General features: G+C 41.0%; 3 protein-coding genes across 7 annotated transcripts; 2 read left to right on the top strand and 1 right to left on the bottom strand.

The window, feature by feature from the left end:
- Window positions 1–25,809: 25,809 nt before the first annotated feature.
- Window positions 25,810–75,246, top strand: CA5B (carbonic anhydrase 5B). 2 transcript variants are annotated; one of them, XM_084789273.1, is made up of 8 exons: window positions 25,810–25,944; window positions 37,529–37,723; window positions 51,523–51,720; window positions 61,493–61,611; window positions 63,122–63,217; window positions 64,986–65,048; window positions 66,518–66,673; window positions 74,346–75,246. In XM_084789273.1, exons 2-8 carry the CDS (start codon window positions 37,582–37,584, stop codon window positions 74,523–74,525), a joined length of 954 nt encoding a protein of 317 aa, XP_084645399.1. In that variant the 5' UTR covers window positions 25,810–25,944; window positions 37,529–37,581; the 3' UTR covers window positions 74,526–75,246. The 2 variants fall into 2 exon arrangements, with proteins under 2 accessions (XP_084645399.1, XP_084645400.1); XM_084789274.1 differs by lacking the exon at window positions 25,810–25,944 and adding an exon at window positions 27,966–28,057.
- Window positions 75,247–83,293: 8,047 nt separating this feature from the next.
- Window positions 83,294–108,113, top strand: ZRSR2 (zinc finger CCCH-type, RNA binding motif and serine/arginine rich 2). Its single transcript, XM_084788982.1, has 11 exons — window positions 83,294–83,647; window positions 83,936–84,015; window positions 85,708–85,789; window positions 87,759–87,867; window positions 88,624–88,710; window positions 92,066–92,104; window positions 92,821–92,939; window positions 100,202–100,415; window positions 104,324–104,379; window positions 105,280–105,389; window positions 107,323–108,113. Exons 1-11 carry the CDS (start codon window positions 83,607–83,609, stop codon window positions 108,093–108,095), a joined length of 1,710 nt encoding a protein of 569 aa, XP_084645108.1. The 5' UTR covers window positions 83,294–83,606; the 3' UTR covers window positions 108,096–108,113.
- Window positions 108,114–110,633: 2,520 nt separating this feature from the next.
- Window positions 110,634–135,646, bottom strand: AP1S2 (adaptor related protein complex 1 subunit sigma 2). 4 transcript variants are annotated; one of them, XR_014780588.1, is made up of 6 exons: window positions 135,475–135,646; window positions 133,231–133,409; window positions 127,901–128,009; window positions 126,735–126,872; window positions 123,548–123,642; window positions 110,634–111,931 (listed from the first exon to the last, which is right to left on the bottom strand). XR_014780588.1 is itself a non-coding variant. In XM_084788986.1 (5 exons), the coding sequence occupies exons 2-5, from the start codon at window positions 133,407–133,409 to the stop codon at window positions 111,884–111,886; spliced, it is 474 nt and encodes a 157-aa protein (XP_084645112.1). In that variant the 5' UTR covers window positions 135,475–135,638; the 3' UTR covers window positions 110,634–111,883. The 4 variants fall into 4 exon arrangements, 2 of the variants coding, with proteins under 2 accessions (XP_084645112.1, XP_084645111.1); XR_014780589.1 differs by lacking the exon at window positions 123,548–123,642 and adding an exon at window positions 112,900–115,985 and having other exon boundaries at window positions 135,475–135,644; XM_084788986.1 differs by lacking the exon at window positions 123,548–123,642 and having other exon boundaries at window positions 135,475–135,638.
- Window positions 135,647–144,179: the final 8,533 nt, after the last annotated feature.

The following is a 144,179-nucleotide window of genomic DNA, read 5'->3' as shown; positions in this document are numbered from 1 at the left end:
TAGCCTTGGCTGTCCTGGAGTCTCTTTGTAGACCAGGCTGGCCTCAAACTCACAGAGATCCGCCTGCCTCTGCCCCCCAAGTGCTGGGATTAAAGGTGTGTGCCACCACGCCTGGCATAAAGCAGCCCTCATTTGGCTACATTGTAAATTCAAGGCCAGACTGAGCTACATGAAATATTATTTCAAAAAAAGTAAAAAACAAAAACAAAAACACATGACAATGTGTTGCTGAAACAGTTGTTTCAACATATCCTCTTTCTAGCTAGACTAGCTTCCTTTAGGATCAGGTCTTTGTAGAGGCCACCAGGTGTCCTGAAAGGGCCAGAAGGTGAGGATGTCAGACTGCAGGGATAGCCTCTGGAGACAATCAGACTCTGCATTTGTGGTGGGAAAGTGGCCCTGGACCACAGATAACACCAACGCCCGAGGTGGTATTCTACCAAAACATGGTCAAGACTAAAACTAAAAATTCAGACAATTTTCAGGTTTTGCAGGGCTCTTTATTTTTGAGCCATTTAAAATATTAAACTACTGTTACCCAGTGATCACTTGGCCCTCAGGATGTGTTTTGCTGACCCCTGGTGGTACCCATCATTTCAGTCTCTGCTTAATAGACAGCAGCAGGCTTTCAGGACAGATGGCTTACAACTGTGGCTCCTCCGCAACGCAGCTCCCCAGGCTAACCCCCATCCTTGTACAGGTGTCTTCTCCCTGTGTTCATGGGTGCCTATTGATATCAGCTTTCTCTCCATATAAGGATGGAATTTATATTGGACTTGAATCCAGCCTGCTGATCACAGTCTTATATTAGTTACCTCTTTGAAGACCCCCACCTTCAAATACAGTCACATTCCAAGGTACGGAGAATCAGGGTGCCTTCCATCTGTCCACCAAGCTCATGAGAGACACCTGTTCTTAGGAGAAATATTATGTCTTCTCTTGCCCTATATGGCTTCCTTTCACTCAGGAGAAGGCTGATCCTGGAGGGGTTGCAGCCTCCTTTATGGCAGTGCATGTGGAATCCAGCCTGGTACTTGAATTGCATCTTAAACATCCAGCTTCATTAAGCAGCCCTCATTACTCACCCTCACCCCTGACAGCGGTGTTGTTGATCTCCTAGGGCCTGGCAGCAGGATCAGCATGTCTCAGGGCACCCTGCCAGGAGCCAGCTCCTCTGCCTCAAGCCTTTAGCTCTTGCAGGGTCCTTGTTAATGCTGTCTCAGTTTAAATTGATCACCCACAGAGAAGCCACCTTCTGACTAACAAAGAAACCCCATCACGGCATATCATTATCAAGGTAGTCAATAGTTATTTTCCTCTGGAACACACATGGCTTCCAATCTCACCTCTGCTGCTACAGATGCCTTCGAGAGCATCCCCTAAGGACACTTAGAACAGTCAACGATGTGCTCCTTGGAAAATTTTGGGCCTTGGGAAATTTTGTTTGCCATAGGCTTAGCGACATCTGTTATCTTTGTCACTGTGACCTATCCAGTTTGTTGCTTCATTTTTATTAAAAGGTGACACGAGGCTCCATGGCATGGTTTGGAAGTTTTCAGTCCCTGGTCATTTCCATCAGCATGTGTCTCTTAGCCATTCTATGTAAATTTGAGATCTCAGGTAGAAGAAAGAGTGCTGTCAACACCCAGCCGCTATACCCTCTCTAAGCATCAACAATATTGGAAGCCACCACTGCTTCTCATAGGCATTCTCACTCACCGCTAAAACCCGAAGGAACATCTCATGTGTCACTAATGACTAGTTTGCCCAGAGATGGATTTGTTTGTTTGTTTGTTTGTTTGTTTGTTTGTTTTTCGAGACACGGTCTCTCTGTGTCATCTGGCTGTCCTGGACTCGCTTTGTAGACCAGGCTGGCCTCTAACTCACAGAGATTCACCTGCCTCTGCCTCCCGAGTGCTGGGATTAAAGGCGTGCACCACCATGCACTGCTGAGATGGATTTTTATTAGCATATTTTCATTTTATAAAATAATGGGTTTCATTAAGATGTTTTCATACATATGAATCATGTACTTTGCTCATACTCACCCCTTACTTTTGTCCTCCCCCTTCTATTGGTCCCCTCCCTTCCTCTTTCCAAATAGTCTCCCTTCTACTTTCATCATATACATACATGTATGTATTTTAAAGATATATTTATTTTTATTTTATGGGTATGGGTATTTTTGCTTACATGAGGGGTGTTTGTATGCTATGTTCATGCAACCAGTGTCTACAGAGGCCAGAAAAGGCCAGAACCTCTAGAACTGGGGATACAGACATTTGTTACTTGCTACATAGGTGCTGGGAACTGAACCTAGGTCCTCTGCCGAGTGCTTTCCCCGACCCCCTAGACAAAGTTTCTCTATGTAGCCTTGGCTGTCCTGGACTCTGTGTTTTGTAGGCCAGGCTGGCCTCAAACTCACAGCAATCTACCTGCCTCTGCCTCCTGATTAAAGGCATGTGCCACCATGCCTGGCTTGTTTCTTTTCTCTTTCTTTCTTTCTTTCTTTCTTTCTTTCTTTCTTTCTTTCTTTCTTTCTTTCTTTCTTTCTCTTTTTTACATACTCTACAGCATGAGAGCTGAGGAGCCAGGCAGGACTGAGGCCTAAAAGGATGGCTCATGCCTCTAATACAGTACTAAGAAAAATGAAGCAAGAAGATTACTGTGAGTTCGAGGCAACCTGAACTTCATAGTTGAAGTTAGGATGATGTAGTGAGACATTGTGTCAAAACAAAATTAAATGCTGGGCGTGGTAGCCCACATCTTTAATCCCAGTACACTGGAGTCAGAGGCAGGTGGGTCTCTGAGTTTGAAAACCAGCCTGGTTTACATTGTGAGTTCAAAGCCAGCAAGGGCTACATAGATTCTGTTTCAAAAAAGAAATTTAGCCTGGAGTGATGATACAAGCCTTTAATCCCAGCACTTGGAAGGCAGAAGCAGGTGGATCTCTGAGTTCAAGGCCAGCCTGGTCTACAAACTGAGTCCCAGGACTACAGAGAAACCCTGGCTTGAAAAAACAACAGGAAAAAAAAAGAAAGAAAAAACAACAGGGTGGGCACGGTGATGCGTAGCACTTGGGGAGGCAGAAGCAGGTGGATATCTGTGAGGTTGAGGTCAACCTGGTCTACAAAGTGAGTCCAGGACAGCCAAGGGCTACACAGAGAAAAACTTGTCTTGGAAAATACCAAAAGAAAAAAAAGAACAGAAAGACAGACAGACAACAGAAAAAAGAAATTGAAATCTGGGTCTGGTGGTGAACGCCTTTAATCCCTACACTTGGGAGGCAGAGGCAAGTCTGTGAGTTCGAGGCCAGCCTGGCGTACAAAGCAAATCCAGGACAGCCAGGGGTACACACAGAGAAACCCTGTCTCAAAAAAAAAAAAAAAAAAAGAATCTGAAAACATATTGTATATTAAATATAATGATACATTTTATATTAATACAATTATATACATATGGGTAGAGCAGGACAGTTGCACAGAAATTGTGACAGCATGCTCAAAATCTGAGCAAGCTCAAGCCAGACAAAAATCCCAGCATGCAGAGGGAGGAAATGGGCACAAATCCCCAGCCCTAGTGAGGAGCTATTGACATTTGATAGCTGCTGGGAAAGGGAGAGGCAGGTTTTTAAAGGGTCTGGGCCCTGGTAGTTCAAGATCGTGCGTCAGGGCAGGCTCCATGATCAGGAAGATTTGGGCAGCACCATGAATTTATTGGTTTTTGGTTTTGTTTATTTTTAAGAAGAGAGAACATGAAATTTGGTGGGGAGTGGGAATGGATCCAGAATGAGTTAGGGAAGGTGGGTGAACATGATCAAAATGCATTGCAGGAACAACTTCTTCTCCTCCTCTTCCTCCCCACTCCTCTTCTTTGTTTTTTGCAACAGGGTTTCTCTGTGTAACAGCCTTAGCTGTCCTGGACCCACTTAGTAGATCAGGCTGACCTTGAACGCACAGTGGACTTCCTGCCTCTGCCTCCCTGACTCCTGGGATTACAGGCATGTACTACCATGATCAACTCTTCTTCTTCCTCCTCCTCTTCTTATTCTTATTCTTTTTTCAAAACATAGCTCTGGCTGTCTTGGAATTCACTATATAGATGAGGCTGACCTCAAACTTACAGAGATCCACTTGCCTCTGCCTCCCAAGTGCTGAGATTAAAGGCATGCACCACCATGCCCATCCTTGTATGAGCTTATCAAGGGAATAATAATAATAATAATAATAATAATAATAATAATAATAATAATAATAATAATAATAATTTAAAATGAGAGGAGTAGAAGATGTTGAGCATGTTTCCCTATATTTATTGCCTATTTGTATTTCATCTTTTGAGAGTTCTCTGTGTATTTACTGCCACATGATGTTCCCTGGGGCAATATAAAGAAATGTATGTCTGTTAACTCTAGATAGAGAGAGTGCAATCAGACTAAAAAAGGGATTCTAAGTTCAGCTTGGTGAGCCAGTGAGTTTATTGGGTAACTCATAGACAGTTTTCACCACTGAGGAGTTCCCTGAGCAACTTAAAGACAGCTAAACATAGGCAGAGTGTGTTTCCCCACTCTTTTCCCCCACATCACAAAATTGTTTACCTCTTCTTTATCTTGAAGAAGAGCCTTATTGTGATTTCATGAAGGAGCCTGGAAAGATGACTCTGCTCTTGCAGAGGACTGGAGATCTGGTTCTCAGGGCCAATATCAGGTGGCTCACAACAGCCTATAACTCTAGCCCTCTTCTGGCCTCCACAGGCAGACACACACACACACACACACACACACACACACACACACACACACACACGGTATACATTTAATATAGACACATACACATAAATAAAATCAGTAATAAAGATTTTATGGAGGTTCCTTGTGAGTCTTTGTCAAAGTAACTCTTATTTTCCTGATGTAATTGTCATCTCAGAGGATTACTGCTTCCATCTGCTAACCTAGGCCTAGCCCTGGAAGCTTCTAGCCTCTGGACAATCTAGGCCTAGAATGTTTTCAGCCTCTGAGATGTACTGCTTAATAATTTCACCTTTTCTAGATTTTTCTGCACTCTGGCTGGCTGGTTGGTTCAGCTCAGCTGTTTTGGTTCAAATTCCTCTCCAAGCTGAGTGATTCAATGTAGCTTCTTTCAGTTTCTCACTGAATTGCTCTGCTTGGCCTTAGACCAACTCTAGCAATCTGTTCTAATCTTCTGGATCATTCTCATTCTCCAGCTCTTTCTCTCTTCACCTGTGTCTAGCTTCAACCTGTCTCTTTAAAACTCTCCTGGTAAAACTGCCTCTCCCCTCCCTCTCCCTTTGCCTCCTCTCCCTCTCCCTCCACTTCTCTCCTCTCCTTCTCCGTCTTCCTCCTCCCCCTCTCCCTTCTCTCCTCTTCCTCTTCTCTCCCCCCCCCCACTGCAACTGCTCTTAAGTAGCCTCTTTCCTGCCTCTCCTCACAAGAGCCGGTCATATCCTATTCTGTCAAATCTTTCTCTTATTTGTCACTTTGTCTGCCTCTCCATTAGTTATCACTTTCCAATATGGGAGCTTCCTTCTACAAACCCTCGTTGGGATAAAGGTGTGTACTAAGGGCGTGTCTGCATTCCAGCTGGATCGCATAGACCTAGGTTTTCCTATGAGATCAGAGGGGCCATGTTGCTGTATTAAAATTCCTCTACAAATGCTAGGCATGAGGCAGAGGGAGGTGGATCTCTGTGAGTTCCAGGCCATCCTGGTGTCAAAGCAAATCTAGGACAGCCAGGCCTGTTACATAGAAAACTCTGTTTTGAAAAACCTAAAAAAATAAATCCTCTACAAGTCTTGTCCCTCCATCGTGAAGGCTTGCTAGTAGGCCAGCTCTCATAAGGGTCTCCCCAATGTGACTGCTCAGACCCAAGGGCAAGACAACAATGGTCGTGTCCAACCTGGAGGAAATAGCTCACCTTTACCCATTTGACTTTTACTAATCTATTGTAGGTCTCATGTTGCCCAGGCTTCCATCAAACTTTGTGTAACGGAAGACGACTTTGAACTTCTGGTACTCTCGCCTCTACCTCTATGTGCTGGAATTAGAGCCATGTGCCTCCATATCCAGTTATCTTGTTTGTTTGTTTTGTTTTGTTTGAGACAGGGTTTCTATGTGTAGTCTTAGCTGTCCTGGACTCACTCTGTAGACCAGGCTGGCCTCAAACTCACAGAGATCCACGTGCCTCTGCCTCATTGTGTGCTGGGATTAAAGGCATGTGCCACCACCACCCAGCTGGCATTTAATTTTAAATGTTTTTTTTTTATATCCAGTTTTCATCTGCCAATCTTTTCATTTTCTCGTTGGCATTTTTTTTTCTGAGAGAAGCTTTCTCTGTATAGTGTTGGCTTTTCTAGAACTCACTCTGTAGACCAGGTTGTCCTTGAATTTAGAGAGCTACCTGCCTCTGCCTCCCTGAGTGCTGGGATTAAAGGCATACACCAACATCACCCAGCTGGCATTTGCTTTTTTAATGTTTTAAAAATATATTCTATTAGTCCCTATCAGATATATAGCTTCCAAGATTTTCTCCCGCTCTGCAGGCTGTCTCTTCTCTTCACTGTGCTGATTGTTTCTTTTGCTATATAGAAGCTTTAAATTTTTTTAAAAGATTTATTTATTTATTATTTATTTCTTTTGTATGCATGTACACCTGCAGGCCAGAAGAGGGCACCAGATCTCATTATAGATGGTTGTGAGCCACCATGTGGTTGCTGGGAATTGAACTCAGGACCTTTGGGAGAGCAGATGGAGCCACTTCTCCAGCCCGAAGCTTTTAAATTTTTTTATGCAATCTTACTTGTTAATTCTTAGCATTATTTCCTGGCTATTAGAATCCTTTTCAGAAAACCTGTGCCTGTGTCTTGAACTGTTTTCCTTAGATTGTTTTCTAGCAGTTTCAACTCTGTATCCTCACTCCTCTCCCACAACCCCACACCAATTGTTTACTTCTTCCATTAAGAGTTTTACTTCTTGTAGCCTGGTGTTGTGGCACACGCCTTTAATCCCAGCACTCAGAGAGGCAGAGACAGGTGGATCGCTGTGAGTTCGAGGCCACCCTGGTCTACAGAGTGAGTTCAGGACAGCCAAGGCTACACAGAGAAACCCTGACTCCAAAAACAAAAACAAAACAAAATAAAAGTTTCAGTTCTTAAACTTAAGCACTTATTCCAGTTTGAATTGATTTTTGTACATGGTGAGAAATAGGGATGTAGTAAAAATTTTATAATTTTGGTATCTTTAAAAGCACAAAAGTATTATGGTATTATGTTTTTGTTTTTTAATCCCAGGTGTGGGGATATAGGGCTGCTTCACCGCAGCTGACTATGATCTGCCTCGTGCTCTTGCAGGGGCGTGGTATTGACAACTGCAGATAGTTTCTGTGAGTGTGTGACATTTGATATTCTGGGAACTTTTCAGAGGAAATATAAATGCTAGAGCCCTGCCTGGTGAGTTGCTGGTTGGTGGTTGGATGCTCTTCGTTGCTGTTTGTCAAGTAATTGTGCACAGAGAAACAAGAAGGAAAAATTAAATATCCTAATGTTAAAGATCAAACTTGCACTTATCAGCAGGAAGTGGTCAAGATAACGATGGCCCCTTTCCCCTCTATCATTTTTCTCTCCTATCTAGTGTTAGGGGTTGAAAGGGAAGAAGTAAAGGGGTATAGAAGAGGAGAATAGAAAAAAAGGACCCACAAAGTAGCAAATGCTGGCTACATAGGAATGTAGTTTCATTATTCTACCCATGTTCCTGTGGATATCCAATTTCTATAGAAGCTATTTGAAGAAACTCTAGTGTATGGATATATATATATATATCTTTCCAGCATCTTTGTCAAAAATAAATGGTTATAACCTATACAACAGATGGATTTTAAACTTTTTTAAATTGTGTGTGTATGAGTATTTGTGTACATAAATGTGCACTACATGCACGAGTGGTGCTCACAGAGGCTAGCTAAAAGGAGTTCAATCCCCTAGAACCGGAGTCAGAAGTAGATGTGAGCCACCACCATGTGGGTGTTGGCAACCAAACCCAGGTCTTTGTTGTGTAAGAGTAGCAAGTCTTTATATTTCTCCAGATTCTCCAACAGATACAGTGTGTGTATGTGTGTGAAGAGGGAGAGAGTGGGGGGGGGGAGAGAGAGAATAAGAATGCACGGTGCCATGGGAGTCAGAAGAGAACTTTTGGAAGTTGGTCCTTTTCTACTTTGTTGTGGAGGCAGGGTTGCTTTTGTTGTTTCTTCTACTCCACTATGTACTCCAGGCTAGCTAGTGCCCTAGCTCTGGGTGATTGTCCTGTCTCTACCATCCATATTCTTTTGTTAGGACTGCTGGGATTATAGATGTGACCCAGCATAGATAGCTGTATTGTAATTTAAAATATATTTAAATTTTTTATGTGTTTCAATGTTTTGCTTATGTGTATACTACATGTGTGCATAGTGCCTACAGAAGTCAGAAAACTGTGTCATGTTCCCTAGATGGTTGTGAACCACCATCTAGAAAACTGAACCTGGCTCCTCTTGAAGAGCAGGCAGCGCTCTTAACCACTGAGCCACCTCTCTAACTCCAGAGAGATGTATTTTGAAAACCAATTTATATTGCAATGGAATAACTCCCTTAGTAGGATGAAAGAGGGAAGGAGGAGGAATGGGAAGATACAAGTGTCGGGATAGCAAATGAGATGTAATCTGAATAAATTACTTAAATAAAAAATTTTAAACAGGAAAAGAAATAACTCCCTTCACACTTAATAACTTTGGGCAGAGAATGTATAACTTTATGAAAAATAAAATTTAAATGCTCTTAAAAAAAAACCAGGGCCTGGTGTCACCCAGACTGAACCTTGAACTCATTATGTTACCAAAGATAGCATTGAACTTATAATCCTCCTGCCTTGGCCTCCTGAGTGCTGGAATTACAGTTATGTTCCACCATGCCCAGTCTATGTAGTATTAGGGACTGAACTAAGCTTCCTTCAATGTTAGGCAGGCACTCTTAACAACTAAGCTATATCCCAGACTGTTAAATCTTTATTTTAGTGAATAATTTTAAGATTCCCTTTACTCAAAACCACTTTGACAAATATAAGGAAAAATTGATTGGACTTTTACTCTCCCCCTTTTTTCCTTTTTCTGTTAAATGAGGAGAAATGTAGAAAGACCTTCAAGTCTACTATCTAGGTGTCCTAGTTAGCCTTAACTAACAGCCTGACACATCCTAAAGACACCCAAGGATAAATCCCAGCTGGGGGATGACCCAAATCAAATTTGCCTATAAGCATGTCGTGGAAGGACATTGTCTTGATTATTAGGTGAGGGCTCACCTCACTGTGAGCATCACCATTCCCTATGCAGGTGATCCTTGTTAAGGTTATTTTTATATAACTGTGTTGTTTCTCAATTTCTCTATTAACCGGGCTATCACACAAATAATTGAGACTTTATTCTATTATTTAAACAAGCTACACAGCACAATTGCTGTATTCTTAACCCTCTAAGCTAATTTGGCTTTTCCCAGTATGCATCCCAGAGATATGTGTACTTTGTGACTTTTTCTGCTGAGTTCTCTCTCCTGGACATCTGTCTTGGCTCAACCCCTTGGCTGAATCCTCTAACTCCTCCCCTGGCTGGTAGGAAGTCCAATCCTATTCTTTCCCCTGCTCAGTGATTGGCTGTAAGTTGCTTTATTGGCATATCAGGGAACAATTGGGGAGCAGTGTTTGTTTACACAACATTGACACAGGAGTCTCTCAAGCCAGGCTTGGTGGCACATGCCTTTAATCCTAGCACTTGGGATACAGAGGCAGGCCAGTCACTGTGAGTTCAAGGCCAGCCTGGTCTACAAAGTGAGCCCAGGACAGCCAAGGCTACACAGAGAAACCCTGTCTCAACGAGAGGGGGGGGGGAGGAGGGAGGCAGGAGATCCTCAGAACAAGGATTGCAAACATCTGGGGGGAGGGGTGATACAGAAATCAGCATTTGAATTACACAATAATCTTGTGCCTACAGATCCTGAGGTGTATAGGAAAGCTAGGTAATGATGAACCTGAAAACGCATCAAGAAAGTGCGTTCCTCTATGGTTTCTGCTTCAAATTCCTGCCTTGACTTCCTAACCTGAGCTCTCTTTTTTATGTACTGTGACTTGGAAGTGCAAGGTGGATAAATTCTTTCTCTTCTCAGTTGCTTTTGGTTGTGATATTTGTCACAGGGATGGAATTAAACTAGAACACTTGGAAATCAGAAAGACCATTGGTGATCAGTAGTGGACATACACTGTTCACATAGAGAAGACTTCTTGACAGAATTCAGAGGTGGAGGATGCATGTGAGTGAGAAGGAAGGAAGTAAAGATGAAGATATCAGCCAGCCCTTGTCAGAACATAGATTTAAACTGATCCTTGGGTGTTAGAATTTATTTAACCGGGTCCCCATGCCAATAGCATGAGTTGCCTGGTGATGTGTAGGAGTCCTGTTTTGTTTCACAAAACACAACCCAGGTTACTGACATCAGAGCACAGCTCACACTGTCTGGGTATGGATGTCCTGCCAGTGGAGCCAACTTACCTTGAATACTTGTGAAAATCTTGAAACTTTATGTACTGTTGGTAGTATTTTCTACTATAAATCCAAAATAGAGCATGGAGCACATGGACTACAGAGAAAACATAGAACTTAGAAGAAAATAAGAAAGAGACGCTAAAACTAAGCACGTGACATGCCATTCTTCTCCCAAATAAATCCTCAAGAAAGAAAGATGTGGGGAATATGTACAGATGATTGCTCATAGCAGCCCACTTGCCTACCATGTTTTCCACATAGTAGCCTCTCAGGAAATGCATAAAAATGAATTGAATACATCTTTCCATCCCTCATGTGACTTCACCAGCCAAGTAACTGTTTTGTCATTAGTTCAGATTTCTATTTTGTAATGTAGATTAAATACTTAAAGCAGGGATGTGAGAGATGGTTCAGTAGTTAATAGCAGTGGCTATTCTTCCAGAAGACTTGGATTTGATTCTCAGCACCCACATGGTGGCTCACAGCTGTCTGTAACTCTAGTCCCAGAGGATCTGACAGCTCTTCTGGCCTCCTCTAGCACCAGGCATCCATTTGATGCATAGAGACATACGTGCAGGCAAAACATCCATACACTTTTTTAAAATGAAAAAAAAAGTACTTAAAGCAAAACCATTCTGTTTATTTCTTTTGGACTTTAGAGACAGGGTTTCCCTGTGTAGCCTTGGCTGTCCTGGACTCACTTTGTAGACCAGGCTGGCCTCGAACTCACAGAGATCCATCTGCCTCTGCCTCCCTGAGTGCTGGGATTACAGGCGTGCACCACTGCATCTGATGCAAATTCATTTTATTAATCATTCCTACTTTAGTATAGTATTACTCTAGTGAAACATGAGGTGAATGTGTTTAAACTTTTTAAAACATTTGTGTGTGTGTGTGTGTGTTTCAGTGTGGGTGTGGGGGGGAGGGAGGGTGTGAGAGAGAGGGGAGAGAGAGGGAGGAGGCTATCAGATTCCCTGGAGTTGAAGTTACAGGTGGTTATAAACCACCCATTGTGGGTGCTGAGGATTAAATTAAGTACTCTTAACCACAGCCATCTCTTCGGCCTTTAGGAATAATTTATTCATAGTTCAGATAACTGTGTAAGGGCCAGAGAGCACCCATATGGATGCTTGTATCTCTATCTCCAGGGCATCTGACACTCTCTTCTGGACTCTATATGCACTAGCACTTAAATATTTTCAATTAAAAATTATGTAGAAGGGCACATCAATAAAGTCCAACGTTATTAGAAACATTTAAAAGTGAACAGGCAGATGTTTTTGCTTACTGCTTTATCTCCAAAAGCTGACTTGGTCCAAAGTCACTTTAAAAGCATTTTCTTGTATAGGACCTAGGTTAGGTTACCTCCAGAGTTCAGTAGTAGAAGTCCATGTACACCTTTAATCCTAGCACTTGGAGTGCAGACTAGATGGGTCTCTGGGAGTTTGATGTTAGCCTGGTGTATGTTATGGGGAGTGGAGGAAGCCCCAAACAAATGTGTATTGCTGACACAAACACAGCCTTGTCAAGGACCCCAGTGCCCCAGACCCATGGGAATGGCAAAGTCTTTCCCAGGTTAAGCACAGAGGGAAGGCAAAGCCTTCCTCTGGTCTGAGTGCAAATATTGACAGTGTATCCAGAAAGTGTCAACCATAATAGCTTCTTCCTCCCCGGGGACTGCACCTTGACACTGCTCTGGGACTGATGCCTCCTACTGAGATTAGTTAAACCTGCCTCCTTGTTGAGCTGTGTACATGGAGTTTCCTACTTGCTGCTGTTGGTGCATCTCCATCTGACAGCACATGGCCCACTGGATCCTGGCTCTGGTATAGGTATATGTTTGTCCTTTCTTCATTCCCTCATTTCGCAGTTAAATCCCCAAGCGTAGCACCACACAACAAGTTCCAGGCCAGCCTCTTATCTCAACCCCACACACTCTCAAAGCCAAAGAACAGTGCAGAACAGTGGACTGTTCTGTAATGATGGAATATTCTGTCTGTGATGTCCAGTGTGGAAGCCGCTAGGCAGAAGTGGCTAGGACACTAAACAGAGCAGCAGATAATGAATGTACCAGAGACAGTAAGACCTAATTTCTTTTATTTAATTAATTTATTTCAGATTACAACTAAATTGTTATCCCAAAGACCTAATTTTTAACATGGCTAGAATGAATAGGAAACAAATCTATAATTAAATGGCCCCGATATGATTTTCACTTATGTTTGATGATTTAATTATTTCTCCTTTTCCTCCTCCTCTTCTTTTCATTTTTTGAGACAAGGCCTTACCATGTAGCCTACGCTGGCCTGCCTCTGCCTCCCCATCGTTGGGATTATGGGCATATATACCATAGTTCCCAGTTTAATTTTTTTTAAGATTTATTTATTTATCATATATACACAGTGTTTTGCCTGCATGTACACCAGAAGAGGGCACTAGATGTCATTATAGATGGATCTCATTATAGATGGTTGTGAGCCATCATGTGGTTGCTGGGAATTGAACTCAGGACCTTTGGAAGAGCAGCAAGTGCTCTTAACCTCTGAGCCATCTCTCCAGCCCCCCAGTTTAATTTTTCCAAACTCAGAATATGCTCACAGGTTCAAATTTCTAGTACTTTTATGTCTAGACATTAAACGAAATAGTAAATCCTTCAAGCCAAAGGTTTACTCACTGAACTGTTCACCTGTTTTTAAAATAATTTATTTACTTTTACTTTTTGTGCATTAGTGGGAAGGTATCAGATCCTTTGGAACTGGAGTTAAAGATAAGTGTGAACTGTCCTGTGGGTGCTGGGAATTGAACCCAGGTCCTTTGGTAGAGCAGACAGTGCTCTTAACCACTGAGCCATCTCTCCGGCCCCCTGCTCTCCCGTTTTTAAGTTTCAAGGCTATTTTTCTTCTTGACAGAGTTCAACATACGGAACAGTCACAGGAAAAGAACAGAAAAAAGAAAAGGGAAAGGGTAGGGGGCAGGGATAGGGAGCAGTGAACCGCTGACCATGGCATTGTATCAGGCGAAACACAAGACAAACAGGAAAAAAAATCTAACCTTCGCTTTAAGCTGGCTTTGTCTTTCTGTGGCTAAGAATAGGGTATCAGGAAAAACAAGCGAAGCAGCATCTAAAAGGCTTAATAATTAACTTCCATGATTTGGGCTAATACTTTGAAGCAGTCATTTCCTACCCTCCTACCGATTATGTGCAGAAGCGTGCAGGCTCATTGGTTCACATACACACACACACACACACACACACACACACACACACACACACACACACACTCCAGCTTAAAACCGTTTTCTCTCGGGCGGGGTGGAGTGGGGTGGTTTCTTTCCATAATCATTCTGCCCTTTCCTAACAAACTATCTGGTTCACATAAGGCCTACCAGATTTGGGAGGCACATGCCATAAGACAGCTACTTCTTCTTCTTCTTCTTCTTCTTCTTCTTCTTCTTCTTCTTCTTCTTCTTCTTCTTCTTCTTCTTCTTCTTCTTCTTCTTCTTCTTTGCTTTACATGTTTGTTACTTATTTATTGTTTGTGTGACATGCTACAGGCATGGCATTCAAAAGACAAGTGAGTCCATTTTCTCCTTTTACCATGTGGGTCACTGAGATTAAGCTCAGGCATGGGAGCAAGTGTTTTGGGCTTTTGGAATTGTGTTCCAGAAGCAGGGTCTTACTATGTAGCTCCAGGCTGGCCTGATACCCACTTAGTAGCTGAGACTGGCCTTAAACTCTTGGCAGTTCTTCTACTTCAGCTTCCTGAGTATTGGGGTTACAGGTGTGAACCGCCCCGCTCAGCTGAAGGAGATGGCTTTGTTTAACTCCAAAGACTCATAGTTGTCTAAAATAAAAATTAATAAAATGGAGCTGTCTGTGCTATCCAAGCTATCCCAGTATTGTGGTCAATGGACATAGGTGACTGTAGATCTGGTGTTAAGGTGGTTGTTAGTGATGTCGTGAGTGAAGTGGCTGCCCCTTTCCCTGCTACCCTGACTTACCTTGAACCTTGTCACCATCACACTGGGACAATGTCTCTGATCCTAAGAGGTCAAAACTGAAATTACAAGCAAACCTTGAGGTACCCTGAAGGACAAGAAGCTCTCCCCAGTGAGCATCTGCAGACCATGCCAATACAGGTCCCCTGGGGGCTATGCCTGGGCTTTCCTCTCTCCCTCGAGGCATGCACTTCCTGGAAAGTCATGAGTGGAAAGATTAGATCAGAGTAAGCTATGAACAGGGACACTTCTGTGGCACTTTGAGAGACAGTGAGAGTGGGATTTTGCTGGGGATGGCCCCTTTCTGTTACCTCAACCCACCTGAGGAAGGCCTTTACCACCTCCTCCACCTGGGCGCTAAGGACACTGGGAGAGGAAAAGTCTTCCCAGACAGCCCAGTCATTCTAGCAGTGTCTCTTTAATGCCATGGAAATGTCCCAAGGGAAGAGGCGCCCTAACTACTCCCACCCTGAAAAGAACAGAAAGAAGGCAAAGGCAGCACGCACAGAGATCGAGATCTAACAAAGCGTTTCAGTCAGGACACGGTGGCATGTTAGAGAGATGCTCTTCATCACGTTTCTGCAGTGCGAGCATGTGGGAGACAGGAGGATCATGAGTTCACGGCTACTCGGTTCTTGCTGCTGTGTGGTCTCCAGCGCCGAGCGCCCATGTCCATGCCTCGGAAAACTGAGGAAATCAACGATTTCCTGCTCACAGCCCGGAGGAAGGATGCCAAATCTCTCAAGATCAAGAAGAAAAAAGTTCAGGGTTCGTCCTCTGCATTGATTATTAAAAACCCTGGAAAGTTTAAAAACAAAGATTCATGGCTAAAGCAGGCTACATAATGAGGGAAGGCCAGCCTGAGCTATAATGAGACCCTGTTTCAAAAACTGGGGGGAGGAGGGCTGGAGAGATGGCCCAGTGGTTAAGAGCACCATTAACTCCTCCAGAGGTCCTGAGTTCAGGTCCCAGCAACCACATGGTGGCTCACAACTATCTGTAATGAGATCTGGTGTGCAGGTGTGCATTCAGGCAGAACATTGTATACATAATAATAAATAAATAAATATTAAAAACAAAACAAAACAAACTGGAGGGAGAGAACACGTCTTTCCTCACTCTTACAAATATTCTAGATTTAGATAAAATTTCATACATTTTGATGAATATTTTTGATATACATTTAAACTAGAGAGTCCATGGGCATGTAAGAAATTAAGATTTTTAATCTCTGTTCAGTATTTTTTTCAAAAGGGATAGGTCAATATATACATTATTTACAGTATATGAGTGTCCATTTCCCAGTATCCTTTACCAGATCCTACTAGTCCTCAGAAACTCCAGTTTGGCAAAGCCGTGGTATAGTAATATAGGAATGGGTCACTGGTTTGCAGTTCGTTTCATAGTAGAGCTGAATACCAATATGCGTTGAAGCATAGGGATTATTTCCTGTGTGTAAATTATATACTTTATCCTTGCTCTCCTCACTCTCTTTTTCCCACATGATCCTCGTTGTCAGCTTTTTCATAACAGTGGATGAGTACAGACACTCTTTGCCTGGTCATAGTGCAGTTTTCAATTTGTCATATGGTCATTGTCCTGATTTTTATGACTTCTAGACATAGCTTAAATTTTACCTCATTTTCAACGGTATTTCCCAGTCGCTAAGTCTTTTGTTCTTTTGTGTGTCATGTGTCGGTGTTGTTTGTAGGCTTTGAGCAGGGTCTCACTCACTGGCCCAGGAGGTCTGTGAATTTACAGTGATTCTTCTGCCTCAGCATCCTGAGTGCCTGGATTATAGTGAGTCTTCATAGCCACTTTGGTTTTAGTGTTTTGCTGAATTGTAGTGCCACTACCAAAACAGGATATGTCTTCTTAGTCTTTTTATGTATATGCATGTGTCTGTGTGTCCCGTGTCTATGTTCATGTATATATATATATATATATATGCATATGATATGCATATGTATGAACATGTGCCTGAGGGTACTGGCGGAAGCCAGAAGAGGGCATCAGATACCCTGACACTGGAGTTGCAGGTGGTTGTGAGCCATCTGATATGGATACTAAGAACTGAACTTCGGTCCTCTGCCAGAGCAACAAGTACTCTTTTTTGGTTTTTCGAGACAGGGTCTCTCTGTGTTAGCCTGTCCTGGAGTCGCTTTGTAGACCAAGCTGGGCTCGAACTCACAGAGATCCACCTGCCTTGCCACCTGAGTGCTGGGATCAAAGGCGTGCACCAACCACCACACCTGGCTTCATTTTTTTTTTAATTCTAATAGGAAATTTTCTATTCCATAGAATCTGGTGCATCACTATTTTTGAAAAATATATGTATTGTCTGAGCATAGTTTTCTGATCACAAAAACTCAGAATGCTAATCTAGGAGGATCTCAGATCTCCCTGAGCTACATAGGGAGATCTGGTCTCAAAAATACACAAACACATATATGTGCGAATGTGACATATGTTTTGGTTAAAATATGTGGCTAGCGTTACCGTCTCGTCAGCAAGAACGACGCTGCACACACAAACAGGATCCTTCTGCAGTAAAGCTTTAATGCATCTTGAGAGGGAGAGCATAAGCTTACAACACGTAAAACGGAGACAGAGAGACCAAACAGCAGAAACCCATCCCTTATATAGGAAACTGTCGTCCGCCTTGGATGTGTCAGTCCCTGATTGGCTGTTGCTCATCAGGCGAGATGACGCCACGGGAGAGGCAGAGCACAACGAGTGGAAAATCCCTTCGCACATGCGCAGATTAGTCGTTTGTCAGCATGGGACACAGGGTGTCAGCGCCATCTTGTAATGGCGAATGTGGGCGCGGCTTCCCACAAAAATATCCTTTTATTCCTACTTTACTGAAATTACCAGTAATTGATTTTTTAAAAAGCATGTATACCATTAATTCCAGCAGAGGCAGAGGCAGGTGAATCTCTGTGAGTTTGAGGCCCTCCTGGTCTATGGAGCAAATTCCAGGCCAGCCTACATAGTCAGATGCTGCCTTTTAAAAAAGTATAGTGAGAGTAGGCAGGCTCCTCATCATTTAAATGGTCATGCTGACTTGTATATCATACCCTTCAGGTATATAGGTGGTGAAGTGAAGTGAAGGTAGACTTCACTTCAAGACCAGTAGGCTCACGTTGAGCTTTCACTGATAAGTATCTGGTGTGTTCTCTGGCACTTACTAGACAGCTTACTTATTTATTATAATTTTTTTCTTTTGATACAGGGTCTTATGTATCCCAGTCTGGATTTGAAGTTGCTCTCTAGCCAAGCATGACCTTGAACTCCTGATCTTCCTCACTGACTTCTCCAGTGCTGGGATGCTGGGATCATAGGCATGTAGCAGCATGCACAGTTTCCAAAGCCCTGGGATTGGAACGCAGTAATCAGGAATGGCGGCATGTGCATATATAGCAGTGCACGCAGACCAGGAAACGTTGGCAACGTGAACCTGCAGAGCTTCTCAGCCGGCGAGAGTGGAGAAGAGAAAGTGGATAAGGACCAGTAAGGCTTCTGGCCCAGGGAAGCCTTGTGGGCAGTAAGAACCCTGCTACCTTCGTGGAATGTACATGAAGGGGCAGATGGAAAGTAAGATAGCCAGGCACGCTGAAGGCATGGCTCAGTTACAAGATATGGCAGGACATCAGGGATGGGGGAGGCTGCAGAAAGGTTCAGCTCTTCCCATGACCCTGTAGCCTTGGCATTCACTCACCCATTCCAAATCAAAAGTACAACAAGATTTTGTCTCACTGCAGATAGAGGAGCCATTTTCAAAATACTGATAGTACTGATGAAGGTGATGAGAAAAGGGAAAGCGAGCTTCATACATTGTTGGAAAGGATGCAAATTAACAAGCATACCATAGAAGACAAAGAGGAGGCTCTTCAAAAGGTAAAACCACAAAAATTTCCTTGTGACCCAGTCATACCTCTCCTGAGTATGCCCCTGAAGGAGAGGAAATTGGTGAGAGAGATGTCAGCCCCGTCATGCTTACACAGTGTCTGTCATTGTTACTGTCTCGTTGCTATGAAGAGACCCATGACTAAGGCAGCTCATAGTAAAAAGCCTTTAATTGGGGGCTTGCTTATAGTTTCAGAGGGTCACTCCACGATTAGCATGGCAGAAGCATGCTAGCAGGCATGCAGGAGGGCGGGCGGGCAGACAGGCAGGCAGGCAGGCAGGCATACCAATAATGAACTTTGATTTTTCTCCCCAGCAGACCAACTTGTTTTGTTTACTTCATGGGAAGTTAATCACTACTCCTTGGAAATAAAAATTAACTCAGACAAGCTGAGTGTAATTTTGCCAACATTATATTCTTTTAATTAAAAAGATTCATATGGGTATGGGTGTTTTTCTTGCATGTGTGTCTGTGCAAAAGTTGCATGCAGTGTCTTCGGAGACCAGAACAAGGCATGAGATACTCTGGAACTGGAGTTATAGACAGTTGTGAGCCACCATATGGGTGCTGGGAATTGAAACCAAGTCTTTTGTAAAAGCAGCTAATGTTCGTAATCTCTGACCCATTTCTCATCCCCCAACACTATATTCTTTTGTTTATGTTTTTTGAGACAATGTCTCTCTACATAGTACTAGTTGTACTGGAATTCAATGTGTAAACCAGACTGGCCTCAAATAGACAGATCTCAGCCTGCTGAGTAATGGCATTTAAAGGCATGTGCCCACCATACCCATTGTACTGGCTAGTTTTATGTCAACTTGGCACAAGCTATGGCCATCTGAGAGGAGGGAACCTCAGTTAAGAAAATGCCTCCATAGGCTCATATTGTAGCCTGTAGGGCATTTTCTTAATTAGTGATTGATGGGGGAGGGCCTGGCCCATTGTGTGTGGTACCACCCTGAACTGGTGGTACTGGCTTCTATAGGAAATCAGGCTGAGCAAGCCGGTAAGTAGCACCTGTCCATCTGCCTTCTATCCGCTTCTGCCTTCCCTATTTGAGCTCCTGCTCTGACTTCCTTTGATGATGAACAATGATGTAGAAGTGTAAACCAAATAGTCCTTTCCTCCCCAAGGTGCTTCTAGTCATGGTGTTTTTTCACTGTGACAGTAGCACTAAGTAAGACGTCCAGCTTTTCCTTTTTGAAGAGTCTTTTGAACATGCCAAGTTCACATGATTTTCTCTTTTTTACATCATTCCCAACAAGTTCTAGCCTTTGTAGGATTCTAGTTTAAGATTAGGCTTAGTCAATCACATTCAACCATCTGATAATCATGGGATCTGAGAAATATGCACCAAATTGTAGGCCCTGCTTTCCAGCAAATTTTAGTTCATACTGACATGAGAGGAATGTTAAGGATGTGAAAAAAAATACCAGGGACACCGATGAAGGTAAAAATCCAGAGCTAATGGACTCCCAATTTCAAAATTCCTAAAAGGGCAATAGAAAGGTTTCTCATAGGAGGGGCTAATCACGAGAGACTTCGAGTAAAGAATAAGATACTGCAGAATGATAGCTCGTAGGAAACTGAAAATAGACACCCATAGATGTAGGACATGGCCAACTCGAAAGGACTAGCTGGCTCAGAGGAATATGGGAAGGGGCGGGGTTGCTATAGATACTTCTGTGAAGGAAGCCAGCTTGGTTTAGCTCTTAGAGGACAGAATGGGTTCTCTGACACTGGCCTTGGGGTGCAGTGTGTATGAGGATATGAACACAGAATTGGCTTCAATGTGGATGACAAGGGAAAGGATCATGGAACTCACAGCCATCTGCCTGTCTCTGCCTCCTTAGTGCTGGCATTAAAGGTGTGCACCACTATGCCCTGCTCAATTTTATATTCTTAAAGTGAGAGCTCAAGGCATTTACAAGCACTTATTTGTTGGTCTCAGTCTGTAAAAATGAGATTTAAGTCGCAGAGAGTTATATACATTAATAACTATACTGAATTTTTGTTATTTCCTAGGAGAGTCAATCTTTTACATTACTTCTGGGACATTATGTTGAAATCTTTACATGCTATTGGCACATTGTGCTTGTTTGTCTAAAATTCTCACAGCCATGCATGGAAGTGGCAGGCAAGGGCATTTGTCTACAATTATTAATCTGACAGGCTGTTGGAGTTTACTCCCTCAAAGCCCATACCTTTTCCAGTTGGCGTATTCTCTCTATCTCTGCTTGTGCATCAAGATGTAAGCTCTCAGCTACTTCTCCAGTGCCATGCCGATCTGCCTGCTGCTGTGTTCCCCAACATGATGGTTGGACTAACCCTCTGAAACTGTAAGCAAGCCTCCAATTAAACTCTTCTATAAGTTGCCTGGGTTGTAGTGTCTCTTCACATCAACAGAAAAGTAAACTAAGACAGGCCAAACGCTTTTTTTGTTTTGATCCTGTCATTTTCATAACAGAACCTTAAATTACTCCCTCAATGCATAAAGCATATACATTATTGAGTATCTCAACATTTCTACCCTACATGTTGGCCAGTGGTGTTGATTTTGAGCTCTCTACCATGTCAACAGTTTGATGATGGGAAGGAAGTGCTTTTGAGGACTGTAAGGGTTATGTAAGATTTCTAAGCTGGGTGTTGGTGGTGCACGCCTTTAATCCTAGCACTTGGGAGGCAGAGGCAGGAGGATCTCTGAACTCAAGGCCAGCCTGGACTACAGAGTGAGTTCCAGGACAGCCAGGGGGTACACAGAGAGAAACCCTGTCTTGAAAAATCAAGAAGAAAAAAAAAAGATTTTTGTTAGTACAAATTAGAGATGCCAGATAGGTCATTTTGTGCCAACTACTCACCCATCCTGCACCCAGTAGCCATTGATAGTCAGTCACAGACCTCTTTCCTTCTGAGACTGAACTCTCCAAGTTTCACAGTACATTTTGCTCAGGCAGCTACCGTAAATAGACCAAAGTTGAAATAGACGTTGAAACCAACTAGCCATTCAAGGGACAGTAATCTAAATGCTACCATTAAGTAAGTCAACCCATTCTGGAACTGTGTACTCTGCTTAATTAGGTGGGACCATTTGCGCCATACACAGAATTAACTTAATGTAGTGTGCTTTGTGATTGTGACAGTGGCACACTTCAAAAGAAGTGTGCACTTCTTCTGAGACTCAGCTCTGTCCTTCCACTATGGGTTCCAGGAATCAAGCTTGTGTCTCCAGGTTTGCACAGCAAGCACTTTTCCTCAATGAGCCATCATGATGGTGTTGCGAGTCTTGAGGATATATATTTTTCTGCTTAGCTCACAATATAATCCTCATTAGAATTTGAGATTTTTCTTTGTACCAAAAATTAAGAAGCACCATATGTTCCCAAATCAATTAAACAAATTTTATGGGGTACTTTTACCATCTCTGTTACCACAGTGTCTGATAGAAACAACTTAAGAGAGGAAAGATTTATTTGCACTCCCAGTTTCAGAGGGTTCAGTCCATCCTGGCAGGAAGAGTGTGGCACAGCAATACAGTTCATGACATGGTGAGCCAGGAAACAGACAGCTGAGGAGTTCACTTGTTCCAGTTTTCCTCTCTGTTGCTGTGATAAAACACCCTGACCAAAAGCAACTTAGAAGAGGAAAGGGTCTATTTGCTTTATATTTCCATGTCACAGTCCATCATTGAAGAAATCCAAGCAGGAGCTTGAAGCCAGGCCTACTCATTATGCCACACAGCATTAGCTTCAACCAAGGAAATAATTCACAGGCAAAGAAGTACAGAAGAAACCATGAAGGAGCATTAGCTCCATTGCAGGCTCTTGCTTAGCTGGCGGTTTTTATATAACCCAGGATCACCTGCCTAGGGAATGGTGCAGCCCATAGTAGGCTTAGCCATCTACATCAGCTTACAACACATCTCCCCACAGACATGTTCACAAGCCAATATGGTCGGGGCAATTCCCTAACCAAGACTCCCCTCTTAGGTGACTCTAGGCGCCATCAAATTGACAGCTAAAGTTAACTAGGCCATCAGCACTTTACTTGCTTTCTCCTTTTCTCTTTTTATTCAGTGTGGCCTGCCAGCTCATGGTATAGTGCTGTGTATATTCAGAATGGGTCCTCCCAATCTTCTCCAGAAACATACTCTTGGACACCTCCATTGTTATGCTTTACCATCTTGTATGTGATTTTACATTCAGTCAAATTGACATGAAAATTAACCGTATGAAGAAACCAAGCTGTGCTGTGAATACTGGAAGAACATGAAAATTGTTGTCCTGCTGTCTTGATAGGTAAGGTCAACCCACCACCCATTTTTTTTTGAGACAGGGTTTCTCTGTGTAGCCTTGGCTGTCCTAGACTCGCTTTGTAGAACAAAGCTGGCCTCGAACTCACAGTGATCCACCTGCCTCTGCCTTCCTGATTGCTAGGACTACAAGCATGTGCCACTGCACCCGGCTCACCTCTCCATTTTTAATAAAGATTTTTCCCTTTGTGTTCAGAAACCAGAATTTTTGTCTGACTTTTAAATCCTGTTACTGGCTGCATTGTTTTCCATATTTAAATTATTTGCTTTTATTATATGTTTATGGGTGTTTTGCCTGCATGTATGTCTGTGCACCATGTATGTACCTGGTGCCTAAGGAAGCCAGAAAAGGGCATTGGCTTTTGTGGAATTGGAGTTACATATGATTGTGAATTACCATGTGGGTGCTGATAACCAAACCAGGGTCCTCTAGAATAGCAGAAAGTACTCTTAACTGCTGAGCCATCTCTCCAGCTCCCAGAATGGTTTTTGCCCAAATACGTGGACACTGTGTCCCAGCCAAGTTAATGAAGCTATAACCATTACATGGGCCATCTCACAAAAGAAATTGGCCTCTGTATGATTCTCTGTTCTTCCTATGATCTTCTATTCTCCCCATGAACAAAGTGCCTTTCTCACAGTTTCCCACTTCCGGCCACGCACCCTCCCCCACTTTGGGGAAACAAGTTTTCAACATTTATCCCTAACTGGCTTGAAATTCACTATGTAGAGCAGACTGGCTTAGCACTTGTGGAAATCTACCTACTTCTGCTGGAATCAAAGGTATATGCCATCGCATCAGGCTTCATTTTCTTTTTATTTCACGGTTGTTTTTGTTTTTTCTCCCACAAGTCCTCATTTATTTACTCACAATTGGTTTTTTTGTCGTCACTCTTTCCTGATTCTCCACTCTTAAACAATTCTCCACTCTACCCTACAATTCCTCATTATGCTGTTCAGTTCTTTCTCTTACACAGTTGCAATTGGAGCATGTCACAAATGAGTTGGGTCCTCAGGACCAGATTGAGGTTAATCAAATATTCTGCTGTCATGTGTTCTTTTGAGGACAACATTTTGATTGTTCTCACCATCTTCATGCCAGAAAATATACTAGAGGGAGAGGAAGCCAGAAAGAACTGATGTTTGTATTATTGGGGTATGAAGAAGTACAGCCAGCCAGGAAACCATAGAGCTCTGAGGGCAGAAACGGTGTCTTTGCGTGCATGTGAAAAGGTAGGTACTCACTAAAGATTAGAGGGCAATTAGTTGTATGAACTAGTGTACTAAGTACTATAAAATGTCTTTCTGTGTTTGCTACTCAGTAAGATTCTTACTAATGGGATTGAGAAGACCCATGAAATGAAAAATTTAATGCATGTTACTGTCTATGCACCTTAAGTTAAACTACCTAAGATGTGATTTGAAATACATACATGCTTGTACTATGAGCAGAAAGCAAAAGATGTTAGGTTTTTATTACTTGCTGCTCTATTTGTAAGCAAAGTTACTTTAAGAAGTAATTATAAATTAGCAGTAGGCTATAGATGTGATATTGTGTGTGTGTGTGTGTGTGTGTGTGTGTGTGTGTGTGTGTGTTTAGGGATAAACTTGTTCTTGTGTGATATATCTGAAAACTTTTTTTTGTTTATTTGTTTTTTGTTGTTGTTATTTTTGTTTTGTTTTGTTTTTGGAGACAGGGTTTCTCTGTGTAGCCTTGGCTGTCCCGGACTCGCTTTATAGCCCAGGCTGACTTCGAATTCACAGAGATCTACCTGCCTCTGCCTCCAGAGTGCTGGGATTACAGACGTGAACTACCACACCTGGCTTACTTGAAAGCTTTTTAAGAAGACAAGTATTTTCAGGGGCTAGAGAGCTGGCTCAGAGGTTTAGATCACTTTTTGGTCTTGTAGAAGATCAGAATTTGGTTCCCAGGACCCACATGGCAGTTCACAACCATCCATAGTTTCAGTTTCAGGGGATCCAATGCCCTCTTCTGACCTCCATGGATACCAGACATGCATGCGGTGGGTGTGTATGCATATATAAAATATTTTAAGGAAAGAAGAGTAATTTCACGGTAAAGAGGAGGAGGAGCCCTGATTTTTAGGTCCTCTTCACTTGTCAACTCCTTGCTACATCTTTCCTTTTTTGGGGGGGCAGGGCACATCTTAACCTGACTTGGGGCAATATCCACCATAAGCACCTTGAGGATTGTCTTGTTTGCCAGGGGCATAACTACATCATAAATATGATTCGAATGAATGAATCAGAGATGTAAGCACAAGCACAGGAGGTTGTTTGTAATTTCTCCACATTTTTCTTTGACTGGAAGAAGGAGGGAGAACTGTGTATGTGCTCTCAGAGCACAGAGCCGCAACCAGTGTTGCAATTAGTTTAGTGTCAAGACATCAGTCTCTACATAACAAAAGGGCAGTGGTCACCTAAGAAAAATCTTCTGTGAGAGACTACAGAAAAGAGAGGAGAATGCTTATTCCATGCCTCTGCCTTGCTTTTAAAGTCAGATGAAGCCAGTGGGCTAGAAACACAATTTCAAAGTCCAGGTTTAAAAGGATATAAAAACTGGCTGGAAAGAACATGAACCCACAGTTCAAATTCAGGTTCAGAGGATGTTTAGAAACTTGGGTGAATAGAGCTGAAAGGAGGTGGGAAAGAACTCATCCAGAATTTTCTTTCCCTTAGAGAGGTCTCGTGTTCCTAGCACGTCAACATCATGTATTTGGAGGAAAGTGTCTTTCCTCCTTTTTAGACAAGGCTTTTAGGCCAGCACTCTGATTTTATCCAAGAAATGTTGCCTTTATCCCAGAAACATTGCCTGAGGCAGGCAGAGAGAGGGAAGCAGGGCTGATCCTGAGGAGGAGGTTCCCCCGCCCCTCAGACAGGAGCTCAGAGGCGTGGCTTGGGCTGAGGGGCGTGACCTAAGTGTTAGGGCAGAGAGCCTAGGCACGCCAGGTCTAAATGGGGGTGGTGGTGGTTAGGGCGGTCCCTCAGGCTCTAAAGACTCTAAAAGAGTTGGGGGCGTGGCCTCTAGGAGGCGTGGCTCGGGCGCTAGGGGGCGAGGCTTTGATGGACACTTTCAGTCGCAGGTCCTGGGAAGCTAACTTGTTAAGTGCTGTTGGAGAAACGTCCAGGTAAGGATGGGCAGCGGAGTGGAGTGGGAGCCTCAGGGAGGAGAGACAGACCCAGAGAGGGCGTCCGCTCTACCCCCGACCCTCCTCCCTACCGATCTGGGGCTCCAAGTAGCAACAGATGTTGGTCTTGCCTCAGTTCCTGGGGGCCTGATTGGGCTTCGTTCTCTCTGCCCCAGCCCCCTTTCTCCACTATTGGGAGTCACCAGACTCCTTGGCAGTTTTGTTTTGTTTAGTTTTTAAATTTGAGAGGATGTGTTGGGGCACAGGAGGAGCAGACCCTTGTGAGGGTATGTTGTCAGAGTTGGTTGAATCTTAAGTCCAGCCTACTTTAAAAAAAACAAAAACCCTAGACTAGGGTAAAGGCTACTGAGGCTGCATTCAGAAACTGAGGGGCAGTGAGTCAAGACTCTGATCGGCATGGTGTTTCTTCTTCATCCCCACCCCCACTAAGCCAGGAGCTGGGGACGGGCTCACAGCCATCTCTAGGCTGTGGAGTGCTGTTATAGCTATGCTTCCAGAAATCAGAAACTTTTTTTTATCATGAAATTAATCCCTCTGGCCTTATCTTTTTGTGCCCTGCCTTAGACCTAGAGAGGTACCTCCAATATACAGATGGTTGGTGGCCGTTCTTTGCAGCATTTCTTGTTAAGTATTTCTGCCCTGAGGCTTGTGAGGGCTTTTTATCATTAACGTCAGTGCCTTCCATTTACGTGTACTTTCCCTGGGAAGGTTTGAGAAACATTAGGAGCTAATGGGCACGCCTTAGTTCAGTGACAACCTGTGCCTTCTCAGCTATTGAAAACCACTTTGCTTTCTGCTTCCTGGTCTCCCTTTGTTGGTAATCTGGTATCTTCTGGGCGTGCTGCTGTTTAAAAGATTGTCCAGATTATGAGCAGAAGAGCTCCATTCTTCATGTGAGTGAAGCTGCCACGGACCCCTGAGTAGTCTCTGCACATTGCTCAAAGCAGCTGATATTCACAGATATGTTGAAAGGAGAAAACCTTTGTCCATAGGAGTTCCTTAATTCACAACCTTTAAAATCAAGCTAGAATTCCTTGAAGGCCCGAAGTAGCAAGGGTACCATTCTCAGATGGGAGTCATGCTCCCAAGGAAGAAGTGGGTGAGAGGAGGAAGCTGAGCTTACTCCATCAAGATTTGGCAAGATAATCTCTAATTCAGATTTGAGGAGTTGCAAAAGGCTTGCTTCCTTTTGAAATCAGGAGTCAATCTGATGAGAACCAAACAGTTTCTTTTCGTGTGATTGTAACCTTTATTCAGAGTACACTTTCTTTCTGCTGTCTGTGTTGCACAGAGAAACTTTAATCAGGCAGAGTTCACACTACTTATCACAGTAAATGCACAATTTATGAACAATTCTTTGGTAGATTTTTACATTTTCTCCTTCTTACACACATTGCTAAGTCTGCAAGACATCAGACATGTCAATAAAATCCAAGGATCTCCATAAATAATTGGTGATTGCAAAGGGCACACATGTGTGGAAAGCTTAGCTTTCCCATGGCACATTGATGCATCTCTATGAACAAATATAAATATGGGTAGATTTTTCATGACATGCAATAATATGTGGTGGTAGGTCATTGAGAGGTGGCATGTTTGATAGTTAAATGCTATTTACTGTTTAACAAGATTGGACAGTCTGAGTTCAGTAAGTAAGTTATAAATAACCAACTCTCAAGAAATTATTACTTTTCAGTTTAACAGAAGAGATTGACCATAGACCTGAACAGTAAAAAAAACAAAAAATAAAAAACAAACAAACAAAACACCCCTCAAGAATTGTTATAGGTACTGTAGCCTAGCAGTAGTTAAAATGAATTTCTGCTTATTCAGGTTTTCTTGGAACTCTATTTACCACTGACCATCCATGTTCAGTTTCTTTCTGAACTCATTGTTCCCTTGCGGTCGGCTGCACCCTTAATTGTCCCTTTCTGCCATCCTCCCTCGGTACACCTGTAACTCTTAGAAGGGGCTGGTTTTCTTTTGTGTCTAGCTTTGCAACTGCTCCTGTGCACCAGAGCTGCGTTGCCAACTATCCTGGACCTTTCCTCTTGGCTCTCCCACTGGTGTCTCCAATCAAGTACAATAGATAGTGAGACCACCATGTGTCCTTGTTTCTCATACTAGCTTCTGTTTCTCTTTTCAGGGATTCATTCTCACTCTATAAGCTGTGCAACCCTGATGCCTTCTTCTGTTTGTTCACTGAATGTAAACCCTGCTGCCTTCCTTTTAATATCAAAATGGCAGTCTACCACTGAGCTACATTCCCAGCACTCTCAGGACCATTTTGTTGCTGGTGTTTGTTTGCTTTTTTATTCATTTGTTCGTTTGCTTTAGCTCTGACTGGCCTGGAATTTGCTGTGTAGCCCAGGCTGACCACAAACTCACTGTGATCCTCCTGCCTCAGCTTCTCAAGTTCTGGGATTATAGATACACCCTGCTCCAAGGCAACTTTAGTAGGTAATACAAAGTCATCTTAAATAAATATAAATCAGATTGCTATTCCTTTGGTCAAAAATCCCTATTTTCACCCCTATTTCCCTGAAAATACTATTCTCAACCTGGGACAACCTCTTTCACCAGGCAACATCTGGCAATGAATAGAGATATTTCTGTTTTTCTAACTCTGGGGTAGGTGCTACTAGCTTGTATGGGAGCCTAGAAAGTAGGGTTGCTGGTAAACACCCTACAGTGTACAAGACAGCCCCTCAAAGCCAGACATCTTCTCGATAACCATGCCAAGGTTAAGAAAGTTCCATTTAGAGAAAGAACCATTATTATAGTCTAGAAGTCTACTATATGTGACATCCATTGCCTCTGGATCTCATATGCTCCTTTTCCCCGCCTTGTCACTTCGCTTTGGCCGTATTAGCCTCCTTACTACCCCTTTAAAACACAAGTTATGTTCCTACTTCAGGGTCTTTGCACAAACATTTTGCCTTACCTAGAGTGCCCTTTCTTTAGATAGCTATTTAACAAATTATCTCCCCCTTTTTGTCCTTAGCTCAAATGTCACCTCATCAATCAGGCCAAATATAGCACTCCCACGCCAGTGGCACTCCATACTCACTATATCCTGCTCTATATTCCATTGAACATACTTGAATAGTCCTTACAACTGACTTATCACATTACTTGTCCACTCTCTGTTTCTCCCTTTTAACACATGAGCTTCACAAGGATAGGAACTTTGCTTTGTTCCCCTGAGCCTAGAAGAGTATCTGGCATTTAATAGATATTCAATTGCTATTGCGAAGAAACTAAAAATGAGTGAAGGGTGACTGAAATAATCACCTCCGCCTTGACTCCCCTGGCTCTCCTCTGCCTGCTGCTGCCCATCCTGTGCTCTGCTGCCAGAGCCATAAGAAACCACCCATTAGCCAGACGTGGTGGCGCACACCTTTAATCCCAGCACTCGGGAGGCAGAGGCAGGCGGACCTCTAGGAGTTAGAGGCCAGCCTGGTCTACAAAGCGAGTCCAGGACAGCCAAGGCTATCATAGAGAAACCTTGTCTTGAAAAACCAACCAACCAATCAACCAACCAACAAATAAAGAAACCACTGATTATGTGGGAGGACACCCAAAATACTTCTAGTCTCTGGGAAGCTTGTATTCCCCTACATAAATTCCATATTCTCGTCCAGCCCTGCCTTCTGCTGCATGCCCTGGTATCTGCTAGGCCAGTGCAATTACAGGGCTGACAGGAAGGAGGTTCACCTATCTCTTCACCTAGTTTCAAAAGAGAAATCTGGAATCATATGCATGCGCGCGCATGCGCACACACACACACACACACACACACACACACACACACACACAGACACACGGTCTCAGGTAACCCATTCTAGACTTGAACTCCTTACATAGGTAAGGATGACTTTAAAGTTAAGATCTTCCTGCCTCCACCTCCTGAGTTCTGAGTACTAGGACTACAGGCCTGAGGCACCATGCCTTGTTTATGGGGTGTTGGGGATCAAACAGGGATTTATACATTCTAGGCAAGCCCAGTACCAACTGAGCCTCATCCTTAGTCCCTTGTTGTGGTTTTGTTTTTTCCATATAACACAAAAGAAAGTCTGAAGAGTTAGACTTCCCGACAGTGAGATCATCAAGCAGATTTCCAGAGCACTGCAGGCCTTTCTGGAGAATGACAAAGAGAGTAAGGGTGACATCAGGTCCTCTAGAGCCTTCCCCTAGCCCTTAAAAGCCAGTCTTGAGATGCATAGGAAGTGCTTCTTCTGGGCCAGGTGTCATGGATCATCAGCCTGGACATTGTTAATGACAGTGTGGTTGTTGAGTGTGAGGCATTAACCACGGTGTCACGGAGGCTCAGTGTTCTTTCTTACCTTACCAGACAGCCCAGCCTTACCTCAGGGATTTCCTGAAGACTGTGTGAGGGAATGAAGCCATAGGCAAGACTTCTGGGAACCATGCTAACAGGTCTAAGGTCCCCAGAGAGCGCCTGTGCAGGATCTTGTGCTCTGGCCATGTGTATGGCCATCCATCTGTTTGTACAATTCTTGTGACCAGCCAACATACCCTTGGCCTTTGTCTTATCACAACCTTCCATTTGAAGGCTGAGCTGGCATACTCCTTCTGTTGAGTACACACTACACCTGGTATTATCTTCCTGAAAGTTTATAAGTCTCTCACCCCTCTTAGACCATCTGTCAGCAAGAAAGGGAGTCGTGTGTGTGTAGCCTTTGCTCACTGCCCCTCTCCCCCACATACACACACTGGTATTGTTCATGGCATAAAGTAGGGTTCTGCCCATTTCAACCTTAACTGTCCTTTCTGGCTTTGGGGCCTGATCACCCTCTTCATGTCATCGTTCTGCCTGAAATTTCCCCTGTCCTTCTCCGTACTTTCACCCCTCCAGTTGAATCATCTCTGAAGCCTCTTGTGTTCTCATTGCACTGAACTGCGGCTATCATCACACCCAGCTTTAATTAAGAGATCCTGTTCTATTATACTAAATGAAGTAAGCCAGCTATAGAAGAAGAAATATTGTAATTCTGCTCATATGAGGTACCTGGAATAGGCAGCCACACGGGGACTTACAGTAGGCTAGAGGTTAGCAGGGGGTAGGGAGGAGGTATTACTTACTGAGTAGAGCATTTAGACTGGGGATGATGAAAAAGGTTTGAACACAGATAAGAGGGATGGCGACATAACTTCATGAATGTCTTTAATGCTTTTGAATTTTTAGAACTAAAATTGGTTAAATGGTAATTATGCATATTTTATCACAAATTTTTAGAGATAAGAAAAACCTAAAGTGTTTCTTTTTGCCTTACAGAGTGTGAGCTTTGGGGGAGGGGCATATTCTTTCATCAGTACCCTAAGTGCGCTGCTGTTCACTATTGCTTCAGTGTGGGACTGCAACTCAATTCAGAGAAAGCACAGAGCTGAGCAAGTTTTCCTTATATCTCCTGATACTTTTTGAAATTCCATTTTAGTATCAAATCAATTTTATAGTGGAAAGCCACCTCAAAGTGCTGGCTATATTGCTGCATGCCTAGAACTCCAATACTAGGGACACAGAGGCAGGAGATTCCCTGTAGGTTGAAGGCCAGCCCGGGCCGTATAGTGAGTTATAGGCTGGACAGGGCTACATAGTGAGACTTAGAAAAAGGCAAAGGAAGGAGAGGTCAGGCATGACTGCACATGTCTTTAATCCCAGCACTTGGGAGGCAGAGGCAGGCAGTTCTCTGTGAGTTCAAGGCCACTCTGGTGTGTGTAGCCAGCTACAGGCCAGGGCTACCAAGTGAGAGAGCTACCCTTTCACAAAACAAAAACAACACACACGCTCGCAAACAAATAAATTTTAAAAATCTTTGAAATGGCCCAAGGAGAGACATGGGGTATTAAAAGCATGACTATTAATGGCTAGACAATTGTTGAAATAGAATGCTGGATACATAGCTGGTTTCCCACTATACAGTCATCCTTTACTATCCATAGATATTGATTCTGTGATCCACTTATAAACCCAAATCTGAAGATGCTCAAGTCTTTTATATAAAATGAAACAGTTATAATATATACATGTATTGAAATATCATATAGTACTCTGTAAATATGTACAAGTTTATATTTTTATGTATGTTAAATATTTTCATTTATTTATTTTGATGCCCCCTTTTTGGAAAGAGTCTCACTAGATAGCCCAGGCTAGCCTCATATTAGAAATTTTCTTACTTTAGCCTTTCAGTGCTGGTATTATAGGTTTGTACCATGACATTCAGTAAAAATTTTTTAAATGATTTATGTATTTATTATGTTTACAGTGTTCTGCCTGCATATATGCCTGTAGGTGAGAAGAAGTAACCAGATCTCATTTTAGATGCCGTGAGACACCATATGATTGCTGGGAATTTAACTCAGGATCTTTGGAAGAACAGCCAGTGCTCTTATCCTCTGAGCCATCTCTCTAGCCCAGTAAAAAACAATTTTAAATTATGAAAATATTCAAACTGAAAATAAGTGGTATATATCTAATACAGGTATAGTTCTCTAAAAAATATTTTTTGATTCATATTTGGCTGAATCCATGCATGCAAGTACAGAGAGCCCACTATATAAATTTGAGGTTTTCCATAATAAAAAGATTAAGAAAAGAAAGCAGGATAGATTTTGCCTCAAAGGTTTAGTGGTCTAGGTCCAGTCAATGCATGGTCCTTAGTTGGTGCTTCAGTCTCGTCAGGCCCTTTTGGGCCCTGGTTACTTGGCTCTGTTGGTCATCTTGTAGAGTGCCTTCCCCCCATCCCCCATGGCCAGGTCCTTTTTTCCTTCCCCCTACTCTTCCACAAGTTATTTGAAAAGAAGGTATTATTATTTGTTTGAAGACACTATCAAGATTATTTGAATGTATCTTCCTCAGTCACCACTTTTTTTTTTTTTGAGACAGGGTTTCTCTGTGTAACCTTGTCTGTCCTGGATTTGCTTTGTAGACCAGACTGGCCTGGAACTCCCAGAGATCCGCCTGCCTCTGCTTCCTGAGTACTGGGATTAAAGGTGTGCGCCACCATGCCTGGCACAGTCATGACTTTTTTTTTAAAGACAGGGTCTCTCAATTGGCTAGACTAGCTGACCAGCAAGCTATAAGGATCCTTCTGTCTTGGTTTGCCCAGTGCTGAGATTACAGGCATGCTCTGCTACACCTGGCTTTTTACATGGGTACTGGAGATCTGAACTCAGATCCTCATGCTTGCATACCAACCACTTTACTGGTTGAGCTATCTCCCACCTATCAAGATAATCTTTGTACAAATTTCTTATGAGATTATATTTAAATCCTGAGTCAGGCTTGGTATACATGCTTTATCCAAAGATGTATATACACTCAAAGCCTGGTGTTGTGGCACATGCCTTTAATCCCAGCACTCGGGAGGCAGAGGCAGGCAGATTGCTGTGAGTTTAAGGACAGCTGGTCTACAAAGTGAGTCCAGGACAGCCAAAGCTAACAGAAAGACTCTATCTTGAAAAACAAAAACAAAACAAAACAAAACAAAAAAAACCCCCCAAAAAAACCCAAAAACAAAAATAAAAAGATATAGACACTCAGAAACATAAAACTAACTTTGGCTTAAGGATTCCAAACACCTTTTGAGCAAATTTATACACAGTTTAGAAATCGCTTGCCAAAACACCCTAGATAGGGAGTCAGGCCTAGGAGTGAGGGCCCTTATTGGCTTTCACGATCTTCTTATTTCCCCTCTTGTGTAATGGATGTACTTTGCTGCTCAAGGATGTGCATTTGACAAAGTGATGTGCACTGCATGCTGGAGACTGGGTGAGAGATCAGTGTAACTATCTGGGGAGATGGCTTGATGACAGTTACTGTCCTGCCTGGAGCCCTTGACTGTCCCTTGTAGAATAACTATAAGAAGTAACTCTGAAGGCTGGAGAGATGGCTCAGTGGTTAAGAGCACTGTCTGCTCTTCCAAAGGATCTGGGTTCAGTCCCCAGCACCCACATAGCAGCTCACAACTGTCTGTAACTCCAGTTCCGAGGGATCTGACACCTACATACCAGTGCACATAAAATAAAACTAAAATAATAATTAAAAAAAAGTAACTCTGCTCCTGTTTTCACTGGACACTGTTGTCACTGCTGGTGTGACTTCTCTCTCCTTTTACTTGCATGTAGCCATCTTTATTCCCTATAGACAAAAAGAAGCAAGATCAAGCATGGCAGAGCAGAGGAAAGCAGCCATTTCCAAAGTCTTCTGTCACCCTGAAAGCAAACCCCTACCCAGAAGTGACCCGTTTTTTCTTTCACTCACACCCTAGCACCTGTTGTCAGTACTGCATATGCTTTGCCGGTCTTTATATAAGACAATGCATTTTACTTTACAGTAGATGAGAACCCCCACTCTGTGTCAGTTGTCACATGCAGCTGATGTGAGATTGTTATTTTGTCTTTTTTTCCCCCCAGAGCTGAGGACTAAACCCAGGGCCTTGTGTTGCTAGGCACTCTACCACTGAGCTAAATCCCCACCCCCTGATATGAGATTGTGTTTTGAATCGTGTCATTCTGAGCACAATTATTTTATATTCTTATTTATTATTCTTATGATGATGATGCATGGGTGTGCATGTGCACTTGTATCAGTGAGAGGACAAGGTCTACCACTTTCCAGAAGTCAGTTCTGTCTTTCCATCATGGGTTCCAGGGATCAAACTCAGGTCCCCACACCCCTTCTTGAGATAGGGTCTCATGTAGCCCAGGCTGGCCACAAACTGACTATATAACCAGAGATGGTTTTACATTTCTGATTCTCCTGCCTCCATTTTCAAAGTGTTGGTATTATAGGCACCCAGCACTGCCCTGGACTTGATCAATATTTTTTAATCTTCAAAACACTTAGGACGCAACAGATGTTTAGCAGGTCACACCAGTTAACAAGTCTGGCATAGATTGCTGAAGTAGACATGACAAAGCCATTTCCTTTTTTAAAATGTATTTGTTTACCATAATTTCCTTATTTAAAATGAACAGACACTATTAGCATATTTTCTTGTTCTTGTTTAATCAGCAGTGGTGGTAGAAACTAATGTGTAACTTTATATGTGAGTTTGTCCTAGATAGCATTAACTGTCAACTTTATCAAGTTGTGTCTGTATCTGTGAGGGAAGGTCTTGACTATTAATTGGTGTCAGAGGGCCCAGCCCACCGTGGGCAGTACCATTCCCTGAGCAGGTGGTCTGGGCTATACCAGGAAGCTAGCTGAGCTTGAGCCAGAGCAAGCCATCAAACAAGCAAGCCACCAGACAGCATTCTTCCATAGTATCTGCTTCTGCTTCTATCTAGTTCATGCATCAGTTCCTGCCCTGAGTCCCCTCAATGATGGACTTACCTAGAAGGGCAAATTGAAATATAAAGCCACAGAGATAAAAAAAATCTTCTTTCCGTCCTGCAGAAAATCATAAATGCATATATCAGAATTTAGTATTTATTTATTTACTTGGTTTTTCAATTCAGGGTTTCTCTGTGTAGCCTTGGCTGTCCTGGACTCGCTTTGTAAACCAGGCTGGTCTTGAACTCACAGTGATCTGCCTGCCTCTGCCACCCACGTGCTGGGAGTAAAGGCATGCGTCACCACACCCAGTTTCTTTCTTTTTTTAAAATCACTTTTGTCCCTCCTTAGAATCACAGTATCCACCAGGTGTGGTGGAGCACGCCTATAATCCCAGCACTCAGAAAGCAGAGGCAGGCAGATATCTGTGAGTTCAAGGCCAGCCTGGTTTATGGAGTCCAGGACAGCCAGAGATGTTCCACAGAGAAACCTTATTTTGAAAAACCTAAAAGAGAGAGGGGGGGGGGGAGAGAATCAAAGTAGGCAACACAGTATCTGGAACAAAGAAAATGAGACTAAATGTTGAAACAACAAAAAGTATTAGGAGAACTCCCACCTTGAGTGCCTAGACTGGACTCATACTCTGGTAGCTTCTTACTTAGATGAGGCAAGACTTTGTGGATCGTTTAGGTCCTAAAATAAGAGATATAAGATGCTCCACTGAAAGAGTGTATCAAGAATAGAAACAAACCACGTGCTTTTGGGTATAACTGTGGTAAGGTACTTGCCTAGCATAGTTGAGACTCTGGGATACTTAATACTGCAATAAATAAAATAAAATAAAGTGAAGTAAAAAAGAACCCTAGGAAAGACCCTTAGAACAGTTTCAAAACGTGCTAGCTGTCATGACACAGTTCTTACTTCTTAAAATTAGCATCAACAATTTCTACTCAGGTCCTCAAATCCGTGTTTTATTATTACTTTTTGGTGTTATCCATACAGATATGTATGTCTGTGCACTACATGCACATAGTGCCTATGGAGGCCAGAAAGAAGACTTTGGATCCCCTGGAACTGGAGCTAGAGGCTTGTGAGCCATCATGTGGGTCCTGGGAATTGAACCCAGATCTTTTGGAAGAGCAGCCAGTGCTTTTAACAGCTGAGTCATCTCTGCAGTCCCAAACCCATGTTCTGTAAGGTGCTGCCCGTAAGAGATGCAGCTATGAGCAAGACAGAGCCAACCTCTCCCACCATGGGGTTAGGGTCTGGGCAGAATGGAGTTGTAAACTGCATTTCTGATCAGCTTCCCAGTTCAGCTGTGATAAAGACCAAGAAGAGGGTGTTAGGCTAACCCGCTGAGGTGACCGCATGATCAAGGGAACCTTTAAGGAAGTGGCTGTGTTATCTGTCACGTAAAGAAATTCAGGCATTAAGCAGATGGCAGGAGAGTGGTTTTAGGAAGGAACGTGGCCTTTAAACAAGTTTTTTGTTTTTGTTTTTAATTTCAGAACTTGTTTGTTCACTTGTCACAGGAGTTTTCAGAAGTTAGTGAAGCAATGGCGGACAGGGGTGAGGGACTGCTGGAAGGGAAACGTTCAAAGTTGATGTCCCCACCATCGAGGACTCTGTGGTGGACACCTCAGAAACACTGCTTCTGAGATGTTCACAGTAAATGTGTGAGTGGTAGAGACAAAGTGCAAGTCCTGACATTGCCCGCTGCTCCTGTGTGTCAGGGCCAGTGTTACACTCAAAACTGGCAAGAGTCACAGATAATGCTTAAGCTTAGCTTTCATAACCACCCACAACTATTTACTGTTTTTTTTTTTTAAAGCAAGCCCAGAAACAAATGATTTATTCTTTTATTCAGGCTGCCTGAAAGGAGCATTAATCATTGAATTCTTCCTACATGTAGATACCATATTGGATAACTAATTGGGATCTGAGGAAATAATTTTTCTTTTAACTTTAAGGAATGGTGGGAACCACAGTCTTTATTTGTGCATATGAAGATCTTTCTCTCTGGGCCTCTTATGTTTGCCAATTCTGAGGGAATGGCCAAGCCTATGAGTCAGTCCTCCTCCAAAGCCTGCATGCCACCAAGGCACTCAGTTGAAAAACAAGAGTGACTAAACTATTGACCCTCACCTGCCCCTCCCCCACATCAGGGTGTGGACTAGCCTTCTCGGTGTTGTCCTCGCCTATGTTTCCTTGGGCTTTTCAGTCCCTGTTGTGCATAGCTTTCCTTCCTCTGTCCTCCTCCAGGTTTCTAGGCGCCCTCGAGGTGTTTAGCCACTGCTGGAAATTCCAAGCTAAAGATGACGGTGATGAGTCACCTGAGAGTGATTCTGCAATCATCCCCGTGGACCATGCTATGGAGAAGGTTCCAAGTTCCGAGGTCTATGCCAGTGAGGTCCTGCAGTCTCTATACCTGCACTTATAGAACCAGGAACCGAGCCTGTGAGTACTCCACTCCTTTAAGATGATGAAAAGGTTGCTTGCTAATCACCTGTAGGTATTCCAATGTAGGATTAGACACTTTAAGAACTGTGAATATGACTGAAACAGCAGGCATTGTTAGGATTAAAAATGAGATGGCACGCAACAGATATGAATATGGAGAGATTTATTTGGGGAGAAGGGAAATGGAGAGGAGTTGGGATCTGAGTGGGCCATGAGGGTAGGGAGAGACAGAAACAGAGAGACAGAGACAGAGAGAAACAGGGAGAAGGGGACACCCTAAGAGAAAGTGCAAGAGTAAGAGAGGCAAAGGGAGAGACAAAGTAAGAGAGAGACAAGGTGGCAGGTCAGCCCTCTTATAGTCTGGGACACACCTGGTGGCAGGTGATGATGTCAGAGGTTGCTAAGCAGCCTGGAGGCAGGCTTGTGAAGCTACTTATATGCTAACAGACATGGAAAGTCCTTTTAGGTGTGTTTTAGCATGTTAAACGATGTTGTGCTGAAAGCAGACAAGGGCTATGAAAACTTGAAAATGTCTTGAAGTCTGATATTTTATTATTTCTTTTGACAGACTACAAACTGTGGCAGTGAATCTTATGTTTATAGAATTGGCATATTGAGTTTTGTACGTGGGTCATTGTGTTCATGCTCTGAAATATTCTGTCTGGCGTTATAAATCCTGGACCAGCTTGCAAGTGTGTTTTGCTGTAAATGTGGGAGATCAAATGAGCCGGCAGATGCTCTTCCCTCAATACTTGGTTGCTCCCTGTCATGCTGTTGTAGGGATGTAGCATGTATTTTTATGTTCTTTATTTGGGTTCCTTAAACATCTAGCTCACTTCTCCATCCCTCATCCCCTTCAACACCCTAACACCAGGTAGGATAGAAAGGTTAATGGGCATAGTTCTCTTTACTACCTCTGGCTGGTTCTTTGGGGGTAATACCAAACCCAGTTGTCAAGATTTCCAGTAGCCCAGCAAGCACAGCAGAAGGATGGAGCAACAGCAGCACAGGAGCAGCAGCCTTCTTTTCCTTGAAGCCCTTTTTCTCTCAGTGCTCTGGCATTTATGCCCTCTCAAACTCCCCAGAACTAAACTCTCTGCGGCTGGCAAAGATCACAACCCTCTCTGAGCTTGCACAAGGCAATCATAGTTAACAGCTGTGGACAAAGTAAAAACAGCCCCACATCCCACACTTGGGGTTAAAACAAAAATACATTTATATAATATAACTGAGTTTAAATTTCCACCACACAGGGATTCTCTATCTTGGCATGGGTGCAGGACTATGCAGGAGTGTGTTTACCCCCTCGATCCCAAATGCCGTCCCCCCCCCCCCGCCTCCAGTTATAAAAACCAAAAGTGTCTGTAGACATTCCCAGTGAGTTCCAGGGAGCAAAACTTCCCCCTAGATAAGAACCATCAAGATGATGAGAAAGAATGGTGTGTGCTTTTGTGACAAAGTTCATTTAACTTTATTGGCAGATGCAGTAACTAAGTATAGCACTAAAGAGAAAATTTCCACTATCAGAAACAAAGCAAAACAAAAACCCGAAGCCTCACACAGGCTTTTTAATGTTGGCCTGCACTGAGACCTAGGTTTCTCCCTGACCCCATATGTACATAATTAAAAGATGGATAAAAAGAAAATGTTTGCCAAAGATGGTGTTAATCTAGCTTAAACCCAGATTCTGAAACTGCTCCATAAATCTATGTTAACCGTACATCCCCTTACCCACCTTCAGCACTGGGTGTCTTCTTATTAAAAGAAACTGGCCTGAGTCATAAGAAATTTCTGGTTGTTGGGTGTGGTTTCCTACAAGTATGCCCACATCCTATCCAGAACAGCTTACTCTGAATTCAGTACTTTGTGCTCTATGGCCTGAAATGGAAAAAATTAGTCATATTAACCCACTTACTAAAGTTTTCCTCTTTTATTTTTCAGCAGAAGGTTACAAGTAAAACTCTAAAATCATGTCTGCTGTGACTTTAAGACAGTTTGCAGCAGACGGTAGTGGCAGAGAAGGCCCACTTCCCTTCATTAATCTCCCACATAATAAGATATGTTCTTATTTCTAAGTTGGTGGGGAAAATGGGACTCAGGTTTCCTTTGTTTGGCCTTTGGCATATAACACTGTCCCGGCCTTTTTCAGGCAGGAGAATATTATGGTCTTTGCTGCCCAACTGAGCATAGTTCCTCTTCTGCTAACCCATCCCTCCCCTGCTTAGTTGTAAGGACAATACTCATTGTTTCTGATACTCAGTAGCCAAACAGGGCCGGCTACTCTGAGACTAGAAGGGCTGTCAAAGGTTAGAAATTCAGTTCTGGTGGCTTCTTTTAGTATCATAATCATTCTTAGCTTCATCATCTTAGTCATCATCATAGGTTAGATATTTGTGTCAGAGTTCAAATTGGACCAATTGATCTGTTCTTTTGTTGTCTGGTTTTATGTAGCCCAGGCTGACTTCCAACTCACTATGTAGCCCAGGATGGCCGTGAAATTTTGATCTTCTTCTTGCCTTAGTCTCTGGGGGTGCCAGTATTACAGCCATGGACCTCTACATCCAGCTGCAAATCTGACCTTCTGAAGGTCATGTAAAGCAGAGCAAGGAATAAAGGAAGTAAGAGACTGTGAGAAATTTAGAAGCATTGTGCTTATTGCCCTGCACCTTCTTTCATGTCTGGACATATTGCTGTTTACTGTTTTCCAAAGATGCAGTCAGATCCTCTTGAAGACTTAATAGACTATATACCTCTTACCCGAGATGAAGATAAAATTAGTTTCACTCGGAGTGCCATTTAGCCTAATTGTTACATTAAAAAATTAGACATAAATCTTAAAACAAAGGAAAATGAATGTAATGATTTAGTAATTTTTAATTTAATGGAAGGTATAAAGAAGATAATGGAGAATAAAAATGGTACACATTTGTTAACACATTAATGATGCTTAATGTTCTTGATCTTCTTAACTAAACACAACAGAACAAAATACTGCCTTAAAAATAAACTTGCACTTGGACATGGTGGCACATGCCTTTAATCCCAGCACTTGGGAGGCAGAGGCAGGTGGATCGCTGTGAGTTCGAGGCCAGCCTGGTCTACAAAGTGAATCCAAGACAGCCAAGACTACACAGAGAAACCCTGTCTAAAAAAAAAACCAAAAATATAAAAGAAAAAAGAAAAACACAGGATAGAAAGCCAGGGAGGGTGGAGAGCACTGCTGTCCCCTGGACAGTAGTGGTCGGGGATAAGCCACAACGGTCATTCTCATTTTTCTTCCTCCCTCCCTTCCTCCTTTCCTTCCTTCCTTCCTTTCTTTCTCTTCTTTTTTTCATTTTTTGAGACAGGGTTTCCCTGCATAGCCTTGGCTGTCCTGGAACTCGCTCTGTAGACCAGGCTGGCCTCGAACTCACAGAGATCCACCTGCTTCTGCCTCCTGAATGCTGGGATTACAGGCTTGTACTCTTTTTTTTTCTAATGGGTTAAAAAATGAAATGAGGAAACTAATTAATTTGGTCATATATTTTATTTATCCCAGTAAATTCTAGATGTTGATGACTTTAACGCATAATTATTGTAAGAATTATTTATAAATGGTGCTGTCTAAAAGATGTGTAACATGAGGCACATATATGAGCCATATAGGTAATTCTGTGTTTTCTAATGACTTCATTTTTTTAGAGTACAAATAAGGGATAGAGAGATGGTTCAGTAGTTAAGAGCACTGGCTACTCTTCAAGAGGACCCAGGTTCAATTCCCAGAACCCACATGGTGGCACACAACCATCTATAACTCTAGTCCTGGGGCACCTGACAGCTTCTGGTCTCTGTGAGCTCCAGGTACACATGTGATATACAGACATCACTGTAGGCAAAACTTCATATATGCAGGCAAAGCTCCCATATACATTCAACAAATAAATAATAACAATAAATTTAAAAGTACAAATTAGGTAAGTAAATTCCTCTAATATATAATGCTATCCTTTAAATATTTTTTAATGTTTAAGATTATAATATAGTTACATTATTTTTCCCTTGCCTTTCTTCTTTCCAAACCCTCCCACATATTCATTCTTGCTATTTTTCAAATGTAATATCTTTGATATTATATTTCTAACATGAAATCACTATAAGAAGTATACGTGAATTTTTACATGATTTTGTACTAAGCCATCAAGGTCATTAGTGTTATTCATTTATAGCACATCTCAATTTACAGTAGCCAAGTGAGCTGAGTGTGTATCATACTGGAAAGCTCAGGTGCGAAGAAGGACCAGAGCAATAATTTGAGCTGTTCTAAATTTAATTACAAAGAGTCTAAGGATGGAAGGTAGGAGAGTTGGGCGAAGGGAGGAGAATGGCATCTCTTTACAGGTTGTCTTCATGTCCTACAGCTCTCTGTACTTCAGGTAGCCCTGTTCCTTTAATTTATATACCATGTAGGTTCAGTATCAATAGGTTATGACTTCTTTCCTCATGTTTTCACTTTTCAAATACTCTTGGTTTCTAGCTCTTGCAGACGTTTTACCAACTGCTATCAAGCCTTGCTTCAGGGGCCTGCAGCAACTTGTACCAACAATTGTAATGCTCTCCTTTAAATATTTTTTAATATTTAAGATTATAATATAGTTATATTATTTTCCCCTTGCTTTTCTTCCTTCTAAAGCCTCCCGTGTATTCCTCCTTGCTATTTCTCAAATTCATGGCCATATATATATTCATATATATTATATTATATTCCTCTGCATTCATTCCTAAATATGTAAATACAACCTGCTCAATCTGTATAACGTTCCTTGTATGTTTCAGGGCTGACCAATTGGTATTAGATAATCACTTGGTGTGCTCTTTCCTGGAGAAGACAATTTCTCCCTCTCTCAGGATTGCTTAGTCTCCTGTATCTTTGTCTAGGGTTGAGGCCTCATGAGCTTTCCTCTGTCCACTGTAGCACATGTGTTGTTGTTGTCCTTGTTCAAGTCGTGTTTAGGCAGTCATGGCGCTGATACTTTGTGTTTTTCTTTCACTAAAACCTTAGTACTAAAGTATTGCTTTAAGAAGAGAGGGAGTGCCAAAAGAGAAGAGGAGACAAGTGGGAGTGGCCTGACTGAGCTTATAGCAGGGGCTTGAACGAATCTGCCTGGTAGATTTTTTCATTTATTTTCTTTTTCTTTTTCTTTTCTTTTCTTTTGTTTTTTCAAGAAAGAATTTCTCTGTATAGCCCTGGCTATCCTGGACTCACTTTGTAGACCAGGCTGACCTCAAACTCACAGAGATCTGCCTGCCTCTGCCTCCCAGAGTGCTGGGATCACAGGCATGCGCCACTAGGCCTGCAGTGATTTTTTTTCTTTCAAGACAGGATTTTCTGTAGCCCAGGATGACCACAAACTCACTCTGTAAATGAAGATGACCTTGAACTTCTAATCCTCCTGCTCCCATCTCCGGTGTGCATGCACTCCACACCTGGCTTATGAGGTGCTCCGCAAGCACTCTGCTGATGGAGTCGTATTCCCCAGACCCCGGAGAATCATTTAAAATGGGAGAAAAGCAGGCAGATCTTATCATGTGAACTAAGGTGGTACTGGGAGTAAACCAGCTTGACTGATGGAGAGGTGCCCCAGGTGTGAGGTAAGAGTGGTGTGCCTCAGACTGCCTCTTTGGTATTTCTGAGTAATACAAGCATTTACTGCCTTCACTGTTCCTGGTATCAAGTGTAGCCCAGGAGACTATAGAAAAAGTGCAGGACATGGCCCCTGTGGGCTTGGACACAGGCCTTTCGAGGAGATAGAGAAAACATATGTTCCACGAAGAATGTTGGGGTGCTAAGTGCTGTCAAAGTGAATACAGTGAGTTCCGAAGAAGAAGGATCTAGATGGTAGGAGAAAATGGCTTAGAGATACGAAGTGGAACTGTTTCCCCACGTGGAAGGGAAAGTGAAGGGCAGTTAAGCATGAGCAAGAAGAGAGCTAAGTCTGTGTGGGTAGGCAGTTGGAGGAAGAGGAACAAGAAAGGCAGCAGCCGAAGAGCCGTGAAGGAAGGGGACAGGTGGGATGGCGTTGCTTCCATAGGAGCAGCTGGGCCCTGGAACCCAGACGCTACAGCTTGAAAGACAGTCTTTAGCACATACATGTCATGACCTGATCATTTCCAGAAACATTCAGAAGTGGCACGACACAGCCAGGCAGAGGTGGTGCACACCTTTAATCCCAGCACTCTGGGAGGCAGAGGCAAGCAGATCTCTGTGAGTTCGAGGCCAGCCCGGTCCACATCCACACTGCTATAACAAAATTCCTTACACTGGGGAATTTATAAACAACAAAACTTGATTTTTTACTCCTGGAGGGTAGGAGGTCCAAAAATATGGCCCAAGAAGATGAAGTGTCTAGCAGAGGTTTGGTCTTTGTTTTAAAGATGGCACCTTTTTCGCCCTCACAAGGCAATAAAAGCCCCAAGACCACTTAGGCTGCTTTTAATGGGTATTGATTCCATGCATGGGAGATTCACCTTTATGACCTTCACAAGATGCTTTTTCTCTTATTCATTTGAAGCACGAATACTGATTGAAAGCCAGGTTGGCGCAGGGCACTGGTGGCGCATGCCTTTAATCCCAGCACTCAGGAGGATCTCTGTGAGTTCGAAGCCAGCCTGGTCTACAGAGCGAGTTCTAAGACAGCCAAGGCTACACAGAGAAATCCTGTCTCAAAAAAGTAAGAAAGAAAGAAAGAAAGAAAGAAAGAAAGCAAGCAAGCAAGCAAGCCAGGTTGGCTTGCAGTATAGTGGAAGAGGCAGATATTTAAGCATACAGTTGTAACTATACCTGTAAATAAAGATTAGGATGGCAAACCAATGATGTGCTTTAAAAATGGCTGGATATTGTGACACACGCCTTTAATGCCAGCACTGGAGAGGCAGGCAGGTGGATTGCTGTGAGTTTGAGGCCATTCTGGTCTACAAAGTGAGTCCAGGACAGCCAAAGATACACAGAGAAACCATGTCTCAAAAAAAAATCCCAAATAAAAAAATATTGATGCTTATCAGCTGTAGAATCTTTTATTAATATTATTATAACTATTATTTGCAGTCCTGAGGATTGAACCTAGGGTATCATGCCTGAGAGATGAACATTCTACCACTGAGCCAACACCATAGTAATTACAGATTCTTATGGACAATCTGACTCTACTAAGTTAAGCTGTGATTGACATAATCATTGCTGCTTTATTTTCTATAAGAAATATGTGAAAATAAAACCTCTGAGAACGCAACATATTCTTATTTCAAGGGAAAAAGTCATCAAGCACCTGGGCATATTTCCATCTGTTTTTTGTTTCAAAGGGAAAAGAAAGGGAAAGAGTAGAATTCAAACTATGAGTGCTGGGCGTGGTGGCGCATGCCTTTAATCCCAGCACCTGGGAGGCCGAATCAGGTGGAGAGTACATTTTTTTTTGAAAAACAAGTTCTTGGGAAAACCTGCCTTAAAAGGGCAATGACCAAGACTTCCCACTCTTCTTGGTCTAGATTAGTAAAAGCTGAGGTAAATAGGAGGAAATAAAGTCTAATGGAAGCTGAACTTATAAAACCAAAGTTATCAACTGAGTCTAGCATTACAATCCTGAGAGGGCAGTTGAGGGAGTAGGTCCAGCCCCATTTGCTTGGCCTGCTGTTTGCTGACATGCATATGAGATTTTATAGTTCCACTTTCTGAATGAAGTATTGGAAAATTGAGGGTGACTGAGGGCCTGATAACCAGCATTTCAGTTCTTCTGTAATCGTCACAGGAGACTCTCTCGTTTGTTGGCTTTTTAATGGTATGACTTCTCAGGTTACTAGCCATAGTCTGGGCATGTCAGAGGTATGAGATAGGAGGTTGCCTCGGGCCAGGAATCTTTGGAACTGAGTGGGCTATGACTCAAACTAAGAGTTCACGTATAGTATTTGGCTTTAAGTGAAGGCTTCTGAATTCTGGCTCTGGGGACATTCTTGCCCCTAGGATAAATAACTATTGCCTCTGTCCATCCTGTGCAGGAAGGGTGTTTATCAGCATCTCTGGCCTCTGCTCAGCAGACGTCACTATATCCCTACCCTAGTTTTGTCCCGAAGCATCTGGAAACTGTCAAATGTCTCTCAGAGGGCTGGATCCTTCCTGATGTCTACATCCTGAGGAGGACTCAATATCCATACCACTGGGGCGCATTTGAAAAAAGATCAAGCAAACAAAAAAACTAGGCTAAGACTAAGAGAATTTAGCTCTAGGAAAGTACCAAAAGGAAGTGAAATCTCTTCTCAATAACAGTGGGCGAGACACGAGATTCTGTTTTTGTGTTAATAGCATAAGAATGACACTGACATATACAGGAGATTTTCCTGGCTAACAACACAGCTAACCAAACCCTTAGAGTCAGTGGTGGGGCAAGGTGGACGTGGCATTGCTACTAACTCTTGTTTATTTATGTTGCTCCTGGGTTTTTTTTTTGTTTTTAAGATTTTTTTGTTTGTTTAGTTTTTTATTTTTGTTTTTTGAGACAAGGTTTCTCTGTGTAATAAATAGCCTTGGCTGTCTTAGCCTTGAACTCAGCGATCCACCTGCCTCTGCCTCCCTGGGTGCTGGGATTACAGGCGTGCTTCACTGCACCTGGCTTTTATTTAACTGTTATGTGGTGTAACTGTGCAGGTACCTCCAGAGGCCAGAAGAGGGAGTTGGATCCCTGCAGTTGGCGTTGCATGTGGTTGCAGTCCCCCATGTGGGTCTGGGGAACCAAACTCAGACACTTGGGAAGAGTAGTGGGCACTCTTAGCCAGTGAGCCATTTCTGCAGGCCTGATGTTTCTCCTCCTTTTCTTGTTGGTCTTGAGTTTGTCCATCCTTGGTGCTTTTTTTTTTCTTTTATTGAAAATACAAGTTGGTTGTTTTGGGGGTGTTGTTTTTGGGTTTGGTTGTTTGTTTTTGGTTGTTTGCTTGTTTTTTGGTCAGGTGGTGGTGCGTGGTGGTGGCTGTGATGGCACACACCTTTAATCCCAGAATTAGGAAGGCAGAGACAGGATGATTTCTGTGAGTTTGAGGCCAGCCTGGTCTACAGAGCTAGTCCAGGACAGCCAGGGCTACACAGAGAAACCTTGTCATGGAAAAACAAGAGAGAGGGGAAAGGGAGGGGGAGAGGGAGAGGGAGAGGGAGAGGGGAGAAGGAGAGAGAATAGATTTTTTTCTCATATAATAATATAGCCAGATTACTGCTTTCCCTCCCTTTATTCCCAGTTCCTCTCCACCTCCCCTTGATCCAGATCTACCTCCTTTCTGTCTTTATTAAAAAATAGGTAGACATCTATTATTATTTGGTTTTGGTTTTTGTTGTTTGATTTTTTTCTTTTTTGAGACAGGGTCTCTCTATAAAGCCCTGGCTATCCTGCAACTCACTATGTGGACCAGGCTGGCCTTGAACTCAGAGATCCCAACTGCCTCTGCCTCCCAAATCCTGACATTAAAGGTGTGTGCCACTATGCCCAACGTTTTTATTTTTAATTTATTATTATCATCATCATTTTTTTAACTTTGAATTGATTTTTTGTGAGTTTCACATCATGTACCCCAGCGCCACTCATCTTCCATCCCCTTATATCTGACCTTCACCCTTGCAACCTCCCCCCCCCACACCAAACAGGGGTGCTTGTGCACAGACACATACTCACAAACACACAAAAACAAAGCATAGAAAACATCTCATCGTGGAAGCTGTAGTATGTCACGGTGTGTCCCACAGTTTACCTTCTGTCCACACATCTTCAGTTGCAAATATTCATTGCAATAAGTCATTGGTCTGGTTCGAGATCTCTGGCTCCTGTGATACCATCAATATTGGATCCTCACTGGGACCAGTTATCCTGTTGTTGCCCTGTGTCATAGAGATCCTGCAGCTTTGGGACAACAAACCCAACCATTTGCAGATGATATAGATTTTGGGATGGGCCAATTTGGAGGCCTGGATCTGGGCCTGGGTAATTGCTGAGCTGGTTAGCATGCCAGCTCTCCCTTATCCACATCACTAGGGTGAGCTCTCAAGCACTGCTCTGGCTAGATCACTCAATGCCACCATGTGCAGAAGGCAGGGCCAGCTCTCCTGCTCTCATGCCCTCAGGGCCAACTCACCCACATCCATGCCTCCAGAGCCAGCTCCACTGTGCTGCCTAGTTAACATGCTGGGCCTTCTCTCCCAAGTGCTGCAGCCTGCAGGGGACTGGACCAGCTCCTACTCTCACACCCTAAGTGCTGGCTCACCCATGCCTTTGCCATCAGGACCAGCTGTGTTGCCTAGGCAAGGTGCAGGGTCTGCTCTCCTAAGTGCTACAGCCAGTGAAGGGTCAGGTCTAGCTCTCCTGCTCTCATGGCCTAGGGCCAGCTCTCCTGACTACAGCATGTGGTGAGGGGAGAGGGCATTACCACATACCCACTCCACTTCACAGCAGACTAGTGGTGGGGCCAGCTCTCCCACACGCTCACATTTAGGGCCGGCTCACCTGTGCCCCCTTCACCAGAGCAAGTCCTACTATGCTGCCCAGGTGAGGTACAGGGCCTGCTGTCCTGAGTGCTACAGTTGGTGAGGGGCAGGGCCAGGTCATCTGCTTTCATGACCCCAGGTCTCATGACCCCCGGACCAGCTCCCCCAACTGTTACAGGTGGCAAGAGGAGCAAGGGGGCCATTAACCTCACCCATGCCACTTCATAGCAGACAGTGGTAGAGCCAGCTCTTCTGTACTCTGGGCCTCAGGGCCAGATCACCTACACCCTCACCACCAGGGTCAGCTATGCTATGCTGTCCAGGAGAGGTGCAGGGTCCACTTTGCAGAGTGCTACAGCTGGTGAGGGGCAGGGCTAGCTTTTTTTTTTTTTTGAAAGTCTTTCTATATAGCCCTGGCTGTCCTGGAACTCACTATGTAGATCAAGCTAGAAAACAAACAGGCTTCTAAGACATTATAATATAATAATAAAAACTAAGACATTGGAATTGGACACAAAACAAACAGAAGGGAAAGAGCCCAAGAAAAGGTACAAGAAACAGATATAGATGCAGAGACCTATTCATTCACACACTTAGAATTCCTATAAAACAATAAACTGGGGGCTGGAGAGATGGCTCAGAGGTTAAGAGCACTGATTGCTCTTCCCAAGGTCCTGAGTTCAATTCCCAGCAACCACACGGTGGCTAACAACCATTTGTAATCTGATATGATGCTCTCTTCTGGCCTGCAGGTGTACATACAGGCAGAGCACTGTATACATAATAAATAAATTAACTCTTAAAAAAACCCAGTAAGCTGTAAGTCAGAATATATATTCAAAGGACCTGTAGGTTAAAATAGAGAAAACTATATATACACACACATATATGTATATGCATACATATATATTTGACCAATTACTCAGTTAGATGTAACCCATTCCCAGTACGGGAAGCTTCATTTGGTGACAAGAGATGTCCAGGTGGGGCTTTGTTTTCCTCATTTATGACAATATCATTTAGATCACCTTCATATATGTATATATTTTAGGAAGCTTCTACTGTATTAGGTGTCTATATTACCGCTCAAATGGCCCTCAATTTTAGCTCTCTCTCCCGATATTTCCTCCCTCATTCCTCTTTCCCCCGCCTTGATCCTCCTGTTCTAACCCCTTCTTCATCCATAACTATCTATTCTATTTCCCTTTCCTGGAGAAATCTATCTGTCCCCCCAACTCCATAACCTCTCTGGTTCTATGGATTGTAGCTTGGTTATCATTGACTTAACAGATAATATCCACATAAGCAAATACATACCATATTTGTCTTTCTATGTTTTGATTACCTCATTCAGGATGTTTTTTCCCTAGTTCTATCCATTTCATGATTTCTTTTTTTTAACAGTTGAATAATATTATCTATTCTTCTGTTGAATGGCATATAGATTGTTTCCTGTTTCTGGATATTATGAATAGAGCAGCAAGTGTCTCTGTTGTAGGATGAAGCATCCTTTGGATGTAGCCAGATCCTGAGGTGGATACACCCTGAGGTAGATGGATTCCCACCTTCCTGAGGAACTGCCACTCTGATTTCCACAGTGGCTATATAAGTTTGCACTTTCACCAGCAACGGAGAAATGGTCCTCTCACTCTCCGTCCTTGCCAGCAGGAACATTCACTTGTGTTACTGATCTTAGCCATTCTGACCGTGTAAGATGAAATCTCAAAGTAGTTTTGATTTGCATTTCCATGAAGGCTAAGGATGTTGAATGTTTCAAGTGTTTTCCAGTCATTTTAATTTCTGCTATTGAAAATTCTGTGTTTAGATCTGTACCCCATTTTTAAACTGGGTTATTTGGTTTTTTGATATCTAGTTTCTTGAGTTCTTTATATATTTTGCATATTAGTCCTCTATTGGATAAATAGTTGGTTAAAAAAACCTTTTCCCACTTTTCCCATTCTTTAGGCTGCTGCCTTGTCCTAATAATGGCGTCCTTTGCCTTACAGAAGCTTTTCAGTTTCATGAGTCCCATTAATTAATTGTTGATCTTAGTGCTGGTATTAATGGTGTTCTAGTCAAAAAGTCCTGTTCCAGTGCATTCAACGTCATTCCCCCACTTTCTCTTCTATCAGGTTCAGTGTATCTGAACCAGTGTATTTATTTATTTCTTAAGATTTATTTATGTATTATTTATACAGTGTTCTGCTTGCATGTCCATGTGTACACCAGAAGAGAGCACCAGATCTCATTAGAAATGGTTGTGAACTACCACCTGGTTACTGAGAATTGCACTCCGGACCTTTAGAAGAGCAGACAGTGCCCTTAACCTCTGACCCATCCTTCTAGCCGCTGTATCTCATTTTATGTTAAGGTCTTTAATTGGCCTTGATTTGCCGGTGATAAATATGGATCTAAGAATCTAAATTCTTAAGCATGCTGCCATCAAGTAGGACCAGAGAGACCACACAAAATTGATAGGTGTGGGTTCTGTTCATCATTTCTATGTGGCTGAACAGGTCTCTCTGTGCTGTCATCAGCAAGTCTGCTGATATTTATTGCTTCAAAGACCTGGGCTTGGCTCTATGGAAGAGGGACCAGCATAAGACATATAGTCAGTATGTGTTTTGGACAAACTATATGTATCTATTCTGATAGATCATGCCCATATCCTTGTGACAAACTGTAAACTTGAAGGGCCTCAGCAATGCTGGTGTCTGTCCAGGCCTTTAGGGTGGCTGCTTAGTCCTCACAGTTGTTTCTAGAGGTTAACCTGGCATGCACACTTATGTGGCACAATCATTTTTAAGGAGGCAGGCTGCACCAGCCAATCAACTGAAGACTGACAATCCTGAATTAAAGTTTGCTTTCCAACAGTTGTAAACCTGGATCCTTTGTTGAGAAAAAGTCTTTCCTTGAAAGTTCACTTCACTTTGTATTTGAAACCAGTTTAGGTGGTTGGAGTTCATGACTTTGACACGAAACAAAGAGCACCACTTATGAAGTCTGTTTCTACACTCTAGTCTTCATGTATTTTGCTGATTCCACAGAACCGATGGCACTGGCTTCAGATCACATTAGCAGACAGTCTGGGAAGGGTTGGTTTTATGAGATGACAGAGTGAAGGCTCCCTGAACAAGGTGCTCTCTGGCCTGCCCTGATCTGCTTTATACAATTGATTAAGGCCCCGAATGAATGGTTGATTTCTGAAATTATGAGCTGCTTTCTTCCCAAATGAGATGGTCTCCTGTGTGGTACAATGCTAGGTAGTGGTTGTTTTTGCTAACTGCCCGGACTTCCTTTTCTCTAGTACCACCACTCTGGGAGAACTTGGACCTTGTTCCTGCGGGTGATCGGCAGTCACCGATCAACATCCGATGGAGGGACAGTGTTTATGACCCTGGCTTAAAACCACTCACCATCTCATATGACCCGGCCACCTGCCTCCACATCTGGAATAATGGGTACTCTTTCCTCGTGGAATTTGAAGATTCTACAGATAAATCAGGTAAAGGCAAGATCAGGTAGTCATTTATATAGTGAAAAGAACTATGTTTTATCAAAATAGGGTACACCAGGCAGTCTCCGTGGTACTAGTAACCCCTTTATTAACACTGATGTGAAACTCACTGGTTTTAGTTTTTTGAATATATATATATATATATATATATATATATATATATATATAAAAAATGTTTTTATACTTACACATAATTTTTATAATCAGTATAGAAGGGAATATGTGAAGTGTAACTTTGCTAGAAATTTATTTTATATGTATTTATTCAGTGTGTACAAAGTTTCCTCAACTTGACGACTTTACCTGAATCATCATATTACATAGAAGTATTATTAATCACATTTAACTTGTTAGATTGCAATATTCCTGAAATGGGGCAAAAATAATATTTATGTGTAAGCTTTAATGAGTTAAGATGTGCCACATATTAGAGAAATAAGAAACTTATGTCATGCTAGTTTTGTTAAAGAGTATTACTTAGTTTTGCCAGGTATGATGTCACACACGTTTACGCCCAGTACTTGGAGACAGAAGTTTTGTCTCTGAGTTCAAGGCCAGTCTGGTCTACATAGTGAGGTCCAGGCCAGCCATGGCTTCATGGTAAGATCCCTTCTCAAACAAAACAAAACACTGTGAAGTTAATGATATCTAATAATGATTACTCAGAAACAATTATTATTCAAAATAGTATAGCTAATGTAGTGGTTCTCAATTGGGGTCAGGTTTGGCATTATCCTCCTTGTTGTTCCTTCTTCCCCTCCCCCGGTCCCTGGACTTGGGATTCTCAGGAAACCCTGTAGTTTTTGGATATTTTAACTAGTGGGGAATGGGAACACAAGTAGCGTTTAGAGATTCAGGACCAGGGATGGTGCTCACTGTCCTATAATGCACAGAGCACCACCATACATGAAGATTAGGAGGCATTAGATACCATTAGAACTGACAATGACAGTTCCTGAGCTCAAAGAAAATAGCTTTTTCTCATGAAAATGATGTGAGTCCATAACAGTGATGGTAAAATGTGTATACGGTAAAAGATGTGTAACTTAAAAGCATAGGCATATTTAGCTGGTCTGCAACTTTCAGCTCTTTCTTTGTTTTATTTTACCTTTTCCTGTAATTCTTTGGTGCTTAGAAATGGTGCTCTGGCCTCTTTAGCTTCTTGGACTATAAACAGATCTCTCTCTCTCTCTCTCTCTCTCTCTCTCTCTCTCTCTCTCTCTCTCTCTCTCTCTCTCTCCCTCTCTCTTCTTCCCTCCTTTCCTCCCTCCCTTTTTTCTTTGTTCCCTCTCCCCTGTCTTGTTATCCTCCTCCTAGCATCTCTGCTGTCTCTTCTCTGCTATGATTCAGGATGTATCCCAACCTGTGCTTATGGACTAAAATGTCTCCACATACGCCATTGTCTTCTATTCTACCCTGATCTGCTTTGCTCTTTATAATATGACACAGTCCTCCAAATCCTGAACATGTTACTTAACATGTCTCAAACTAAGAAAGAATTTTTTCTCCTTTTCCTTACAGATTTGTGGACTTCTTTTTTTTTTTCATAATTTCCCCCAAACTCTAAAGTCTGTTCCCATTTCAACTTGAAGCGCATATTACTCCATGTGTAAGAATTCCAGAAAAATTCAAAACTGCAAACTTAATCCTTAGGTACACCTTGACTATGCTGGAGCTCTACTGTTATTGCTGTAAACTAATGGGCAGACCTCGCTGTGGGTGCCTACCCTCACACACTCACTCTGGATACACCACGAAGTCCCTTCAGAGCGTAGTCACAGGCCAGCTCCTGGTAACCTGTCCTTTCTTCTGCAGATCCTAGGGTGTTGGTCAGCTTTGAAAACCCCTGTAGACTTAGCCTGTGGACAGCTATCATCACTGTGTTGAGCTGGGAATCTTAGGAAGCAGTTCAGTGGTTTTTCTTAGCCCAAAGTGTTAAGGCCAAGAAGGTTCAGAGTTAAACAGCTGTGGTTTTGTTTTAGTTTTAGTTTTTAATTTTTTGTCGTTGTTCTTGTTGTTCATGAGACTGAGTCTCATGTAACCTTCACGTCCTTGATCCTCCAGCCTCTGCCTCTCGAGTGCTGGTATTGCACTTGTGTCACAACCTGGCTTCAGTACCTGTTGTTGTTTGTTTGATTTTTGTTTTTGTTTTTGTTAGTCTTTTCTTTTGAACTGTAGCTTTAAGAAGTCTTATTCTGTTCATTTGCAAGGGGAATCTCAGATGGTAACAACTGACTCATGTTTTCATCACAGAAGATGTTCAGGCACCTTAGAGCCATCTAGCTAAAATCCCTCTGCAGTTTCCCTGAGTGAGTTGATCTCTCGGAGTCAGTCATACCATTTTGTTGTATTTGTTTTTATAAATATGCAAGAACATTTCTAGAGAAGTTACTTATTTTTCACTTTCTTGTAAAGGACTACAAATGACAACATCTTTATAGTGCTTGATTATTATCTCCTATAGAACACAATCAATCTCTAATAAGTACCTAACTTTCTATCTCCCTCTTTTTTTTCCTTTCAGTGACTGACTGCCTCTTAGTTCCTGCTTATTCTTCATTGTTATTTCTTCATCCTGTTAAAAAAAAATCCATATCACTCAAAAGAGGGGTAAAAATAGAGCAACTGAGCATAAAAAATAAGGAAAATAATAAAAGAAGGCAAAGATATCCTATAAATGAAGAAAAGCAAGGAACAGTTCTAAGGGGGAAATCTAATTTATGATTTTTAAAATACAATACAAAATGAAAATGCCCTAAGAAATGCTGGTGCAGAGTATGTTGTAAGATACAGTGAAGGAAAAGGGGCCAGGGAAGGTATGTAACTTAAAACATCTTGCCAGACCTTATAAGATGCAGCTAAATGGAGTGTTTGGAAGGAAATTCATAGGTGAAAAGTGTTTCTTGGGCTGGAGAGATGGCTTAGAGGTTAAGAGCACTGGCTGCTCTTCTACTGGTTTAATTCCCAGGAACCACATGGTGGCTCATAACCATCTATAATGAGATCTATAAATAAAATCTTAAAGAAGGAAAGAAAGAAAAAGTGGTTCTTTGGAAGGAGCAACAGAAGTGACAAAGGTTCAATTAGATGAGCCAAGAAAAACATGAAAGAAGACTCTGCTAAACTCTGGCATGATGAAAAGAGGCGGATGTTTTCCTTTGGGGGGCGGGTGGTTGAACTGGCCGTTCCAGGTTGCGTCCAACCTCTGTAGCAAGAGACACCTTTTCTTTTCATTCTTATTTATTCATTGGACATAACATTAAGTTTCATAAACATAATTTTAAAGTACATCATGTATTTTAAGCATAGTGATTTGTATATCCCATCCTTTGTCCTCTCTCCTGCTACTTTTCTTCTTTACCCCACTTTCCCTTGTGCTTTCATGCCTCATGTGTGTATGCATATCATATATATCACATACATATACCACATATATACATACCACATATATATACCACATATATAATGCCATATATATGTATATATACACACATATGGTTTTATATGTCTATAAAAATAGTATCCATAACTGAGAGAAAACAAGATTACTTGTCTTTCTGAGTCTGGCTTATTTCAAGATTTACACCCCCTTATTTTCCAGAAGATGCCATCATTTTCTTACTCTTTATGGCTGAAAACACACACACACACACACACACACACACACACACACACACACACAACTCAAGGAATTTTTAATTTAAAAATTGTTATTTTATGCATATTCGTGTTTAGCCTATAAGCATCTTTGCATTATGTGTGTTCACTGCCCGTATGGGTCATAAGAGGGCATCAGATCTCCCGGTTGTGGAGTTACAGATGATTATGAACCACCATGTAGGTGTTGGGAATCAAACTTGGTCCTCTGGAAGAGAAATCAGTGTTCTTAACCACTGAGCCATCTCTCCAGACCCCTAAGGTCTTAAATTACTATCTTTAATCTATTTGGAGTTGATTTAAGGGCAAGGGTGCGTATTTGTTTGAGGTTGGGTCTCATGTAGCCTTGACTTCCTGATTCTTCTGCCTCTACCTCTTGAATGTCAGGATCACAGGCATACACTACCATGCCTGCTGTGGTGTTGACATTTATACAGGGTAAAATGGATCTACCGTCATTCTTCTACATGTGAGTATTATCCAGGCCCATTTGTTGAAGAGGCTACAGAGACAGTTTTTATTTCAGTCCAGACCAAAAGTGTGTGCACTTGTTTGGGAAGGGTAATAAGACCCCATCCCAGAGCCAGGCATGGTGGCACATACCTTTAATCTCAGCACTCATGGGAGGCAGAGGCAGGCGGATCTTCCTGAGTTCGAGGCCAACCTGGTCTACAAAGGGAGTCTAGGACAGCCAAGGCTACACAGAGAAACTCTGTCTTGAAAAACAAAACAAAACAAAACAAAGATCCCAGAGCAGGCCCACCAGAGTTCTTTTTCTCTAACTGCAGGAGGGGCACAAGTATCTCTCTTGAGAATGTCTCCTGTCCTTGAAGGCTTCAGCATAGGGTCAAAGTTATGGCAGGCACTCAAAAGAGAAGCAGGAAGAGGGTGTGAGACAGACCATAGAAGAGGTGCTGCCACTGTCGAGTAGTAAGAGCTGTGACAGAGGAGATGGCTTCCTGGAGGAGGTGACACGTAGGGGATCTACATGTTAACAGACGTGTGAAGTTGTGTGATGTTTGTACTTGGGCTGAAATAACAGAATGAGCTAATGGCAAAACACAGTTATGGTATATAAAAGCAGGTTTATTGCAAGCTGGTCTTGGCCACCATGCACAGGGAGGGAGGGAGAGAGGGGGAGCAACCATTTGCAGAGACAGGAAAGAGAGAAGGAGACAGTAGAGGTAAAGAGAGAGGAAGGCAGAGGAGAGAGAGAGAGAAACAAAAACCATCTGGATTATATAGTGAAGAGCGTCTGGGAGAGGGGAATCCCTGCCCCTGGGCTAGGGAATTCAGGGTAGAGGGCGGGGCAAGCCAGCAAGGCCTTGCAGGAGGTAGGGACCCAGGGATGCCTGAAACCAAACAGTACTGTGTGTCAGGTATAAGAAGGAGGTGGTATGGGGCAAGTTCAGAGGTGTAGCAAGAGCTGGGTTGGGGAAACCTGTACAGACCATGCAGGTAGACTGAAAATCTTGACACAGCTTAGCTGGGTACTCTACACCTGATTTCCTCATAGGGCTGTAAACAAGTATCATCATGTGTGCAGTTTCATCTCAAGGCTCCTTAGGCAAAAGATTCTTTTGCAAAGCTCAAATGGCGATAGCTAGAGGCTACCTCCTTTTCTTGGCCTGAAGACTTTCTCAGAGGACCAGGTAACACATGACAGCAGGCTTCATGAAGCTTTGCAAACAAGCATGTGAGAAACAAGCATGTGAGAAAAGTCAGGGAGGGCAAACAGGATTGAGAGACAGTCTTTGTTGTAACCTAAGCCCTAAAGAGAACCATGCCACTTCCTCGCTTAAAAACAAGCCATGAGTCCCAACTCACACCCAGGCGAGGGGATCATACAATAGTTCCAGTACCCAGGGATAGAGGTTCCTGGGCATCAAGTTAGAATTTGCCAGCACATGTGGCAAATGATGTCACCAGGTAAGGCTTCTCCTTCAGTATTGTCTTTGCAAAGGAAAGAATTCAGATGAGATGCAGATGGTTCAGGCAGAAGCTTATTTAAGCAAAGTAAAGCAAACCATACACTTAGAAGACAATGAGGCAAGCCAAGATGGGCCAAAGGCACTACACTAAATTTTAAAAGACGTTTTAATCAATATTTATGTTGTGCGTGGCATATTCTCAAATAGCAGTGGGTCAGATCTCCCTTTTGGGGTATTTCTTCCAATTATCCTCTTAAAAGGGGTGTCAAAACCACAATTTATGGCTAGAGCTCTGGCCCAGCTAGTAAGAGTGCTTATGGCTCTTCCAGAGGATCTGGGTTCAGTTCGTGGCACCTACATGGTGACGCGCAACTATCCATAACTCCAGTACAGGGGATCTAACACCCTCTTCTGAACTCCGTGGGCAGCAGATTTACATGTGGTGTACATAACGTACACACAGGCAAAACACTCATACACAAAAAATAAAAATAAGTCTCTTTCTAAAAACTCAGAGTGCAAGTGATACTCTATGAAGCCTGGAGCGTGTAAGCAGACTCTTTGCTAGTGAGCGGGTTTGGCAACTGAAGACGTTTATCAGGCTTAGCAAGCAAGGAGGCAGGCAGGCAGGCAGGGTTAGAAGTCAGTCCCATTATTTCCTGTGGCCTGGGGTTTTGATGCAGGAGGACAAACCTAACTGTAGCTTCAAGGATGTTTAAGCTACAAAGGGACATTCAGAACCATAGGGAGCTAAGCTCCCAGTGTATAGTTTCAGTTCATTGGTTTCCTCACATTTCACCCCCTCTCCCCCATCCAACAGACACAACTCCCAACATACAGCTGCTGTTTCCTTGGTTACCTGGTATCTAACTCCTTGCCTGTTGGGTCTCAGTGACGCGTAGCCAACTGGTTCAAAGCACAGTTCTTTTCCTTCAGGGTACATCCTCTCAACCATATTGTGTGTTATAACACTTCTCTGCCTTGCCTCTCCCAGTTATACAGTTTACAGAGATGTTATGCTAAGCACACACTAAGGATTTTGTAACTTAGTAAATGCTAGAGCCAATGCTGGTTCTCTAACTTCTTTGTGCGCACAGACCACAAATGTGATTATATCTACAGTTCAGGGAGCCAATGAGAATTAGTAGGGCTGACAGAGTTGGGGGGAAACAGCAGCAGTGGAGGATGCATGGACCTACTTCAAGAGGGCAGTTTTTTCACCCACCCAGCCTGCTGCCCAGTGAGATTGTGTGCCCATCATGACCAGGAGAGTCTCACTAATTCAAATCAGGCTGAAAATGTGCTATATTTGCTTAAAATTGTCCATTTTAACTTTAATAGTCCATTAAAACTTTAATAGTTTTCCTGTTTCCATGTTTGTGTGTGTATGGTATGCATGTGTTTTGTATACTCATGCATAGCAGATGTACAGGTGGAAGCCTAAGGTTGATGTCAGGGGTCATCCTCAGTTGTTCTTCCTCCCTATTGATTGCTCTCTCAATCAAAGCCAGAGCTTGCTACTACCTTGTTCTTGGGGTCTCTGCCTTCCTAGGCTGGAATTACAGGTAGGTCACCTTGTTCATTTACCCATCTCACACTTAACGTTCTGGGAATTCAAACTCTCATCCTCATACTTGGGTACAAGCACTTTAAATATTGAGTTATTGTCCCAGTCCTGAACTTGCCCAGCTTTAACTTTTGGTATTTGAATTTTAAAACGTATTTAATATGGTGTAAACCAATGCTATGTGGTGAATCGAAACATACCAAGACCAGTTTTGCCCCTCATTCCCCTCATAGTCACTGAATTGGTAACATCTCTCTGCTTTGCCAACATCTTTGGAGGAAACACACAATCAAGGTCCAGAATATATCAGTGCTGTCCTAGGGAATGGAGAGGAAAAACTGGTCCCTTTCTCTGCCCTGGTTACTTGGGGACTAGAACTTCAATTTCATTCAAAAGATCAGATTCAGTATTTGATAAAACCATGTTCACAGTTTAGAAAATTAGAGATTTAGAAAAACGGGGCTGGGCATGTGGTTCACTTGGTAGAATGCTTGTCTAGTATGCCCAAACCCTGGGTGCTAACATCAGCAGCACATTAAAAAACAGGCCTGGTGGCACCAATGGGTAATCTCAGCACTTGGGAGGTGGAGGGCAGGAGGGTCAGAAGTCCAAGGTCATCCTCTGTTACAGAGTGATTTGAAAGACAGCCTCTACTACATAAAACCCTATTTTTTTAAAGTCATTTGTTTTAGGGGAAGGGCCATTTTTATTTCAGTTCTTTGTAGTATCATGCTCTTAACTCTATATCACCACACCCTCCAAAGAAAACTCATCCTTTGTGACTTTACCTGTCTCTTAATGAAAATGTCTTTTGCCCCATCTCCCACTTTTTGTCATATGGGGCCATAGAGGTTCACCTGCCTCTGCCTCTAGAGTGCTAGGATTAAAGGTAAAACCATTTTTTTGAAGAAGAAATATGTGAGAAAACTTCAGAGGCTAGTAAGATACAGTGTAGTTGGTCCTTGGGATTGCCAGACTCCATCATTTGTGCACATAAGTTGCAACAGATAGCACAGTAAACTCTGAAGATCATTAAGGTGCATGAGATGGATGCTTGTAGTGCTGTTGGATTAGCTTGGCCATGTACTTCTAATGAGGTGGAAGAGATGAAGGCCTGATGATGCTTTAGCACAGTTAGGGGTGGGGATCGGTATAGCTCAAAGCTGAAGGAAGAAGTGACTTTTTTCCCTCTTGAGAAACCAAGTCTTACCATGTAGCCTTGACTGGCATAAAGCAAGCTTTGTAAACCAGGCTGGCCTTGTACTCACAGAGATCTGCCTGCCTCGGCCTCCAGAGTGCTGGGATTAAAGATATGCTAAGCCACAACCAGTAGGACTAACTTCTAGATGTTTTTTCATCTGAATATTCTTATACTGTACTGATTTCCAAAAAAAAAATTAGTTTAAACAAAATACCATTTATTTGTGGTGAGAACATTTAAAACCTATTCTTTTAAGACACTTGGAATAAGGACTACTACCCACTATGGTCACCATGCTGTGGACTAGATCTTGAAAATGTACCTTTTTTTTTCCCAAGACAGGGTTTCTCTGTGTAGCCTTGGCTGTCCTAGACTCACTTTGTAGACCAGGCCGGCCTAGAACTCACATCTGTCCACCTTCCTCTGCCTCCCAAGTGCTGGGATTAAGGGCGTGCACCATCACATCCAGCCATAATTAATCACTCTTTCTTTTCAAGAAGAAGGAATGTGGTAGAACTCACTTTTAAAGCCAGCACTCAGGCAGGCTGGTGGTGCACGTCTTGATTGCTGTGAGTTCAAGGTCAGGCTGGTCTGCAAAGTGAGTTCAGGACAGCCAAGGTAACACAGAGAAACCCTGTCTTGAAAAACCAAAAATTAAAGAGACTTGATACACTATGAACATATACAGGGGGAGGTAATCCTCCTCAGGAACAGTCATAGGGGAGGGGAATAAGGGGAAAATGGGAGGGAGGGAAGAATGGGAGGATACAAGGGATGGGATAACCATTGAGATGTAACAAGAATAAATTAATAAAGGAGAAAAATAAAAAATAAAAAAATAAAAAAAAGAAAAACCAAAAATTAATTAATTAATTAATTAAAAATAAATAAAGCCAGCATTCAGGAGGCTGAGGCAGGGTAATTCTAAGTTTGAGGGAAGGCTGGCCTAAATTAATTAAATTTTTTGTAATAATATCTTTTGTCTGCATAGTTTAGTTTTATCCAATTGAATTGGCTAAATACAATGAGAAATTTGTGTTTAATTTCACACAATGGGAAACTGGGCTCAACCACATAAGCAAAAATAAGTCAAGCTGTAATGCCAGTGCTTAAGAGATCAGGTTCAAGGTCATCCTGGCTATAGAGTAAGCTTGAGGCCAGCCTGGGACACAGGAGACCTTGTGTCTAATTAATTAGAATAAGATGAACTCTAACCTTTAACTTTTGCCTGTGGCTTAGTATGTGATTCAATCTTGATATTATTTGGCTGTAACTTTATACATGTATTTATACTGTGAAAATAAGTCTTATATTTATGTATATGATATTGTATATGCCAAATGATTCAAGGACAAGGCCTACCTTTCCCCCACATTCCCTGAATTGCTGGATGTGTCATTTCAGTGATTGAGGGAGGACCCTTGGAACACAGCTATCGACTGAAGCAGTTCCATTTTCACTGGGGGGCCATTGATGCTTGGGGCTCTGAGCACACCGTGGATAGCAAATGCTACCCAGCAGAGGTACGTTTCTTTTCCTTTCATTCTTTTTTTTTTCAAGATAGGGTCTTTCTGTAGTCTTGGCTGTCCTGGACTCACTATGCAGACCAGGTTGGCTTTGAACTCACAGAGATCCTCCTGTCTCTGCCTCCCAAGTGCTGAGATTAAAGGTCTTTACATCTGGCTCAAACAGCAGAGGTATGTTTTTTAAAAGTCCCACAGAATGATGGGTGTAGCAAAGTGGGGATAATTCTGATAATTCTGAGGTTTCTAGTTCAAGTGAATGATCAAGAAGTCTCAGGTGATGATTTAAATCCTGTTTTTCTTATCCAGGGATATACTGTGCCTTCCTATCTTACACATGTAAAAACTATCCATTCTAAATAGCATACATGAAATAAACTGTAAGATGATAAAACTGAATTCTGGGGCTGGAGAGATCAGGCAGCAGTTAAGAGCACTTACTGCTCTTACAGAAGACCTGGGCTCAGTTCCCAGCACGCACCTGGTGCCATTTATAACTCCAGATCCAGGGTATCTGGTGCCCTTTTCTGGCCCCAACAGGCATCAGGCACATACATGATACACAGACAGACAGATATTCAGGCAAAACACTCATCTACATAAAATAGAATAAATAAATATTTTAAAAACAAGAACTGCATTCTTTCTGAATTCTGAGCTCAGTACAGTCATTCCTGAAGCCATAAGCTACTGTAGAGCTGCAAGGCTGGATCAATCCAAGTGGAAATAGTGGGAGCCTAAGAGAAGGCTGTGGCAAAAGAAAGAGAAGGGAACAGGAAGATTACCAAAGGGTTCAGAAAGCAAAATGCTGAAGCACCAGAACTTGCCGTTGGGTTCCTCCTCAGGAGAGGGGAAAGCTAAAGGACCTTGAAATGGTGCGTTTGGGGCGCTCTGGGAAGACAGAGTAGTGGTTTGAGAATGGTGGGGAAGAATGATTGCTATGGAAATGCAAGCAGAGCACCAGGAAATAGAATTGCTCCTTGCAAATAGAATTGCTCCTTGCAAATAGAATTTCTTCTTGCATCTTTCCCCTTAATTTAGTTTCAAATGTGATGCTAAAAATGAAAACACTTTAAGTGATCATCCCTCCAAGACGAAATTTGTCTTTAGCTCCCATCTCATTTTCACAGGGAGAATGTGTTTCTCTTAATATAAACATCTTCTCTCCTTTAGATGCAAATGGAGTTAGGATATTAGTATTTCATGCAAATCAGGGTGGGAATGAAGAAATGTTGATCCCTCCCTGCGAAGTTACTTTACTATGTGAATTTTATTTTTTCTCCCCTAACAAATCCCTCTCTTCCAAAGTAATACTGCTCTTCTTGCCATGATGTCTTCTTCCCATTCTTTATGTGGATCTCATTTCACACCAGACTGTCATATAGTTCTCTCAGTGGCTCTATTTTGGGTGATGAAACAAGATTAAATGTTGCATGTTGGATGAGGCTGCCAGTTTATTTGGGAGCAGTCCTACATGGTCATGTATAAACCTGCTTCTCTGTTGTTTCAGCTGCACTTGGTACATTGGAATGCAGTCAAATTTGAAACTTTTGAGGATGCAGCACTGGAAGAAAATGGTTTGGCTGTGATAGGTGTGTTTTTAAAGGTAAGAACAAAAAGTCAAGCTGGGAGTGGCGGTTTACCCTTAATCCCAGCACTGGGGAGGCAGAGGCAAGCAGAACATTTGTGAGTTTCAAGCTAGCCTGGTCTATATAATGAGTTCCAGACCAGGCAGGACTATAGAGACAGACCCTGCCTCAAACAAACAAACAAACAAACAAACAAACAATCATCTTCACCAAGTTCAAATGATATATTATATCTTATACTGAAAAGAGAGAACATTATGGGGCTGGAGAGACAGCTCAGTGGTTAAGAGTGCCGACTGCTCCTTCAGAGACCCTGGTTCAATTCCCAGCACCCATGTGGCAGCTCACAACTGTCTCTAACTACAGTTCCATGGCATTGACACCCTCACACATATGTACATGCAGGCAAAACACCAATGCACATAAACTGTAATAAATTATTAAAAATTTCAAAACAGAGAAAGGAGAGCATTATAAGCTATTATTAAAAATTTGGAATTAAAAGAAGGAAGATCTGTAGAGGTTGCTTAGTAGTTAATAACATGTGCTAGTCATGTAGAGGACCCCAGTTCAGTTCCCAGCACCTACATCCACCAATTTATTACCGTCTATAACTCCAACTCCAGAGGTATAGGATGCCTTCATTCATATGCACACTAACTTTACACATATACACTTAAACGTTAAAAAAAATGGTGGTGGCACATGCTTTAATCCCAGCACTTAGGAGGCAGAGGCAGGAGAATTTCTGAGCTTGAGAACAGCCTGGTCTACAGAGTGAGTTCCAGAACAGTCAGGGGAGAGAGAGAGAGAGAGAGAGAGAGAGAGAGAGAGAGAGAGAGAGAGAGAGAGAGAGAGAATTTTGGGATCAATAGGAGAGAAGAAGAGGAAGGAGGGGAATGGATAAGTTTATGATATATATTTTTCTTGTGATATTTCCATATACACACACTGTTTGTGTGTGTATACACTAGGCCAAGTAGGGTGGCATACACCTTTAATTTCAGTACTCAGGAGTACATAGTGTTTATATATATGGTGAAAATAAACAGTGGTTAAAACAAAAAACTATTGTGAGTATATTTCAAATGGTATAAAATTATAGTCTAGGGTCTAGAGCTATGGCACAGCAGTTTAGAGTGCTTGCTGGTCTGGTAGAAGACTGATACTCACTTCCCAGCACAGACATCAGGCTACTCTCAGCTGCCTGCAACTCCAGTGTCAGTGGCTGCAATCCCCCCTTCTGACCTCTATGAACATCTGTTCACACATACACATATCCCCTACACAGACACACAGACATGCATAAAAATAAAAAAAATAAAACCAATCTTTTAAATAGACACAGCCAAATAAGGTAGACACAGCCATCTGGGGCAAGTGAGCACTTGAAATGTGCTTCATTTGGGAGGTTGAGATGAGAGGATCAAGAGTTCGAGACCAGCCCAGGTTATGAGATAAGACCCTTGGTAGTGAAAATTCAGGGTAATTTATAGTTTCCCCAACTTAAATTTCAGTATAAGAAATGATACTTAATGGGAGCAGGAAGCACTTTTCTCTGTAGACATGCTGATCAGCAAACAGCCTGTTTATTTTGTTCGGAGTCTAATTTAATTTAGTGATGTTTATAATATTTGTAATTACCAGCTGAAATCTAGTTTCAGTCGTGTGGTTTGTTTACATGTAACCACCAGGTGGTTAATTTTGATTCATATTCTATTTGAATTTCTACAGTGAGATGGCCATTGTATGTAATATTTCTTCTTTATTATGTTTTTTTTTTAGCTAGGTAAACATCATAAGGAACTGCAGAAATTGGTGGATACTTTGCCATCAATTAAACACAAGGTAATTTTCCCCCTTACATCACTTGAAGTATGTTTTGTATTTGAATCTCAGAGTAGAGAACACACTTTGAACAGGAAGACAAATCAGAGGAACTGTATTCAGGTCTCGTTCCCCGGCACTGCAGAAGGAGCCTTGGCGTGGATGATGGTGGATTGACGGTGACTATTCCTTGGCTAATACTCTGCAGGGCACAGGAGCAGTTGCCTTGGTGGAGGTTTCTAGCTTTGCTGAGTACTTGCAAACTAAGGAAGCCGTTCTGTTCCTGCCACCAGCTCCTTCTCCATCTTTGTGGCTATACCCAGAGCAGCCTTCTGGTCTCTAGCTACCTCCCTCAAGTAGGCAGGGAGAAAACCTGTCTAGCAGTGAAGACCCCCATAGCCTTTGTTCACTTCCCAAGATGGATTCCTTAACATTCAGAATTCCATAGGGGCTGCTTCCCAGAAATCAGTACAGCATTCCTCTGTCCTCTGTCTTTTTATTCCCCTCCCTCACTTCCTGTCTCCTTCTTTTTTTTTTTTCCTTCCTCGCTCCTCTGCTTCCTCCCTCCCTCTCTTCCTCTTTCACTGCAGTGCTGGGGATGGGCATCAGTGCCTTAAGCATGCTAGGCAAGCTGTCTACCACTGAGCTACACTCTCAGCTCTGTGCTAGTTTTAAAAGGACAACCCTGTGTTAATTTCTCTTGAAGAAGAGAAGCCTCTCCATTTATGAACAGCCACTACCTAATACCCCTGAAAAGTATTGAAGGAGAAAAAAAAAGTATTTTTGCTGTTTTCTCAGAGAAAACTTGCAGAAATATACTGTATGATTTTGCATGAAGTAGTGATCATTGTTTCAGAAGCTGCCTAGGGTCCCCTTGACTTCCCCTGGACCGCTGTTGGGCTCTGGACACTCCAGTGTTGTGCCGGGCTTCAATGAAACCCCGATCAACACTAGGAGCCAATTCTGATGCCAACACACAAGGGTCTTATTTATTGATTGTTCAGCTTAAGCTGGGCCCACGCTATCACCCACACAGCGGAGCAAGTGTGAGTCCTGAGCACAAGTAGGAAAGAACTTTTTATAGATTGTAGTGAGCGAGAGAGCAGGTAAGTGGGTTTCTAGTTTGGCAAGCAGCCTATTGATTATTTCTTAAACTAATTGATATTTGTCTGGTCCCTGTCTGGTATCAACCCATGAATGATCAACCCATTAACTTCTACAGAATAACCCTTGAGAAATCTGGGGGAGTGTCTGATCTTTTAGTACTTTCTTATTTTCCAGCTAATTGGCAATTCTGTATCTCTATGCCAAGTGTATCTTTGTAGGTTTTTCTAGATCCAGATTTCAAGAGTAGGTCACCCAAATGCAGAAATGAAAGTTTTAAGCAAAATGGAGTTACTTTGGACCTTCACCAGGAGAATCACTGTCTCTCACCAAGTGACTTTCACCAGTGATTAACTAATAACTCAGTGACTCTTTCTCTTGGACAGGACACCCTGGTGGAATTTGGGTCTTTTGACCCCTCCTGTCTGATGCCTACTTGCCCAGATTACTGGACTTATTCTGGGTCTCTCACTACACCACCCCTCTCAGAGTCTGTTACCTGGATCATTAAGAAGGAGCCAGTCGAGGTTGACCATCACCAGGTACCTGCTTGTACACTTCCCAGCTGAGGAAGTGCTAGTCTGCCGTCAAGCTGGGCTCGAATCTTGACATCATTCTTGTTTGCTTACTTGCTTGTTTCTTTGGGGAGAAGTAGGGTCTTCTGTAATCTAGGCTGGCCTGGAACTTTTTATTTATTTATTTATTTATTGGTTTTTCGAGACAGCGCCTCTCTGTGTTGCCTTGGCTGTCCTGGACTCACTTTATAGACCAGGCTGTAGAGCTTCGAGCTCACAGCGATCCACCTGCCTCTGCCTCCCTGAGTGCTGGGATTAAAGGCATGCACCACCACGCCTGGCTGGCCTGGAACTTTTTTAATGAACTATTTTTGTGCTTGTTTTTATTGTTTTGTTGCAATAGGGATCATTTGAGACTATATCCCCAGATTTAATCAGGAAAAAGCACAGAAAGACATACGCTATTTGCTTCTATATTTGCTTATGAGTTGTGTGCTTCCTCTCTGAGTCTCTATTTAAAACCAAGCCCCGGGTGAAGGGAACAGTGGAAGCCGAGATGTCCAGAGCACTTATAATACTTAAGGGAATTTTGCAACAGAAGCCTGGGAGAAACAGATTCTGACAAGGACTGTGAAGAAACTTTAGTATTTCTTCATAATAAATAATAAAACTATGGTCAATTCCTAGAAAATCAGTTGTTGGGCTGGAGAGATGGCTCAGAGGTTAAAAGATTAAGGCTGCTCTTCCAAAGTTCCTGAGTTCACTTTCCAGCAACCACATGGTGGCTCACAACCATCTATAAATGAGATCTGGTACCCTCTTCTGGTGGGCAGGTATAAATGCAGGCAGAACACATAATAATAAATAAATCTTAAAAAATAAAAAAGGACCAGGTGCGGTGGCACATGTCTTTGGTTCCAGTTCTCAGGAGGCAGAAGCAGGCGGATCTCTGAGTTCAAGGCCAGTCTGGTCTACCAAGTGAGTCTAGGACAGCCAGGACTGTTACACAGAAAGAGCCTGTCTCAAAACATCCTCCCCAAAAGATGGGGTTGTAAGTATCCTCTACCATGCCCTCTGGAAATAACTGTTACCATAGTAAATGTTGTATTACGTCATACTGTAGAATTAGCTATGTGCGGTGCATGCCTGCATTCCTGGCTACTCAGGAGGCTGAGACAGAAGGCTTACTCAAGCCTAGCTATTCAGCACTGGGGCTAAGCAATACACTAAGGCTCCCCTCTCTTAAAACTATGGTCTAGAGCTGAGTGTGGTGGCACATGTCTTTAATCCCAACACTAGTGAAACCCTGTCTCAAAAACCAGAAAGAAAAAGTGGTATGGAAACCACCCATATGTTCAAATCAGAAAATAAAACTAAATGAGGAAAATAGTTTTAAAAATAGCACAAAAATAATTAGCAATTGGTGGGGGTATAAAGTTGGAATATATATAAATAAAAATATATATGTCAAAGATGTTATGATACAAAGAAATAATGGAAGAAAGCCCCAGATATGGTTACAACAAAACTACAAAATGCATACGCCTGTAATCCCAACACTTGGGAGGAAGAGGCAGGTGGATCGATGTGAGTTTGATGCCAGCCTGGTCTACAAAACGCATCCAGGACTGCCAAGGCTACACAGAGAAACCTTGTCTCGAAAAACCAAACAAAAACAAAAACAAAAACAAAAACAAAAAAAACAAAGAAAAAAAACAAAAAAAAACAAACTATAAAATACTTTTAAGGAGTTTGAACAAGAAATGTTAATAATAAAGCTTAGACTCTTCCAGGACACTGAAGACAACTTAATTAAATTCATACTCTATTACTGGCTAGAAAGACATCATAAGGATGTCAGTTTCCCTTAAGTTATATTTTTCATGAATTGTTTATTCTCCATAAGTTAATGTTGCTCCAATAAATATGTGAATAGGATTTAAAGTAAATGTGTTATTTTTAAAGGCTTTATTTTTAAATTTTTGTTGATTTTTATTTTATGTATATGAATGTTTGCCTAAGTGTATATACCTCATGTGTGTCTAGTGCCCAAAGAGACCAGAAGAGGGTGTTGGATCCCCTGTAACTAGAGTGAACCCTCTCCCCAGCTCCCTAGGTACAAATTTGAGTCAAAACAAATAAGTATAAATAGCCAGGGAGATGTCTGAAGGAACAAAGAAAGAGTGATTAGATTTACAATGCTATAAAGCTTCAAGAACTTAATTCCATGGTACTTGCACAGGAATAACAAGGACAATGAAGCAAAGTATTTAGAAACTGAACCAATGACAGAGAGAGAGAGAGAGAGAGAGAGAGAGAGAGAGAGAGAGAGAGAGAGAGAGAGAGAGAGAGACCGGGAGAAAGAAAGGGAGAAAGAGGAAGAGGGAGTGAGCCAGGAGAGGGGGCAGAAAGGAGAAAGAAAGGGGATGGAAGGGAGGAAGGGAAAATGGGAATGATTCGACTGGCTTCTCTTGAGCAGGTTCTCTTGCTCATGCGATTATGGAGGCTGAGGAGTCTTCTGGCTTGCTCTCTATAACCTGAAGGTTACCTGAGGGGTGAGCTTAAAGGACTGATAGTTGGAAGTCAGTGGTGTGTGTTCTCGACTTGGCTTTAAGGCCTGAGGACTAGCAGCTCCCAGTGCAGTGGCGGATTGATGTCTCAGTTCAAAAGCAGTCAAGCCAGATGAAACGGGGCTTGTAAAGCACAGAAAATGAGACGAAACAATTGGAAAATAACCCACAACCCCAGAGCATCAGGACAGGACTAAGGCAGAGGAATGTTCACGACAACGCCAATTGACATGGCCTGTCTGGGATTTAACTGATAAATTTCACTAATCTCTACTTTTCAGAAAGTGAGATAAACAGTTTAGTTTCCCCTTGGTGAAATAGAAGTCTAGTGTGACTCCAGCTTTTTTTTTTTTTTTTTTTTTTTGACACAGGGTCTCATTATGTATGTAGCCCTGGCTGACCTGGAACTCCCTATGTATACCAGGCTGGTCTCAACTCCCAGAGATCTACTTGCCTTTGTTTCCCAAATGTTGGGACTAAGGAACCACCACAGTCAGTTCATCCATCTTGGTTTTTATGTTGGTTTATTGGGACCTAATGCAGGAACTTAATTCAAAACAGTAGGTTCTCTAATTACATGAAAACTGGGTGTGGTGATACAGTTTATAATACCAGCACTTGGGGAGCAGCCTCTAAAAGATCAGATGTTCAAGGCCACCTTCAGGTACATAGCAGTTCAAGGCCAGCCTAGGCTATGTAAAGGTTTTGCTTGTTTGTTTGTTTTTGTTTTTCTTTTTCAAGACAGGGTTTCTCTGTGTGTAGCTCTGGCTGTTCTGGGCTTGTTTTATAGACTAGGCTAGCCTTGAACTCACAGAGATCCACGGCCTCTGCCTCTCAAGTGCTGGGATTAAAGGCATTCACCACCATGCCTTGCCAAGATTCTTTCTCAAAACAAAACACAAAATAGTCAGCAGAAAGGAAAGTGAACCCTGTACTTTTGTGTTTTATTCATGTTCTCCTCAAGCCTGGCTCTCAAAAAAAAAAAAAGCATCTGCTTTACTTGTCTCCCAGTTCAAAGCTCCTCAGGGAACACCCTCAAAGACACACTTAGGAATAACAGTTAGCCAGCTATCTGCACATCTCCAGTCTAACTGATGGATAAGATTAGACTTTGCAAGAAGAAAGTAGTAAGTTCAAAATTGTGTCCAACTACATATGAGAATTTACTTTCTGGTAAAGGTGGCATCTCAACTCAGTGAGGAAAAAGGAAAGGGAATTCTATAAAACGCCGTCAGCACTCAAACGTTATACAGGAGCATATTCTCAATATATGAAATGTACAAAAATAGCATAGATGGAGCTGGGGATACAGCTTAGTGGTAAACTGCTTACCTAGCATATATGAGGCCCCACACTTAACCCTCAGCACTGCAAAACAGAAGCCCTTCTTTGTCTGGCTTCTGGGAGCACCCACACACTGCAAAACAGGAAAGCACCATAAAAGTTCAGCATAGGGAAATCCTTTCATAGAGCAAAATGAATGGGGCTCTTTTAACTATAAAAAAAAAACCCAGAGGTCTGAAGGAATGCAAGTAGTTTATTAATTTATTAAATTACATTTAAACACTTCTTTTAAAAAAAGATTCATTTATTATTATGTATATAGTGTTCTGCCTGTACACCTGTAGGCCAGAAGAGGGCATCAGATCACATTACAGATGGCTGTGAGCCACAATGTGGTTGCTGGGGATTGAACTCAGGACCTTTGGCAGGGCAGGCAGCACTCTTACCCACTGAGCCATCTCTCCAGCCCTAAACACTTCTTGATAATGAAATGTAGAAACAGAAATCACAGAGAAATGAGAAAGTCCAGAGCTGGGCTGACTGCTCGTAAGCTTGGCTTTTGTAACCTACACATTCAGTCAGTCATACTACTATACTACTATCCTTCGTATTTATTCCTTCCTCCCCCCTCCCGGGTTTCTCTGTGTAAAGTACTGAGATTAAAGGCATGTGCCACCATACCTAGTTTAGCCTTCATATTTAAAAATTGATATATAACACTGAAAAGTAAACCAAAGGGTCAGTGGCTTATTAAGGAATTTTAATATGAAATCCTAGTTTGCTTTTTTTGGGGGGGGGAATACCATGACTTGGGAAGGGAAGGGAAGGGTTTATTTTACTTTTACAGCTTACAGTCTCTCATTAAGAGAAGTCAGGGAGGGGCTGGAAAGATGGTTCAGTGATTAAGAGCACTCTCTGCTCTTCCAGAGGCAACCACATGGATGCTCACAACCATCTATATGTGAGCTGTTGCCCTCTTCTGGCATGTAGGTGTACATGCAGATAGAGCATGTAAATAAATAAACAAATCTTTTAAAAAGAGAAAGAGAGAAAAGTCAGGAAGGAACTCAGGCAGGAACCAGAGAACCTGAGGCAGAGGCCCTGGAAGGATGCTGCTTCTTGCTTTGCTCACCATAGCCTGCTCAGCATGTTTTATTATACAGCTCAGGACCACTATACCAGGGGTGGCATTGCTGACAGTGACTTGGGCTTTCCCAAATTATTAGTCAAGAAAATATCCCCCACAAGCTTCCTATATATTAATCTGACTCTAGCTTTTTTCGAGGTGACAACACCAGTACATATATATAATTCAATAGTTTAAAAATGTTACATGAAAACTTCTACATAGTTGGGAAAGGGGGGAAGAGATTTTCCTCAGTAGTGTAGTCACTTGTTAGGTGCCCATCCTCCTGTAAGTGATCCTAATAAAACTCATTAGGTCATTAATGTTTGTAAAGACATGAAAGTAGTTAGGAAGAGAAAAGTGTTAGATTTCGGAGCACAGAGTAATGAGATAAAAGGCAGGAAAAAGATCAGAGTTTGAGTTCAACAGAGGAGACTGTTTATTTCAAACAACAAAAAGTGGGCCCTTTCTCATGGAATAGAGATCCTGTGTAGGGAAAAAAGCTAGCTGGGACCCTTTATAGAGATGGGTTGTGGCCTGGGAATGATGAAGGTGATGTGGCCTCAGAGGGCTTTATGCAGTCTACAGACTCTCCTTTCTGAATTTGTTTGCCCAGGCCAGATTACGTTGGGAGCTAGGCTGCTCCAGCAAATAGCTCTTCTCCGGGTTGTGCCTGACGAATAAGGATGAGTAAGATTATCTGGGATTTCATGGAAACCCTGTTTTTACATCCAGGCCCTCAAGAATAGCCATCAATTCTGTCTTAACTGTTTTGTGCTGGAGAGGTCATTGTGAGGGAAAGAGAAAAGGGATGTGTTTTTGGTTGTTTTTTTGTTTTTTGTTTTTATTTTTGTTTTTGTTTTTTTAGGGTCTTTTGACGTCAGAAGTATGTTGATTCCTCAAGACTGTATATTGGCTTTTAGGGACCATCTGCTTCCAGGACTCTGAGGGCTTGGTAGTCCTTAGTCAGCAGCAGTTGAGTGATGGGTGAGGAAGTGAGGGCTTGAGCTCACTGCTGCAACAGATTAGGGAGGGATTTCGAAACCCAGAGACTGAATGTTAAAGGTAGAACGAGCATGATGAGGGGCCCATTAAAGGGCGTTATCCTTGTTCCCCAAGTGCTCCCAAACTTGTCCAGCCTGACAGGGGCAATATCTGGCTTGTGATTCTATTCTCCTTTAGAACACCTGACAAATTCATGTAGAAACAATATTCTTCCACCAGAACAGCACAGATTCCTCCCTTCTCTTCCATAATGAGATCTAATTGAGAAGTATTCTTCCAACAATAAAAGGAGCCAATTCAAGCCAAATTCGAGTCTATAAAGGCAGGCTTATTGGCAGGCAGCTCTCAGGTGGGTTCCCTGAGCTCACAGGAGGAGGTCAGGGATGGCACCGTGCAGAGGGACACAGAAACAGTGGGGGTACGGAGTGGCAGAGAGAGAAAGCACATGGGGAGGGAGCAAATGCACTGACCAAAATATCTGGCTTATATAGGGAAGAGCTTCTGGGAAAGGGGAAACCCAGCCTCTGAGCTGGGAAGTTCAGGGCAGAGGGTGGGGTATACCCGCCATGCTCTGTAACAAGGATGGCCCGAGGGTTGCTGGGAGAACCTGGAGGCCGGATCTGCTTTGCTATTTTAAATGGGCATCTCAGCAATTGCTGAGTCTGAATCCCCATCTATTTTGTAATACCATGGCTTCCAGGGAGTCCAACTGAGTCTGGAAGGGTTTGTTTGTTTGTATTCATCTGCATTTATGTCTGCACACCAGAAGAGGGCATCGGACCCCATGCGACTATGGTTATGGACAGTTGTGAACTGTCATGTCTAGAAGTGAACTCAGGGCCTCTGGAAGAGCATCCAGTGATTTGAGCCACTGAGCCATATCTTTAGCCCCAAGTCTAGAGTTTTTTTTGATGCTGTCCTATACCAGTGTCAGATCAGCCTTGATTTGTTGAGAGAGTTGGTTGTGTTGGACTTGTTGGAGTACAACGGCCTTTGCTCCAAGGCTCACAGTCCCTGCCATAGTTACATCTAATGCCATTCCTTTTGGTTTGGGTAGGGGTGACTGGTGGCTTATTTTTAAAAGGATCAGTAGGCGTGGGAATAGGGAATAATGGGGGTGGGGTTAGCAGTGGTGAATAGCACGCAGTATTATTAATTATTTGTGTAAATCCTTCTGATCTTTTACTTTTATAATATGTATACTTTTATGACAAAATAGAATCATTTTGTACATACCATTTTTTCGAGTCTTTTCTCTCCACGGACATATTTCAAAATTAAAGAGATGATGTAACTCACCGTTGGCAAACAGCTAATATGTGGGCACCAGGGCCTTTGTCCCTAATCTTCAGATCTCAAAACCACTTCCTGCTGGTGTCACACAACCAGCCAAAAACATGACATTTACCCCCTTATTAAGGGGTAAAGACATCTCTCTCAGAAATAAGTTCTGTTGCTGAATTCAACTTGAAGCAAAGTGTTGTAGAATTAATAATGTGAAAGCAAGCCAGGTGTGGTGGTGTGTGTCTGTAATCACAGCATTTAGGAGACAGAAGCAGGTGGACCTCTGGGAATATGAAGCCAACCTGGTCTACATCATGAGTTCCAAGGGTCACACAGTGAGACTATGTCTCAAGACAAACAAAATGAAAATAATTTATCCATGTGCTAATGCAGGGTTTTGACTGACATTCTTACTGTTTTCTGTTCCTAGCTTGAGCAGTTTCGGACCCTGCTTTTCACTTCTGAGGGAGAGCAAGAGAAAAGAATGGTGGACAACTTCCGCCCACTTCAGCCACTGATGAATCGCACCGTCCGCTCATCCTTCCGCCATGATTATGTGCTCAATATACAAGTGAGGCCCAAGCCCACAGCCAGCCAAGCCACCCCCTAAGACGGTCCTACTTAGGCAGCAGCTTGCTTTAATGCGTATTAGCTTAAAATTTTAACTAGATTATTTTAAAACACTGCATTTAATAATACTTACAGGTATACATTTCTGGGTTTTTTTTCCTTCCTTTTTTTGGTAACATTTCAAAATTCCTATCCTTGTAAAGCAAAGACAGGGAGACAGAACAATAAAAACGAAAACCTATAACCAAATAACATCAAGTTGCCTGAGGTTACCCCTTTTTGTGACGGGATTAAGGCAGAGGAATCTTCATTAGCTGTTCAATCTCTCTAGTCTCTATTTCTCAGAAGGTCAAATAAACAGTTTCATTTCCCCTTGGTAAAAAGGAAGTTTAATGTGAGTGTCCAATCTTGACTTTTCTGTTTGGGCCTAATACAGGACCTCAACCTACAACAAGAGGTTCTTGCAAATTTTATTTAACAAACTGTTAAAGTGTCCCATCTTACAGTATTGGTCCCACTCTTAGCTACCATCATTTGGAGCTACCAATCTCAAAATGGTACTCAAAGGTTAAGTGTGCACTAATTGTTTTATGAGTATTTCATCTGTCTATTTTTTTTTTAAAGATAAGGTCTCACTATGTAGTCCTGGCTGTCCTGGAACTCACTCTGTAGACCAGGTTGGCACTGAACACACAGAGATCTCTCTACCTTTGCCTTCCAAGTGCTGGGATTAAAGGCTTGTGCCACCTACCATACCCTGCTTTCATTTGTCTTATCAAATGCATTTGCTCTTTGGTTAATAACAGTATGTGTCACTGGAATACTAGCAGGACATGACGTGCAAGTTGCTCTTATAGCAACCTATTGGTAGCTGTGATATATTTTTATATCTGAGATTGTGTGTGTGTGTGTGTGTGAGAGAGAGAGAGAGAGTGTGTGTGTGTGTGTGTGTAAGAGAGAGAGAGTGTGTGTGTGTGAGAGAGAGAGAGAGAGAGAGAGAGAGAGAGAGAGAGAGTGTGTGTGTGTGAGAGAGAGAGAGAGAGAGAGAGAGAGAGAGAGAGAGAGAGAGAGAGAGAGAGAGAGAGAGAATTGAGAGTATCTCACTCTGTAGTCCAGGATGGCTTGGAACTTATGCTAATCCTTTTATCTCAGTCTCCTAAGTGCTAAGATTATAATACAAAGCATCACATTCAAATATTACATTTGACACATCCGGGTATCATTTTTGTTTTTTTTTTTGAAACAATGTGTCATATAGCTCAGGTTGGACTAGAATGTGCTGTGTAATAGAAGCAGATCTTAAACTTTCCATTCTCCTGCCTCTACCTCTGAACTGCTAGGATTAACGTCTGTACCACTGCACTCAACTATTTTTTTAGTGTTTATACTTCTGTAGAATTGCAAGTAAGGATTATAGTCAAAATGTTAACAGCCACCAAAGCCATAAACACTGACCACACGAAACCCAGGCTTTTCAGAAAATATCTATACTGACCCACATTGGTAACTCTTAGCTGAATACTGGCCATAGTTTTTTTAAGGTATGATTTTGTTTTAAAACTCGGGTGTGAATTTTTATATTCAGATTTCTCAATGAGTGTGTTTGTACTAATCTTTAATTGCTATTACTAGCATATATGTCTACTTATTATTAATTTTCTATATAGAAAATACATTTGTAAGCGTGTGCTGGTTCAGTGGATCAAGACACTTGCCATGTAAACCTGATGACCTGAGTTTGATCCCCAGAGCCCATGTACAGGTGGAAGAAGAAAACTAACCCCACAAGTTGTTGTGTGACCCAGCATGCTGTGCTCCATGGCATACGCAGAGCACCAAACACATTATAGATGGATACAATAGTAAAGAAAACTTTTAAAAAATAAAAAAGATTTATTTTGTAATCACAGGAAAACAAAGATTTATTATATCTAGAATTTCTTTTGCATTTTTGAAAGTCAGATGTTTTATCCACCATAAGGCTTGAGATTATATAGAAAGTGTCGTAGAGTTACTACTGCTGTGATGAAAACACCATGACCAAAGAAACTTGGGGGACAAAGGGGTTTATTTGACTTACACTTCCACAGCACTGCTCATCGTTGAAGGAAGGCAGGACACTGAATAAAACCTGCTGCTGCTGCAACTGCTGCTGCTGCTGCTCTCTTAGCATGAAGGACCCGCTGTGTTATTGTGTGTGTATGTGTGTGTGTGAGTTAAATCCGCAGTCCCTCGCCCTTGACTCGGTACCGCGGTGGCGCGGGCACCACGTATATTGGCTTTTAAATGTGAGGATTTGCATCTGTCAGATATATTGGTCCAAAAGGCTGAAGATGATGCTCCAACGTTATAGAGAGTTTTGGGTGACTTTTCAGGCAGCAAACTGTCTTTGTCATCTTCTCATTTGAGAAGCTGCTAATCTGCACACCCTGTATACTCAGCTAATTAATTTTATTCCTTCTCAAATCTCTGGTGGGGTTGAAGAACAGATAGTTAATTGTTTGTGGGATAAAATGTTTTTTTAGGTCTAGATTGATGTTTTAAATTGATAATGATGAGATATGATAGGTATTGATTTACATTCAAAAGTTTGCATTCAAAAGACATGCATGTTTACCTCCCTTGCTTCTGATCAAAGACGAATCAAACTAATAAAAATGGAAGTTGATAAAAAAAACAAAAAACAAAAAATGTGAGGATTTGCATATGTACATGCCAAATCCTTTACCAAAGACCCTATTCCCTCCCAAGCACAGTATACCCAGGAAAAAGTGGATTTTATTTGGAGCAAGTTCTCTTGTTGCTACCATACACCTTAGAATGAATTTGAAGGAGCCTGATATACATGAAATTCTCTAAAATGGTGGTGATGATGATGATAGCAGAAAATTCTTCCAGGAATGAAATACAACACTTATTTTGTAGTTAGTAGCAGAACTTCTTCCTTACCCTTCAATGCCATGGCCTATTACACACCAAAAACAGCAAACCAATCAAGCAAGCATCCTTTCTCTGTCTTTCTGGTACTTCTCCTTGGAAAACCCTATACATTTGGCCCTGGAATCTAGTCACTTGGGCTGCGAAGAGCACCATGGCCCCACTGGTGTTATCTGAGCTAACTGGTCATAAGAACCCTGGGTCCATAGTTTCTCTAGTTCCTAGGCTCCTGTGGTTTCTGGAAATGTAAAACAAACAAAACACTATGGTGCCACAATCCATACAGAGCCAATTAGTCAACAGTATTTTCCCCTTCCATCTTAACATAAGGGTTACTTTTACATTTCAGATACTTGTTTTTATAAAATTTATTTATTTTTATTTTTTGTGTATGGATATTTTGCCTGCATGTTTATATGTGTGCCACATGTGTGCCTGTGGTTGATTTTGGTTTGTGGTTTCTGAGGGACTGAGTCTACAATGGAGCAGAGGGCACAATGCTGCACAGAGCAGAGAACAAGGAAATGGTGGCAAGAACAGGAAGCTGGCTAATCACATTTTCATAAACACAGGAAGCAGAAAGAGAAGAGAAGGTGGATTTATACACAGCCCACTCCCCAAGCCCCCACCACCACCCAGGATGTATTTCCTCCAGCAAGGCTCTACTTCCTAAAGGTTTGTTCCATAACCCTTCCAAACAATGTCACCAACTGGAGATCAAGTGTTCAGACACATGAGTCTATGGGGGAAATTTCTCATTCAAACCACAATTACCATGAACAGTTTGCTGTGAACTGAACTCAGCATCTTGAACATTGCTGGCAAGCACAATACCAACTGAGCTACCTCCCCAGCTTAAAAAAAAAAAAAGAGTTTTGCATAGAGGGTGTTGCTCATCTCTAGTAAGTAGTAGTGTAGAGCACTGAGCCCCTCCCCTCTTTAACTATTTACAATGTTAATGGATTTTAATGGATTTTCATCTCATCAGTTGTTTTACTATGTAAGCTATCTGTAAAATCAAGTGGAGACCCTTTCAACTGATCAGGTAGCAACTGGGATTTACTAGAGAAACAGTAATGGGGGAGAACCAGCCAGTTTCCCACAGCTCACCTCTCTGTGCATAGTCCCGGCACCCAGCCTTTAGATGTCTCTAGGCGGAACTGGCTGCCAGCCCCAATCTTCCCTCCCAGGGCTACCCCATGTGCAATAGGTTTATTCCCAAGTCATCTAAGTGGTAGAACAACATGTTCATGTAGAAGTTTGACAAAGCACACATTTTTCTCACAGGGAGATCTAAGGCACAAGGACACCCTAGGATCATTTGTGAGCTAGTCCTTTAAAGTTTCCTGGGGCAGAGAGACTATGGATGGCATCTGCTTCATTCTACCACAGCTGATGGTCCCCCAAAAGGTTTCTCTTTCCAGGTTGTATACCTCAAGGTTTGTGGGACCTACTGGACAAAATTTAAAGGCCATCATGCTTTGAATGGAGTGGAATAAAGTTTGGGCTGTTCACAGTAGTTTGTCCCTAACCTGAAATGGGACATTCCCAAGGAAGGGCAGGAACAAGGTCCAGCCTATCTTGGGTGGGCCATGTTTTGCCAGCAGATGCTACAATTATTCTGTAGAAGTATAGGTAAGACACGAGGGAGAACTAAGCCAGTTAAAAAGTCACCAAGAGAGCTCTCCTGCACACAAGTGAGGATAAAGTTGTCTGGTCCAAAACTAGGCATTGCTCCCCACAAAGTTTAGGAAGATCTTTTTCTTTATTGAATTCAAATGACAGTAATTTTAGTTTGGAAATGGAATTGGCTTCCCGAGCTCCTTCTGCAAAGAAATTAACTCGAGCAATTCAAGCTTGTTTTCTGAAAATGAATTCAGTAGTTAACTTGAAAATAAATGTCTTACTCCAATTGATGGAGATTTACATTCATTTATCAATCATAGTAAAAATGAAATCTACATCTGTGTCTTTTAAAAAATTGGAGCATCTTCCCGGAAGATAGGCTTTTTGTTCTAAAGTGACAGCCACATGTTCCAGCCACTAAAGCTGTGCTTTTAGAATGGCAGCAATCTGAGTACAAATTCTAGCCACGGAGCTTATGACTGGTGAGTCACACAGCTGCAATCATCAGTGCCATCAAGAACTGTTGGTAGGTTTGGGCAATTTTTGCCAAATTGGGGGAAAAAGCTAAAATGTATGCAAGGGCTAGGCATGTGGCATGCACCCATAATCCTAGCACCTGGGATATAGAGACAGGCGGATTCGGAGTTCAAAGCCATGCTTGGTTATCTAGTGGATTCGAGACTACATGAGACCCTATTTACAAGAAACAAAAACTAACCAACCCAAACAAACAAACAAAAAGGTTTAATGTAAGACGCACACAAGTGAAGAAAGCCAGTCCAGCATCCTGGGACAGATGTGAAATACATGTGATGGGAATGTGCCACCACCAGTGCTGATCCACATGTGGTAGGAGAGTTGGGAAATTTTCAACTAATGATGATGATGGTAATCACGCAGTCACAGCTGAGGTTTGGGGATACAATTGCTAAGCATTGTGTGCACATATAGCATGGGCTATCTGCTTCACTCTTCACAATAAAATGCTTCCTAACGTAGGAACTATTTTAATATCTTTGATATTTACAGATGAGGAATCTAAAGACTAGACATTAGGGATTCGTTTCAGACCACTAAGACAGGGTTTCTCTGTGTAACAGCCCTGGCTGTCCTGGAACTCACTTTGTAGACCAGGCTGGCTTTGAACTCACAGACATCTGCCTGCTTCTGCCTCCTGAGTTGCTGGGGCTAATGGCATGTGCTGCATACCTGGCTTGCTAGGTGTCTTAGTAAGAGAGAAAAGTGTATGCTCAATTTTCTTAACCAATATATTTTATTAACAACTTAGTGACTGTCACTTATAACCCAACTAACCAAAACAATAGCAAATGAGGATTAGTGGATACAGTAACAAAACTGTAAGGATATCTGTTCCGAGGAACGATTCTCTTGGCACAATCTGCAGGATTTCTTCTGATGGAACCTAGAGTAACCAGAACCCAGAACCTCTGTAGGAGCCGGAGCCCCAAAGCCTTTCCTCCAGCGGTTCTCTCTAGGAGTGTCTCGAAGTGCAGCGATGAACAGCCAAAACTATCCCAAGTCTCCAAAAAGCCCCACCTCCAGTTCTGGGCTCATTTATATATCTCCTCCCAGAGTCTGTTTACGGGATCTTTTCAGCTGGCAACAATCAAGCTCCCGCACGAGGTGGTCAGTCTTCTAGTGGATTAACCTCACCCGTTCCCTCACAAGACTGTTCCAATCCTGCACTTGGGATCCTAAAAACAGGTTTATCTCTCCCTCAGAAAAGGGTGAAGTTTTCTATATGGGTTGGCCTTCAGATGAAAGATTCCAAGGAGGAGTTAAGAGGGGCAGGGATAGTTTAGCAACTGGGTGCATCAGCAGTTGTAATTTGGAGATGAAGGAAAAGCTATGAAAGAAAGGAGGAAGGAAGGAAGGAAGCTATAAGAAGCACAATGTCAAAGCTTATGATGCTTAAAAAAGGCAGTGAGGGGTGAGGGTGGGAGGAAGGGGGAAAGCTTGAGGGGCTCAGCCATTAAGAGCACGGACTTGGGTTGGATTCCCTGCATCCAGGTGGCAACTTATAACGTGTAATTCCACTTCCTGAAGAATCTGACACCTTCTTCTGCCTTCTGTAGGAACTGGGCAGCATGTGGTGTACACATGCATGCAAGCAAAACACCCACACACACTAAAAAGAAATAGTGAGGGAGGCAAAGCAATGGATGCAGAGCAGAATGATCAGACCAGAGTGAATGACCAGGTAAACCTGGGCAGCAGGAGGCTGGGGGTCTGGGTTCCCCAGCTGCAGGGAGCTGGAGGAGCCTCTCCTCACCAAATCCACAAGGGCCAAGTCCCTAGAGGCAGGGCTACGGGAGGTGGGGAGAAGGAATTTACCAAAGCTCTGTTCTCTGTGCTCAGGTTGTTGGATTAAGAACGGGGACCAAGGCAGGCCTGGTGGCACCCACCTTTAACCCCAGCACTCAGGAGCTAGAGGCAGGAGGATCCTTGAGTTTGAAGCCAGCCTGGCCTACAACAGCCAGGGCTACACAGAGAGACCCTGTCTCAAAACAAAACAAAACAAAACAAACAAAAACTAGGAGCCAAGTATTCATCAACTGTCACAAGAAAAATCCCATGGCCCAGGCAAAGGCCTTTGATAAGTACTGCAACAAATTGCCGCAGAGTGTGAAGGAGGTGTGGATTGACGCCCCTCCAAAACAGCAAGAGCAAGACATGCAAGCTGGTCAACAAAGATCCCTACTTCTTTAAGATCTTTCTGTGGAACTTGTCATCAAGGTCCCAGGCAAGTGCTTTTGGCTAGTAAGTAGGGGCCTCTTCCCACCTGAGAAGTCTGCCCCATGGCAAGAAAACCCTGTTTTTATTATTTGTGTTTTGTACAAAGCTACAGCAACAGAATAGTCCTCCAAAAGATGGTGGCTGATAACACGTGTTTAGTAGAGACGTTCTTTCTTTTCTTGGCCTTGTTTCTGGCTTTGGATGTGTACAACAAAGTTTGATTATTAGCAAGGGTTTTCTTTCTTTTTTTTTTTTTTGGTTTGACATTTATGTATTCAGTGTGGGTGTGCATGCCAAAGTAAGAGGACAGGTTCTGAGAGTCTGTTCTCTCCTGCTACGTGAGCCCTTGGGGACTGAATGCAGGTCCTCAGCATCTTTATCTCCTTAACCACCCGCCAGCCCTATTTTTATTTTTTTCAGTCTAGTTCCACATCACACCTAACCTAGATTATTGTGAGACAGTATTACATTTTTTTTCTTGTCTTTCTTTTTTTAAATATGGTTTCAACTTTCTTAATAGCAAAGATTGACCTCAAAATCCTGATCCTCTCCTCTTGCCTCAGTTTCTTTTTTGTTGTTGTTGTTTTTCGATACAGGGTTTCTCTGTGTAGCCTTGACTATCCTGGACTCGCTTTGTAGACCAGGCTGGCCTTGAACTCACATTGATCCGCCTGCCTCTGCCTCCCAAGTGCTGGGATTAAAGGCGTGCGCCACCATGCTCAGCATTGCCTCAGTTTCTTAAATGCTAAGAGTATTGGGTTACAGGTGTGAACTGCCTTGTCCTGCTAGTTGAATCTTTTACTTCTTTACATTGCAAAGTACAATTTACCCAGAATACAAAAAAACCCCTGGAGACTGCTATAGTTTAACATTCCCTTGTGGCATATGCACATATTTGTAAATTTTTATTTTATGTGTATATGTATGTGCATTGCGTGCGTGCAGCATAAGATCCCCTGAAATTGGAGTTATAGACAGTTGTGAACTGTTTTCTGAGTGCTGAGAATCCAACCCGTGTCCTGTGCAATAGCAGTAGCAGCTGAGCCCTCTCCCCAGCCCACCTCCCCATCGCTCAAAGGCTTGCTGTAGTAGGCAATCTCTACCTCTGTATATTCCTAGACACTCTCCACTTGGACTTTAGAATCGCCTAATAAAATCCCCTCTTTCCCAGTTTCCCCTCCTGGCGCCTTAGCTTAGGCAGATTGGCCTCGAACTTTGTTCTTTCTCTTCCCTCCCTTGGTAAAGACCATCTTCCTTCCAAGCTCGACTCAAGCGCCAGCGCAACAAATCACCTTCTAACCTAGTAGTCCGTCCCTCTCCTCTACATAGGAATACGTAGAGACAAAGCTACCGGGTGTGACCAGGAGGAGGCGGAGTCTTAAACTCTATCTGAGGCGCTGATAGGTGGACCCGCGGGTGGAGGCGTTTCCAAGGTACTAGGCGAGGCTGCGCAGGGGAAAGGGGAGGGGTTTAGGCTTGTGAGTTGAGGGGGCGGGTACGGCTTTAACTCTAGTTCCCTGCTCCGTCTGGTGGCCTAGAGGGCAAGGGGTGGAGCTAAAGGGGCCACGAGGCCCCGAGGAGCCAAGGCCCGAGTTTCCGGTGCGGGGAAGAGCTCCGGAGGCGTCTCCGATGAGTAGATATTTTCTCAGGCGACGGAACCTGGCTGGCTAGCTGCTGAAGGAAACCTCCCCTTTCCGTCTTGGGTCCGCCCTGGTGGCTCTCGCGAGTGAGCGAAAGGAGCTCGTCATCGGTGAGGCTGCTTCCGCTCCGTCCCTGCTGTGGGCCAGGAGACGGCGGCAACATGGCGGCGCCGGGGCCTACTGAGTTTCCCGTGAAACTGAGGTATAAACGCAGCAGGAGATCGTGAGCTGACCAGAATCCTTGGCTGTCCCGGGTTCAGGGAAGCAGGAAAGGAGCAGATATGGAGGGTTGGAGGACCCCCTGATGTCGGGGATGGGAGGACGGAGGAGGAGTGCTGAGAGGCCGGATTTCAGCGCGGGAAGCCCGCTCCTGCCTTCCGCTTCCAAGCGCTGTTTTTGGTAGCCGGGGGCGCTGGGGGTGCAGAGCCTCCGAGTTTGGCCTTCACGCTGTATGTGTGTGTGTGTGTGTGTGTGCTTTTCAATCTTCCAGCTATAAGAAGTATAAGGCTCTCATGAGGAAGGAGAAACGGAGGAAACGGCGACAGGAGCTCGCGCGATTGCGAGATGCAGGTAGTGTGAAAGTGCTCCCTCCGCTGCGCTCCCCCACGCGCAATATGGCCTCAGACAGGCTGCCTTTAAATTCCCCTATGTAGCCAAGGGTGACTCTCTGAACTTCGGATCCTCTGCCTCCCTTTTCACAGTGTTGGGGTGACAGGAGGCGAGGCTGCTGCCATGCCAGGTTGCTTTTGATGATTTAATGCATGCTAGCCAGAGCAGTCTACCAACTGAGCTACATCCCCAGCCCGTGCCATTTGGCTTTCACATGAAAGACCCCCATATTTATAAATGTAGTATATTTACAATAATAGACACGTGTAAAATGATTCAGTACTTATAAATGTAGGCAAGAGGGTTGAAATCACAGCAGGACTAGGTTAAGATGGCTGCCAGCCATACCACGGAGATTGTGCTTAACAGCGTCAGAGAACTAGTCCAGGAGAGACATCAAGGATGAAAAGAAAAATAACAGTAAACTGTGGTTATTGATAACAGGAATCCTTTTCCTTTTAAGCCTGAAGTTGATCTGATAAAATTTCTTAAGTTCACTTCATTTGTCTCTGCCCACATGTCAACTGTCTCTGCTTTTTTACCTCTTCAATTTTACATTTTGAATAGAAGCTAGGACTCCCAGCGTTCAGGGAGTCAGAGCCAGGCGTGGCTCTGAGTTGGAGGCCAGCCTCCTGATCTACAAAGTGAGACCAGTGCTACACAGAAACTCGATCCTGAAAAAAACAGTAAAACAAACAAACAAAAGAACACTAATTGAGCCAGGCGTGGTGGCTTTAGTCCCAGCACTCAGGAGGCAGAGTTAGGCGAATCTCTACAGAGTGAGTCCAGGACAGCCAATGCTACACAGAGAAACCCTGTCTCGGAAAAAAAAAACAAACAAACAAAACAAAACCACCAATTGAATAGAAGATACAGTTTTCTTCTATTAAAACCATGCCATGTTTTTATTTTGAAAATATTCCAATATACACAAAGTTGAAAAATATAGGACGCAAATATTCATGACTGCTTTATATAAATTCTCCAAATTGTTAAATATTCGCTGGCTCTCTTGTCCGCTCCCTCCTTCCCTTCCTTCTTCCCCCTTTCTGTTTTTTTCTGATCCCTTCGTACATCTGTGTCCCGAGTATCATTAGGGAACCATTGATTAAACAAACTAGTAATGTGAGTCTAGAGGAGTGGTTGAGAGCACTGGCTCAGCCAGTGGTATGGTGCCTCACACTTTTAATCCCAGCACTCAGGAGACAGGCAGGTGGATCTTGTGAGTTCGAGGCCAGCCTGGTCTACAGAGTGAGTCCAGGACAGCCAAGGCACGCACCACCACACCTTGCTACCAAAATAAAAAATTTAAAAAGAATGGTGGCTAGTCTTCCAGAGGATGCAGGTTCCATTTCCCGAACCCATGTGGTGGCTTACAACTAATTCTTTTTAAAGTTTTTTTTTTTTTTTTTTGAGATAGGATCTATAGCCCTGACTGTCCTGGAATTTACTTTGTAGACCAAGCTGGTCTTAAATTCAGTGATCCATTTTATTCTGCCTCCTGAGTGCCAGGATCAAAGGCTTGCACCACTACCTCTTTAATTTTAGGTTTTTACCATACTTGTAAAGATTAAAGATTTATATATTTTTCATGAATAACTATTGACCAAGGATTGTGAGACTTAATTTAATAAAACATTTGAATTTCTACAGAATTGTCACAGAAAGAGGAGGAGGAGGATGCTATTAGTGAAGAAAAACAATTAGAAGAAGAAAGGCTGTTGGAGGAAGAGAGGTCAGTACTAACTGAAACACTAAAAGTAAACTGTTATTGTATTGTAATCTTATCCGTCTTTACCAACTAATAAATACCTTTTGAATATAATCTTGAAAATGGGTCTTGGAAGATAACCTCTTACTAAATCTCTAGCTGACAGGCTAAAATTAGAACTTTTACCCCCTTCTTTTTCTATCTTTTCTTTTTTAACAAGTCCAAGCTGATCTCCCAACTCAAGATTTTCCTGACTTAGCCTACCAAATGCTGAATTGTTGGCATGTGTCATCATACCTATTTTGTTGTTGTTTTAGTGGAAGTATTGCTATTCAGTAAACACACACACACATTATTATTGCCGTAAAGACCTAATTCTAATGACACTATAGTATATGTTGTATGGATGTAGCATAATTCTTTATTCATAATTTATAGCCCTCTGTAGTTCAGTAGAGTGGGCAAGGTATGGTGACAGGGACTGCTCTTGCTGTGATGGTAGGGATGAGAAGCAGCAATTGTGTCTTTAGTCAGGGAGAGGGTGCTCAGTTTCCTCTTTCCCTTGTTATTTAGCTAGGAACCCCAGGCCACAAGATGGGTTCATTTAGGGTGAGTCCTCCCTCCTTGGTTAATACGCCTGGAAGCTCCCTCACGAGACATGCCCAGAGCAGTGTTTTCTAGGTGATTCCAACTCTAGTCAAATTGACAATGACGATTTTAGATGAGAAGCTTGTACTATTGGATGTCTGAGACTTAATGGATTTAAGGTAACATTACCTCTGGGTGGGGGAGTTATTGTTGTTTGTATGTTTATTTTGGGTTAGGGTCTTGCTTTGCAAGCTCAAATTAGCCTAGAACTTGCAATCCTGTCTCAGCTTTTCAATTGCTAGGATCATTGGCATATACCACCTGGATAGTCTATGCATTTTAAAAGTCAGTTTTATGATTACAGATTTAAAAAAAACAGACATCTTTCTGCATAACCTTGGAGTTTCTATTTCATAGAGTCGGAATTCCCGTGATTTGCCTTCAGACATTGAAACTGCTGGGAAAAGTTAGGCTGTGAGTTGTGAGCATGTCTTTAAGACAAATATTGTAAGGGAGCTGGAAAGAAGGCTCACTGAATCAGAACACTTACTTTGCTATTTCGGATGATCCAGGCTTGTTTCCCAGCATCCACATGGGGACTCACAATCATCTGTAACTCCCATTTCATCCCTCTTTTGGCGTCTTCTGCCCACCAGGTGTGCACATGACCCATGTCTATGTGCTGGCGAACATCCATTCATATATAAATAAAGTTTCAAGAAAAGATGAAAAGAAGTTATAGAAATATATTAGTAAATGTACATTCAACCAGTGTGGCATACGCCTTTAATCCTAGCAGTTGGGAGGCAGAAGCAGTGAATTGCTGAGTTCCAGGCCAGCCTGGTCTACAGAATGAGTTCCAGGCCAGCCAGGGCTACACAGGGACCCTGTCTCGAAAACCAAAAGAAGAGGGTGTGGTGGAAGTAGTGATGTCAGTGGGAAAAGAATAAATATAGAGGAAGAATAATGCTATGTGAATATGGAAAATCATACACTTGTTGCTTTGAAATGTTGGCGTGAAATGAAAATTACTGTTAACTTTCTTACAGAAAGAGATGTCAGAGCCACAAATGCTTATGAGAGCTAAGAGTAGTAATTGTAACTTATTTCTGCCCAGGAAGATAGTTGTTTTTCCAAAAGACATACTCAAATCTTCATTGCTTTATAGAAAATATCTTTAGATATTCTTTTTGAGACAGGGTTTCTCTGTGTAGCCTTGGCTGTCCGGGACTCACTTTGTAGACTCACAGTGATCCACCTGCCTCTGTCTCCTGAGTGCTGGGATTAAAGGCATGCGCCACCACGCCTGGCTAGATTTTCATGTTGTGTTCTGGTTCCCTGTCTTTCATATGTTCTAGATTAATTCCCATTTGTTTTTACTGACTATATCATATATTATTACCAGGCAAAGATTACATCAAGAATGGTTACTGAGGGAAGAGAAGGCACAAGAAGAATTCAGGGCAAAGAAGAAAAAAGAAGAGGCAGCTCAAAAACGGAGGGAAGAACTAGAGGTAGAGTATTAAATAGTTCACTGGCTTAAGAACTTAACTGAAGGAAATCTCAGTAAGAGCTGTTTGTCAGGACAGATGATTGCAGAACAGTTAAGAGCACTGGCTGCTCTTCTTGAATTTGATTCCCAGCACCCTCATGGTGGCTCACAACCATCAGCTACTGTGGTTCCAGGGGTTCCGAACAATGCCCTCTTCTGGCCTTCAGGGCACTAGGGATACATATGATGCAAACACATACATGCAGGCAAAACTCCAGTACACATCAACTAAATTAAATGTTAATGTTGACAATGATGATGATAAAACAAGAGTTGTTTGTTAGAGGGCTGAAGAGATGGCTCAGTGGTTAAGAGGACTGTTCTTCCAGAGGACTTGGGTTCTGTTCCCAGCACCCACAAATGAGTTAGAGGGATTCCACACTCTTTTGGTTTCTGCATTTATATCTTTATACACATATATGTATATATATTCACAGGGCTACTCACACACAAATGAAATCTCTTTTTTAAAGTATTTTTTTTCCTTGGGGTTGGGAATATAGCTCAGTTACAGAGCTCTTGCCAGGCATGTACAAGGCCTTGGGTTCTTTCCCCAGCATTATTGAAAGAAAAAGGCAGCTACATATGTTAACATTAAAACATTCTGATATTCTCTTGTTCCAATGATCAATGTTTCTAAAATTTTTCAAACATTTACTGTGTAGGCTGTGTGTTTTTAAGAGAGTAAAAAAAATTACCTTCTCTTTTTCCTTTAAAGAGAAAGTTAAAGGCAGAATGGGAAGAACAGCAGAGAAAAGAGCGAGAGGAAGAGGAGCAGAGACAACAGGAGAAGAGAGAAAGAGAGGTGACTTCTGTCATAGGAGGATAGAGCCCTGCGTATCTTCCTAGTGTGCACGTGTGCATGTAAAGGGATTGTGGAGTCAGCAGTGGGCATGGCCAGGCTTGTGTTTTATTTTTCGCTCATGCTCTGTTCATTTGGAAGGAGTGTTTTTGTTAGAAATACACTACACTAGTTTCCGTATGGTTCTCTTCTTTGGGTCTTGCAATGGCAGATACCTTTGTCCAAGCTGCCTACCGTACCTTTTATAATATTCCTTAAGGGGAAGATAATATTTTAGACTGTGATGGTTGTATGGCTTCTGTGGACATCCAGCTCTGCCAGTGTACCCTAAAGGAGACATAGATGGTATGCATATGAATGGACGTGTCTTGTGTTCTACTAAAATATTTCTGTAAACCAGGCAGCTGGCCTTGCTTTACACTCTGTACCATTCTGTAGCAAGTGTTACTTTTCTATGGTTCTGTTGTATTTGTTGGGTTCTTCACAGTAGAATAGCATCGTGAATAGTTCCCAAACTTAATTGATAAGCAACTTAATAGCATTAAGCAATTAAGAAATAGTTTTGTTATTGAATCCTGGTGTTCTATCTAACTTTGTTGTCAGCAAATGACAGAGCAAATTTAAGAAATTTTAGGGGACCTTCTCTTTGAGAAAACTGTGCCCAATCTAGGACATATGCTCTTGTCCTTTTCTTACGTGTTTCTCCCCCTGTATCTTAATGCTTACGCTTAAATCTGTATTAAAACCTTTCCTTAAAAATCCCCACCATTGCTTAAAAGAAGAAAATTTGTAATGTGTATGCATATCTCGTGTACATTCTCTGGGATTCTTTTTGAAAGATTGCTTTTGTTTTGCTGTGGGTCCTCAACAGTGTATATATATTTCAAATATAACATGCATAGCTCATCTTGCCTTGACTGATTCATGAAGATAATTCTTTTTTTTTTTAAGCATCACTAAATTTGAATGGCATGACATTCCATAGTTACTCATAATGAGGAGAGATGAATGTGTTGACATTCTAGTCATGGAAAGGTGGCAGCAGTCTCCACAATCAGTTCTGTGTCTCGGGGGTAGCAGTTCCAATGCAGATTTTTGGCACCCCTTGTTTGAGTACTGCCTTCCTGATGAGGCAGTATCCAGATGTGCATGTTAGGGGACAAAAATTGTCTGGATTGTCATACTTACAGAGATGAATCAATTCTTATTTTAACAGTAGAATATTCTTCAACTTTCAGTGATTATGTAAAAGCTAGGGCTTCTTCTAAAAGCTTGTTTTAAAGGGAGTCTGGTTAAGATGAAGTGAGTAAAATGAAATCCATCCTAAGATATATAAAAGAATATGAGATATGTGTTTCATTGGTGGGCAGAGACAAAGCAGTGAAAAGCACGCAGTCTCAGCTCCCCCTGAGTGACTTTTCTGGATGAGCGGCTCAGAGGTTAACTTGGCAAAACATATCAGACAATAAGATGTTAGGATCCAAAAAGAAATAAAGAGGAGTGGTGTGATAGAATAATGGGGATCAGGATGCTTATTTGGATTACCTGGCCAAGGAGATCTCTGAGGAGGAAAGTGTTTGAGATAATTAGCACCTAAGTATAGCGATATTAGGAGGAAGGAGATTGATGGTACCTGACACTCAGAGACAACAGGAGGCTGGGACGAGAGCATGGGAGAAAGTAGGGAGGATGAGAAGGGGTAAAGCATACATGAAAATACCTTTGTCTCTCATATAATACATCCCGACCAGTTTCCCCTTCATCACCTCCCCCAGCTACCCCCACCTCCCCTCCCCCAGTTCCACTCTCCCTCCACTTCCTCTTCAGAAAAAAAACAATCAAGCCTCTAAGAGATGACAGACAAATAGGATAAAATAAGATACAATAAGACAAGACAAAAGCTTTTATATCGAGGCTGGACAAGGCAACTAAATAGGAAAGGAGTCTCAAGAGCAGGCAAAAAGAGTCAGATATACGTGGTCTCACTGTTAGGAGTCCAACAAGAACATACACAGACCCTGGGGCAGACCCATGCAGGCCCTGTGCTTGCCACTTCAGTCTGTGAGCCCAGGTTGTGGTGGTGCACACTGGTAGGATTTGCTGAAGGAGGTGGAGGCAGGAGGATCACAAGCCTCAGATTTAAAGGAGTTTGCTTTTTATTTACCATACTGTAATGAGAATTTTTAAACAAGGAATGACTTCATCCTCTTAGTAATGTTATCTCCAGCAGATCATCTTAATTTTTCTACAAAGAATAAGGGCCAGAGAGGAAATCGGATGACCCAGTCACAATGTAGGTGATAATGTTGGTTTGGATGACGGCAGACCTTCAAACAGATAAGCAACACAGTTAACAGGACTACAGCTGGAAAACTGTATGGGAGGAAGAAGGAAAAGGAACTGAGGTCATGTTTATAGGTGCTTGGGTTGGGGGAGTTGTTTTGTTTTAAATAAATGGGAAGATGGCAGCAGCAGTTACTGAGGATATTTCATTTGGGTGATGGGGGTGAGTATATGGAAGAGATCAACAGTTCAGTTTGGTGGCTTAGTGGTAAAAGTAAAACCTTGAGTTTGATGTCCAACTCTTAAACCAAAACCAAATGTAAAAGAACCGGTTTTCACCACACTAAGCGACAAAAGCTTTTTTTTTTTCCCTCCAAGACAAGGTTTCTCTGTAACAGCTCTGGCTGTTCTGGAACTCTCTTTCTAGTCCAGGCTGGCCTCAAACTCAGAGAGATCTGCTTGCATCTGCCTTGTGAGTGCTAAGATTACAGGCGTGTGTACCACCACGCCTGGCTGCTATCTGACTTTTAAGTTGCCAGGACCAGGCCGACTTACCAAGCAGCTATACACAGTCATATATATGGTTTTGAGGTGTTAAGGAACCTAACTTTGTAGGTATTTAAAACCCACTAGTTAAAGATTTATTGTTATCTTGTTGGACTTCTGTGTGTTACTGAGGTTTAAATTTCTCCTAAATCTTTCAACTACTAATCATGTCATGTTTTTTCTTCTGTTAAGTATTTGTGGTGTTTAACCTAACTTAAAAAAAAAAGTACTCGCTAGTATCTCAAAAACTAGAACATCGTCTTTATGTACAAGTATGTTACTGAAGCTATTATGACTTAAATATTTGCAATGTGCTCTATTCAAATTATGTATTTGAATAAAAATTCTAAGCTATATATCTTTTGAAAGCTTTTTTTAGAAGATATATGCTTAGGAAGAAAATCAGAATCAGAAGCCTTTTGTATATTCATGTGTGTGTTGTCATATATGAGATTCAGAACTAGAGAAACATGACATGACTAACCTGACATCCTGGTTTTCATTAGTCCTGTGTTTGCACCACTTATAGGAAGCTGTGCAGAAGATGCTGGATCAGGCTGAAAATGAGGTATTTCCAAAACTTTTCATTAAGACTTTGAAATAGCTAGAAGTAGCACATTTCAGTCATCCTGTCCTTGGGAGACTGAAGCAGGAGAATGACCCCAAGTTTGAGGCCAGCCTGGGTTGCATAGAGAGACCCTTGTCTTAAAAAGATTTTGAGATCAATTGATATTTCATTAGAAACAATAGTTTCAATAATAGAAGTTTTGTGCTAGTTGGTTTTGATTACTTTTGCGTAACTAGAATCGCCTTTGTAACCCTTCAGTTAAGTAACAACAGAAGGTGATGGTGGCATTGAATCACCCCATGCACTGTGTGTGCTTGTATCAAGGCTTTTAAATGTATGTAGGTGACAGCATATACTATTGACCCCAAATGGCTGGTTGACCCACCTTGACTCAGAGTAAATTATACTTCTTTCTGGTGGCTCTCATCATCCACAGATCATTTTCAGAATAGATGGATAGAAAGAAGACCTTTGTGACTGCATCTGATAACATTAAGTGACCTCCCAGTCAAGGAAAATGTCTTGGAGCCAAGAGAGAAATACAGCTCATGTTTCTGAACAATTGTTTATAAGCTCTTGTTTCCTTATTGTAATTTAACTATGCATGTCTATATATGAAACTGTTCTTTTGTTCTGATTAAAATATTTGACTATTTGGAGAAACAGTCTTTCATGGGCTTTGACATCACCAGTAAAGTCATGGTTATTTTTAACAGTTGGAAAATGGTGGCACCTGGCAGAACCCAGAACCGCCCACGGATATGAGAGTACTGGAGAAAGATCGAGCCAATTGTCCGTTCTACAGTAAAACGGGAGCTTGCAGATTTGGAGATAGGTAATGGAATTTGCTTTGTGTGAGAATGAAATGATGGAAAGTGTCGGGGTTTGCAAGAGGCATAGGCTTCAGTCTGAAATGTTTGCTATCAGGTATGTGGTGCTCCCTTGCCCTGCTCACTTAATGGGCTTTACTGAAAGGATCCTTTGCATTCCCGGCCTTAGCAATACCTTTCTTAAAAATTGGAAATAGATTCTTTTCATATAATCTGATCATGGTTTCCCCTCCCCAAACTTCTAGGCCCTTCCCACCCACCAGAATCCATACCCTTTCTTTCTCTTTCTCATTAGAAAACAAACAGGCTTCTAAAAAAAGCTAAAATAAAAACAAACACGAATAGGACAAAATAAACAATAGAAACACAGATGCAGAGACACATATTCTCACACACAGAAATCCTATAAAAACACAAACTCAGAAACCGTGATGTATAAGCAAAAGACCTGTAAGCTTAAAAAAGTGACTAAAGTGTTGTGAGACCCAATAAAAACAAACAACCTTCGAAAGTGCCATTCAGTTTGTTTTGTGTTGGCCATCTACTACTGGGCATAGGTGTTACCCTTAAGTGTGGTTTGTACGCCCCGTAAGACTTAAGGAAGACTGGTTCTTGGTTTCTTCCGTGCTCACATGAGTCCCAGGAAGACAGCTTGGATGAGGTAATTACACGTTGGAAATTAGAATAGCCAGAAATACCTTTTTATTTTTGTTTTTTTGAGACAGGGTTTCTCTGTGTAATAAATAGCCTTGGTTGTCTTAGTCTTGAGAACTAACAGAGATCCACCTGCCTCTGCCTCCTGAGTGCTGGATTACAGGTATGTGCCACCATGCCAGGCTCCCAGAAATATCTTTTCAAGGGTAAATTGTACTCTAAGTAGTCTTCTCCAATTTGGCATGGACATAGGGACATGTATGAAATGTTTTGTATTGTAACAAGTAGAGGAATGGGCTCTCAATTCACTGCTGTCAGTCAGTATGTTCAGACTTGGGAATAGACCCCTTGGGTTTTGTGGCCAGTGGAAAAGTTTACTTAAACGCTCTACATCTTAATTTCTTCATCTTAAATGATATTTAAATTTTGTCATATTAAATAAAGATGAAACATAATCCCACATTTTTGAGGAGACTTTTGAGGTTGAGGAGAACATGAAAAACACATAGGGCTGGGTGCATGGCTCATGAATTTTTATCACTTTTAATGTTCTTTATTTTTGTTGTTACTCTTGCCATTTTATGATATATCCGTATTTTCTCCTCTCCAACTTCTTTTTTAAAAGTAAGATATATAGAAATATAATATTGTTATATGCAATCATTTGGCAAATATTTGAAACCTACTATAGCCAGGCAGTGATGATGTTTTGTAGTATGACTTTGTATATAAGTCAAAGTAAGCAAATACTTCCTAAGCAAATCTATCTGAAGCTTAGTGTTGAAAGATTACTAATATTTATTATTGATTTATAATTTTAGTAAATCAGCAGCTACTTCTTAACCAGCTGTATACCCAAATAACCGCACAGAGAGACTAGGATATATTAAATTAGCCTAGAGCACAATGCTGTACAATAATCACTCCATCCTAAATCTCCAAGCTAATATAACTTCCTTCCATTCAGATTTCCCACATTATATATGCTTTTTACTCCTATCTGAGGTCCAGTTAGTTTCTCATCGTGTTTCCAGGTCCTCTCCTCATGGATTCTTCCTTTCCTTCCTGTTCTTTCTCCTCCCCTTACTGGATCAGGATGTCCCACCCTATTCTCTGTATTGCTCAGCATTGGCTAGTTGGCTTTTATTGGCAATACAGAGAACAAATGGTGGCATTTACACAAACTTAGAAAACAAGCATACTTAGAATAAACATCACACTGCAATGTCAGGACTGAAACCAATAGTGGGATAGAGAAATCAGCATTTGAATGAACAAGGGTAAACTGTACATAGTTCACAAGAACAGCATGCAACAGCATAGTCTAATTACTGTTTACCTATTCTGTGGGCGAGAAGGTATCTGAATCTGTCTTTCTTTCTTTCTTTCTTTCTTTCTTTCTTTCTTTCTTTCTTTTTTTCTAGGTTTTACTGTATAGCGGGCTTGAACTCATAGATATCCATCTAACTCTGCTTCCTCCTGAATGCTGAGACTAAAAGTGTGTGCTACCATACCCAGTAACCATTTGGTTTCTTGAGACAGTCTCATGGAGCCCAGGCTAGCTTTGGACTACTGATCCTTCTGCCAGCACCTCCCAAGTGCTTAAATTACAGTTGTATGCCACCATGCCCAGCTTATTTTTATTTTTCAAGAATAGTTTTAGGTTGGGTAGATGGCTTGGCAGTTAAGAGCATGTGCTGCTTTTCCCAAGGATCTCAGTTCAGGTCCCAGCCTCTCTATGTCAGGCAGCTCAAGCTCCGGGGGCTCTGACACTGTTCTCTGACATCTGTAGGCACCTGTGCTCATTCATACCTGACCACACACACAAGTATACATAGTTAAGAATAAAATCTTTTTAAAACATTACAAGAGAATAGTAAACTGGATGTGGTCACACATGCCTGTAATCCCAGCACTCGAGAGGCAGAGGCAGGCTGGATGTCTGTGAGTTCAAGGCTAGCCTGGTCTACCGAGTGAGTCCAGGACAGTCAAGGCTACACAGAGAAACCTTGTCTCAAAACCAAAACCAAAACTAAATCAAAATTAAAAAAAGAATCCTAGTTTCAACTCTGGATTCATAATGGACTCATGTAAGAAGGAAAAAAATCATTTCTCACTTTTAATTGAGTAAATCAGTTGTAGCGACTTGGGTAACCCAGTTTGAGGTGCTTTCAGGTATCTCTCGTGCCTGGGACTGATGTATAATATGTAACTCCTTATGGATTTGATGGCTGGAATTGTGGATGGCCAGGATATCTGTGAAAGGACTCAGAAGCTCGTAAGAAATGAAAGGCTCTTTTCGAGGAACTGGGGCACTGAGTAAAGGAGGCTACCTTCCCTGTGGTACCTTTAGAAACATTTTTCTGAAGAAAATTTAATCTCAAGAAGAAATAATAAAACATCATCTGCTTAAGAGCCAGTAAGATAGATGGCTCAGTGGGTAAAGGTGCCTGCTGCAAAGCCTGGTGATCTGAATTTGATCCCTGGATCTACATGGTGAAAGCAGATAACAGACTCTTATTAGTGGTCCTCTGACTTTTGTTGTGGCATGGGAGCATCCACACACAAAATTAATAATGATCTGTATAAAACACCTCCTACCAAAGACAGATGCAGGACAGATAATCTTCCAGAGCTAAATGAGCCCTAGTTTTAGTTCACATCTGATGGGTAATTGAATTAGCCACCTTTGAGGGTTTCCAGCTGCTCTTATTTATGATGTGTATCTAACACTTCCTTGAAATTTAAGAGCTAAGGAAGCCAGATTTAGGATTCTCCTGTTGGGTATGAAAGAAGGGTAGGTGTACTAAATAGTTTTATGAATATTGGACAGAGAGTTCCTTGTCAAAAAGAGAGTGGCCTGTTAGGTTCTCAGACTTCATCAGTCATTCAAAAACAAAAACAAACAAACACAGATAGTAGTCAAATTACTTATCATTGTCATAGGCATATGAGACTTTACTATCAGAAATATCAAACCGTAAGAACAACTTGGCTATTTGCATTGTTCAAGTAATAAGCTGTGGTGTAACATTGTATGGGCTTGGTGGCTATGAAAGCCAAAGCTGTCTTTTTAGACAACTACACTATTCTGTTTCCCTTTTGTGGAGAGGCTAGCTCACTTACTCCAAATAACACATCTGGGTCATCTGTGTTAAGGTTGGTCAGATGCCAGAGAAACACATCCCTTGCTTGTTTGTGTTCTCTCTGTTTCTGTCTTTGTCTGTCTCTCTCTCTAAATGAGGTCTTAGTCTATAATCCAGGCTAAACTCGAGCTTGTCATCTTCCTGTCTTCTCAGTAACTAGGATTATAGGCATGTATACACCATGCCAGGCAGAGAAACACTTCCTTAACCTAAGCATTTCTTTGGATGCTTGCTTTTGTTAAACTTTTTGGTTATAGTTTTTTTATTTGACAGTTTCATACATAATGTATTTTGATTATATTCACCTTCTTTACTCTCTTATCCTTCTCCCACTCCCTCTGAATCCATCTTCCCAATATATCTTCCTCCTATTTTAATATCTTTTCTTTTTTAAATAACCCACTGAGTTTAATTAGTGTTGCTTGTATGTGCGTGGGTGTGAGGTTATTTACTGGATCATTTGGCAACTTCTGGTGGTAACAACCCTGAAGTGTCCATCCCCAGCAGCTGTTAACTGCCATGGCCAAGGCCTTAATACCTCTCCCCTATCCATGCTAGGGTGTTGATGGGCTTGATTGTATGCAGATCTTATGTCTTAGTTACCGTCCAAGTGCTGTGAAGAGACACCATGACCAAGGCAACTCTTAGAAAAGAAAGCCTTTAATTGGGGGCGTTTACAGTTTCAGAGGGTTTAGTCCATTATTGTCATGGTGGGAAGCAGACAGATGTGGTGCTGGAGCAGTAGCTGAGAGCTTTACACCTGTTCAGAGGCTGGAGGGAGTTGGGAGAGGGCTCAAAGCCCATCTTCAGTGACACACCTCCTCCAAAAGGCCACACCTCCTAATCCTTCCCTAAACAGTCTACCAACTAGGGACTAGACAGTCAAATACATGAGCTTATGGATCTATTCTCATTCAAACCACCACATCTTGCAAAGGTAACCATAGTTGCTTTGAGTGCATTAATTCAGTGGCCATGTTGTGTCCAGGAAACAGTGTTTCACAACATTGAATTCTCTTAGCTCTTATATTTTTCTACTCCTTCTGTGGTATTCTCTGGGCTTTGGAGCAGTTTAGAGCTGAGCATTCAGCTGGCACTTATTCTCTGTACTTTGGCCAATAATCAGCTACTGACCATAACAAGAAGAAATTTCTCTGACTAAGGTTGAGAGCAGCACTAATTGGGTACTTGGCTACAGAGACACCTTAATTACAACTTTGTTTTGTGACAGGTTCTCAGTCTAGTCCTGGGTGGCCTTGACTTCACTATGTAGACAGGATGGCCATTGTCCAGACCACGGCCGTTGAATCTCTTTTCTCCCTGCAGTGCTCCCTACTTATTAACTTTCTTCCTCAGTTTTTTCTTTCCCTTAAAAAGTTTGCCTTACTGATTTTCCATTAGAACCCTAACCAGGAAAATTTTATTTAGGACTTTGAACTGTGTCATCTTTCCCACCACTGCACTTCAGGAGAAAGGAGTAAATAAGAAAGTGAAATCATATATATGATTTTCTTTTAAAAAATTACTCTGGGATAGCATAGTCAATCAGCTTAACCTTGGTCCATTTTAAACTATGAAAAGAAATTGTTTTTCACAGTTCTTAGGTACCTTCACTGAATAAAAATTAAGTTATATTTATTATCCTTTATAACAACCACATGATTCACCTGGATCTCTAGGGTCTGGTTCTTCTCAGTCACATGACATGGGAAGCTATGCTTCTTTAGGTTCTAGTTGTCTTTGTGTTTTGGATTCTTTTCTTGTTGCTGTGGTAAAATATCCAGCAATTTAAGTGAGAAAGGATTTACTTGGCTCCTAGTTCCAGGTTTACAGTCCATCACTGTGGGGAAACCAAAGTGGGAGGAGCTAGAAGCAGCTGGTCACATCACTATCATAGTCAAGAGTAGGTATTGAATACATGTGTGCCTCTGCTCAGTGTGGCCTTACCATTTTATTTATTTATTTTTTAATATATTTTATTAATTTATTCATATTACATCTCAATTGTTATCCCATCCCTTGTATCCTCACATTCCTCCCTCCCTCCCATTTTCCCCTTACTTCCCTCCCCTATGACTGTGACTGAGGGGGACCTCCTCCCCCTTGATATGCAGATCTGGGCCCAGGGTTCCTGCTCAAACTATGACACCAGCCAAGGACAATACGTGCAGTAAACTACCCAGATCTAGCCAATGGAGAGGACATTGTCCACAGTTGAGTGGAGAGTGGGGACTGACGTTCACACGAACTCTGGTACCCCATATTTGACCACGTCCCCTGGATGGGGAGGCCTTGGCAACACTCAGAGGAAGGATAACAGGCTACCATTTTATTTTGGTTGTGAGCCTAGCCTTTAATGGCTGTATGGACTCAGGATCATCAGGTTTCCTGCCCAGGGAATAGTTCCCCACCCACAATTAAGGTGGGTTTTCCCATACCAATTAAAGTACCAGGGCAATTAATCCCTCACAGAGGTCCCCAGAGGATAGCCTTAGTCTAGACAATCCCTCATTAAGACTCTGTCTTGGGTGATTCTAGATTCCATTAAGATGACAATTAATGCTAACCATCACACTTTGCAAAGTAAGAAAGTACTAGTACCATTGGCCCTACTGGGTTGTTAAGGATCAGTGGAAAAAATATTTTAAAATGCATGAAACTTTAAAATACTATATGTAGATAAAATGACAATACTTGAGTAATTGGAAAATTTTAAATTACCGTATTGTCTCTTTTATTTTAAATAGAACTTTAAAATTCTGTCTGTCTGTCTGTCTATCTATTTTTGAGATAGTGTCTAACTCTGTAACACTGGCTGGCCTGAAACTTGCTAAGGTAGATCAGGCAGGCCTGGAACTCACAATGATCCACCTAACCTCTGCTTCTTCAGTGCTGGCATTAAAAGTGTCCACTGCTACACCCAACTTAAAAATTGTATGATTATTATTATTGTTACTCTTGTTATTACTGTTATTATTGTGTGTTTTTAGGAGAGGGAGCGGGGCATCTGGAGATGCAGGGAATAAATCTAGATCATCAGCTTCTGTAGCCAGTGCCCACTGTGCCATCATACTGCTCTAGATTACTGTATTCCTTAAGTACTTACGTAGAAGTCAAGTTATATAGCTATTTCTCACCTTTTTGAGTCTCACATGCAGCATCTTAATCCTGTCGCTTTAATCTGTCACATGATTGGGCCTTCCTTTTCCCAATGGTTCAACATGGAGAAATCTTTCTGAATGTATTCAAAGGCTCCTGAGTGGCATATGACCTTGAAAACCATTTCAAAACTTCTATCTCTGAGAAACCAGTCAATTTTAGGACAGTTCTTGTGTCCTGTAACTGGGCATCTAAGCAGTGTTTATTATCATCCAGTTAAGTCTAAACATCCATGTTACCTGAGTCTTGATCCTGGGGTTTGTGATAAGCTTTTAATATGTGACAAATGACTTTTCTTTCTTCTGCAGGTGTTCACGTAAACACAACTTCCCCACATCAAGTCCCACCTTACTGATTAAGAGTATGTTTACAACGTTTGGAATGGAGCAGTGCAGAAGGGATGACTATGACCCAGACTCAAGCTTGGAGTACAGTGAAGAAGAGACCTACCAGCAGTTCCTAGACTTCTATCATGATGTCCTGCCTGAGTTCAAGAGCGTGGGAAAAGTGATTCAGTTTAAGGTGCGCTCAGGCTGGGAAGGGGCCTGACACACCTTCTCCTGAAATAGAGCCTACAGGCAGAGCTAGGGCTCAGGCTCTTCACCTGGGTAGTCATGTTCCAGCATCGGCCTGGCCTGGGGCTGAGCATGTCAGCACTTGGTAAACATCACTCGATTCTCTTCCTTTCCACTCCCCACTCTGGGCAATGTCATTTGGTACCACAGGAAATCATAAGCATGCATTAGCATGTTTTCTGAATGCTAGGGCCTGGGTTGAAAAGACTATTATCTGGTGCCTTTGTGCTGCGCTCTTCGTAGCAGTTCATCGTCGGGCCTGCTTTTCCTAGCCATTCAAGCCTTTACTTAGCTACTGTCTGATGAACGTGGGTCCTTTCCTTCCCTCTTTCAGTGCTTTGCCCAGAGCCATGATTATTATACTGTTAGGCGGTTTCACTCACCAGGTAAGGTGAGAAGTGGCTCCTGCTGTTCCAAGGACTCATTGGGTGAATGCCAACATGTTGGTATTCATCTTGTCTGTGATTTGATCATATCTGAACCTCAAAGGCGTTATTATATGAGGATAAGGGAAATACTCTTATTTTGCAAAAAAGTAGGACTAAAGCTATAGGGTTTTTTTCTTGCTGTCAGAAGTGGAAATATAGAGTTGGAAAAATTACAATCTGCTTTCCAGATTTAAAATATATACTTTAAAATTTGTTCTCCAAAGAAGGGGAAATAGAACATAGTGTTCTAAAGAGATAAAGGAGAAACTAAAAAGAGGATTAAATGGGGAGGGGAGTAAGCTTTTTAAAAATAACATTTAAAAATTAAAGCCGGTGGTGCTGGTACGCACCTTTGGTGCCAGCACTCAGGAGTCAGAGGCAGGCAGATCTCGGAGTTCAATGCCAGCTTGGCATACACAGTGAGTTCCAGGACAACCAGAGCAACACAGAGAAGCCCTGCTTCAAAACAACGAACCAACCAACCAACCAATGAATAAATAAACCCTGCCTTAAAAAAAAAACAATCAATCAATAAAATTTTAATCTAAAAAAGAAGTAAAATTTTGTTTTCCTCTTGGGATGGCAAGATAACTCAGTGAGTAAAGGACCTGCCATCTAAGCCTGACAACCTGAATTCAAGCTGCAGGACCAACATGGTGGAAGGAGAGAACTGACTGTTGGAAACTCTCCTCAGTCCTGCACATGCACACTGTGACATGAGCATGGTATGCACATACAAATCAATGTAAAACAAATTAAATTTTTCTTCTAAACTTTATTTCTGTGGAATGTGCCTTTGTCTCCTACTACTACTCAGAGCAAAGGATAACCACTGAAGTGGAAGCGTGAAGCGTACGGTCTGCTCATTGTCTGCATTGTTCCAGATGGAAGCAAGCACCAGCCAAGGAGGCAGCATGGTTTGCTCTTCTGATGTCCACCTCTCTGTGCCTCTTCCTTATCTCAAGTGACACTGGCTTTCAGCCTCAGGATCCTGCTGCTTCTGTGACGTGGCAATGGTGTTTTTGAAACTTGAGATTGGCAGCTCAGTCGAGGAATGCTCTCCTAGCATATACACAGCTCTCTCCCCAGCACAGTGGGGTAGGAATGGGGCTTTCAGGGCGATTAGTGGAAGTTGTGGGCTGCACCCACTCACCACATATTTTTTTTCTAGAAAGCAAATAGGATGATAAGGCTCATTTTAGTCACTTTGGCAATTATAAAAGGAAAGGCCGTTCAGTTCATTTGTGGTACAGAAATGGTCAGAACACAAAATTCATTCTGGAAAATCAGTAGGTCTTTGGGAACCATGGGACTAAATTATTGTCACTACATGGTTCTGGGATTGAACCTAGGGCCTTGGACATGCTGGGCAAAAGTGCAGTAGCACTTTGTATTTTGAGACAGAGTCTCACTATCCACCTCAGGTTGGAAGGGAACTTTGTAGTAGTCCTCTTGCCTCAGCTTCCCTATTAGCAGCATTTTAGACATGTGCCACCAATCCTGACTGGATTAAATGATTTTTAAGGTCCCTAGGCATAGTTGACATGAACTCCTGAGGCCCTTTAGTCTTCCTTCTAAAGATGGCATTACTTGAGTAGGGCCCTGTCCCCCTTTGGATGTTCTAATAACACCCTGAAGCAAAACAGAATAGCTTCGTTTTGAAGATAGATGCAAAACTAGTAGGAATATTTAAGGATTTTTCTGTGTGTCATACAGATTAAGTGTCATTTTTGAAGGCAATGATCAATTGTTTAACCCTACTTATAGTAGGAACAACATATATTATTCACACCTACATGGTATAAATGATACTTTTTTTGGTTTTTGAGACAGGATTTTTCTGTGTAGCTCTGGCTGTCCTGGACTCACTCTTTAGACCAGGCTGGCCTTGAACTCATAGCAATCTGCCTGCCTCTGTCTCCCGAGTGCTGGGATTACAGGCCTATACCACCTAACTTCTATTAATATCAAGATCAAGTAGAAGAAATGTAGTAGTAAAGCTACTTCAGAGCAGCTTGTGCAGTGCCTAATGAAGTGGAACCCTGTGAATCAGCGTGCTGCTTCTGGGTATGCAGACAAGAAGAGGGCCTTAACACCTAGAAAGATGACTTTGTGAATGGGAGACTGGAAGTATTGTGGATAGTCATGAGCAGATACATAAATGTGATGATTTGATATGTCTAGTCTTTAGTAGGTGAGTCAGTCATTAAGCTTGTATTAACATTTTTTAAATTCTATCTGCATTGTTATAAGGGTGTCAGAGCCCTTGGAACTAGAGTTATAGACAGTTGTGTGCTGCCATATGGGTGCCGGGAATTGAACCCAGTTCCTTTGGAAGAGCAGAGGTTCTTGTAACCCCTGAGCTCTCTCTCCAGCTCCCTTGAAAAAGAATGAATAATACCATTTATATAAAAATTTTAGAGTCAGGCATGGTGGTGCTCTCCTTTAATCCTATTGGGAGGCAGTGGCAGGTGAGTCTGTGAGTTCAAGGCTAGCCTAGTCTATATAGTAGTTTCAGGACAGCCAGGATTATATAGAGAGACCCTGTCTCAGAAAAAAATAGTTTTAAGAATTTTAAAAGTACAAAGCAATACCAACAGGTATGTCTAAACTTTTGACATTGTAATATGCCATCTACAGAGTTCATACCTGAGAACTATAATCAAGTTTTAAAAAAAGAAAGAAAAACCAAAAACAACAAAAAAATTGAAAAGGAAACTCCTCATAATGTTTTAATTAAGTTTGTGATTTTATGTTTGGTCACATTCATAAATGTCAACTTGTGGCCCACAGTTGGCTGTATATCCAGACACACTTGAATCAGTATATATATGTATAATTTCCTTTTTTTTTTCTTGTTTTTTGAGACAGATTTTTTTTTTCTCTGTGTAGCCTTGGCTGTCCTGGACTCACTCTGTAGACCAGGCTGGCCTCGAACTCACAGCGATCTGCCTGCCTCTGCCTCCTGAGTGCTGGGAGTAAAGGCATGTGCCACCTCCACCCAGCTTTATAACTTCTTATATACCATTTTGGTTAGTATATATTTATGTGTATGATATATTTTCTGGCATATAATGTATGTTTGACTATGTGTACATGTGTCTGTGAAAGTCTATACATAACAATATATATATATTCCAAACAGAAACACACACACACAATGCTTTTTAACTGCCGAATCATCTCTCCAATCTCTGTATTCTGTTTTTATGTATCTATGAAACATTTTATATTTAACTGGGCTTAAAACACAGCAAAGATCAATAGAGATCAGGCAGTTGAGGTCTGCAAATGTTGGACCTATTTTGCAAATGTGCTGGTCTATCTTGGATTCTTTGAGGGCCTGTTTGCCTGAACAAAATGCATTTGATGGTTTGCCTCTCCTGAAAACTTTGCTTTATGTGTGACAGCATTCTTTGTTCCTTAGGTCAGCTGCAACTTGGAACCACATCTGAGGGGCAATGTGTATATTCAGTACCAATCGTAAGTATTATGAACATATACTCATCTTTGTGTTTCAGCATAGTTACGGTATTGCTGCTTTGATGCCACTGAGTATGTAGCTTTCCTATACATGGTACTTTTCAAAATATCAGTATGAAGAGTTTACAATCATGCAAGATTTGAAAATAATATACTTTTATTTCATTTTTATATACTTATAAAGTTTTGATTCTTCTATTATATGGTTCTATATATATTGTGTATAAATATACAATATAATTAATTTTCATAACTAAAATAATAATTGAATAGGGCTAATTAGAATAGCGGGTAGAAAATACTGGTTTAAGGTTCAAGGAATTAAAGCTCCAAATAGTGTGCATTTGACCAGCTAGCATTATTCCTGCATGTATTGACATTTCTTTAAGAAGTGCCAAGGCTAATGACTTCAGTTAGCCATTATAGTAAGAATAGCAGTCCTACCTGAGATAGCATGGGTTCTAACAAGGGGAAACCTGCGTGCAGATTTAATTGTCAAGTCTTGCAGATTAAGAAGCTTTGACTCAGCCAGGCACAATGGCGCATGCTTTTAATCCCAGCACTCAGGAAGGCAGAGGCAGGTGGGTCGCTGTGAGTTTGAGGCCAGCCTGGTCTCCAAAGTGAGTCCAGGACAGCCAGGGCTATACAGAGAAACCCTGTCTCAAAAAAAATGAAGAAGCAGCAGCTTTGAGTCTAGCCAATTTCCATGCAACAAAACCTTTCAGAGTGTTAATGACAAAGGTTGTTGAATAAACTAGGCCGTGGGAACCTGAATGCTCTGAGGACTACCTAGGCAGTACACAAACCCTCCAGTAAATGCACAAGAGGGTTAAGTCAGTGTAGGCTTGCTGTACTTAAGAGAATTCCTATAAAGCACACCCTTTGATTTTTGCTTCCAAGGGAAGAAGACTGTCAAGCAGCCTTTTCTCTTTTTAATGGACGATGGTATGCAGGACGCCAGCTTCAGTGTGAATTCTGCCCAGTGACCCGGTGGAAAATGGCAATTTGTGGTAAAAGCCAAAGTAGTGGCACCCCTTCCCCACTGCTGCACTATACAAAGGAGTTTTCATGGGAAGAAAACAATATTTTAAAGGAATGAAGCACAGCTTTTGTTATGTAAAGGGCACCACAGTTTAGAGCTGTAAGAGGCCTGTGGGTCGCAATATGGATGAAATGACTGAGTCACAATATATTGGTGACAGAATTGTGACTTGAATTTCAGTCTTCAGCCCCTCAGTCCTGGGTTCTGTGTGTGACAGTGCAGTGTCTAAACTAAAGATGCCCGCACTATCCATGGTGCAGTTTCAAAGGTGCTTTCTATCCATTCATTGGCTTTCCTCACTGGAGCTGTTGTTTCGGTCCTGAACCCTAAGGAATCTTCCACCATCAATACCACACACATTCCCCATGATAGTCATGTTCTTGTGCATTTGAAACCGTTAGTAGGTGTAGCTCAGTTAAGGTGTACATTGGGTGCTCTCAGTGACACTGATGCATCTGAGAGTAGCAGCCAAACCAGGAAGTGATTCAGCACCACAGACAGTAACTGGCTGCTTTGAAGTCTTACCATTTTCTGATTTCTAAAACTGCTTAGCCAAACCAATATGGAAGTTCCCTGGGTGAAGAGACACAAAGCTCTTGATACCTCAAGGGTGTGCTTCTGCCTTCTTGTGTTTCTCTGCTCTTCCTTCTCAGGTGCTTAAAACTTGAGTAAAAAATACATATAATTTATCTAGCCGTCTAAACATGATGGGCAAGGATGGTGCCACCTTTGGCTCCAAAACTTGTGGAAGGACCAAGGCAGGAGAATTGTGAGTTCAAGGGCCTACTTGGACTATATAGTGAGATCTGTTCTTGAAGTAAATAAACTAAGTGATTAAATAACTTAAAAATTACATTTAAAAAGGAGGGGCTAGAGAAATGGGGATCTGACACCTTCTTCTGACCTCCATGGGCTCCAGGCAAGTACCTGGTGCACATACATAAATGCAGGCAAAACACAAATACATAAGATAAATAAACACTAAAAAGTTTTAAAAATAAATAAAAAAGCCAGCCGGTGGTGGCACATACCTTTAGTCCCAGCTCTTGGAAGGCAGAGGCAGGGGGATCTCTGTGAGTTTGAGGCCAGACTTTTTTAGAGATTGAGTTCCAGGACAGCCAGGGCTACACAGAGCAACCCTGTGTCGAAAAACCAAACACAAACAAACAAAAAATATAAGCAAGGTAGGATTCCTTGTTTAGGAAAGTGAGAATAACCATTCCAGCCTAAGTTTTTGGGTTGGCTGTGTGTTCTCTTGATAGGCTGTTAGTTTTGCTAGTTCCTAGAGATGCTGCAGTGTGAGTCCAGTGATATGCTTGAGCATAAATAACTATGAAGACTCCAAACCAAGAGTTTTATTTAATTAAAAACAACAAAGTATAAAGAGCTTTAATATCTTCCTCAGTGACTAGTAACTAACTTTTTTTGTCCTTATTGATTTCTGGTGTATCTTCTTTGGAGACATCTCTATTTAGATAGTTGCCCATTTTTAATCATGTTACATGTTCTTATTATTCAATTATAGAAGCTCTTGGTAAATTCTCTATACCAGTACTTGATCATAGAGATCAAATGCTGTCTCATCATATTACTTTATTTACTTTCAATCACAAAAATTTCCTTTATTTTTTTCTCTTTGAGAGTGTGTTTTAGAGACAGGATCTCACATATCCAAGCTGCCCTTAAACTCACTATGTAGCCTAAGCTATATAGTGTGCCACTGTACCTGGGTATTACATTACTCTTAATATGTTACTCTTAATATATAAAGAACATTGCAGGAACCCACACCAGTGTTAGGCCTTCTGAGCAGCTTATGCTTTCAGAAAAGTCTATCTTCTGACTTCAGAAAAAGAATGAATGCACAGTGATAATCATTGCCTCTTCACTTGCTCTCACAGGCTTATTTGAAGTACAGCAGTGTCCAAGAGGAAAACACTGCAACTTTCTTCATGTGTTCAGAAATCCCAACAATGAATTTAGGGAAGCTAATAGAGACATCTACCTATCTCCAGACTGGACTAGCTCTTCCTTCAGTAAGAATTTAGAGAGGAGAGAAAGGACCAGCCACTATGATGAATACTATGGCAGGTCAAGAAGAAGAAGGAGCCCTAGTCCAGACCTCTCCTACAAAAGAAATGGTGAATCTGACAGAAAGAGCAGTAGTAATCACAGGGGGAAGAAATCTCACAAACACATGACTAGGAATCGTGAGAGGCGCAGTTCACCAAGTAGAGGGAGAAGAAGAGATCACAGTCCAGTGCCCTGGAGCCAGAGCAGAAGGAGCCGCCGTAGTCGGAGCCGGAGCCATAGCAGGAGCAGGAGCCGGAGTCGGAGCAGGAACAGGAGCCGGAGTCGGAGCAGGAACAGGAGCAGGAGCCGGAGTCGGAGCAGGAACAGGAGCAGGAGCCAGAGTCGGAGCAGGAACAGGAGCAGGAGCCGGAGTCGGAGCAGGAACAGGAGCAGGAGCCAGAGTCGGAGCAGGAACAGGAGCAGGAGCAGGAGCCGGAGTCGGAGCAGGAACAGGAGCAGGAGCAGGAACAGGAGCAGAAGTCGGAGCAGGAGCAGGAACAGCAGCAGGAGCAGGAGCAGGAGCTCATCAAGGTCCAGAAGTCGCGGCAGGAGGAAGTCAGGTAGTAGAGACAAAACCACCCAGAGCCCCAAATCTAAATAAACTTGGTTGTTTTTAAAATATGTCTGTCTTTTTATGGCAGCTACTTACTTGTATAGTTTGACAAGGCTAGCCAAACACTCATGTAAATCATACTTTTACTTTCTGATAAAAAAATACATACACACACACACACACACACACACACACACACACACACACACACACACATGAAATTACTTACTGTTTGAACCTTGAGAGCATCAGTTAACACTGGAGTAATGCTTTAGTACTTTTTCATTTTCTGCTTCTCCCCCACTTCTCTATGTTTGTATAAGTGTACTGTGTACCATAAGCATGGTGGTCAGAGGACAACTTTCAGGGGTCAGTTACACAGTGGGATCCAGGGATTGAACTGATGTCAAGAAGCTTTTATATCAGGTACCTTTACTTACTGAACCATCTTGCCAGCCCACCTTTTTTCTTGTTATCGGTCTACACCCTATGATTTTGCTTTATTTGTATGGGTGTATGCTTTATTTGTTGGCACCATTTGTGTGCCTAGAGACCATGGAGGCCAGAAGAGGGCATCGGATCCCCTGGACTGGAGTTATAGATGGTTGTGAGCTATAATGTGGGTGCTGGGAATTGAAGACAAGTTATCTAGAAGAGTAGCCAGTGCTTTTAACCATTGATCCATCTCTCCAGCTTGACACACTATTTTTACTAAAAGGTCGAATGTGGCTTTAATGTTTTTCATTCAGTTGTCTCATTTCATCAATCACAATTTTTACTCACTACATAAAGAGTTTATCTACCAATTTATTTGACCACACCCCTACTGTCAGATTTTTAAAGATGACCTTAGATTTCATTAATGATTTCTTACAATAAACTATGTCCAAAAGGCAATCCAAATTTCCTTCTAGGAAGACTGAAAAAAAAAAATCACTTTAACCTTACAGCTTCCACAGCACAGAATTATTTTGGTCTTTGCTAGTTGGCAGGCTTAGGTATTTAAGTGCTTGTTTTTATTACCACTATTCTTTCTACTTAATGACCACATTCTTTTTTCCCCCTTGTAAAATATTCTATTTTTATTTTTCTATATGTAAAAGTCGAAATTTTTTTGATCTAAAACATTTCCTGTTTCAAAGTATGGAACTGCCAATTTCCATACTTCTTTCTCGATATTTACAGTTCCTCCTTCACCTGGGGGCTGTCAGAGTGTAGATCTTTAGTAGTGTGCTGTGAAAGCATTTTTGTCATTTCCAAGAAAATTAAGAGTTGTCACTACTGAGGCCATCCACTGTTAAATGGTATAATAATCGTGGTATAATAATCACAGAAGAGTGCTTAGCCAAGAGAACTGAATGTAGGCTCGCGTGCATTATCCCTAGCTTTTCCAAGATGCTTTCTTCTCATACATAGACTTTCACTATCATACTTTGGACCTCAAAATTCAGTGGCATTTGGCAACCTGACATTTAAGAATTCATTGAAAATGTATACAAGTTGTGTGCAGTAGCGTATGCCAGTAATCCCTGTACTTTGGAGGCTGATGACAGCCAGGGCTAGAGTTAGATCCTGCCTCATTTAAAAAAAAAGAATAAAAAAGGTACAGAGTTTTGAAAAAGTGTAACAAAGTGCTACTTGTTTCACAAACATGGTAGGCAAGGGTGCTACCACTGAGATCCATCCCTAGTCCTAAAGCTGAATGTTCTTAGATCATGATGGGAAAGCAAAGAAAATCCATCTTCTTGAGCTCAAGACAATTGAACAAGTGAAGACTTTCCCCTCACATGTTAAGGGAGTGCAAGGGAAGTTTAGAAAGCCTCTGATTGGGTCACAACCCTGATTGTGACTTTGAACTTACATTTACTATAGTGAATGGGTACCTGTGTGTGTCTATGATAAACCTGATTACTACTTATGCCTCAAACTCTGCATTCCTGACAGAAGCCCACGGGCTTGTTAGTGAACAGCTGCATTCACAAAGGCCCTTTTAACCTACAAATGTCTCTTTCACTTTAATTTGATGAGAATCCTTTCCGTGTTCTTAAACATCTCAGGCTTAGAATGAAGCAGTATCTGTTTGTAGCAGCAGAAGGCCCCATAACCATACTATTACTGTAACTGGAAGTTTTGATTTGTTGCTTACACTAATCTGCACAGTTAGCAAATATTAGTCTGTTTCTGATGCATGTGCTACTAATTCCTCATATGTAGGAGGTGAGGATTCATCATTTGGATATCATTTGATTATCTGGAGTAATCTGAGTTCCTAAGTCAGAAAGTGTATAAAAGTAAACTGCATCAAGGTTTTCAAAGCATTTATTAATTGAAAATAAATGTGTTGTAAGTTCTTGCTGGCATGGAATTCCATGTGATTTTTTTTTAATGAGCTTCAAGTACATGAATATTCCTTGATTCTTCTGCCATTTTTTGTGTGTGCTTACAATCACCATCACATTCCAGTGCATGGGTCAGGTGTCAGATGGAGAGGAACTGTCAACATTGTATTGGGGGGAAAAAGAACCCTTCTTTTCGTATCCCTCTTTAGTTCGACAAACTTTTAGAAAGAGATAAAAGCACACCACAGTGTTTGCAGAACATTTATTACCATTAATTGGTGAAGTGATAAGACAGTGTTCAGGTGGCTTGAAAGTTGTTCACAATCACAGCAAAGCTTACTCCAGCCTAGCATTAACAAGGGAACGTAGAAATCAGGGAGATGTGTTCAGGTATGTATTAATATGTATAAAAGTGATGCCGAGCATTTATATAGCTTGAAAAAATATAGGGCCAACCAATGCCATTTGCTTCAGTCAACTCTCACTTTGCTATACGAAAGGTATCTTTTAAATTTTCGTAAGACTTCAGACGACTAGGTAGTGACATGAAAGGAAAGGGAGCTGCTGTCAAGTCTGTAGCACTTCTAACTGGAAGGAAGCAATAGGGAAGCAAAATAAATTTGGCTTTAACAAGCATCCCAGAAGGAACGTTCATGCTGTAGATAATGACTTTATGTAACACTTTGTGAAGAGAGCAACATACTGTTACGAAGAATATCCAGTAATTAACAGTCCTACTTTATTTTGGGGCACTGAAAACAAGTAACTACATGATTATGACCACTAAAACTTCACCTTGGGGAATCAAATGTTTCTTGGCCTTAAAAATTAATGTGCTCAAGATTAGGAAAGCCTTTGTTCCTTGTCCCACTCATACAGAATACTTAATGAATTTTGATGTAAAACAGCATCATTCTAAGTTAGTCCTCTAAAAGTATCTATATTCCCTTTGTTTTAATGTATGTTATATCCAATAAGGGTCTTTGGTATAAATTTGGTTGTTTAAATTTTCAATAAACTTTCATTCATTTGATCTGTAATGTGTCAGTTCCCTTTATTCTTATATATACTGAAATATTACTGTTGTCTTTGGTTTTATCAAACCAGGTTTCACATAATTTAAGTTTCCTTTCTCACGTACAGAAGTAAATGTATTTTGCCAAATTGTTGGATATATATGTATATATGTATGTATGTATGTGTATAGACATTATTTTTATATGTGCACATAATTATGAGACTGACCTTTAATTTTAAAATGTCCAGAAATGGTATGTTAATTTTTCTACATCATTCTAACTCATATTTGTGTCCCTTAAGTTATTTGATTAACCAAAGTTCCCTTAAAAAAATTGTGTAGGCCTGAATGAAGCAGCTTAGCAAAACAGTAATACTGACAAGACATCATCTTACACCATTAGCTAACATGGACATGAGAGGCAGTGACCATCTACAGTGTGTGAAATGCCACAAGAAGTCATCAGCAAGGGAGGACAGTTATGTCAGTCCAATTTCTTCAAGAACACTACGTGGGGTTTCAGCTTCCTGTGGAGGGAAAATGTGAGACTCTGGTAAGCAGATACAGTGAGAGTGTCCTAAGACTATGAAAAGCTCACATGAAGGCATGTTCATTTTAGAGACTAGACAAGGCAATTTAGGGTCACGGGAGCAATCTACTAGTGATATCCAGTAGGGTTTTTCAACGATTTGTGCCTAAAACATCAGAAGAATGTTTTCAGCATTTACTAAATGCCTAATTACTGACCAGTGTGCTTGGCACCATTGCTATAACACAAAAAGCAACCAAGCCCATTGTAAACTAACTAGCAATGTATGAAATCACATACAGAAAATACTGTCTAAAAACTTAAAACTCAAAATGTCTTCCAAATAAAAAGCTCCCTCTTCATAAGTTTCTAGTGAGTTATCTAACACTTTCAATGTTTGGTGTTGTCACATGTTATCAAGAGAAATGCTTGCCCTGTGTAGTTTTTCCTTAACTGTCCACTGCAATGCTTTGGAGACAGCTACCTTCCCAGACATTTTCTGGGCAACCACTGGCACTGGTAGAGGTGACATAGAAGAAACACTATGGGAAAAAGTTTTTTTTTCTTCTTTGTTTTGTTTTTTTTTTTTGAGACAGGATTTCTCTGTGAAACAGCCCTGGCTGTCCTGGATTCACTTTGTAGACTAGCCTGGCCTTTAACTCACAGCAATCCGCCTGCCTCTGCCTCCCAAGTGCTGGGATTACAGGCGTGCACCACCATGCCCGGCAAACTTTTTTCTCTTATTGTAAGAATGAATATTTGTTTTTAAATGTCAAAGACAAATTAGCCAAATCTAAAAGAGGTATTTTAAAAATTTCCAAACTGACCAATTTTGAATACTACAAAAATAAAGGACCTTATAGGTCAGTGGTTAGCTATTACTAGCAATTTTGTAATTAAAAAGCAACATTGTTACTTTAGTAGATGAAAACAATGTAAGATTTTGTTGTCCAATAATAAACTTACTTTTGCATCCTTATGAGACAGCACAAAACAAGGAAAAGAAAAATTATATTACATCAGGAATCCTTAGAATGTTAGGTTGAATGGTAGGAAATGCACTATACAATGTAATCTTAAATGGCTTAAAATCTGTTGTTTTCATATGTGGGAAGCAAAATAGTACTTACCTTCATGTCTTGAGAGTTATTTTTTAAATATGCCTGATTTAAAGAAAGTGTTTCAAAAAATTTTAGCTGATAGTTAACAACTGAGATCTAAGTGAAGAGATTTAGTATTAAATACTAGAACCAAAAAAGTTCATAGGATGCCTGTTAGTATGCTTGTCTAGTAATGAAAAATGGGTGAAAAATCAGCTTTAGTGAATAGGGACATTTTTCCAAACGGTAGTATAATCTATGAAGTACACTGCTCCCACCCAATTAACTTCAATCTAGTCAGGTTCCAGATCTAAGAAAGATGGGGGATAAAAGAGAAAGGTAAGCACTGCCACAAGAATATAATCACTGAAATGGCAATGTAGCAAACTGCCATTAAGAGGTATGGTTTTTTGTTTGTTTGTTTGTTTTGCCTTCATGTCTTTATTGTAAAGCCATGGCATTTCTATCAGAGGCAAACACAACACCACAAAGTTCACTCTCTTACTGCTTGGAAAGACAGTGGCAGAGTGACAGATTGAGACAAGACCTTCTGGAAGCTGCTGACTTAGGACAGCCCAAGATCTGCGGTTTGGTTTTCTAATGGTAAAGAGTAAGGGGGTGGGTGGGTGGGGGAATAGGCTTGCTAAAAATTGAGAGACTGAGGCCTGTGAACCATTTGATGTAAAAGTTCTTTGGAATCTAATAAAATATAAGAAGGCATTTATTCCCCGCCCCCTGCCAACAATTAGGAAAAGCTGAGCCAGGCATAGGACAAAATTACTATCTATTTTGTTTGTGGCTCTTAGCTGTTAGGAACACATACTGTAGCATTAAAGATGAAATAACAGTTTGTCTAGGGTTTGCTTGAGGACAGAAGTGGATATGAAGTTGATAACTGTTGATGTTGAATGATGTATAAAGGAATGCTCTGTATGGGATTCTCTGCTTTACACTAGATGTTTTCATGATAAATTTAACTATTTCAAACTGTTGGCTCAAATGATTAAAATGGTGAATTCTAAATATTTTTAAAAATCACACTTTAAAATATTGCCTGGAAAATGAAAATATAAAATATTATTTTATCACAAGGGGTAGAGAAGGAAAAAGTCATTCATATGAGACAAAGTACATATGAATTGAAAAGTTATTTTCATTTAATCCTGTCATTTTACAACTTCATGTAACCTTTAATAGGTTAAAGATTCCTACACTGGTTTCTATACAGTTTATATTCTCCGAGTATCTAGATAAAAATGGCCAATAACTACTCCCTCGAGCAGATCAGATTTCTGCGAAGTGCTCACTGCCTGTGGTCTTAAGAGTCATGTTGCTTTCTGAATATGCATTATGTAATAATATATATCCTTTCTAAAGTCTAATTTATACAGTATTCCTTTAAGACTGGACAAGTTGAACGTTTGTATAAACTTTATGATACAAAATGTAATTTTTGCAAGTTCACACTGAAATTGTAGCTCAAAATTATTTAGGGAAATGATTAAAATAGAATGGTTGTTACCAGGGCCTTCCTTCAGTGAAAGAGAAATGGGGAAGTGCTTGGCTGATGAGTTATGTAAGTTCAGTTCTGTAAGATGAAAAACTTCTGGAGGTCTGAGGTACAACAATGTGAACATTCTAAACACTACTGTAGACTCAGAAACAGTTAAAATAGTGAAGTCTGCCTTAATTTTTAAAATCACAATTTAAAAAATTACCTGGAGAAATGAAAATATAAAATGTTATTTTATCAAAATAGATGGAGAAGAAAAGTCATTCACATGAGACAAAGTACATGCAATACTTTATTTTAGACATGCAAGAAAAGCTATTTCAGAATGTGCTAATTTAAAGCAAGCAGCTGTATTCAGATACCCCCCAAAAGCGCAACATTTTGTTACAGCTCAGCACACAGCATCCAAAACAAACAGGCATGAGACAATGCATATTTATGCAACATTAAAATCAGATGAACAACATGTAGGGAGGGAGGATGGGAAAAAATGGAAATGAAAGACCAATGTTTTGTGATGCTGCAGATGGCAATGGAGATAGCTGATTTGTACAGCTGCCTAATACTACATTTCCTACTAAAGTCTTTTTGGCATATTTAATTTTTGTCTTTGGAGACAGGGACTCCCTAGGTAGTGTAATGCCTCATCTTCCTCCTACCTCAGCCTCACAAGTACTAGGATGATAGGCATGCCTCTTTTAAGTTACTGTAAATAACAATTTAGACTTTGAACTCTCTAGATATAGACAAATGAGTTATCTTGTATTTTTATAATAAAATATGCTAAATGCACAAATGTGGCTCAATAAATATTGGCACTACAAAATTTCTTTAAAATTTAGTGTTTTAACCTTAGATCTTATATAATTGTACAATACATTTCTCTTACACTGCTTCAACATACACTTCAGTGTGATACATTCGAACATATTAGCTCATACAGACCATAAGATAATCAGCACTAAAGAAAGCTTGGTGTTCTTCAACAATGGAAGCTCAAACTACACTATATATTGTATATATTGCCTGAGTTCCTAACTGTATTTTCTTTGGTAAACATTTGTGATTGCCCCTGGTCTTTCTCTTTTACTCACATAAGGTTAATTACAGATGATTTACTAATGATAACTTGTATGTGTTCAGAATATTAATCAAAACATTCACAAGCCATATTTTATCAAGAACTCAGTAGTAGATAGAAATAAACTGTATGTCAATATCATATACAGAATGAAAATAGAATTAGGAATATGCACAGAGAAAAATACAATCAAAGGTACTAGCTCTAAGATGCTATATTATATTACAGGAGAATTAGTCACCAAGCTGAGGACATTTTCTTTCATAAGTATATCAGTTCTCTATTTCCTCTGTGAAATTCTGCACAGTCGATGAGCAGTCATTTAGTACACAGGGACATTAAAATATTCATGGCGTGGCTACAAAAGAAATGCATATATTCTTACACACACAGTATACAAGCTGATGGAGACACAATCAGATTTTGAGAATGTTCACAGTAAAGTTATCTAAAGCATCAGGCTTGCTTTTGTTCTTTGGTTTGTGGCTGAACATGTACGTTCTTAAACAATTCCATTCAGATTTATCTTTTTCAAGTTCATGGTATGTAACAGTAAACAAGATGACCTATATTCTACAGAATCCGCATGTAATGTATTTACTACTAATCTGAAAAGATTGCCACTTTAAATCAATGCTAATTATTGGCAAGTTAAGTTCGAATATTCCCTTTTTACCAGTGTGTTACATTCATTAGAGTACTATTATACTAAGGAGAGAACCCAGAAAAAAAGCTTCCTCACGAACAATTTAAAACCAGTCACCATATGGTATTGTTAAATACCTATGAAAGCTTTTTTTTTTTTTAAATTTGGTGACTTAGCTAAAGAAATGTGACCTTAAAGGCTAAAAATTAATTTTTTTGAAAGTCCTCAAAATGATCCTAAGGAATTCCTCAAATTTGTTAAATGGCTGTGTGTGTGTGTGTGTATGTGTGTATGTGTGTGTGTGTGTATAAATAAAACAACAAGATATTAGATGTTCTCACATCAAAAAGAGATAAAAGTAACCCAAACTAGGGTCTTAAATGGACCTTACGGCATCCCAGATGAATTTTAAAGTTGGGAGCTTTCCCATTAAGAATAGTGTAATGATAAAACAAGGAAGTAAAGAAATATTAGTAACAAATGCCCAGTGCCTCATTTCCTTATAAAAGCTTTCATTCCCATGGAAAGTCTTCATCTGTACTAACAGCATTATTGATTTACTGTATTTAAGAATACTTTGTCAATGGCTCTCAACCTATTTCAATAGTCTGTGTAAAAGGTAAGTTATAATCTCAATTAGGAGTTATTATAGGGAAATTTTTCTTTAAAAACATCGTTAATGAAATAATAGAGCTATCCGTTGGTATTTAAATGAAATTAACTTTCCAAATAATGCCAAAATACAAATATTAAACTTGACAAAATCATAAAACTGAATTCATATATCCTACTACATTTTGATGCATGTCTGTACTCCAGCACGTATCCTAGTATGCTTTCTTATACCCAATGAAACTCTTGCTGTGATACATAGTCTCTGTTTTCTGGAGAGAGAACAAGAAAAGTTTAAGTCTCAAATAACCTTATACTTCAATACCACTTCTTTGCCTTTATGTTATAGTTTTTAAACTTTTTGATTTGTCAACTTTATATCATGTCATATGAAAACCAACATGAAAAGTTTTTTTTAAAGACTTTTAATTTATTTATTATGTATATGGTGTTCTGCCTGCATGTACACCTGCTAGCCAGAAGAGGGCACCAAAACACATTATGGATGGCTGTGAGCCACCATGTGGTTGCTGGGAATTGAACTCAGGATCTCTGGAGAAGCAGTCAGTGCCCTTAACCTCTGAGCCATCTCTCCAGCCCCCCATGAAAAGTTTTATGCCCAATGAAGGAGAAAGGTGGTTTCCCAACAGGGCTGAATATATAATTATACTAAAATTAAACACAGAGTTAAATACAATCATTCCTTCCTGGAGAAGACTTACACAGACAAAAATTCTATATGAACAATTTTGAAATGTGGCCCCTCAGACATTGCCATTGCTTTTTAACTAACAGGTTTTTTGTTTGTTTGTTTGTTTGTTTTTACCATGTTTTGGAAAAAAAGGGTTGATGATAAGCCAAACTATTCTTTAAAGCCAAGGGTCCGTACTACTGTACTGAAACGAGATTAGTACCTATCAGTTGTCAAGAATATTCTTCATAAAAAGAAACCCTTCTTCACTGGAAAACATTCTTCAAGAAAAAAGCCTCTAAAATGCACAAAAATAGATGGTTGTATATAGTAACTGGTATCCTTTAACCACTTTTAGGATACTAGGAAATGTCCAGTTCAGACTGTTAACATCTGAAGAAGTTCTATAAAGTGCTTTGATGACTACTTAACATTTAACGCTGGGTTTTTAGGTAACAGATTTCACTATGTCTGTCCCTCTCTTATATGCAAAGGATGTACAGCAAATTCAACATAAACTTTACTATTCTAGACCCTTATGCTACTAGTACATTTTCCGAGTTTAAATATATGCAAGAATTAGGGGGGGATGGGGCCCATCACAGTATACAAGAGACCCCAAGCAGCTAGGTCTACTATCTTGCTCTTCCCACAGACACCTTTGGAAATAAGCTTATATATAACCCAGAAAAATGAATGTATGAGTATTACAAATACGTTATTTTCAACCAGAAATGGGCCTTCATTTTTGGGCAACCCCTTTGTTTACCACTAATTTGTTCTTTATTGAATCTGATGCCAAACCCCATAGTTTGCTTGTTATCCCTTCTCCACAGTGCCCAATGGTTCTCTAGATGTCATTTTTTAAGTCCAAGTTCTTATTTTAAGAACTTTATTTAGTTTGCTCATCAAACTAATGAAAAGATCTCCAGCTTTACTCTGAGAGTGCCTTATAACAAAGAAGGTTTCTTACCTACAACCAGCTTTTGATTCCATCCCATCCCCACTTCCAATACAGTGTATTTTCCCTTTTATTCCTAATGGTCATCACTCTGTATGAGCTCCTTCCCTCCAGTATACATGCTTTTCAACTTCCTCTGTACTATGTTTAAGATGTTAAACACAGTAGACAGGAATCAATTTAGATGCTATCAAAACCACCTGCATCCCTAGAAAAAGAAAAGCCCTTGTACCATGAAATTTCCTAGATATTCATTCACTATGCTTATGATGTGGCTCACAAGTAAAACTAACCAGAAAGCTCAAGTACTCCTAAACTAGCAATTGCATCACCTTAAATACTGTTGTACTGAGAGATGCTTAAATAAGCTAATGGTGTTAGATAGCCAAGACTGTGCAGCTACTCTCCTGTTCTAGTTCAATGTGGTAAAAGAAAACATTTTCTATTTAATGAAGAGCAGTTATAAGGAAGTGTGATTTCAAGTTTATTACCTTATTGAAGCTGTTTTTAAGGGGTTTCTTCTTCCCAATACTCCCTGTGTTATAAAATAGTATATTTTGTCCCATGTTTTACAACACAATGGTATTTTTCAATGACCCTAACTGAATTCTGTGGCAAACCATACAAACGTGCTCAACACTGAAAGTCTATTCTTTGGGTTAAAGCCCCAAAGGGCCACACAATATGCAAACCTACTAAGATCTATTTTAAGCAATAAATTTTAAAAATAGGATTAGCCGGGCACGGTGGCATAGGCCTGTAATCGCAGCACTCAGGAAGGCAAAACAGGCAGATCTCTGTGAGTTTGAGGCTAGCCTGATCCTCAAAGCAAGTCCAGAACAGCCAAGGCTACACAGAGAAACCCTGTCTCCAAAAACCAAAACAAACAAACAAACAAAAAGATTGAAAACAGTTTATAAGGCACCTTTTAGATGCCACAGTGTGGTCCTGTTTTATAAGCATTTGTGAATTAATAAGAACAGCTACAGATTTTCTTTCGAATAGTACTTCTAATTATTTCTATTATTTTAATTATATGTTGGCATATGTGTCTGCATGTGGTTATGTACATGAATGCAGTTGCTTATAGAGGTCAGAGATGTCAGATCCCCCCAGAGCTGGAGATAGAGACAGTTGTGAGCTGCCTGATATGTGTCTTGGGGACAGAATTGGGGTCCTCTGGATGAACAACAGCAAATGCTCTTAAGCACGGAACCATCTCTCCACCTCCTACTGATTTTCTTTAACATTAGATTAGTAATGAGGAGCAAGAGCTTTACGGCTGCTCCAGATGGTTAGTGTATAAAATGGACAAAAGCTGACAGTGCTCTGCCCCATGTGACCTTCATTTTAGCAAGTTCTAGTTAGGTTTTTACCATCTGCAGCAATACAATGTGAACTCTCACCCAAACAGCAGCATTTTCCACCAAAAATTTATAATATAAATTAAGTAATATTAAAAAATGCTTGTTTTCTCATCTGAAAAATGGAGGGAGGAGCCTTATGATAGTCAATATCATCCTCCTTGATAATTTCATTATCTTGAGTATCATTACAGGGAACTTTAGTCTTATTTTTTTTTGTTTTGTTTTGTTTTGTTTTTGCGAGACAGGGTTTCTCTGTGTAGCTTTGGCTGTCTTGGACTCTCTTAGTAGACCAGGCTGGCCTCGAACTCACAGCGATCCGCCTGCCTCTGCCTCCCGAGTGCTGAGATTAAAGGCGTGCGCCACCACGCCCGGCTTAGTCTTATTTATTTTACAGTTATGCTAGCAATTGCAGGTATGGCTTTGTTGTAATTTTCTTCATTTTTTTCTCCCATGGATGGCTATCTGGGTACATTTCAATGGCTTAATATGCTGAGCCTATGTCTTGGTGCATATACATATATACATTTCTAGGTTGGATAAAATTTTGGATGTGCAACTAATTGGACAAAAGGTATACTATATGTTTCATTTTGAAATAGATAGCATAAAACCAATCCTTCAAAATGAAATGCAAGTTTGAGTGTTTACAAGCAGTAACAAGAATGTTTCTTATTGTTGCAAGAGGAAAACATTTTAAAAGGGTTAGTTGGTATTTTAATTTGTATTCTCTTAGTAAACACTTCTTTCTTCATCCGTGACTGAGTCATGTCCTCTGCTCTTTCCTACTGGGCTACTCATCTATTTCTATTATGATTTTCTTAGAAACAATGAGTAACTTTTTTTTTATTATATCTTACAAATGCTACTCTAAGCCTGTTAATTATAAGACAATAAAGACAATTTACTTTCTCTGGCATCTAATTATACTTTTAAAATAAAACAACAGAAAAATTAGACTACAGAAATATTTTAAGCTTATTCAGGTGTAGGTGTAATTGCCCTTAAATACCCTAAATTTAATCAGTTTTCTAAACAAATGATTTCTTAGAATCAGAAAATCAAACAAACTCTTCAAGGCTAATAGGGTAAGAAAGAACAAAAAGTCTATGACAAAAGAAAGTCAGTATATGTAAATTCTGGTCACTTTATTCTTCCTTTAAGAAATGATCACATCCTGAAGTGGATGAGGAAATCAGCTAAAAATTCAAAAGCATGCTGCCTGCCTGCAGGGTAGATTCAATCTTGTTTGCACATAAAAACTCAATTACCTTAATAGATGTGAACAGATCTAGTTGTTGAGGAAATTAGATTATTCAGTGACATCCCATAAGCTTTTCTGTGGGTTAGGTTCTAAAGGCAACCATAGATTATCTCCCCAGCTGCTAGTTATCAGGCAAAGGTAATTTGTATGAATCACAGGGGTGATTTTTATAGCCATTTATGTGTTAACATGTTCTTCTCACAATTTTAAATTTTTTTCTACTCCTTTGCATTTCTAATTTTCAGCCAATTAATTATACTGAATACTACATATACTATTAAAAAGGTAACAGTTTATAAATGAACATTTTAGTTCAAGATACTGAATTAAGTCAGAGTTTTCTCAAGTTGGATACAACTGACTTTGGGGGCTGGATAATTCTTTGGGGTGTGTGTCCTGTGCAGAATATGGTATTTGGAAGTGTCTTTGGTCTCTACCTAGTTGATGCCACTCACAATGCACTGCTTTGAAAACCAGGAATTCATCCAGGCATGCATAGCCCAATGGACCCTTGAGGTGCAGAACTGCCCAAGACATTCCCACAAGAAATCAATGAGTTGGTGGGTAAGTTTATATTCTAGTGTATTGGCCTGTATTTACTAATTTTTCTACTATGAGAATTATTTTTTTTAAAGTAACAGAGGATTCAAACAAATTATAATGTCAGTAGGGAAATAACTCAAATCTAAATTTTTTCATCAATTACTGTTTAATTAAAAAAATTCACCATAGACCACTCAGAATATACTCTTAGCAAATCTTAACTCTAGGATCATGAAATCAATTATGAACGTTAAGACTGGCATTTAAGAAAATAAAAAAGATAAAATTTGTGAGGGCAAAGCAAAAAATGAGAATATTATTCAATCATTTTTGTACTTTATATACACTGTGATATAAAACTGCATTATTATGGGTTCTAGTAAAATATTCATTTCAAGATCAAATTTACAGTAACTGGCTAATTAGGTTATTCTAACTTTTAATCACTATAAAAAGCCAAATGGTGCTAGAGATACAGGTCTGTGATAGAGGGCTTGCCTAGCAAGAACACTCAACCCTGAGTTCTATCCCCAGGTACTGCAAAAACAAACAAGAAATACAGAACTCAGACTAGCCAGAGATGGTTCACCTGGAGTTAGAAAGGAAACAATGGGGGATGTGTTCAAAATTCCAAAGAATAAACAAAACAAAACAAAATAAAAACAAAACAAAACAAAACAAAAAAACGCTGACTAAAACTACACAGAACAAAATGATTACAACTTGAAACCAGACACGAATGGCACTAGTCATATTGTATGGCACTAAAGCAAAGCTAAAGGTAGACATTTATTCTGCCTTATGCATCTGTCTGTTTCTGGATTGTCTATTTTAAATATAAATAAAGCCTCATGTCTCCAGAATCTGTTCTAGCAGACCCCAAACTACATCTAAAACACTCTGCAACTAATAACTCTAGCCGTAACTTTTAGCCCAATTAAAGAGAGAGGTGTAGGCTTGAAAGAGTGGTAATTACAAAATATTGCAAGGGTTTTGTCTTATTAAAGCAAATAAAAAAGTTTAAAAAAGCAAATCATAAAAAGATTTATAATAAAACGTGTTTTGCTATTAAATGACAATATTGTATATTTGGAAAGATCTATGCTTTTAAAACAATTTAAGATATTCTTGAGTCTCACTAGCATGCCTAAATATTTGTACTTAGCAAGGTTTAATTTTTTGAAAAACTTAAATCTTCATGTCATAAGATACTTTAATACTTACTTTCTTAATGTTATTATGAAAACCTCATTTTTTAAAAGGAATCACCTTTTCTCTCAACATTTTCCTTTCCATTTTTATGCAGCCCCACAGAGTAATGATTACTTTCACAAAGACATAGCATACTATTAAGATATTTCATGCAGGCCTCAGCACTAAAACAAATCAATTTTATCAGCAGTAATTCTCCATAGACTATCACGCTCTGGACGAGACAGACAAACATCTGCAAATCCAGTGGCTCTATTCATAAAGTCGATCATCTTCAAGTAGGAGCAAATTCATGAGTACAGTGCTTGCTTTTGGCACCTCACTCTTTCCCATTTCATGAATGATTTTAGTGAGAAACAATACCAACAGCAAACAAAGCTCAAAAGAAAGAAATCCCCACGAATTTCAAAATGATGCTGTTAGTATAAGAGAGAAAGGTTGACACATCTCAAAGCGCTGATCAGTACCATCATGCATGTACCACTAGAGTTATATCAAGCCCGATGCCTAGTAGTTAACTATTTGATCTTCACAGATCAAGCAAGGACTTGAAATCATCTCACGTGCAACAGTCTCTGCATAGTGCCATTTTGTCCATGCCACAAAAATGGTAAATTTAGTAGTTACCAATAAATAAGTTGGGGGTCAAAGGAACTAAAGTCTTAGACTGTTCTTTATCATAAGATATCCTCAGACAAACCTCCCCATTCTTCATTCTGGCTCTATAAAATTAAGGAGCAGAGAAAAGCTGGTAAGTGCCTGACTTCACAGGGAAAAATTCCTTTATCGTTATCAATATATGTGTTTATAAAATAAATTCAACTGCATCATTATCCCTCACCTTACCACCCAAAAACTAGGTATGTGGGGAGGGAAATATACTTAGAATTATAAAAACAACTTTATTAATCTCAGCAAGTCATATCTTAATTTAAAAATCAACTTTAGCAATAGTGGCATGTTTTAAATTCTAACAGTCAAATATTTTAAAAAATTGAATAATGGGCCAGTTTCTGGGATTTCCCTCCCAAAGCTAATTATGAATTAATGCAACAAAAAGGTATAAACACAGAATTGGTCTGCGAATGCCAAATATGAGAAATATACTATGAAATCACAATGGTTGCTAATATTTTGGCAGTTTGCTTTGTTCTGTAGCATGATAACAGAAGAAAATCTACTTTAGCCACTATCTGCCCTGTTCACCCACAAAATGAAAGTCTATCTAGATTACATATTAGTATAATTCGTACAAATGCAAAATTTTAACAAAATTTCTGAATAGCATTAAGAAAAAGACCTAAGATTGAAATTATTCTAATTGTATGTACTTGTAGGCCAACAGATGAAGTTCATTGTTAATTCAAAATCATCTTAAAATAGTCCAAAGAAAGATTTTTGACACTAAATAGAAAAGTCATAATACATTAAAAAATTACATTGAAATTAAAGATTTTAGTACTTTTACTAAAAATTTTAGGTTGTATTTAACTAAAATAGCTATGCTTAAACAATTTTAGAGAGAAAATAACTTCAAGACACAAAGGGACTACTATATCTCAAAATCTAAGACCTAGAAAGCTATTATACACTGAGCATTTTGGTAAAGTTAATAAGAAATGACTTTTGTAAATACTGTCTATGAATCTACATATTCAATAAAAATTTCTAACTACTGATAACAACAATAGTGAACATCCAGGCCTAAGAGGTAACAAACAGCACATACAGCTATAATAGTGCTTTGAATCTCCTCATAGGGTGAATACACACTATCAAGTAAACATGACATTGTTGTCCCATTATAAAACATAGAGCAATTTTCCAGTAGCATTTAAAAAGTAACCCAGGATCAAGGAGATATCAATACCCTAAGAAGTACTCTCTAAGGAACATATTAAAAGCAAAAACTGAACTTTAACAGTTTTAAAAATGACTTAAAACAACAAAAACTTAACCAGAAAATGATAAAAAAAAAACTTAGAAAGAATATCAAGTCTAATATGAGAGATTCTAGTTCTAGAATAATTAAACACTATTAAGACAAGACACAAGTATGAAGAATTTTCAATTCCTAATCCTGAGGTCTACTTTTTGGTTAGTTTTATATTTTGTTTTTGGCAGGGCCTCAGGTTACCCAGGCTTCTCTCAAAACTTACTTTGCAGCTCAGACCTTGAGCTCCTGATTCTTCTGTCGCTACTTCCCAAGTGCTAAGTTTCAGGCATATCTGGTTTATGCTGAGCTGGGGACTGAACTCAGGGCTTCATGCAAGCTAGGCAAGCACTCTTCCAACTTACCTACACCCCCAGCTTGACCTAATCATTTGTTTGTTTGTTTTGTCTTAAGTTTGATTAGTAAACAACAAAAGGAGATGCTAACTTTAAAGCCAATTTTACAGTGATAGAATATGCTCTTGAAGTCAACATACCTGATGTTAAAATTATAAACCTCCAAAATGACATGTTTGCAATGAATAAACTACCAGAGCAAACTGTGCACAAGAAAAAAGGTCTGTGCTCATTTGACTACCAAACAGCAGATGGTATGAGTGCTGCTACTGAGATACTTCAGTTTTATACTTACCAGCCTATTTTGTGACAACTACAACATTAAACACATAGTTTACTTCTCTCACATTTAGTGGTTATAGATTCCAGATGATATCAAGACAACTCTAAGCAGGCCCTACAGCTGATACAGAAGATTCACTAGGAGTTCCCTGCACCACAAACGCCAAAAGTAAAGAAATTATAACAGAATTAAGAGTTATTCTTTTCCCTTTAGTCATTCCTTTAAAGTGAGCCATTTCAGAAATACTGATATATTAAATTTAAAGTCTGTTTTACTAATTAAAAATAAATATATAATAGAGAAGAAAGGGTTAAAATAAACAAGGAATACAAATCTACTTTCAAGTAAATGAACTTCTAGTAAATTTACTTCTAGTAAATGAACCCATGGGGCACAAATATTCATTTATGTCATATCACACACGCACGCACGCACGCATGCACACACGCCCACGGCTGCCCTAATGAAAGCATCCTATTTTTCTTTACTAACCCAGTTTCATGCTAAACTTTCTATATTGTAACAACCACAATTAGCTCTAAACCATAATTTAATTTGGTACCTAAGCATCAAACACACAATTAGCTCAGGATGGTGAAGGCAATTAGAAGGGAAAGGGGTTGCTATGGTTCTGGGATATGGAAGTTAAGACAAGAATATAATAGTTTTGACAGAACATGGTTAGTTATTGCAAAAGAACAAAGAGAAGTACAAATCCATTTTAAGTTAACTTTGTTAACACAAAGCCAGAGGGTTCTATAAAAAGTTTAATTAGAAAACACTAACATTTGCTTGGCTACATTTGCACTTAATGGACATGAGGTGAAAACATGAACCAATTTGGAAAGGATATGCCATAATCTCACAGTCAACTCCTAATTATCCACTCTAATGAAAAATGTCGGAGGGGGGGTTTAAGAAATTCAAAACAAAGGATAAGAAGTTCTCAAAAGATTGTTATTTTTGACCAATTGTGTCCCCCTTTTAATATATACCTTTATTTATTTATTCCTTTATTTATTGTCATTGAAATAGTCTGTCCTCTAAGTCAGCCTGACTGGCAGGCTACCTCCACAGACAGATAACTGAGTTGCTGTGACTGACACATATTCCAAAGTGCACATGAACACTACATACCAACATGCTTTGAAGTAATTTCTGAAATTTGTCGAAATGATGACTGACAGTCTCCTAGCAAGAGCGAAACATGCTAGTTCCTTTTCATGAGTCTAAACAGCTTACCTCCTGCAAGAGATCAGCCTGCTCAATTGCTTTAAGGACATTTTTCTTGGACGTTTCCTGAACTTCTCCTCCCAAAAGAAATTCATCCAAAATAAAATAGGCCTTCTCAAAATTAAAGATGATATCAAGTTCACACACCTAAAAAGCAAAAACAAACAAACAAACAAAACCAAGGCCTGTTAAAAATTAACCCAAAGATGCTTATTCATTACTGGGCCATGAATAAAATCTGATTAGATTGAATTGATATTAATTCTTTTCAAAATGTAAATCTTGCTGATTAAGCACCATTGATTTAGGAAGCTTAATTGTCAAATTTCAACACTTGACTACACAATGCCTACAAGTAAGACCTGGCTCTCATAAAAACTGATTTTTAAATACTATTTCTTAAGTAATGTTATTAAGCTAACAATTCTGAATGCTCTTCCAGAATGCTAATGACAGCAATAGGACTCTTCTAGTTCACGTACATTTGTGTGTGCATGCGTGCTGTGTGCTGCGTGCATGTGTGAGTGCGTGAGGATGTTGCTCCTCAGGAGCCATCTACCTGGTTGTTAGAGACGCGGTCTCTCACTGGGACCTAAGCCTCCCAGACTAGGCTAGGGCTAGGCTGGCTGGCTAATGAGGTCCAGAGATCCACCTGTCTCCATTATCCTGAGAATTCAAAGCAAAAGCCAGGGGCTAGAGAGATGGCTCAGCATTTAAAAACAGTGTCTGCACTTCCAGAGGGCCAAGGTTCAATTCCCCCCCACACCTACAATATCGCTTCCAACCTCTATAGCTCTACTTCCAGGGGATTTGAAATCTTTTGGCTTCTGTGCACATCAAGTGTGCAAGTGTCCCAAGTAGGCAAAACGCTCATACATACAGAATTTACAAAGCAGCAGCAAGAGCCAGCACTGGCTTTTATGTGCATACTGGGGATTAAACTCAGGCTCCCATGCTTGGGTGGTAATCACTTTACCAACTGAGCCATCTATCCAGCGCCTCTATTTTTACAATCTTTTCTTACCAGTATAATTAAACGAGTACATCTGTGGGGCTAGAGACTCTGAAAGTTGACTACATGCACTGACAAGAGTCAGTCCTGTCCTCCCTTACAGTTAGAGTCCTCAAATAGGAAGCTTGTTAGAGACAAGATAAAAACTAAAACTACTACTCACACTGCCAAAATACTTGTCAAGTAATTCCACGTAACGATGGATTATTTCCAGGGTAATCAGTTCATTGTCCTGATCCTCAATAGCACAGCAAAAATATAGACTGGCATATCTGTAATGAAATAGAATTACAGAAAAATGTTACCCCTATAATCATGTTTTCTAAATATCTTTTCATGTCCTGTTGTACAAGTCCTCGTGCTTATTATAATCATGTTCATTCTTCTTTTAAAACAAATTCTTTTTCTCCTTGATTACAAAGTAATAAATGTACAAGAGAAAATCTGGAAAACACAGGCAAAAAGAAAAGAGAAAAATAATTCAGTCCTGTCTCTTAGCAGGAGTAATTGATCTTGCTCTTCTTCCTTTCAGATTACTTTCTGAGCATTTGGAAAATATAATTGAGCCAGTTTTTCTTAAGTTTACTTAATTAGAACAAAATATACAGTGCGATTGATTCAGACTACAAGCAAACGGGAGAAAACAAGCTGTCAATATATCCCAACTGAAGGGCTTATTGAAGATACTATCAATGCTTTAGAACATACTATCGAAGGACAATGTATACACAGAAATCTCAACGTAGACATTTCAGTGCGTTCCCCTATTCCCAGAAAGAGAAAACAGGAAAGACAAAACACAGTACTACCTCTAACTTGAGCAAAGAACTTCCTTTTGTTCCCATCATAACTTTGTTTTGTTTATCTTTTTAAAAAGCAAGCGCTATGCTAATTCTCTATCCTCCTTAATCCACACTCTTTAACAGCATCTGCAGAGTCTGGCACAAATGATACATAACACATTGGTTCTCAACCTTCCTAATGCCAAACTATTTAATATAGTTCCTCATGGTATGGTGACCCCAACCATAAAATGATTTTTAAAAATATTTCTATTTATTTATTTACTTATTTACTTATTATTTTTTGTTTTAAGGCAGGGTTTTCGCTTTGTAGACCAGGCTGACCTCAAACTCACAATGATCTGCTGTCTCTGTCTCCCTGAGGGCTGGGGTTATAGGCGTGTGCCACCACATTTGGCTATAAAATTATTTTCATTGTTACTTCATAACTATAATTTTGTTACTGTTATGAATCATAATGTAAATATTTTTAAAATACAAGTTTGCCAAAGGAGTTGTGATCCACAGGTTAGGAATCACTGATATAGAAGACTCTCTGAATTATGAAAACTAAAGATTAAAGGAGCTGATATAAAAATGACAGACCAAAGACAGATACAATTGTTTCTATGAACAGAATAACAATTCCATTGCAGAGATTGTTAATAGTAAATTTGAAGTAAGATTATTTTTAAATGTGTCTCATGCTGCTGTTAAGGCATCCAATATGGGCACTATCTCCTTGCTTCTTTATTGACAATACGGCCTCTTTGTTTACAAAATAAACAATAATATTTCAACAACAACAACAACAAAACGTTTGAAGGTCCTTAGTTATACTAGTCATGAATTTAAAAATGAGCAGGACCAAAGTATCTAAGCACCAACCAAAAATACTTTTAGGAAAACAACAACAACAAAACAACTCCTGCAACAGTATTTAATTTTAGCTTTTGTTTTTTCTGTCATACTAGAGCTCAAATCCAGGGCCTCCTATACCATTCATTCCTCTTCAGTCCTCTAAATGCTTACTGCACTTAGAGTGGGGGAGAAAGGAGAAAAGACAGCTATTAGCATGGTAAGAACACTTCTTCAGAAAGCAGGGGAAGGGAGAACCAGAAGGACAATAGCAGGCACCAGGGACAGGCTCCCTGTAAATGAGACACTAAGTGTTAGTGGAGGCTTTTGCATATTTTACCATCTTAATCTTCACAACATCCTCACCAAGCTATCATTATTATTTGCATTTATAGGAGACCCAGGCTTGAGCAGCCAGCTCAGAACTGAAATTTGACCCTGGAGCCCACATTTTCTATTAAAAACCACAGCTGAGAACTGTATTAAAATAATCCTGCACCTGGCTAAAATTAAAATATGCTCAACGCAATATATTAAGAGCTTTGAAGAAGGGAAAGAGATTTTTAAAAAAAGATTTAGTAAAAGATTACCAAGAGAACATGAAGAATACTCCTGGTTTTTAGGACCAAATGGTGTTTTAAAATTCAATAATGAGCTCGTTTTGTTCTCGTAGTACATATTTGTAAGTCTAAATCTGAAGTAAAATTAATAATAGACTAGTAAGGAGAGAGGTATGTTTAGTTATTTTTAGCACCATGGATTAGAGCTTACTCTAATTACTGGCACTCAACATCTGAAAGTGCCTATTCTTATATTCAAAACACATGACTTCTCTGCAGTCAGCTAAATATCAGCTGACTGTGCGTGAATGTAGCTAAACAATTCTCAATGCCCACTGGTATGTCGTTAAGATTTCTTTTGTTAGTAAAGAAAATCAATAAGTACCTCTCAACAAATTCTCAAGCTAGTAACATGGGGATGCATTTTAAAATTAATTTTAAAAGACCTAAATTCAATTGTCTCTACTATGAAATGCTGCACGAATTAGGCATATAATGTTCTGTCTCTAAGGGATCAGGAGCATTTATTTTAAAGATGAGGAAAGGAACATATTCAAAGTCACAAAACTAGGGAATGGCACATGGGAACACAACACAAGTCCTCAGATTTTCCGTCTGTCTTTTCTGCTACATTAACCAAATACCCAAAATGCTCAGGGATGAAGAACGTGGACAGGACGAGAAAACAAAGATGAAATTAAAAAAAAAAAAACCTAAAAAAACCCACAGACTAAGAGGAACAGTGAAAGTGCTAGAGCAGAATTTATTAGGCTCTCAGTAGGAATTCTCTGGCTTTTAAGGTCTTATCTTCCAGCCAGAGCAGAGAGAACACATCGCCTCCTAATAACAAAATACATGGTTAAAAGGGAAGTAGATGAGGTTTTTCAGTATGAAACAGAAGGGGGCATAAAGGAAAACATTATACATTCTGTCTTTTGGAAACGAAACATCACGGTGAAGGTCCTTTGTTGTTGTTGTTAAGTCCACATCTTACTTGAAAAAACTTTCATCTAAATATCAGATCAGGTAGTAGTTCCTTTTTGATAATTTCTGCAAAAGAGAGGGAGAGCAACAGGAACAGGCTGAGTGGCAAGTGTATGCGCTCCAACCTGCTGTTTCCTTTTTTCCTAGGAACGGCCCATTCATTAGCTTGTTCTCTTGCTAGGATTTTCCTCCTCCACACGGGGGACTCCTTTCACTATCTAGAAATAAGCTTAAACCTCTCACACCTTTTATAAACCCTGTCCAGGAATCCGGAATCCATGTCTATGGGTAGTCACAACCTCTTCTGTCCTTGCTGTTTTGATTTCTCTACCTCGCCACCTCCTTAGAGCAAAAGTTCTGTTTCTACTGAAAATGTTCTGGCAACAGGCATTGCATGAAATGCTCACTACAAGATTCTAAGACGTCTGCACTTTTACTGAACTTCTGTGCAACACCTGGCAGCACTGGTCTTACTCTCGAATCTCTCTGCTTCCCTGACTTTACTGACCTAACACCACCTCTTTGCGCCTTTATCATTTCAATCTGCAGGCCCCCTCTTTAACCCTTCCACCTGCACCTGAATGCTGGTTGTCTAAAACTTTATGTCTAACTTTCACCCTCGAGTTCCACGTCCTATGCTCACCACATCCCATCAGAGAGCCAAGTGAACAGACATGGACATATCAACCTGCCCTCAAATTAGCTGAATTTCCTAGCTTACCTTTCACCCCATAAGCCAAACTGGAGAAAGGAAGTGACTCCACTCCCTCTTTCTATTTCAAACAGGTCTCCTTCCTGGCTTCTCAGCTCTGGAGCCAGGTATCATGCAGTCCCCTGCTGATCCTGCAGGTGCCAGTCTCAGTCCCTTTCACTCCCCCAGCCACTGTTTTACTGCAATCTTTTCAGAAATGCAAATCATATCCTTCTTTCTTTCCACACCTATTTAAAACCATTGCCTCCACACTAAGACTTAGGCTGTAGCCCCATGCCTATCATTAGTATAGGGCCAAGTGAAATCTGAACAATAACTAATGTTTTCCAAATTCAAGACCTGTCTGTTGTGCAGAGAGCAGAGGCCAACTGAACCAGGGTACAGGATTCTTATTTCTGATTCCACGAAAGCAATTCTATTTCTACTTGTTTTATTCAAGTTTCTACACCTTGGAGAAAAATGTGTGTTTTAAGGCATCTTCCAGCTCTCAAATGCTATGATTTTTCTCAACATGTACTAAGCCAAACACTGGATATAAAAATCACCCAAATTGATGTAATTCACTATGAAATAAAGAGAAGGCTAATGTATTAAGAGGGTCTCTACATGTACTATTAATCTCCATGTCTTCCTCTGCCACCTCCACCACAAAACCCATGCACACTTGGAATAGAAAATAGAAGAAAACTAGACTTGTCTCCACCTTCACGGCATTCCATACTGTTAGTTCTCTGCAAACTCCCCGCACAAGAAAATCCTTTATATGAAGAAATGCTTTTATATTAAATTCAGTAAATTACTGAAAAGGGACCAGAAATGGGAAAGAAATAAGGAAATGCTCTCTCAAAAAACATTCTGATATATATATATATATATTTTTTTTTCAACTGCTTAGAACAATCTTGAGAAAAGTTTTGGTTAACAACAAAATGAAGATGTATAATATTAAAGAAAAAAAACTATGTAAAAAGCCAACCTACAAGTTATTTTGAACTAAAAAGTTCCATCCTTGGTAAAATTATCACATCTAAACATAACTCCTTCACAGCAACAAGTCTATTTCAAATAATAAATACTACTAGCAAAAAGATCCCATATATATACAAAATATTTAAACATCTGTATACTGAGATGATCTATGTGTCCAGGATCTTTATAAATAAGATTAATTCTAAAAATCAGATAAAAGGAATGCCAAATATCAGTTATTACTTTATAGATTTGTTGTAAGAAAGGATTATTACACTGTTATCTATGCATGCCTGAATTTATGGAATTACTTAAAAATTTAAAATATCTTATTTACCCCTGGAGTGAATTCATTGAATTTTTCTAAAGTGATAATCAAGCATGAATAGCTGTTTGTCTTTAATTATGCAATTTATTTTAAATGATTCCCCTGCTGCTATCATTTCTGCTTAAGGCAAGCAATCAAAATACCAGTTACTCATTTTTAAATGGGAAGTTTTCCTTTAAACTTATTTCCTTTAAATATTTATTAATCCTTGTTTATTGTCATAAGTCTGCAATTTCTTCATTAGAAATAACCCTAATGTTTGACAGTACTTCACCTTTCTGGTAAATTAAAAAAAAATACCTTTTATAAACAATCTTCAGATCTCTCCACTCAAGGAAGCTGCACATTTTAGGTTTCCGTGCTAAAACGGTTTGAACAAGTTCTCTTGTGATCTTCTTCTTCTCTTTGTCTGACAGCGGGACATACCATTTCTGCAGCCTCAGCTTTCCCTGACGACTAAAAAGCAACATAAACTGCATCTGTTAACATAAATAAAAATCAAGATTACATACAATTACCTAGGATCAACAGTTAAGATCACATGGTTTTCAGAGCTGATTTGAGGGCACAGCAAACACCCAGACAAATGATTAGTAAGCCATTGACATTGCTATGCAGATTCTAATAGCAGGAAATTCTTTTGGAAAGATCTTCTTACTATATGTTGGTAAGTGCTGAAGAGAGTGTGTGGAAATAAGAACAGGTGGTAAGCTGGAGTGGAAATTTTGAAGAACAAGAATTCTGATAATTTAAGAAACAATCTTCTACCTGTGCTACACACCCCAGCACTCTACATGCATCCACATCAGGAAGACATCAGGTAGTGGATTTAGGTACATTTCTAAGAAAGAGAAACCCTTCTATTTTTCATCCTGAGGCCATTCTAGTTCTAGGTTGAATTTCTTATAGACAAACTGCTTATCCCTTATTAAAGCACTCTCTTCAATTTATGCTAGCATATTTTAAGCAAAACAGAATATTTTCTTAAAAAGATCTTAGAAATGACACATTTTTCTTAACAAAAGCCTGATTTTTATTTCCGTTTCACTTCTATAAACTCCAATACAAATAAACGTTAAAGAACTGAGTTAGTGTAATACTATGTAAAAAAGAATAAAAGCCTAAAAAAGCTTAACTGAAAGTTACTCATATTGAGACACTGCAGAGAGTACTTAACTTAAAACAACAAAATTTTGGAACGTTGCACAGAATACTTCTTTTAAAACAATAAAAAAATACATTTGAATGTATGCAGGATTCTAGTATGTTTTATACTGAAGCTAATTTGCATGGATTTTCTTAGCATTTGCATGTCTGTTGGCCAGTCTACGTTTTCTAAGGCAGGTATTTTATGATTCAGCTGGTAAAAGCGAGCTGTATTGTAAAGCAAGTTTGAAGGTAAAATTCAGATAGGTGTTCTCTTTTAACCCTTTTAAGTTCCTTTAACAGTGACAGTGCAATAGGACCCACTCAAAGGGAGATTTCTTAATATTCACCACACCACCTTAAATTTGAACCCAGGAGGAGGAATTTACGTAACTAATATAAAATCAATTTGGCTCTAAATTTCGACAGGAAATCCACCTCGCAATATCCCAAGAAGGCATCAAGAAAACATCCGGAAATATATGGCATAGCCACTTAACTTTAATAAAGTTAAAATTGGCTATTACTCCACACAACACTCTACATAATTCATTGATAGCAAAGTGCCACCTATGTAAGTCCTGAAGACAGCGGCATTCGAAGAGAACCGCAAGTAAAGCATCAACTGGACATTTAACGCAACCCGTTACCAGAACTTGGGGAAGGAAGCGATCTGGTTTTCTTAAATCTTGATGACCAGGAGAGAGGGTTTGCTAACGCCAGGGGTGTGCTTTAGGCGATCTGTAGCAGGGTCCAGTATCCGCCCTACTACTTTGTAAGACGAAGAAACCACGCATTTTCCTTAAAAAGATGTGCTAACATGGGACGAAGCCCGTGGCACAAGTATTCCTTTTCCCTCGCTTTGATTTTGCCGCAAATCGTGGGACAACAATTTTTCCAGATGGGTATTAAAACAAAAACAAACACCAACAATGAGCTCAGCTTTGGAGTGGGCACTGGTCCAGCATCCCTGGGGTCCCGCAGTCTCCGATGCCTCCCCTCCTCCCGGGACCACACTCCATCACTGCCCAAAGCCCGGAGAGGTGACCCGCAAGGAACAGAGCAGAGACAATGGCATCCGCTGGCCCGCCAGGGGCGCCAAGTCCTCGGTCGCTGCTACCCCGGCCCCTCCCCAAAACGCCCCGCCAAACTTGAGGCGATCGGCGAACCACAGGTGCCGCGGGGTCCCCGCGGAACCCAGGACTGGCCCCCGCATCACTGGCGCGTCGCAGAGTGGAAAGCGGATCGCTACCGCCACCAGAAGTGAGTTTCGGGGCGCGGCGCCCCGGGAGGACTCGGGGTGGGGTCGTCGGGGTGCTCACGGGGCGGCGGGGGGCGCGCCCGGCCATCTCTCCCTCTTTCCATCCCTGACACCTCAGCGGACACCCTAACACTTACGGCGGCCGCGGGCCGCGGGCGCGGCGGAGCTTGGCCGGCTGCGGAGACTGAGGCGCCGGCAGCTGCTGAGGGGAAGCCCCCGTCGCCGTGCTGCTGAAGGGAAGCCGTGGTGCCGCGGGGAGGGGACCCGTCTGGCGGAGGGCAGGCTTAGGCGGCGAGGGTAGGGCGAGCCAACAGACCCCGCCCCGGAGGCTGGACGGAGGAGGAGCCCAGGCTGCGGCTAGCGGAGAGGCGGGCCAGAGGACGCGCGCCAAGCAGCGGAGGGGGCGCCAGCAGCCTCTAGTGTCAGCACAGTTGCCAGCGAAAGCGAGAAAGCCGATTGGTCAAATGGCCACAGGGAGGCGTGGCGAGTGCCGGAAGTCTGGCCACGTGACCCGGAAGCGGCTTCAGTTATAGCTGCGCGCCTGCGTACTTATGCCCCTGCCTCCTGGACGCAGCGCGGGCGGCTGTCCTGGCTTCGGTAGCAGGAGGATGGGGTTCTGCGGCGCCCTTAGCTGACCCTGTGGTGCAGGTTAAGGATGGTCCCCACCGCAAAGAGCTGACTTCGAGCTCCAATGACTCTCCGAGTCCCCCGAGGGTTGAATGGGGAGGTGTGATGGTTGGTGATGATGATGGGAGGAAGGACAGGAGTGCTGCAACTCTGGGGAAAACAAGTCAGCGCTTTCCTGGTGCTCGTGCCCGCGTTTACAGGGAGGCCCCTCCTTTCCAACGCACTGCTACAGCTAAGCTAGCCTGGACACTACTCACCCCAAGCTTTGCAAGCCTCTGCAGGGCTTGCTTCACTCAGCAGTGCAGTGGACTGGATGAGTTGCGGTCCGCTCTCTGCTGTAAAATCCCAGACCGCGCTTAGTCCTCCAGATTCCGCTTCCTTTTCACGGTTTCGCACTCCCCCCCTGCCCCCCCCCGCGCCTGGGTTCCAGTTTAGCCTTGCTGAAGACTCGCTCTGCTTGGCATGTCCTTCCGCTAATGTCACATCTATGAAGCCTCAACCTAAAGGCCCAGAACAACGAATCCCTTTTTTTTACCCACATGCTTCTGTTTAGCGCATCTTGGATTTTATTCGTCTAACAAGCCTAGTTCCCTGCCTGGTTTTTAACACTACTGGTAAATGTGAGTTGCCTAATAAAATTATAAAATGATGATAGACTTGTTAAAAGCTGAAATGTTGCCTTAGTTCTGGCCATATGATGGATGTCCATGTTTTATTTGAGTGCTAGAATGGATGAATCATCTAGTTCAACTCATATTTTATAGATAAGGGGAATGGAGACCCACAGGATTAGATGACCTTGCTTGGACAGCCACGGATTTCCCATGTCAAATGTTATTCATTACGCCAGTCACCTCTGATCCTACATTGAAAGCCAAAAGAGAGCATTTGTTGAGCCATGCCTTTCTTTGCAGATTACTAAACAAAAAAAAAATTTAATTAACCAATGTAAGAAAAAGCTGTTACATTTTTAACGAAGCTGTGTTTACTTGATGTAAGGAAACCCCTTATTAGATTATCAATGTTCATTTTTATGCCGTACAGTGCCAATGTAATAATAGGTTAGGAATTTGAGGTCATTTTGTAATGTCTTTGTTTAGCAAAAATAAAACTAGAATATCTTCCCTTTTCAGCAATACTATGCTGCTTGGTAAGTTTCCTACTAACCTGTATGATTGATAGATACTGGAATAAAGTGGTCAACAGAAAGCAGAATTGGCTTTTGGTAGGTCTTTAGGCCCTCTGCCCAAATTTCTCTGTTTCCTGTCCAAACATACCCTAGAAATGCCCATGTTCTTTTTCTCCCTTAATACAGTAAACAGATGTCATTAGCTAGTTCAAAGACAGTACTAATACTACACAATGAAAACCTGCCTTTTGATTCCAAACACTGCCTTTTCTTTTTGTGTACAAAACACACATGTTCTCAAGATTCCTGAGATAGCCACCTCCCTCCCAAGTTTAAAGGCATGTTACTGATGTTGGTTGATACCTCTGGAAATGATGGGAGACTTCTAATGACATTAGCAGCCTCACTTCTGTGTTCTTAGGAGAGAGAGTGAGAAAGAGAGAGAGAGAGAGAGAGAGAGAGAGAGAGAGAGAGAGAGAGAGAGAGAGAGAGAGAGAAGGGCTGGGGGTAGAGAAGGAATTATGGGAAAATAATTAGCAGCTGAAAGCAGCTATTACATAATCTTGGCTGCTTATTAATTTAGCAGAAGGAATGGCTTATTAAATTCTAATAGCAACAGCAAAACTGCAAACAACCTACAATTAACAGAGCAGGGCCCATTATTTTGTTAATACGTTTGCTTCCTTTGGCAAGTATATGAGAACAAAATTTATGGGAGCAGATGGTCTTTTTCAGTAGATTATAGATGGTTTATTCCCCAGCCTTAGTATGAAGTGCTAATCGTGCATTCACTGTGAAAGACAAAAAGAAACATGCTGCCATCTTTGTTAGTAATTAACTAGCTTGACTTTGATTTCCACATTTCTTCAATTGTAGGTTTTATTATATACATGTTTCTTCTGACCCACTATCTTTTCATCTGTTATGTCAATATATTATCTTTTTATTCTTTTGTCTTTGCTTTCAGGGTGATACTGCCTTCTTTATGTTAATACAAAAAATTATACAAAATTATGTGTGAAAAGTTAATAACCAGAATTTGTAATAGTTTGTTAAATTACAAAATGTACCTTGCTGTCATGCATGCTAAATACAAGACATGAGGGTAAAATAGAGGTGCTAATTTTTAGCAATCAAATTTGGACACTATATTATCTAAACTTTTAATAAATAATTTTTGTTTCCTTCTAAGTTTGTGATATCCAGATATTTTTATGATTACTCCATCTCAAAATATGACTAAATGAAAAGCAGAAAACTACAGTGTTTAAAACATGCCCACATGGGGCTGGAGAGGTGGCTCACTGGTTCTGAACACTGCCTGCTATTGCAGAAGACCCAAGTTTAGTTCCCAGCACCCACATGATAGCTCATAACTGTAACCTCAGTTCCCAGGGATCTGATACCCTCTTCTGGCCTCTCTGAAAACCAGGCACAGAAGGGATGTGCTGATATGCATGTAGGCAAAACACCCATATACATAAAATCATTTTAAAAAGTAACTAAAATATGAGCACATGGATGGTGAGATGGGGCATTAATACAAGGAGGTCAATAAGGATCATCAGGGCACACTATCAACATAGTTAAATCAACGGATGATTTAAATAAAAAGCTAACACATTGAAAATCTGGTGCCTCACCTTTGACCATGTCCTCTGGAGGGGGAGACCTGGTGGCACTCAGAGGAAGGACAGCAGGTTACCAAGAAGAGACTTGATACCCTATGAGCATATACAGGGGGAGGTAATCCCCCTCAAGAACAGTCATAGGGGAGGGGAATAAGGGGAAAATGGGAGGGAGGGAAGAATAGGAGGATACAAGGGATGGGATAACCATTGAGATGTAACAAGAATAAATTAATAAAAAAAGGAAAAAAAAAGAAAATATGGAGTATTCAAGTAGGAGTAAGGAGAGGGTATAGTAATGCTGAAGTAAATGACATGTAAATTAAACCCAGAAGCTGAACTATTAGCTTGTCTCTTTGGTTCTAGGAAGCAAACTCCAGAAGCAATGGTGAATTTCCACTGAGAGAGTCTTGAGGTACGATGTATCAAGAGGTATTAGTATATTTTATTTCAATTTTTCAATGACAAGAGGTATTCTTGTAGAGTAGCTAAAAACCATCAGTTAGTGGTGCACTCTATAGTACTGATTTCTACTGAGTTCCTTTATCCAGCCTTTAGATTACTTAAACATTACTTATGAATAGAGTTCAGTAGATGTTATGTGCAAAAATGATGTTTAGAGTTTATAAACGTGCATATCCCATGGTAAAGTTGTCCCAAGGAGAAAGTGGAGCTAAAATGATGAGGATTGGTGAACTGGGTCCTTTCAAAAATAGTTCTCTTACAGCCAGAGTCTTCAGCAGTGAGCTAGAGAAATACGCTCTTTCTATTTAAAAAATGCTATTAGGTTATTCTCAGCCTGGACAGTTTTATTTATCAGGGTACCGTTGGCAGTGCCTGGGATATCTGGCTTGTCACTGCTGGAAGTCCATGATGCTATAGGTGTCCAGTGGATGGACAAAGGTCAGAGGTGTTGCTTAACTTCCTACGGCACACGTTAGTCCCACAACAAAGAATGAGCCAGCTCTAAATGTCAATGTTACCAGGGGGACAAAGCCTGGCTTAGTCACTGCAAATGTTAACATGAAGTAGCCAATCTTTTATAGACATTTCCAGAAAGGGAACAGCACAGCCTTCACAGAAAGCTTTTTTGGTGTCTCTCAGAGGAACTGGAGGGTATTAGTTTTAATACTTGATAGATAAAATCTTAAACTGCAGAAAAGGCTGGCTATATACTTAAGGCAGTCAGTATTTTTTTAAATAACACTTAACTAGAATAAAGTATCCAAATGTGATTAAAACAATTGACTCCATTCCAGAACAGTAGTCAAAGGGACTCGGATCCGTGAGGTGACTTCCCATTCGTTTATCATAAATGCCTATTATGCATCCCTGCTAAAGGGTAATATGGATATAAAGATAAATTCAGTATTGACTACATCCTTAAGCAAACAGAATTCTGACAGTTTCTTTTCTTCCCTCTCTCTTCCCTCTTCTCTCTCTTTCTACTTATTTTATTCAGAGTCTCACACTTGGCTCTGAATTTACTGATCCAGCCTGGCCTGGAACCTACAACACTCCTCCTGCCTCAATGATCCCTACTGCTAGGATTATAGTTGTGAGCCTCCTCACCCATCGCTTGGAAACAAACCCTGGATGGCCAATGAAACAGTTAGGATTCACATGTATGACTACAGTTAATTTTTTTTTTTAAAGGAAGCCATCTGACATGCTTCATTAGAACTTTAGCTACTTATGCCTGGCGTTTTTGACAACTGCCCTTGTGATGTCTCAGGACCCTTAACAGCAGCAATATTTTCATTCACAGCCACATGAGAAGAGAGGGAGAGGTTTTATGCTCTTGTTTGTTTTCTGCGAAGATGGCTCAGGGGGTACAGAACTTGCTGTATGAAGTTGAGGCCCTGTGTTTGAATTGCCAGAACCCATGCAGAGCCTCAAGTGGTAGCATGTAGCATCTCGGTGCTCCTTAGGGAGAAATGGCGGGCAGAGACAGAATGCTTGGAAGCTCTTAGGCCTGGTAGCCTGGTGCACAGAGGCAAGCAAGAGACCCTGTCTCAAGCAAGATAAAAGGTGAAGACTGATACCCAGAGTGATCCTCTAACCTCTACATGCATGTCAATGCGTGCCCCCCCCCCCCACGGATCTTACACAAAAGATGAAAAAGCATTGAAATAATGTTTAGACTTGGTCCTTGACATAGCCCCTGCCCCTAAATAATCCAACTCAATTAAAGAACTGGATTAGTAGTTCTAGAATGCTCTTAAAAAATAGTAACAATTATTATTATTTGGTTTTTCGAGACAGGGTTTCTCTGTGTAGCTTTGGCTGTCCTGGACTTGCTTTGTAGACCAGGCTGGCCTTGAACTCACAGTGATCTGCCTGTCTCTGCCTCCTGAGTGCTGGGATTTAAAGGCATGCGCCACCACTGCCCAGCTTCTAGAATACCTTTTACAGGATTTGTGCAGATTACTGGGCCTTATTACTCAAATTTCAGCAAAGCTAGCTACACATATAAGACAGAGTCTGAACTAAGACCTGAAAACTTGTATTGCCAACAAGTTACTGACTGTAGAGCACTCATGTTACTCTAGGGGCTCTATTTTGAGAAACGGTACTCCACGTCAAATAAAAGCTATGGATCTTACAGGAAAGCTCTTAAAACCAGCAGCTGTGATTTAATTTCCTAGATAAATGGCCGAAAGGAAAGTGGAAGTCTGATTTCTTTTTAATCATTGACCTCTTAAACCTGAAAACATTAGGCAAGTAATATTCCTAGTTTTATGAACCCTGGAGCTAAATCTGTGTCATCCAGAGTGACATATGGTCCCTATATATCCTGTACAAAGTAACACACTAGATTCTAAAGCACGAATTAAAGTGTTTGGAGAAACCTGAAGCTTGCACATGCTTACTTGATGAATATCAGCACCCGAATATAGTTTCCAGTTGTTTGTGACAAATTGGTATCAACTCTGAAATATTTTATCAGCAAGTGTAGACATGGTAGAAAAGAGGAAGCTGAGAGGGAACATCTAGAAAAAAAATCAATATCCCTGGGAAGGCAGAGTCCAAAGACCAGCATGTAGCAATCAAAATTTGTGATTTTTCTTCATTAGCATCCAGCTAGACCCTCTTCCTCAGCCTCTGCTGCAATTATCTGTGCCCATCTTGCTGAGGTCAGTCCAACAGAATGTGGACAGAAGCAGTACCAAGACTAGTCATGCAAAAGCATCAAGCAAGCAGCTGGGCATGGTGGCACATGGCTTTAATCTCCAGCACTTGGGAGGCAGAGGCTGGCAGATCTCGGCAAGTTTGGGACCAGCCTAGTGTACAGGCTAGACAGAATTCCAGGCTAGAGAGAGTTATTTGGTAAGACCCTGTGTCACAACAACAACAACAACAACAACAACAACAAAAGAAACAAAAACTCACCACCACCACTAATCCATAAAACATCCAACAAGTAAGACCCCTCCCTCCCTCCCATCCTCTTAAACCTTGCTTTTGATATCTGAATGTTAACAATTTGGGTGTCCTTGGAGGTCATGGATTGTGCCTTAGAATAACTGAGTCTCTGTCCTGAAGGATGGACTGCATGGAGCAGGCAGGTATCACCACCATCACTCCTGCCATCAGTTCTACTGTCAGTGAAAGAGAAATGGCTTTGTCTTAAGTCACTGCTCTTTCTGGGCTCATCTGTTACAGCTGCTAGCATTTCTGGCCAGTCTTGTAAGCTGTTGCATGCCTAGTAACAAAGGGAAGATCAGGCGATAAAATAGCTCTTTTCATCCTTATAATCCTATTTTTTGTGTGCCTTCAAATGTCTTCCTTCCAATGATATTTGAATACAAGTGTCACACAGTCTGAGTCCAGAATTTTAAATAACTCATTTATCAAAGCAGGTTAAAAACAAATAAACAACAAAACCAAAACACTGATTTGAAGTGTTCTTTTGCATTTTTCTAACAAAGACTAGCATTCCTATCAGGCAATACATAAAGGCAAAATAAAAAGAAAGTCATAAGGCTGGAAGGCTGAGAAAGTGGAGGGGGAAGCACATTTGAGTAAATTGGCACAAACTGGCAAAGGTGACTATTATCCATATCTTAGAATCAAGAAATCAAAGCATAGTCTGTGACCATGTTTTGTCCTTACCTTCTAAACACTATAGGAAATGCTAGCACAATTAAAGTGATAGTTGCATTATTTCATATGTACTGACACTCTAATCAGACGATAGAAAAAGTTTGAGCTACTTCTCATTTTAGATATGATAAATATATAAAATAATAGAATTCTAAAGGTCATTTTATTTAAAAAAAAAAGTTCATCTTACAAATGAGGAAATTAAAACCCAGAAGAGCTGAGCAACTTGCTTAAGATCATCCTACCGTACAGTGGGAGGTGAAGAACGAAAGAATCTTGGGTTCTTGCTCCAGACAGGCAATGTTCTTCCCACCAAGGTACACTATGTTAAATGTCAATGATTACTAGCCCATTAACTTTGGACAAAGAAAATGAAAACTTGAAAAGCCCAGAAAGTCTCAAAATGTAAACTCTTCACTTCTGCCACCTCGGAGTACTCTGCTTGACCTCAAAGTATTTATCTCCAGCTTGCTAACCAAAACCCTTGCAACTGCCGGCTTTAGGCTGTCTTAGTGGTGCCAATACCTTGTAACTTAGGCCAAAGCTTTGCACGGAGTAGGTATTCAAAAAATGAGAATTAGACAAATTTGAAATGTCAAAAGATACAATGACTTCTGTCTTATGACTTTCAAAAAATTTTATTTGCATTTAGTGTGTGTGTGTGTGCGCGCGCGCGTGCCATGGTTTGTATGTGAAGGTGAGAGAACAACTTATGGGAGTTTGTTCTCTTCTACATTTACCCACTCACTGAGCCACGCTGCTGGCTTTGGTTCTCGTATATTCCATTTTTCTGGAATAGTCTCCCTTTCGTTGCCATTAATACTGCACTACATCAGGCCAGTATTGCTTTCTCTCTCAGCCTTTACCCTCCAGCTGATTCGTCACAGTTTCTTTTTCAAATGTGTTTTTTCCTAAGACACAAATACAATAGAGATTAGACCTTCTGTTTAAAATGCCACTATTTGGGACTGAGCATGCTTGTCAGAAGCAGAGGACTTACTTGTCCAGCATGTGTAAGGCTCTAGGTTGTATCTCTGGCACTTTAAAAAAGAAAAGCCTCCATTTCTTTATTAGTTCATCTAATTTATATACTCAACTTTGGGCCAAGTACTCACTGAGTAGTGAAAATAAAAAGTGACACAGACATGGCCCCTCCAATGTGGTGTCATTGGAGGGGAAGCAGCACAGTTTACAATTGGCAATCACAGTTCACTGGAGCGGTGCAAACGTAGAGGGCAGGATGCTGTGTGAGGACGTGAGGGGGCATTAGGCCAGAATCTGGGTGATAATGGTGGGCGGTGCAGTAAGAGAAACTTTCCTGGGGGACACAGGCCTTAAGGCAAAATTGAAA

Source organism: Acomys minous (assembly GCF_964271855.1).
Source record: "Acomys minous genome assembly, chromosome: 7".
In the NCBI taxonomy this organism is placed as follows: Eukaryota; Metazoa; Chordata; class Mammalia; order Rodentia; family Muridae; genus Acomys; species Acomys minous.
Note: the sequence above shows the minus strand (reverse complement) of the source record. Positions and strands in the feature narration are given on the sequence as shown.

Coding starts and splice junctions, on each gene's coding strand:
- AP1S2 (XM_084788985.1), bottom strand. CDS start 133,409: ATGCAGTTTATGTTGCTTTTTAGTCGTCAGGGAAAGCTGAGGCTGCAG. Junction 128,010..133,230: donor CTGAAGATTGTTTATAAAAG/GTATTTTTTTTT, acceptor ATTTCATTACAG/ATATGCCAGTCTATATTTTT. Junction 126,873..127,900: donor TTGACAAGTATTTTGGCAGT/GTGAGTAGTAGT, acceptor TTTGCTTTTTAG/GTGTGTGAACTTGATATCAT.
- ZRSR2 (XM_084788982.1), top strand. CDS start 83,607: ATGGCGGCGCCGGGGCCTACTGAGTTTCCCGTGAAACTGAG. Junction 83,648..83,935: donor GAGTTTCCCGTGAAACTGAG/GTATAAACGCAG, acceptor TCAATCTTCCAG/CTATAAGAAGTATAAGGCTC. Junction 105,390..107,322: donor GTGGAAAATGGCAATTTGTG/GTAAAAGCCAAA, acceptor TTGCTCTCACAG/GCTTATTTGAAGTACAGCAG.
- CA5B (XM_084789273.1), top strand. CDS start 37,582: ATGACGGTGATGAGTCACCTGAGAGTGATTCTGCAATCATCCCCGTGG. Junction 63,218..64,985: donor TGATAGGTGTGTTTTTAAAG/GTAAGAACAAAA, acceptor TTTTTTTTTTAG/CTAGGTAAACATCATAAGGA. Junction 66,674..74,345: donor TCGAGGTTGACCATCACCAG/GTACCTGCTTGT, acceptor TTCTGTTCCTAG/CTTGAGCAGTTTCGGACCCT.